The sequence below is a fragment of the Phocoena phocoena genome, chromosome 19 (assembly GCF_963924675.1).
Source record: "Phocoena phocoena chromosome 19, mPhoPho1.1, whole genome shotgun sequence".
Taxonomy (NCBI): Eukaryota; Metazoa; Chordata; class Mammalia; order Artiodactyla; family Phocoenidae; genus Phocoena; species Phocoena phocoena.
Window position 1 is genome coordinate 37,567,200 of NC_089237.1, and position 144,179 is coordinate 37,711,378.

General features: G+C 38.5%; 1 protein-coding gene and 1 pseudogene across 1 annotated transcript; both read right to left on the reverse strand.

Moving 5' to 3' along the window:
• Positions 1–19,443: 19,443 nt before the first annotated feature.
• LOC136139100 (leucine-rich repeat-containing protein 37A3-like) lies at positions 19,444–92,631 on the reverse strand. The gene is given in 17 exon segments (XM_065898011.1): positions 19,444–19,813; positions 23,463–23,551; positions 25,170–25,274; positions 25,700–26,503; positions 26,505–26,994; positions 27,075–27,510; positions 29,522–29,874; positions 43,089–43,149; positions 45,989–46,137; positions 52,652–52,729; positions 53,357–53,370; positions 53,372–53,429; positions 82,830–82,901; positions 89,566–89,637; positions 92,013–92,242; positions 92,288–92,344; positions 92,347–92,631. Coding segments are annotated over 17 exon segments (3,723 nt in total).
• Positions 92,632–96,507: 3,876 nt separating this feature from the next.
• On the reverse strand, positions 96,508–113,962 carry LOC136138730 (RAD52 motif-containing protein 1-like; annotated as a pseudogene).
• Positions 113,963–144,179: the final 30,217 nt, after the last annotated feature.

Genomic DNA, 144,179 nt, shown 5'->3' on the forward strand with positions numbered 1-144,179 from the left:
GAAGCCAGAGACAAATCAAGGAAAGAGGCCTCAGGAGAAACCAATCCTGCTGACAGCTTAATCTTAAACTTCCAGATTCCAGAACTATGAGAAAACTAATGTCTGTTGTTTAAGCCACCCAGTCTGTAGTATTTTGTTATGGCATACCTAGCAAACTAACACAATAAGGAAGAGTCTCACTCAGCTCCCTCAAGTTTGGGACATTTATTATTTTGATGCTTCCTAGAGTTTGAAAATCACTAGGCTAAGACTCCCTCCATCTTGGCCCCACACAAGTTGTGTTCAAATCACCAGTCATACCATAGGCCTATGAGCTAACTAGAAGCCTTTGAGAAGAATTAGCACCCTAAAACATATTAAAATAAATTGTTCCATTTCCAGTTGCTTGATCCAAGTATAATTTGTTATTACCAAAGTCCAGTTTTATTTCCAATTATTAGGTGTAGTTATTAATACCACAAAACTTTAGACCTATAAAGGATTTCAAAACCTCCATTTGCAAATGAAGAAAATAAAGCCCAGAAAGGTTCTGGGACATTCCTAAGGTCACACAGCAAGTATGTGGCAGGACAGGAATTTGAAATGAAGGAAGTCTTAAGTGTCTCCTGCAGGGACAAGTGACTGAGATGATGGCCACCCCTCCTACCCAATCCTTAGAGCTGCCCACCAGGCATACCCACCCTACCATTTATTTATTCAGCATTTATTAAATACCTAGTAAATATTAGGCACTATGTCAGGCACAGGAATAATAATGGCAATAAAGTGTGGTCCCTGCTCTCAAGTTGCTGACAATCTAGGAGACTGACAAATAAAAATGTGATTAAATACACAATAACAAAGGCTATGATACAAGAATACACTTGGGACTATGTGATGGGAGTATGGCTTTCGCCAGTTCCTCTTGGATTTATCTCTTCTTTGGCTCCAGAACCAAGGAATTAGCCCTATTTTTGTCTTTAACTGGGTAATTTAAATCATGAAATTTTTAAAAATTTGTAGAGATGAAATAAAAACACCTTGAATTATGTAGGACACTAGAAATAGTACTTTTTTACACAGCAAGGGCTTCCTACCAGCATAGTCACTTAGAGGGTTTTTAACCTGAAAAGTTCTTTGGCATATTTTTTCTTTGCTAGCCACTTTTTTTCTATTTTTTTGTTTGTTTGTTTCCCTTCTCCACTTTATCATCTAGAGACCTGGGTAGTTCCCAATGAAAGGGTGTTTTAAAGATTCTAAGGGTGATTTATAGGTAAAGACAGAAAATGATTTTTTTTAACCTTCAAGTTCCATACCAAAAAAAATGAATATAAGCTTTAATGGAAGTAATTGAAAATGCAGATAATTTTAATTCCATGCCATTTTTCAGAATTCTCAATCGTAATCCTTTGACAACAGTTTAAGATTCTTTTTTTTTTTTTTTCGGTACGCGGGCCTCTCACTGTTGTGGCCTCTCCCGTTGCGGAGCACAGGCTCCGGATGTGCAGGCTCAGCAGCCATGGCTCACGGGCCCAGCCGCTCCGCGGCATGTGGGATCTTCCCGGACCAGGCTACGTACCCGTGTCCCCTGCATTGGCAGGCGCACTCTCAACCACTGCGCCACCAGGGAGGCCCCGAAGATTCTTATCTTTTTAAATTGCCAGCATTAAAATATGTATAAGTATTGCAACAGTTTCATGGCTCATGAGATAATTCCTGCTCTATTTTACTTTCGTCAAAGTTTGAGTACTTTGGCTAAAAAGTCATCATTTATATTTTAACTGGGTTATTGAAAATAAGAGTTACTGGTAAAGAAAAGGATTAAGAAAGAATATATATGGGTAAGACAGCCAGCAGAGAATGAGAACAGTGTTGAAGAACACATATAGATATGGAACATGAAGATGCATGTAGGAATATTATTTATCACAGAAAGCAAAAATGATTAAGGGGTACATTATTTTTTTAAAAAAGAGTGATCAAAAGAGGTAGATGCAATTGAAAATGACAAGTTAGGATAATAAAAAATGATTGTACTGTTCAGCAGCAAGGTCATTAATTTGATGATGCAAATTTAAATTACTTCAATAAGAGCTCTTTGGAATTATCATCTATGGCAAGTAAGAAGCCAGAATTGAAGCAACCACATGTTAAATATCTTTTTAAGTTTAGAATTTTTGTCTTTGGGTTTTATATCTTGCATGTTTGGGCTTCTCCTTCAGAGACATAGGAACAACACAAGTGTCACTTACAACAATTGAAAGCATCCTAATGATGACCCTTGAATTGGAAAAACTGTAAGTTGATTTTTCTTGTATTTATTTTCACTCAGTTGTTTTTTTACATTTGTTTTATTATTTTCTTAAGTCAGGTTTATTTATGTATAATTTTCATTTAACAAAATTAACTATTTTTAAATATACAGTGTGATGTGTTTTGATAAATGTATAGTTCTGTAGCCACCACCACATTTGAGGTAAAGAAAACTTCTGCACTCCCAAAAGACCCCTCATGTCCCTTTGTAGTCAATCCATCCTCCTCCCACTACCAGCCCCTGGCAACCACCAATCTGATTTTTGTCCTTATAACGTTGCCTTTTCCAGAATATCTTATAAATGAAATCATGTGGTATGCAGCCTTTTGTTTTTGGCTTCTTTCAGTTAGCCAATCTCTTTGGAGATTCATCTGTTTTGTTGTACCTGTCAGTAGTTCATTCCTTTTTATTGCTGAGTAGTATTCTAGTTGTGTGGATACACAGTTTGTTTACACATTCATCATTTGATGAACATTTTAGTTTTTTCTAGTTTTTTGGCTATTATGAGCAAAGCCTCTGAAAACACTCACATGTGTGTGTGAACATATGTTTTATGAGAGCATATGTTTTCATTTCTTTGGGGTAAAATACCTAAGGGTGGGATTGCTTCATCATATGCTAAGTGCATATTTAACTTTTTAAGAAACTGCTAAACTGTTTTCTAAAGTGCCTGTGCCAGTTTGCTTTCCCACTAGCAGTCTATGAGAGTTGCAGTTGCTCCACATCTTCACCTGATCCTTATATTTGGTTTTAAAAAATTTTTAGCCTTTCTAATAGGTGTGTAGATGCATCTCGTGGTTTTTGCCACATTTTGCAATTCTGTAATAGCTGATGATGTTGAGTGTCTATTCATGTGCAAATATCTTTTGAAATGAAGTGTCTGTTCATACCCATTTTTAATTGGATATTTATATTGGGTTTCAAGAGTGCTTTATATAAAAAGCGATGGAAAAAGTCCTTTCTCTCAGATATGTGTTTAGTAAATGTCTTCTCCCAGATTGTGACTTTTCTTCATTGTATTAAAGTGTCTCTGAAGACTAGAAGTTTTAAATTTTTGATGAACTCTAATTGAGCAATTTTTCTTTTTTTTCATATTTATTTAATTTATTTATTTGGTTGTGCTGGCTGTTAGTTGTGACAGATGGGCTCCTTCGTTGCAGCTCATGGGCTTCTTAGTTGTGGCATGCAAACTTAGTTGCTGCATGCATGTGGGATCTAGTTCCCTGACCAGGGATCGAACCCGTGACCCCTGCATTGGGAACTCAGAGTCTTAACAACCAGGGAAGTCCCTTAGCAATTTTCCTTAGATGGTTTGTGCTTTTTTTTGTCTATCTAAGAAATCTTTGTCTGAGACCCCATTGTCTAACCCAAAATCACAAAGATTTTTTTCCTATGTTTTCTTCCAGAAGTTGTATAGTTACATTTAGGTCTATGAGTCATTTTGAGTTACTTTTCACATATGTTGTGAGGGACGGATCAAGTTTCATCTTTTTGCAGTTTTAAAAACTCTTTCTGGGACTTCCCTGGTGGTGCAGTGGTTGAGAGTCCACCTGCCGATACAGGGGACACGGGTTTGTGCCCCGGTCCGGGAGGATCCCACATGTCATGGATCGGCTAGGCCCGTGAGCCATGGCTGCTGAGCCTGCGCATCCGGAGCCCGTGCTCTGCAATGGGAGAGGCCACAAGAGTGAGAGGCATGCTTACCAAAAAAAAAAAAAAAAAAACTATTTCTGTAGGACCCTATTGTGACAGTTAATTACACAACTTACTGCACCTTAAATAGTGCCATACCCCTCCAATATGGCAAGCTAATAGAAACTTTCTGTTATGCCAAGGCTCGTTGAGGGGACTGTATGAGATTCGTATGTGCAAAGGGCCCTGCATTTAGCAGTCTGTTCCAACCATCTTTGTCAGGTCAGCTGACAAATGACTGTCTTCACCATGCCATCACACATTGGTCACTGCTCTAGCCTATCTTCCTCAGCTTCCCACAGCATCTGCCACAATTGCGATCCCTCTCTTGTCAGCTTGATGCCCTCCTCTCTGGATATTAAAAATTATTTCCCTATGTAACTACAATACTGTTAACACACAGTATTGAAGAAATTAAATTCCTACACAATAATATTACCTAATAAAGAGTTGCTATTCAAATTTCCCCAATTGTCTATCTCATATAATATCATTTCCTTTAACAGCTTTTTGAGGTATAATTGACATACAGTAATCTGTGTTCACACACACATATACATACACAGCATGAAGACATCACCAAAATCAAAGTGCCCATCACTTCAGAAAGTTTCTTAATGTCTCTTTGTAATTCTTCCTTCCCATCGTTCCTTGCCTTCCCAATGACCATGCAACCATTGATCTGCTTTCTGTTTGCATTTGTTAGAATTTTATGTAAATGAAATCATACAGTGTATACTTTTTTCTAACTGGCTTCTAACTCAGCATGATTATTTTAGTCTTCATCCATATCGTTGTATATGTCAGTAATTCATTTCTGTTTATTGATGAATAGTATTCCATTATATGTATGTACCACAATTTATCTATTCACCATTGATGGACATTTGAGTTGTTTCAGTCTTTGTCTATTACAGGTAAAATTGCTATGAATATTTGTGTACAAGTCTTTGTATGGATGTATACTTCCATTTCTCTTGGGTAAATACCTGCAAGTAGAATGGCTGGATCATTGGTAAACGTATGTTTAAGTTTTTAAAAATAATAGCTATTTTCCATAGTGGTTTGATCATTTTACATCTCTACCAGCAGTGTATGAGAGTTGCATTTTCTTCACATTGAGGCCAACACTTGCTATGCTCAGTATTTTTAATTTTAGATAGTTTAATAGATGTGTAGTTGTATCTCACTGTAGCATCCCTAATGATTAATCATGTCAAACATCTTTTCATATGCTCATTTTCCATCTGTATATCTTTGAATCTTTTATCTATATTTTTTTGGAGTTTTGAGAGTTCTTTATATATTCTGGAAATTAGTCCTTTATCCAGTATGTAAGTTGCTACGTATTTTCTCCCATTCTATGACTCATCTTTTCATTCTCTCAGGAATGTCTTTTGCAGGGCAGAAATTCCTAATTTTGATGGTGTCTAATTTATCTATTTTTTTCTTTTATGGATTATGCTTTTGGTGTTGTATCTAAGACATTTTGCCGAACTCAAGGTCATAAAATTTTTCACCTGTTTTGCTCTAGAAGTTTTATAGTTTTATGTTTTACATTTAGATCTTTGAACCAATTTGAGTTCATTTCTGTATATGGTTTGGATGAAAGTTCTATTTTTATTTATTTATTTATTTGCACCTGGATATTCAATTGTTCCAGCATCATTTGTTGAAAAGACTATCGTTTCTCCACTTAAATACCTTTGAACCTGAAAATCAGTTGTCCACATCTCTCTACTAATGAACTTTCTATTCTGTTCCTTGGATCTTTTTGTCTATCTTTACCCTACTATCACAATGTCTTCAAAGTGTAGATTCATAAGCATTGAAATCAGTTACTGTTAGTTCTTCAACTTTGTTTTTTTTCAAAGTTGTTTTAGTTATTCTAAATTTTGTTTCCATATGAGTTTTAGAATTAGCTTGTCAATTTCTATAGAAAAGCCTACTGGAATTTTGGTCTATATATCAATTTGGGGAGAATTGATGTCTTAACAATATTGAATGTTCTGAACCATAAATACATTATATCTCTCCGTTTATTTAGGTCTTTCTTAATTTCTCCCAGCAATATTTTACAGTTTTCAGTGTGCCAGTCTTTTACCTCTTTTGTCAAATTTATCTTAAGTATTTTATATGTTTGATTCTATTATAAGTAATATTTTAAAACTTTGATCTCTGATTGTTTGTTGAGATAAATTAATCTTTTTGTATGTTGATCTTGTACCCTGCAAACTTGATAAACTCATTTATTAGTTCTAGTAGCATTTTTGTAGATTCTATCAGGTTTTGTACATAATCATGTTTTCTGCAAATAAAGATAGTTTTACTTCTTCCTTTCCATTCTAAATATCTCTTTTCTTTTTGTTGCCCTATTGCACTGGCTAGAACCTTCAGTGCAGTGTCAAATAGAAGTAATGAAAGCAGACATCCTTTCCTTTGTCCTGATCCAGGAGAGAAAGTACTTTGTCCTTCACTATTAAATATGATAGGTTCTGTTTAGAAGTCATTATCAAGTACAGGAGGTTTCCTTCCATTCCTAGTCTACTCAGATAGGTTTTTTCTTTAATCGTGAATGAATGTTAGATTTTTTTTCATTCTTTTCCTTCATCTATTGCAATGATTATGTGATATTTCTCTTCTTTTCTTTTCTTAATTGGTTCATTTATTGTTGGGGTGCATTAGGTCTTCATTGCTGCACGCAGGTTTTCTCTAGTTGTGGCGAGCAGGGATTACTCTTGGTTGCAGTATGCAGGCTTGTCATTGTAGTGGCTTCTCTTGTTGCAGAGCACGGACTCTAGCTGCACGGGCATCACTAGTTGTGGCACATGGGCTCAGTAGTTGTGGCACATGGGATCTAGAGCGCAGGCTCAATAGTTGTGGTGCATGGGCTTAGTTGCTCTGTGGCATGTGGGATCTTCCCAGACCAGGGGTCAAACCCATGTCCCCTGCACTGGTAGGCGGATTCTTAACAACTGCCCCAACAGAGATGTCCTGATTGTTCTTTTTTATTGTACTAAGTTGGGTAAATTGATTTTCAAATATTAAACCAACCTTTCATTCTTGAGATAAACCTCACTTGGTCATGATGTATCATCTTTTTATATATTATTGGATTTGATATGCTAAAATTTTGTTAAGAATTTTTGCCTCTGTGTTCATGAGAGATATTGGTCTATAGTTTTCTTGTAATGTCATTGTCTAATCTTGATATGGTAAAAGTTGGCCTTATAAGAAAGTTGGGAAGTATTCCTTTCTCTTCAGATTTCCGGTAGTGTTTTGTGGAATTGGCATTATTTTATTCCTTAAATGTTCAGTAGAATTTATCAGTTAAGCCACCTGGACTTGACGTTTTCTTTGTTGGAAAGTTTTTAACTGCACATCCAATTGCTTTAATATCTTTATTCTTGAATAAATTTTAGTAGTACATGTCTTTCAAGGAATTTGTCCATTTCAATTTGAATTTATTGGTATAAAGTACTCGATAATATTCTTTTTTTTAACATCTTTATTGGGGTATAATTACTTTACAATGGTGTGTTAGTTTCTGCTTTATAACAAAGTGAATCAGTTATACATATACATATGTTCCCATATCTCTTCCCTCTTGCGTCTCCCTCCCTCCCACCCTCCCGATCCCACCCCTCCAGGCGGTCACAAAGCACCGGGCTGATGTCCCTGTGCCATGCGGCTGCTTCCCACTAGCTATCTAACTTACGTTTGTTAGTGTGTATATGTCCATCACTCTCTCTCTCCCTGTCACAGCTCACCCTGCCCCCTGCCCATATCCTCAAGTCCGTTCTCCAGTAGGTCTGTGTCTTTATTCCTGTCTTACCCCTAGGTTCTTCATGACATTATTTTCTCTTCTTAAATTCCATATATATGTGTTAGCATATGGTATTTGTCTTTTTCTTTGTGACTTACTTCACTCTGTATGACAGACTCTAGGTCTATCCACCTCATTACAAATAGTTCAATTTCGTTTCTTTTTATGGCTGAGTAATATTTCATTGTATATATGTGCCACATCTTCTTTATCCATTCATCCTATGATGGGCACTTAGGTTGTTTCCATCTCCAGGCTATTGTAAATAGAGCTGTAATGAACATTTTGGTACATGACTCTTTTTGAATTATGGTTTTCTCAGGGTATATGCCCAGTAGTGGGATTCCTGGGTCATATGGTTGTTCTATTTGTAGAATTTTAAGGAACCTCCATAGTGTATTCCATAGTGGCTGTAACAACTCACATTCCCACCAGCAGTGCAAGAGTGTTCCCTTTTCTCCACACCCTCTCCAGCATTTATTGTTTCTAGATTTTTTCATGATGGCCATTCTGACTGGTGTGAGATGATATCTTATTGTACTTTTGATTTGCATTTCTCTAATGATAAATGATGTTGAGCATTCTTTCATGTGTTTGTTGGCAGTCTGTATATCTTCTTTGGAGAAATGTCTATTTAGGTCTTCTGCCCATTTTTGGATTGGGTTGTTTGTTTTTCTGTTATTGAGCTGCATGACCTCCTTGTAAACTTTGGAAATTAATCCTTTGTCAGTTACTTAATTTGAAAATATTTTCTCCCATTCTGAGGGTTGTCTTTTGGTCTTGTTTATGGTTTCTTTTGCTGTGCAAAAGCTTTGAAGTTTCATTAGGTCCCATTTATTTTTCTTTTTATTTCCATTTCTGTAGGAGGTGGGTCAAAAAGGATCTTGCTGTGATTTATGTCATAGAGTGTTCTGCCTATATTTTCCTCTAAGAGTTTGAGAGTTTCTGGCCTTACATTTAGGTCTTTAATCCATTTTGAGCTTATTTTTGTGTATGGTGTTAGGGAGTGATCTAATCTCATACTTTTACATGTATCTGTCTAGTTTTCCCAGCACCACTTATTGAAGAGGCTGTCCCTACTCCACTGTATATTTCTGCATCCTTTATCAAAGATAAGGATGTGCGTGGGTTTATCTCTGGGCTTTCTATCCTGTTCCATTGATCTATCTTTCTGTTTTTGTGCCAGTACCATACTGCCTTGATTACTGTAGCTTTGTAGTATACTATGAAGTCAGGGAGCCTGATTCCTCCAGCTCCGTTTTTCATTCTCAAGATTGCTTTGGCTATTCGGGGTCTTTTGTGTTTCCATACAAATTGTGAAAATTTTTGTTCTACTTCTGTGAAAAATGCCAGTGGTAGTTTGATACACATTGCATTGAATCTGTAGATTGTTTTGGGTAGAAGAGTCATTTTCACAATGTTGATTCTTCCAATCCAAGAACATGCTATATCTCTCCATCTATTTGTATCATCTTTAATTTCTTTCATCAGTGTCTTATAAATTTCTGCAAAGAGTTCTTTTGTCTCCTTAGGTAGGTTTATTCCTAGATATTTTATTCTTATCCTTGCAATGGTAAATGGGAGTGTATTCTTGATTTCACTTTCAGATTTTTCATCATTAGTGTACAGGAATGCCAGAGATTTCTGTGCATTAATTTTGTATCCTGAAACTTTGCCAAATTCATTGATTAGCTCTAGTAGTTTTCTGGTAGCATCTTTAGGATTCTCTATGTATAGTATCATGTCATCTGCAAACAGTGACAGCTTTACTTGTTCTTTTCCGATTTGGATTCCTTTTATTTCCTTTTATTCTCTGATTGCTGTGGCTACAACTTCCAAAACTATGTTGAATAAGAGTGGTGAGAGTGGGCAACCTTGTCTTGTTCCTGATCTTAGTGGAAATGCTTTCAGTTTTTCACCATTGAGGATGATGTTGGCTGTGGGTTTGTCGTATATGGCCTTTATTATGTTGAGGAAATTTCCCTCTATGCCTACTTTCTGCAGGTTTTTTATCATAAATGGGTGTTGAATTTTGTCAAAAGCTTTCTGTGCATCTATTGAGATGATCATATGGTTTTTCTCCTTCAATTTGTTAATATGGTTTATCACATTGATTGATTTGCATATATTGAAGGATCCTTGCATTCCTGGAATAAACCTCACTTGATCATGGTGTATGATCCTTTTAATGTGCTGTTGGATTCTGTTTGTTACTATTTTGTTGAGGATTTTTGCATCTATGTTCATCAGTGATATTGGCCTGTAGTTTTCTTTCTTTGTGACATCCTTGTCTGGTTTTGGAATCAAGGTGATGTTGGGTTCGTAGAAGGAATTTGGGAGTGTTCCTCCCTCTGCTATATTTTGGAAGAGTTTTAGAAGGATAGGTGTTAGTTCTTCTCTAAATGTTTGACAGAATTCGCCTGTGAAGCCATCTGGTCCTGGTCTTTTGTTTGTTGGAAGATTTTTAATGACAGTTACAATTTCAGTGCTTGTGGTTGGTCTGTTCTTATTTTCTATTTCTTCCTGGTTCAATCTTAGCAGGTTGTGCATTTCTAAGAATTTGTCCATTTCTTCCAGGTTGCCCATTTTATTGCCCTGGAGTTTCTTGTAGTAATCTCTCATGATCTTTTTTATTTCTGCAGTGTCAGTTGTTACTTCTCCTTTTTCATTTCTAATTCTATTGATAAGAGTCTTCTCCCGTTTTTTTTTTGATGAGTCTGGCTAATGGTTTGTCTATTTTGTTTATCTTCTCAAAGAACCAGCTTTTAGTTTTATTGATCTTTGCTATTGTTTCCTTCATTTCTTTTTCATTTATTTCTGATCTGATTTTTATGATTTCTTTCCTTCTGCTAGCTTTGGGGTTTTTTTGTTCTTCTTTCTCTAATTGCTTGAGGTGCAAGGTTAGGTTGTTTATTCGAGATGTTTCCTGTTTCTTAAGGTAGGATTCTATTGCTTTAAACTTCCTTCTTAAAACTGCTTTTGCTGCATCCCATAGGTTTTGGGTCATTGTGTTTCCATTGTCATTTGTTTCTATGTATTTTTTTATTTCCTCTTTGATTTCTTCACTGATCACTTCGTTATTAAGTAATGTATTATTTAGCCTCCATGTGTTTGTGTTTTTTACGGATCTTTTCCTGTAATTGATATCTAGTTTCATAGCATTGTGTTCGGAAAAGATACTTGATAGAATTTCAATTTTCTTAAATTTACCAAGGCTTAATTTGTGACCCAAGATATGATCTATCCTGGAGAATGTTCCATGAGCACTTGAGAAAAATGTGTATTCTGCTGTTTTTGGATGGAATGTCCTATAAATATCAATTAAGTCCGTCTTGTTTAATGTATCATTTAAAGCTTGTGTTTCTTATTTATTTTTGTTTTGGATAATCTGTCCATTGGTGAAAGTGGGGTGTTAAGTCCCCTATTATGAATGTGTTACTGTTGATTTCTCCTTTTATGGCTGTTAGTATTTGCCTTTTGTATTGAGGTGCTCCTATGTTGGGTGCATAAATGTTTTAAATTGTTATATCTTCTTCTTGGATCGATCCCTTGATCATTATGTAGTGTCCTTGTCTCTTCTAATAGTCTTTATTTTAAAGTCTATTTTGTCTGATATAAGAATTGCTACTCCACCTTTCCTTTGGTTTCCATCTGCATGGAATACCTTTTTCAATCCCCTTACTTTCAGTCCGTATGTGTCTCTAGGTCTAAAGTGGGTCTCTTGTAGACAGCATATATATGGGTCTTGTTTTTGTATCCATTCAGCCAATCTGTGTCGTTTGGTGGGAGCATTTAGTCCATTTACAGTTAAGGTAATTATTGATATGTATGTTCCTATTCCCATTTTCTTAAGTGTTTTGGGTTCGGTATTGTAGGCCTTTTCCTTCTTTTGTGTTTCTTGTCTAGTGAAGCTCCTTTAGCATTTGCTGTAAAGCTGGTTTGGTGGTGCTGAACTATCTCAGCTTTTGCTTTTCTGCAAAGGTTTTAATTTCTCCATGAAATCCTTGCTGGGCAGAGTAATCTTAGTTGCAGGTTTTTCTCCTTCATCACTTTCAATATTACCTGCCACTCCCTTCTGGCTTGCAGAGTTTCTGCTGAAAGATCAGCTGTTAAACTTATGGGGATTCCCTTGTGTGTTATTTTTCCCTTGCTACTTTTAATATGTTTTCTTTGTATTTAATTTTCGATAGTTTGATTAATATATGTCTTGGCATGTTTCTCCTTGGATTTATCCTGCATGGGACTCTCTGTGCTTCCTGGACTTGATTAACTATTTCTTTTCCCATATTAGGGAAATTTTCATCTATAATCTCTTCAAATATTTTCTCAGTCACTTCCTTTTTCTCTTCTTCTTCTGGAACCCCTTTAATTCAAATGTTGGTGTGTTTAATGTTGTCCCAGAGGTCTCTGAGACTGTCCTCAGTTCTTTTCATTCTTTTTTCTGTATTCTGCTCTGCAGTAGTTATTTCCACTATTTTATCTTCCAGGTCACTTTTCCGTTCTTCTGCCTCAGTTATTCTGTTATTGATCCCATCTAGAGTATTTTTAATTTCATTTATTGTGTTGTTCAATGTTGTTTGTTTCATCTTTAGTTCTTTTAGGTCTTTGTTAAATGTTTCTTTTATTTTTTCTATTCTATTTCCAAGATTTTGGATCATCTTTACTATCATTATTCTGAATTCTTTTTCAGGTAGTCTGCCTATTTCTTCTTCATTTGTTAGGTCTGGTGGGTTTTTATCTTGCTCCTTCATCTGCAGTGTGTTTTTCTGTCTTCTCATTTTGCTTATCTTACTCTGTTTGGGGACTCCTTTTTGCAGGCTGCAGGTTTGTAGTTCCTGTTGTTTTTGGTGTCTGTCTCCAGTGGCTAAGGTTGCTTCAGTGGGTTGTGTAGGCTTCCTGGTGGAGGGGAGTAGTGCCTGTGTTCTGGTGGATGAGACTGGATCTTGTCTTTCTGGTGGGAAGGTCCACATGTGGTGGTGTGTTTTGGGGTGTCTGTGGACTTATTATGATTTTAGGTAGCCTCTCTGCTAATGGGTGGTTTTGTCTTGCTAGTTGTTTGGCATAGGGTGTGCAGCACTGTACCTTGCTGGTCGTTCAGTGAAGCTGGGTGCTGGTGTTGAGATGGAGATCTCTGGGAGATTTTTGCCATTTAATATTATGTGGAGCTGTGAGTTCTCTTGTGAACCACTGCCCTGAAGTTGTCTCTCCCACCTCAGAGGCACAGCACTGACTCCTGGCTGCAGTACCAAGAGGCTTTCAACCACATGGCTCAGAATAAAAGGGAGAATCAGTAGAAAGAAAGAATTCGTAGAAAAAGAAGAAAGAAAGAAAGAAAGATGGAAGGAAAGAAGGAAGGAAGGTAGGAAAGAAAGGAGGGAGGAAGTGAGGAAGGAAGGAAGGAGGGAGGGAATTAAAGAAAAAATAAAGGAAGAAAGAAGATAACATAAAATAAATTAAAGTAAGATAAAATATAATGAAGTTATTAAAATAAAAAATAATTATTAAGAAAAAAATTTAAAAAAAAACAAAATGGATGGATAGAACCGTAGGACAAATGGTGGAATCAACACTATACAGAGAAAATCTCACACAGAAGCATACACATACACACTCAGAAAAAGAGGAAAAGGGGAAAAAAATCATAAATCTTGCTGTCAAAGTCCACCTCCTCAATTTGGGAAGATTCGTTGTCTAAAGGAGGGAAGGAAGGAAAGAAAGAAATAAATAAGATAAAGTAAAATAAAATAAAGTTATTAAAATAAAAAATAATTATTAAGAAAAAAAAATTTTTTTTAAAACGGACAGATAGAACACTAGGACAAATGGTGGAAGCAAAGCTATACAGAGAAAATCTCACACAGAAGCATACACATACACACTCACTAAAAGAGGAGAAGGGGAAAAAAATAATAAATCTTTCTCCCAAAGTCCACCTCCTCAATTTGGGATGATTCGTTGTCTATTCAGGTATTCCACAGATGCAGGGTACATCAAGTTGATTGTGGAGCTTTAATCCGCTGCTTCTGAGGCTGCTGGGAGAGATTTCCCTTTCTTTTCTTTGTTCTCACAGCTCCCAGGGGAACAGCTTTGGATTTGGCCCCACCTCGGCATGTAGGCTGCTGGAGGGCGTCTGTTCTTCGCTCAGACAGGACAGGGTTAAAGGAGCGACTGCTTCAGGGACTCTGGCTCACTCAGGCCCGGGGGGAGGGAGGGGCACGGAGGGCGGGGTGGGCCTGCAGCGGCAGAGGCCAGCGTGATGTTGCACCAGCCCGAGGCACGCCTTGCGTTCTCCCCAGGGAGCTGTCCCTGGATCCCGGGACCCTGGCAGTGGCGGGCTGCACAGGCTCCCCAGAAGGGGAGTGTGGATAGTGACCTGTGCTCACACACTGGCTTCTTGGTGGCGGTGGCAGCAGCCTTAGCGTCTCATGCCCGTCTCTGGGGTCCGCACTTGTAGCCGTGGCTCACGCCCGTCTCTGGAGCTCCTTTAAGTAGTGCTCTTAATCCCCTCTCCTCACGCACCAGGAAACAAAGAGGCAAGAAAAAGTCTCTTGCCTCTTCAGCAGCTCCAAACTTTTCCCTGGAGTCCCTCCCGGCTAGCCATGGTGCACTAACCCCCTGCAGGCTGTGGTCATGCCACCAACCTCAGTCTTCTCCCTGCGCTCTGACCAGCCCCGCCCACACCAGTGGGTGAGCAGACAAGCCTCTTGGGCTGGTGAGTGCCGGTCGGCACTGATCCTCTGTGGAGGAGTCTCTCCGCTTGGCCCTCCGCACCCCTGTTGCTGTGCTCTCATCCACAGCTCCGAAACTTCCCCCCTCTGCCACACGCAGTCTCCGCCCGCGAAGGGGCTTCCTAGTGTGTGGAAACCTTCCCTCCTTCACAGCTCCCTCCCACTGGTGCAGGTCCCGTCCCTATCCTTCTGTCTCTGTTTATTCTTTTTTCTTTTGCCCTACCCAGGTACGTGGGGAGTTTCTTGCCTTTTGGGAGGTGTGAGGTCTTCTGCCAGCGTTCAGTAGGTGTTCTGTAGGAGTTGTTCCACATTTAGATGTATTTCTTGTGTATCTGTGGGGAGGAAGGTGATTTCCGTGTCTTACTCTTCCGCCATCTTCCCCTAGTCTCCAAACCCACACTTCTTATTGAAGAGTAGTCAGCAATGAAAGTACATTGAATTAGGCTACAGCAATGTATTTTCTTTATATTTTTCACATTACAGCTGAACACAAACAACGTCTCTTCCCATACTGCAAATGTTACTATTGGCCACAGATAATTCACTTCAGAGATATATGCTTTTTGAAAAAGAATGTTTTGGGTGGCTGGGGAGAGCCCTGCAGTGGGTGTTCAGGAATTCTTTCTGCTTTACCATATAAAAGAGCTAATAAAGGTTGGGGAAGCACCCACACATTTTGCTCCCTGAAGAATTCGGTGGTAAACTTAATTCTTTGCAGTTCTGTGTTGCATACATTTTAAGCAGTTAGGAACTTTGCTCATGAGCAGGAATCAAAGATAAATTCAAAAGTGGAACTTAATGGACCATTCACATATTGGAGAGGCATCAGTGAGATTCCATGACAAGGCTAACTTGAGTGTTTTTGCTTGGTGCCTTTTATTGCCCGTGCCAAAGATCAGTACTATGGAAAGCAGAGCATTTCATATATGTGAGTTAAACAAGTCTCTTGGCCTCTTTGTACCTTAGTTTCCTCATTTGAAAAACATATATAAATGGCTCTCAAGACATACTTTCCAGAATTCGTACTGGACTTACTTTCACCCAGCTAACCAATAACTGCATGTTTTTACACACAGTTTTTTACATGTATTCATCTATTTCAGTTACAGCTTGTGTAATAACTTCATTCCATGCCAGGCCTGAAACGTTCCAAAGCTCAGTTCAGTCAGTAAATTGCAACCAAGATTTCTACAAAAAAAGACACAAGCAAAAGAAGAATAAAAATATATATTCTTTCAGAACATTTATCATTTGGCAATAATTCTAATTTGTAAATGATGAAACATAACATCACTACTCCCTCCATACACTAAAGAAATCTCACTGTGGAATATATTATGGTTTATACTTTCATGATTATATATGTGGTGCAGTAGATACAAAATAGTAAATGCTCATTAAATACTTGTGTTAAGTGATCTTTATTTCTCTAGAAACGCAGCACTATTGACATTTTGGGCTGGATAATTCTTTGCTGTGGGAGGCTCTCCTGTACATTGTTGGATGTTTAGTAGCATCTCTGGCCTCTGTCCACCAGATGCCAGTAGCATATACAGTTCTGACAAGCAAAAATGTCTCCAAACACTATCAAATGTACCCTGCGTGCAAAATCACCCTGCTTGAGAACCACTGCTCTATAATGATTCACTCTGATCTGTGTAATAATTCTCACACTAATCTTTGCTGAGGACAAAAATGATTTGTTACAGAGTTTTAGTAGTAATTTTAATCATATTTCAAAATGAGTAACAAATAAATTTTATAAAAAATTAAGCTTTATAAAAATTCCAAATATAATGAAGTTATATTTGTAACTTACATAAACTGCAAAAAAGGTAGTGGTTCAAATGCATGTCTTTCGATAGACTGTATTATATTCCAGGATAAATCTCTAGGAAATGTAAAAGGAAAATATTGCCTCAATTAGCTATTAGATATCTAATTAGTAGGAATAATTAGTAGAGGTTAGAATGATAATAATAAATAAGAAGCTTTGGTCTAAACTCAAACGTTAGGAATTATTATTTGAACCTTCCAGACCCCTACCCTGCCTTCACCTCTCTTAATAGTCTCACCTTCAAGATCTTCAAAAATTAAATATACAACTATAGATCTTGATAGATTTTGGAAGTAATCTTTCCTGAGAGCAGGAGCATTGATTACATTCCACCTTTGTGGTCTCATCAAATACTAGATTATGAGCTCAAAGTTTTTATCTCTATATATCATTATAATTTCTAATATTAAAAGGAATACTCTTATATTTCACACTTCCCAGTATAGTTCTGTTTTGCTAGGCCAATTCATTAGCAGAAGAAATAAAAGATACCCTTTCACACAATTTGAAATGAAGTTACTCCTCTCATTAATATGTAACTTTAATTCAGTATTACACTTCCTATCGTATTGACTTTTATTCGAAAATACCTACTCTTGACTATAGCTGACTATCTTATTTCCGCCGACTCCAGTTTAGTCTCTCATTTCACCTGGATGAGTATAACTATCTTCTGACTGTTGTTTCCATCTCTACCCTCTCCCTTTCTAAGCCATCCTCCACGCGATCACCAGATTAACTCTCCGGAAGTGGTTCTCAAATACCAGCATCACTTTTGAACTTATTGAAGATACAAATACTCAGCCTTACTCTGGACTGAGTAATTTTGAGGGTGGAGCTTGTGTTTTCACAAGCTCTGGAATCAGTAATTTTGAGGGTGGAGCTTGTGTTTTCACAAGCCCTCCAAGTGGTTGGTTCTCTTGCAGGCTAAAGTTTGTCCTAAAGCGCTGCTGTGGTAACGTAGCTTGGCACGTTATCCTTGGCTTGGCCACCAAAGCTCTAGAAGATCTGGCTCTAATCTCCTACTCTTCACACTTGTATTCTACAGGTACTCAGAGTATTTTTTCTGTGTTTTGCCTCTCTCCCATTTTCCTTTTGCAATTTTATTCTTCCCAAGATATCTGTCGTTGATATCCAATGGCCCTTCGAGGTCCCATTTAAATAGCATTTCTCCAGTAACATCTTCCCTGATCCGATTTGAAGTCTTTTTTCCCTCTTTTGTGCTCTAATACCAACTTATAGCTCTCATTGCCCATATTCATTTCTTTCTTTAAATATAGCTATTTTTGCAACCCATTTCCTCTGAGCATAAACTCCTTCAAAGTATGAACTAGATGCTGCTTATGTGCATCGTCTATCTTATATAGAGCCAACGCGTGGACATAAAGCAAACTCAAATATTTATAAAATCAACAAATAGCCGGGGAGTGGATAGAATGAGGAAATGACTGAAAAGAAATGTAGTTTTGTTACTTAATGGTGCCTCCACAGCACTTTGTCATTATGGTTTGAGCTTATATGTTTATTTTACCTGTGAGACCATGAGCTGCTAAAAGGAATTCTGTCTTAGCCATCTTAGTGTTTAAAATAAGATTCTTGTTTTAATCATTTGTCTCTCTTGCTTGAAAACTTGTAGTGGCTCCCCATATCTTACAGTGTAACTTTCAAACCCCCGTTGCCGATAGCCAAGGTTTTTCATAATCCTATCTTTCATTGTTACCTAACCCAATTCTTTACAGCCAGACTAATCTATTAAATTCTGATCTTCCCTGCAGTCACACCTTTGCGTATGCTGTACGGCCTATTATTTTTCTGACAAATCACAGCCAATCTTTAAGTCCCAACTAAAGATTTAGCTTATCCATGCAGCCTTCCATGACCTCCAAACCCCTGTGATTACAGGTTCTGGTGAATTACAGCACCTATCTGTATTTCTCTTAATACTTAATTATATATTACCTCCCTTTAAAGGCATATCCCCTTTCTTCTCACTTGTCATTGTCATGTTCTGGAGACAATGCCATATATTTATGTGGCTCCCACAGCACATAGCGTTGGGTTGGGCACAAAATGTTTGCTACACATAGAAAACCAAGGGACAAAGATGAGTTCTAGATAGAACTGAGGGATTGAATAAAAATAATAGCTAACACTAAAATTTAGGCTTGGCACTGATAGAAGAACTTTACCTATATTAACTCATCTAAATCTCCCAATGAGATTGTACTCATTTGGAGATTTAGGAGTCATAGGAGTCATCCTATGACATGATGACTACCATAATCCTCATTTTACAGATGAGGAAATGGAGTCATAAAGCTAATAAATGATAGACCTGTGTTCAAACCCAGGTACTCTGGCTCCGGAAACTCTACTCTTAAAAACATTGTTGTATTACCACCAATGAGATGGAGAGAGGGACATGTTGATATAAAGAGGATGGAGTAAAGATGGGAAAAGAATAGATGATAAGGAATTAAATAATGGGGTAAAAAATGGAGAAGGAAAAAATAAGGGCAATTAAAATAAAAGATTGGAGGAGAGGTAAAAATAGTAAGAAGGAGAATGAAGATAAGGAATCATTGACAAACAAAAGGTGGAAATAGAAAGTCAGTCAATGTGGATTGGGAAGATAAGAGGGACCCAGGAAGACCTGAAGAAAGGCTGCCATGTCAGGCAGAATGCACAGAACAAATGAGGAAAGGCGATTCTTACATGATGGTGAAGGTGCCATTGTAGGCGTTAGGCTCTGACTCAAGCACTCTGTGGAGCTTCTGCTTTGGGCTAAGACCAAGAGACGACAGCGTCTCATTTTTGAAGGTACAGAGCTCACATATGCTGATGTTTGTGGTGGCATGCTGTTCTGGCTGCTTTTTTTCTGGGGTATATTTTAAACCAGGAAGTCCTGTGGATACTGAATACTGAGTTGAAGGAAAAAGAACTGTCTCAGATGGCCTTGTTTGCTGAGATATGTTACTCCCAGGTCCACAGGTGGAACTGTGACTTGAGTCAGGTTTGGTTGTGCAAGTGTCACCTCAGGGTGTTTTGGAGGGAGAGCTGTAGTCTGCTATAGAGATGTAGAATGTTCAGCCTCGATAGTGGGTTCTGTAGTTGTGGTTTGCTCTAGGTCCACATGATGAACTGTGATATTGGATGATGTTGAATGCTGACCTTGATCCTTACTTGGAGTTGGAACTGTCACCTCCTGCTGGAATGGAGATATTGAACTACAACATCCTGAGGTGCCTCTGGAGAGCACCTCACTACCCAGCAGGAGGACTGGGTAGTGAAAACACTGCACAATGGCGCTGGGCAGAAACACGTTACTATCTAGATGCATTTCACACCAGTCCGCTTCGGAATTAGTCGCACATGCAGCATTTGCTGGGGGTGTGGGTGTGGGGAGAAGGTGTTTTTGTTTTCCTGGCTGCTCTATCCTATAAGTTGAATCACACCAAGTAAACACCTGAACCCAATGAGCAAAGTTATCTATAGCTCTCTGACTTTCATACTGCAGGCTGTCACTGAGGTGTCAGTGAATTGTGGAATCAGTTTAAAGGCCATGACCAGCAGGGTAACACAAAATACTCTTTATGAATACAAATAGAATAGAAAAAAATCAGAGTGCACAATGAGTTTGTTTCAGAAACTACTTATATCCATATAGTATGTGTCTACTGAATTGTGACATAAAACATAGCTCACAGCCCAAGCACAGTGTGATCAGTAGAGAAGTCCTCAGTGGAAAGGAACCATCTTCTTTTTGATAATCACTAGCAGTATGAACATGGGGCAAGATATTTTCCCTTTCTCTTTCTCCAGTTCCTTATTCTTAAAGGAAGAGACAAATTACTGTCTAAAGTTTCTCCCAGTTAAAATTCTGTGAGCTTTGGATAAAGGGAATAGAGAGTAGGGGCCTGAAAACAGTAGGATGAGAAGGGAAGTTTTCTTGCCACTTTACAGAAGGGCCTCACGTGTTCTAACTTTCATCAGCTTTGAGTGAGGCCAGCCCCTAAATCCCTAACCATGTGGCCATCCCTACCCCAGAGCCTCCTAGAAGGCCTCTGGCCTGGCCTGATGCCTAAGAACCAGGCATCAGGCCAGCAGGAACAGGTACAACCAAAACCTCTCCCCGTCCACCCTCTTTCCTTAAAGCACTAGTGAAAGCAGATGTATCTGTGCCAGTCCTGTTCTAACTCAGCTTGGGCTGGGAAGCTAATTCTGCTGATAAATAAATTAGGGTAAAACATTAGGGTAATTAAACATTCTTCCTGCATTTGGTGAGAAAATTGAAATAGATGAGTTCTAAGTTCTCCTCTAGTTGTAAAATTCTGCTTTAAAAGACCGATATTTAACTTCTGATTCTTTTTTTTATCTTCCTCTTTTGCAATTCTATGAGAATAAATCTGTTTTGAAAGAAAACATGATCATGATCATCTATTACAACTATTTCCAAATACTTATTCATTCCTTTTTCCTTTAAATCTTATCTACCCAGTGAGATGATGACTTTCTTAAGGAAAGGAATTCTACCCTGTTTAATAATCCTTTGACTCTTCCACAGTACCTAACTTAGGGTCTTGCATGCAGCTGGCGATATATTTTACTGACTGTTTTAGATAACGTCCAACAGATAATTCCTAATAAAATCTCTTAGAAGTAGGAAAAGAAAATAAAAGTATCTAGCAGAAACCTAAGCATTGTTTTAAAATCAAGAACAAGAGTAGGATGCCCATCATTGCTGCTACTATTGATCATTGTGGAGGAGGTCTTAATCAGTACGATAAGAAAAAGGAAGTATTGGAAAGGATGAGACAAACATATTTGCATATGAAATGAGAGACCTAAAAAGACCAAAAGAATCAACCGAAAATTTATTGTAAGTAACATGAGAAAGATGGCTCCATACAAAATCAAGAGATCAACATATAAGCCTCAATAGCTTTCCCATATAACACAAATAACTAACTAAACAACAGATGAAACACCCCATTTACTATATCAATAAAAATGCATAAAGTACCTGGGAATAAACTTAACCAAAAATTTGTAAGACCTATGTGATGAAAATATTAAAACTTTTCTGAAGGACATTAAGTAGAAGTATTTACATGGCATGAGATACCATCCTCCTAGAATGTTGTCAAGAGGTCAATTCTCAAATTAACCTACAAATTCAATGCAATCCATTTATATCCAAAATAATTTTTATATAAGACCTGGCCAGCTGACATTTGGTAGACAATATATGTAAGAATAGTTTTGAAATGTATAAAAAATAAGGTCAAAGAGTAGGACCTTGCCCTACCAGATATAAAATATGTTATAGAGCAACTGGAATTAAGCAGTGTGATATTGGTAGTGGTACAGGACAAGAAAACTGGATCACAGAATAGAGTCCAGATGAAGATAGTATATTAGACCAGGGAAGAAAGAATAAACCATTAAGTGAAAGATTTGAGAACAATTAGACCTTCATGTAGGGGGAAAAGTTTAGATCCCCTACCTCAACCACACTAAAAAACAAATACAACAAATTCTAGACAGATTATAAAAGTACTTGAAGAAAATATTAGAGATTATTTTTACATCATGAGGTGACAAAGGCCTGGCTAACAAAACCTATCCCACATGAGCCATGAAGAGAGGACGGGCAGATATGGTGGCAGACTGTCAACACACCTCCTACTCTTCACAGTCCTTGTCCCCTTTTCCCCTGGACTGTTTCTCTTCTGTTGTTGCCTTATAAAACTCTTGGGAGTTCCCTGGAGTGTTTAGGGCTGGGCTCATTCACTGTTGTGGCCCGAGGTTCAATCCCTGGTCAGGGAACTAAGATCCCACAAGCTGCACAGCATGGCCACACACCGCCACCCCCAAATAAACAAAAAACTCTTTATAGTAAAGAAATACTGGCTTTCATTGAATTTCAGTGTTTTGTATCGTTCCAGCGTTTTTGTCTCTAAGGAGACAAGACAAAAGAGTGGAGTAGGGAGCACAAGCTTTGCAGTCGGGTGAAACTGACTTCTGCTTTTGGTTTGGCCACTGGGGCCTTACATTGATCTCCTTCATCTATGAAGGAGGGATAGTAATATCATCCTTACAAGACTGTGGGCATTAAATCAGACAATATTTGGAAAACTCTTCCTCTTACTCTTGGCGTGAATCAGTGCTAAGCTGGTGTCACAGACAAGATGGTGGAATATATCAAAGGCTCTGCTTGTGGTATCAGGCTCTGAGGGCTCTTTCCCACCATAAGATTATAAAAATATTGCTTTTATTTTCTTCTAATACCTTTATGTGGTCTTTTTTCACATGTATCAAAATATGTTTATTTAAGACAAAAAATGGGGAACTGCTATTATTTATCCCCCAAATAGTTAGGCAGCTATTCTATCACCATTAATTATTTTCTTCCACTGACCGGAACATTAAAACATGACATTTCAAAAGTCTTAAGAAAACATGGGTCTATTGCTGGACTCTATGCTTCTTCAAATAAATATTTGGTTGCATTATTCCTCACTGTGGAATTGACATAACGCCTCATCTCTCTTCTATTGAACACCATTATTGTCTACCATAGGAAGAACACTGCATGCCCCAGTCCTCAAAAAGCTTATCATATAAGTGGGGAGAGGAAATAATGGTTAGGACTCCTCACTTTCACTGTCTAGGGTACAGGTTCAATCCTTACTTGGGGAACTAAGATCCCGCATGCCAAACAAAACAAAACAAAACAAAACAAATGCAAGGTTAAACTACATAGAAGTTAAAAACAATAAAAATGGGACTTTCCAGAAATTCTAAAAAAGCAAAAGGCCATATGCCACCTGGAGATGTAGAGGGTACAGTCTGGGCAATGGCCAATGACTAGCAAGCTGATCCCATGCTAGTCCCCAGCCTCCTAGGCTCAGAAATCATACTCTTCCTCACCAAGAGAGAACTTACATCTTCCTGTTGTGGCAGTCTCACTTTATCAATATCACAGGATTGATCAAAAATCAGAATGCCAAATTATTACTTGACAATGAGAAATACATCTGTTCTACACACAGGGCATCCATGTCTACACAAAGAGAGACTTACCTTCTGTGGGACAGGCCTCCGTGGCACACTAAAGCACAATCAAACAATTGAAGGCTACTTGGTGAGAACAGAATTAGAAAAGGAATCAGCTGAATCCAGAATTTAATGGGAAAGCCTGAGGTAGCTGGATCCGTCCATCTCCTCAACAGGTACGGCCTGGCTAGTGGGCCTGACTCTTCAGTTATGCTGTCTAAGGTGCCATCTCTACTCTCAGGCAATGTGAGGATGGGCACTGCCCATGTTGGTCTCTCCTCACCTTTTCTATGCTTTCACTACTGGCCAACCCTCCTGCAGATAGACACATTTCTCTTTAGAAGTTAGTGCATCATGTCAGGTTTTATTCAAGTCTGCTAGGCCAGGAAGCCATTGGTCCTTACACATCTCTTCTCAACTCCATGATGTGCTAACCTTGGTGTTTCTCCCTTGGGGGGCTGCCTTTTAAAAAACTGCTTACCACTTTTGTGAGTTTTGAGGGGAGGGGACTGCTTTGCTATGGCCCTTAAGAAATGGTGACAAACCTCACAGGACTAGGATCAGGAGGGCTGGAGTATTCAGGGAAGGCTTTACGAAGAAACATTTCTGAAATTGAGTTGACTTTTGAGAGATTCATAGGACTTCCACAGGCAAAGCAAAATAAAGGAATTTTAGATGGGCAAAGGCACAGACAAAAGTAGGAATGGGTATGGTATAACGAGCGTATAGTGAGAAGCTGCTTTGGCTGGAATGGAGCGCTGCCATTACAAGAGAAAAGGTAAATAAAGTAGGTTGGCTTGGTAGGGTAGAATGTAGATTGTCAGCTTATTAAAATCACTCTTTTAATATTAACAACTGTCTGTTGGGAAAAGTAATGAACCATTATGTAACTGAACAAAAGGTAAACAGGCTAGCTCCAGGAATAGGCTACTATAAATATGACATACTTTAGGGTAGCCTGCTATAGGATTTTACTTGCAGTGTTTTAATGGAGCCTATCTACACAATTGCTAATACACTGGAGAAGAAAGCTGCTAAGTAAACCTAAGGAATTGATGAGATCACACTTTTATCTTTTAGGCATGTCCTTTTAGCCCTCCCAGGGTGACTGATAGTTCCATGAGTATGGAGACCCTATATCTCTCATCACTTCAGCCAACAAGGAAAGAAAGCAATGCAGAATGAGAGTGACTGACGAGTACATCAAATCAGCATAGTTTTTTGAGTTGAAGAAATTTTACTATCGTGTCAACTCTGGCCTTCTTATAAACTTAACTTGTCAAAATAGTCCAATGGCTTGTTATCACGGATCCAATCCCATAGAGATCTCCTGGGAGTGGAGTTCCTTTAGAAACCCTGTGGGGACTTCCCTGGTGGCACAGCAGTTAAGAATCCGCCTGCCAGTGCAGGGGACACAGGTTCGATCCCTGGTCTGGGAAGGTCCTACATGCTGCAGAGCAACTAAGTCCATGTGCCACGACTCCTGAGCCCACATGCCTAGAGTCCGTGCTCCACAACAAGAGAAGCCACGTCAATGAGAAGCCCATGCCCTGCAATAGGGACCCAACGCAGCCAAAAACAAACAAATAAAAAAATCCTGGGAATATACTTTTCAGTAAAGGAGCAAAGTGTATCTCAGTCCTCATGACTAAAAAGAAGAATCAAGCAGTAGTAGGTGGAAGGGTGGCTTTGATTCTCAGGTTGTGGGTTCTGAATCTCAATTATTGTCATTACCTCAATGAGACAGAGAATTGTAACCAAAACCGTCACTACTACAGTTATAGATATTGTCAAGATGAATTTGTTGTTATAACCATATCCTGGAACTTCTCTTGTGAGCTAAGAAAATAAATAACATTTTTTTTTAAAACAAGGAGATAGAAGGGATGAAAGCTAACTATTCTTAAACCTATTCTAAACAATAGCTAACTATTCTTAAACTACTATAAAACCCAATCCTTTCACGTGAGTAGCTTCCATAAGAACAAGCCAAATTTAATGTTATTAATCTTATCATTAGCATTTTCTTCTACAATTTATTTATCTACAATTTATTTATCTTGTGTTATGTCCTTTTCTCGTCCACCCTAGGAATAGTGGCACACTCTCTAAATGAGCAAAGTGGGAGATCGCTGTCTTAGCCAGTTTCATGGCTGAAGATAAGATACAGTCTAGGAGCCCATGGTATTCCTGCTTGGGCACGTTAATGGCATGTCCTAAACTGAGTAAAAGTCCAGGTCCCATGTTTCAGGGGTTATCCTCACATCACTTGACTCCTGTTCTTTCTGCTCACTCTGGGCTTCTGTGCTCTCACTGATATAGTTGTCAGTTTTCCACTGGTCCATATCCCATTTCGCTTTGGACATCTTTACTTCTTACTGCTTGCTGAGAAGCTTCATCAGGAGGCCTGTTCTAGAGATGAGGTTGGCACAGGCCAGCTGCACGTGGGTCTCCAAGCAGTCCATTTTCAAAGTCTGGATAACATAAGAAATGAGCCTTCACATGTCATTGTTAGGGATGAGGGACCATAGCTGCTAGTTTAGCTGAGTTTCAACTTGATCACCCAGGGATGTGAGCTCTGGGAAAGTGAAGCCTGTGAGCTTAGAGGATAATTCAGTGCCCGTGTTGTGGTACTCCCATTGTGTTTTGTTGGTGTGTTGAACAGTTGGCATACTGTTGTCTGCAGCAACAGTAGAATGTGCAGTGGAGACGTTCCTATGGGTAGTGTTTCCAGGACCAATTACTCCTGACAGAGTAGAGTTTCCTGTAGAAATAATTTCTTCAGAAACATTGTGTGCAGTATTGTTTTCTGAAGTAGTGTTTTCTGTAGAAGGGTCTGAAAGAGAAAATAATTCTGGAAAAGGATTTTCCTGAGAAGTCACTTCTCTTGAAGGTGAAACAGCCTCTCCTGTAGGGGAATTTATGAGACTCCTCACTACAGAGAACAGAGGGCTTGCAAGTATCATTCTATCGAGTGAACTTTTCTTTCTGAACTTTCGACTCCTTTTGACTTTGGGTTTTCTGTGGACCCGATGAGACTGAGTTTTATGGAAGATGTATTTTTTACCCAGAATGTGAGATTAGTTCAGGAGCCTTAATATTTCTAACTCTAGCCTTTGCAGCTTCTAAAACAAAAATAGTGTTGGATAAGTCTTTTGATTTGCTTTTATCCTCAGATGGGGATTTTGGAGGGATGGAGGCAGAAGGCCTGCCCTTGAAGTACTGTTTCAGGGAAGAGGAGCCTGCTGCCTTGTGTTCCTTTATGAATGAAGGCTCTGCATTGGAGGACTTTCCCACCAGCTTCCTAGGCCTCTGCACCATGAGAAGCTGTTTCAGCTTTCTTGGGGATGGCCTCCTGAGCATTCTTTCTTTGGCAGTGTTCGCCACAGATGCCTGGGCATTCTGTTTCCCCCTGACGCTCTCATCTCCCACTACTTTGAGGTGCATTTTCTGTATACCCTTTGGGCCTTTGAGGACCCTGTTCACTCTCAGCAGCTTTTCCTCTGTACTCTCAATTTCTGCTAGGCTGTCTTTCTGTGGTTGGGCAGTTTCCAATTTCCTTTGAAAGATGTAACATTTAAACATGGCACTTAAAAGGTTGCAACGCATACACATGGCAGCTTTCTCTTCCTTTTTAACCTCATCAATTTTTCTTGAGTTTCTGCATCTAACAAATTTTCCAGAAAATGCAGTTTCCTCAATTTATTTTTATTAGTTGAATTGTTGGGTACAGGTTTAACAGTAGGGCTCCTTGTATTGTTTTTCAAAAGACCCAGCGACATATCTCCATCTTGTGTATTTGAAAAAAGAAGTTGAATGAATGGTAATAATGCTGATTCCACATCTCCTAGATTTCCCTTTGGGATATAGAGCAGTATGTAATTTAGTGCACTGATAATATCACTTTTATTATTAAAGGCCAGCTGCTCATTCATGAAGCCTGACAAGCTGACAGCACTTTTATCTGAGGATGCCATCTCTGACTCAATAGTCAGCTCGGTGCTATTGTTCTTCTTCCGGGCTTGTAACACCTTCATCAACGATTCTTCTGCATTCCCTATAGATGTTTCTTCATCTATCAAAAAAGAAGAGACTGTTTTTGATCATTGAAGACTGATGGGACAGCTTTTTGTCAGTCCACAGCCAAATAAATTAGGAATCACTCAACGTTTGAGTGCCACTTAGGAGAAAAAGAAACCCATACTTAATCCTATCACTGGCAACAACAAAATGTGAAAAAGATATCTCTTGAAAAAGGGGCTATCAGAAAATTCTGTAGCTTGAAATATAGTAACTATATTCAGGATTACTCCACTGGTTCCCAAGGGCCAGTATTCAAGAATAGCCAAAGCTGGAAGACAAATATTCCCCTACTCAGCTGGACTCTCTGCAGATCTACTGTGACTCCTCACATTCATATACCCCATCCTGTCCTGCCTCAGAGGCAGAGGAGTGTGAGGCTTCCTCTCTCCACCTCTTCAGTGTGCTTGTGTTCTTGCTGCTATCACAGATGACCACGACAACAACCGCCGCTAACAGGTCGTCATCTAGGCATGTCCTTCTCCACCCCCCTCACCGAGTCCTTTTCTCAGTCCCTGCTTCCATATATCACAGCCCCCATAACAGAAGGCTCTATACAGAAAAAAACACTATGTCCACCGTGGTTCTTTGCAAAAATTTGGGCAGCGATCTCGGGTATAAGGTAAGAGAATTGCCAGATTGTATGCCAATGTGGAATGTTCACCAAATCAATGGAATAATACTTGAGGTCCTAAAACGCAGAAGGGAAAAAGCAACTTCTGTCAGATGGCTACTTTGCTTTCATTTCATTTTACTTCTAATATTTCCAGCTTTACTTGGGGAACCATCCAAATCTTCTGACTGTGTGAAGGTAAGGTGTACCATTGTGTAGCTGAGCTTCTCTTCCAAAACGATTAAAAATATTTTTGGTGAGGGTCAAAGGGGGAGGTAAGTGTCATAAGAAAGGGGACGCATGGGCTTGCCGAAAGCCGCAAAATGGGGACAGGAGATCGGGGCACTAGTGTCATGGCACTCAACACCTCTGATCCTGTTTTACCTCACCTTTAAAAGGAGATTAAAACTGCCCTTTCTGTCCACTTCTGGGGGAGAAGGGAGTAATATAATTAGTAAAAAAATTGTTTGGGGGAGTTCCCTGGTGGTCTAGTGGTTAGGACCAGGCACTTTCCCTGCTGTGGCCAGGATTCAATCCCTGGTTGGGGAACTAAGATCCCACAAACTGTGTGGCATGGACAAAAAAAAAAAATTGTGTTGAAAAATCAGCAATATTTTCTTTATAAAAGTAGCAAAGTGTTATTATTTATGATGTGCTCTAGATCACTGAAAGAGACTTGTATTCAAGCTACGTGGGCATGAAAGCACATTTTGGAAGTTATCAAGTTAGTGCCAATAAATCTAATATATAGAAAAAGAGTTGAAAGCCCCTGAGTGTTTTCTGGATAGAAAAGCTTAAGATTCAGAGCAAGTTCAGAGGTTGACAGTCTAAGAATAAACTATATCTCCCATCCATTAGGAGGGCTAGGTAGCAGCTTCTGGTTATGGAACCAGAAACTCTCAGGCTCCAAATAGGACATAAAACAGCATCACTTGTACTCTTTATAAAATTGCAGAAACAAACAAAATGAACAAAAATATATTTATACCTGTCCTATAAGACAAAGGGTACTTGAGACCTAATGTATATAAAGTCAGTTTACAAACTGTTATGCGCTATATGAATAAGTTCTCATTTGCAGAGAGCACAGCATAGGATATGTGACCATTAATGTTAATTCCCTTCCCCCTTCCATTCCTTTCTCTTGTTCCTTTATGTATGCGGATCAGTTACATTATTAAGCTAACAATGTAACTGAGCTATTATTAGCTTAATAATGTAACCAAGAATCTGATTTTTAGCAAGGTGGTAGTTCTTAGAAACATAGGGAACTGGAACTCGGAATGAATGAATTAAAATAATGCAATTACATCATTAATTTTAAAATTTATCATCATTGATTAAAAATTAAAGAATTAAATTAATAATTTATTATCCTGCAATGGAGACTCACCACAATGTGTGACGTCTGTTAGGCATTCATTCTCACAACACAACTTGACTGTCTTACAGAAAACCTCAATAGTATTTTTAAATTGGCAGAGGCAGCAGGCCATACGGTTAAGTAAGATCCTATAAATGGAAACACAGGTAATTAAATTCGTGGTAAAAGAGTTACTTGAGTAGGTAGAAGAGGTAGTACAAGGCCACCACAGACCAGTGTAAAAAGGAGTTCTTGGGGCATATGGACTGGAGAACTGGATAGGGGCCAGTTGGCCAATTGCTACTCTTGACTGTTGTAAATAAATATAGAGGAGGAGAGAGGTGCCCAACAGAAGAATTAGGATTGCAGAATGTACAGTATGCCTAGAAAAAAGGGAATAGAGATTAGAATTTGGTGACATTGATCTGTAGTTTAATTCAGATGTATATCCTTCCAACCCGAAAGTCTCACTTTGGGTTAAGAGTACACAGGAGGAAGGCAGACTTCTAAGAAGAGTCTGAATAAGACCGTACCTTCTGGAGTCCGTTTCTCAGTTCCTATTTGTGAGTAGTAATATATTAGAAATTATTCTAGTAGTAAAAAAGCATCGTGTGGTTAAACATAACAGAGATTGCATTGGCCAAATCTGGACAAAAGGAACATTCCAAAGAATAATATTATCACATTATAATAAGGTATAACATCATTAATTTTTTAAAAGGTACATACGTTCATAATGATACTCAAAATGAAAAGTGGGGGAGCTCTTCTTTATAGAATAATGTCAGCTAATAAATGTAAAAGGAATTATAGAATTGGGAAAGTGTCATTTTGCAAGTATGAATGTAATAATCAATTTAGACAAGGATTATCATTGATGCACAGTAGGGTGAAGAGGTGTTTGAAAGTAGGATCTTCACTGATCCCAAAGTATCACCCCACATATTATTTATCAATTACCAAGGGGAAAAATAACTTTACAATGGAGAGATATGGAAGATACCACCTTAATCAGGTGATCAAACTTAGCACTTGGACACCTGATATGATGAAATATGAAGAATACATCACCTATATAGTATTCTTCCCCAAAATGTTTACTTTCAATCTAATCAGGAAACAGACAAATCCAGATTGTGGGGCAATTTACAAGACAACTTGCTAAGACTCTTCAAAAATGCCAATGTCATAAAAGACCAAAAAAAAAAATAGTAAGGAGATATTCTACATTAAAGGAAGCAAAGACGTGACATGTAATGCCTAATCTTTAATTGGACCCTGTATCAAAACAAAACAGACTGAAAGAATATTATTGGATTCTGGCCAAGATGAAGTAACAAGGACCAATTTAACCTCCCACCTAAAACAATGAAAAAATCAGGCAGAACATATGAAACAACAGTTTTCAAGAAACTGCACCTCAGGCAATAAAGTTTAGTGATCCCCAGGAGATGGGAAATAAATGAAGTGATCCCTATAATTGCCCTAACTTACCTCTCTGAGAGAATTTCCAGGTCATGGTACAGGGAAGAGAAGTACAGGCAGAGACTGGTGGAGTCCCTGACTGAGGAAATGGAGCTGAGTGTCTGGGAAACCAGGATAACTAGAGTTCACAAAGCAGAGTATCAGAGAGAAAAGAAGTGCACAGACAAAGAACTCTGGAGATATGCAGAGGGATCTCTTGAGAATTCAACAAAATATTGGTCAGTATATTTGTGTGAGGAATTACTTGATGCCAGGAAAAGAACCACATGAAAGGATTAATAATAAGAATAACTGGATATCACACAGGGTTGTAGGAATAGTACCTGTTCCTACAAGTCAGACTGGAAAACCTCATGATACTCAGAAAGGATCTGCCTCAGTAGTTGCAAATAATGAGCTCCAGACTAAAGGCTACTTGGACTCCTACCCAACAAATCTTAAAAGCTAGACCTAAAAGAATAAAATTGTTTTGAGTAACTTAATTTCACCCAAAACAAAGCCCAAGCATTTTACAAGAATATAAATATATATAACACACAATAAACTAAAACTCACAATACCTGGGATCATATGAAAAATTTCCAAGCATGCAAAGAAGTAGGAAAATATGACCCATACTGAGGAGAAAAGGCAACCAATCAAAACTAACCCATAGTCTATACAGATGTTAGAATTGGCAGAAAAGAACATTTAAAAAGTTATTTTACATGATTAAAAGTTATTATAACTGTATTTCATATGTCAAAAAACCCAGACTAAACACTGAAAATGTTAAGTGCAGGCATGGAAAATATAAAACAGATACAAATTGAGTTTCTAGAGATTAAAAACAATGTCTAAATGAAAAAGACATTGAACGAGGTTAATGACAGATTAGACACTGCAGAAGAAAGAGTCAGTGAACATTAAGGCATAGTAATAGAAACTATCCAAAATGAAACAAAAAGAGTAACAAAACAAAACAACAACAAAAATGAATATAGCATCAGTGAGTTGTGCAACAACTTCAAGTGGCCTAATACATGTGTACTTAGAGTCCATGAAGGAGAGGAGAAATACAAAAATTTGAAGAAATAATACCCCAAATTTTTCCAAATTGGTAAACACTATAAAACCACAATGTCAAGAAGATAAATGAACTTTAAGCATAAGAAACATGGAGAAAACAACACCAAGGCACAAAAATAGTCAAATTGCTCAAAACCAGCAATAAAGAGAAAAATTTAAAAGCAGCCAGAGGAAAAAAACTATACACTACAAACAGAGGAATAAAGATAACAATGACAGCAGAATTCTTGTTGGAAACAATGTAAATGAGAACTCAGTGTAATAACATCTTTAAAGTAGTGAATTGAGTTCTATCAAACTAGAATTCTACACCCAGATCTGTCAAAACAAAAGTAAAATACAGACTGTCTCAGACATACAAAAGCTGAAATAATTCATTGCTAGTAGACTTTCACTGTAGGAAATATTAAAATAAGAATTTTTAAGCAGAAGGAAAATGACACCAGTTTAGAATATGGATCTAAACAAAAGATTAAGAATACTGGAATTGGGACTTCCCAGATGGTTCAGTGGTTAAGAATCTGCCTGCCAATGCAGGGACATGGGTTCAATCCCTGGTCTGGGAAGATCCCACATGCTGCACAGCAACTAAGCCTGTATGCCACAACTACTGAGCCTGCACTCTAGAGCTTGTGTGCCACAGCTACTGAAGCCCACGCACCTAGAGCTTGTGCTCTGCAACAATATAAGCCATCCAATGAGAAGCCGGTTCACTGCAGTGAAGAGTAGCCCCTGATTGCTGCAATGAGAGAAAGCCCAGGGAAAGCAAAAACGACCCAAAGCAGCAAACAAATAAATTAAAAAGAAATACTTAAAAAAAATTTTTAAAGGATTTTAGACAATCAATATATGTCTCTGACCACAATGGAATTAAATTAGAAATTAAGAAATCTGAAAAAGCTCCAAATATTTGGAAACTAAACAACAAACTTCTCAGTAACTTTACAGTCAAAAAAGAAATCAAAAGGGAAATCAGAAACTATTTTGAACTCACTGAAACTGAAAACATAATATGCCAACATGTGGGCTATTGCTAATGCTGTACTCAACTTCCTCAACTGCCACATTAAACTGGAAAAATGAAAGCAAATTAATCACTGAGTAAGAGAAGAAAGAACACAATAAAGATCAAAGTAGAAATAAATAAACTGCAAAATAGAAAAGTACTATAGATATTAAAAGGATAATAAGAGAATATTATAGAATACTTTATAACAATAAATTCAAGATGAAATGGACAAATTCCTTGAAAGACATGCTCTACTAAAGTTTATTCAAGAATAAAGATAATAAAGAAATTGGATGTGCAGTTTAAAACCTTCCAACAAAGAAAGCTTTAAGTCCAGGTTGCTTAACTGATAAATTCTACCAAACATTTAAGGAATAAAATAATGCCAATTCTACAGAAACTCTACCAGAAAGTTGAAGAGAAGGGAATACTTCCCAACTTATTTATAAGGCAAACATTCACCATACCAAGACTACACAATGGGGCTTCCCTGGTGGTGCAGTGGTTGAGAGTCGCCTGCCGATGCAGGGGTCACAAGTTCGTGTCCCTGTCTGGGAAGATCCCACATGCCATGGAGCGGCTGGGCCCATGAGCCATGGCTGCTGAGCATGCGTGTCCGGAGCCTGTGCTCCACAACGGGAGAGGCAACAACAGTGAGAGGCTTGCATACCGCAAAAAAAAAAAAAAAAAAAAAAAAAGATTACACAATGACATTACAAGAAAACTATAGACCAATATCTCTCATGAACAAACAGGCAAAAATTCTTCACAAAATTTTAGTGTATCAAATCCAATAATATATAAAAAGATGATACAGCATGACCAAGTGAAGTTTATCTCAAGAATGAAAGGTTCATTTAATATATGAAAATCTATTTACCCAACTTAGTACACTAAAAAAGAAAAATCAGGACATTTCTCGTGGGGCAGTGGTTAAGAATCCACCTGCCAGTGCAGAGGACATGGGTTTGAGCCCTGGTCCGGGAAATCCCACATGCCACTGAGCAACTAAGCCCATGCACCACAACTACTGAGCCTGCACTCTAGAGCCCGTGAGCCACAACTACTGAACCCATGTACCACAACTAGTGAAGCCCGTGCACCTAGAGCCTGTGCTCTGCAACTAGAGAAGCTACCGCAATGTTAAGCCTGCATACTGGAACGAAGAGTAGTCCCTGCTCTCCACAACTAGAGAAAGACTGCATGCAGCAATGAAGACCCAATGCAGCCAGACATAAATAAACAAATTAAGAAAAGAAAAGAAGAGAAAAATCACATAATCATTGCAATTGATGCAGGAAAAGAATGAAAGAATCTAACATCCATTCCTGATTAAAGAAAAAACATCCCTCAGTAGACTAGGAATGGAAGCAGACTTCCTCAACCTGATAAATGACTTCTACAAAAAGCCTAACATCATATTTAATAGTGAGAGACAAAGTACTTTCTCTCCAGGATCAGGACAAAGGCAAGGATGTGTGCTCTCATTACTTCTATTTGACAGTGCACTGTAGGTTCTAGGCAGTGCAACAGGACAACAAAAATAAAAGAAATATTCAGAATGGAAAGGAAGAAGTAACACTATCGTTATTTGCTGATAACATGATTATATAGAAAGCCTGAGAGAATCTACAAAATTGCTACTGGAACTAATAAATGAGTTTATCAAGTTTGCAGCGTACAAGATCAACATACAAAAAGATTAATTTATCTCAACAAACAATCAGAGATCAAAGTTTTAAAATACTACTTATAATATAATGAAACATATAAAATACGTAGAATAAATCTGACAAAAGATGTAAAAGACTTGCACACTGAAAACTGTAAAATATTGCTGGCGGAAATTAAGGAAGACCTAATTAAATGGAGAGATATAATGTATTCATGGTTCAGAAGACTCAATATTATTAAGACATCAATTCTCCCCAAAATCGATTTATAGATCAAAATACCAGTAGGCTTTTCTATAGAAATTGACAAGCTAATTCTAAAATTCATATGGAAATTAAATTTAGAATAACTAAAACAACTTTGAAAAAGAACAAAGTTGAAGAACTAACAGTAACTGATTTCAAGGCTTATGAATCTACACTTTGAAGACATTGTGATAGTAGTGTAAAGATAGACAAAAAGATCAAAGGAACAGAATAGAAAGTTCAGAAGATGTGGACAACTGATTTTCAGGTTCAAAGGCATTTAAGTGGAGAAACGATAGTCTTTTCAACAAATGATGCTTGAACAATTGAATATCTAGGTGCAAAAAGAAAAAAAAAAGAATTTCCATCCAAACCATATACAGAAATGAACTCAAATTGGTTCAAAGATCTAAATGTAAAACATAAAACTATAAAACATAAAAGTATAAAACTTCTAGAACCAAAGAGGTGAAAAATTTTATGACCTTGACTAGGGCAAGATTTCGTAGATACAATACCAAAAGCATAATCTATAAACGAAAAAAATAGACAAATTAGACACCATCAAAATTAGGAATTTCTGCCTTGCAAAAGACATTCCTGAGAGAATGAAAAGATGAGTCACAGAATGGGAGAAAATATGTAGCAACTTACATATTGGATAAAGGACTAATTTCCAGAATATATAAAGGACTCTCAAAACTCCAGAAAAATATAGATAAAAGATTCAAAGATATACAGATGGAAAATAAGCATATGAAAAAATGTTTGACATGATTAATCATTAGGAATGCTACAGTGAGATACAACTACACACTTATTAAACTATCTAAAATTAAAAATACTGAGCATAACTAGTGTTGGCCACAACGTGAAGAAAATGCAACTCTCATACACTGCTGGTAGAGATGTAAAATGATCAAACCACTATGGAAAATAGGTATTTTTTTAAAAACTTAAACATACACTCACCAATGATCCAGCCATTCTACTTGCAGGTATTTACCCAAGAGACATGGAAGTATATATCCATACAAAGACTTGTACACAAATATTCATAGGAACTTGATCTGTAATAGACAAAGACTGAAACAACTCAAATGTCCATCAATGGTGAATAGATAAATGGTGGTACATCCATGTAATGGAATACTATTCAGCAATAAACAGAAATGAATTACTGATATATACAACAATATGGCTGAAGATTTAAATATTCACACTGAGTTTGAAGCCAGTTAGAAAAAAGAATACACTGTATGATTCCATTTACACAAAATTCTAGAAAAGGCAAATAGAAAGCAGATCAATGGTTGCATGGCCATTGGGAAGGGCAAGGAATGATGGGAAGGAAGAATTACAAAAAGACATTAAGAAACTTTCTGAGGTGATGGACATTTTGATTTTGGTGAAGTCTTCATGGGGTGTATGTGTGTGTGTGTGTGAACACAGATTATTGTTTGTCAATTATACCTCAAAAACCTGTTAAAAGAAATGATATTATATGAGAGAGACAATTGGGGAAATTTGAATAGCAACTCCTTATTAGGTAATATTATTGTGTAGGAATATAATTTCTTCAATATTGTGTGTTAACAGTATTGTAGTTACATAGGGAAATAAGTTTTAATATCCAGAGAGGAGGACCTCTAGCTGACAAGAGAGGGATCGCAATTGTGGCAGATGCTGTGGGAGGCTGAGGGAGGTGAGACTAGAGCAGTGACCAGTGTGTGACGGCGTGGTGAAGACAGTCATTTGTCAGCTGACCTGACAAAGATGGTTGGAACAGACTGCTAAACGCAGGGCATTTCCGCATACTAAACTCATGCAATGCCCTCAACGAGCCTTGGCATAACAGAAAGTTTCTATTAGCTTGCCATATTGGAGGGGGGATGGCACAATTTAAGGTGCAGTAAGTTGTGTAATTAACTGTCACAATAGGGTCCTACAGAAATAGTTTTTTAAACTGAAAAAAAAGAAACTTGGCCCTTCCCTCACAACATGTATGAAAATTAACTCAAAATGAATCATAGACCTAAATGTAATGATATAACTTCTGAAAGAAAACATAGGAGAAAATCTTTGTGGTTTTGGGTTACATAATGGGGTCTCAGACAAACATTTCTTAGATAAGACACAAAAAAGCACAAACCATCTAAGAAAAATTGCTAAGGGACTGCCCTGGGGGTTAAGACTCCAAGTTCCCAAAGTAGGGGGCCCGTGGTCGATTCCTGGTCAGGGAACTAGATCCCATATGCATGCCACAACTAAGAGTTCACATGCCACAACTAAGAAACTCAGGAGCCACAACTAAGGAGCCCATCTGCTGCAACTAAGACCCAGCACAACCAAATAAATAAATTAAATAAATATGAGGAAAAAAGAAAAATTGCTAAATTAGAGTTCATCAAAAATTTAAAACTTCTAGCCTTCAGAGACACTTTAATACAATGAAAATAAGTCACAGTCCCAGGAGAAGATATTTATTATACACATATCTGAGAGAAAGGACTTTCTCCATTGCTTTTAATAGAAAGCACTCTTGAAACCCAATATAAGTATCCAATTAAAAAATGGATTTGAACAGACACTTCATTTCAAAAGAGTGTCTATTCATGTGTCTATTACAATGGGGTAATATATCTATCACATAAGGTTACTGTAAAGAATAAATGTGAAATGCTGATCACAGATGCCTGGTAACCCAAAAGATATTAGTTTTGATAATTATCTTTATAATATTCTGCAAAAGTATGCTAATAATTCTTGAATTAACCTAAAGTTAGATATTCTTCCATTTTTTTTTTGTTTTTTCCCCGTATTTGTTTTAAAGAACTAAGAAACAAACAAACAAAAAAAATAGAAAGAAAGAACTAAGAAGAAAATCTACTCCAGCATTTTGGAATAAAATTTTGTTTCCCAAAATTAATTTGTTTATTTTATTGATATATAAACAAAATTTTATTTATTTATTCAGCAAACATTTATTAAATACCTAGTAAATATTAGGCACTATGTTAGGCACAGGAATAATGATGACAATAAAGTGTGGTCCCTGCTCTCAAGTTGCTGACAATCTAGGAGAGTGACAAGTGAACAGGTGATAACATACACAGTAAGAAAAGCTATGATACAAGAATACACATGGGACTATGTGATAGGAGTATGGCTTTCACCAGTTCCTCTTGGACTTACCTCTTCTTCTTTGGTTCCAGAACCAAGGAATTAGCCCTATTTTTGTATTTAACTGGGTAGTTTAAATCATGAAATTTAAAAAAAAAATTGTAGAAAGAAAAACACCTTGAATTATGGAGGACACTAGAAATAGTACTTTTTTACAGAGCAAGGGCTTCCTACCAGCATACTCACTTCTAGGGTTTTTAACCTGAAACGTTCTTTGGCATATTTTTTCTTTGCTTGCCACTGTTTTTGTTGTTGTTGTTTGTTTGTGTGTTTGTTTTTCTTCTCCACTTTATCATCTAGAGACCTTGGTAGTTTCCAATGAAAGAGTGTTTTGCAGATTCTAAGGCTGATTTATAGGTAAAGACAGAAAATGATTTATTTTGTAACCTTCAAGCTACATACCAAAAAAAATGAATATAAGCTTTCATGGAGGTGAGTGAAAATTCAGATAATTTTAATTCCATTCCTATTTTTCAGAATTCTCAATCATAATCCTTTGACAACAGTTGAAGATTCTTATCTTTTTAAATTGCCAGCATTAAAATATTTGTAAGTATTGCAACAGTTTCATAACTAATGAGATAATTTCTGCTCTTTTTTACTTTAGTCAAAGATTGAGTACTTTGGCTAAAAAGTCATAAGTTAGATTTTAACTGGGTTATTGAAAATAAGAGTTATTGGCAAAGAAAAGGATTAAGAAAGAATATATATGGGTAAGACAGCCAGCAGAGAATGAGAACAGTGTTGAAGAACACGTATAGATATGGAACATGTAGATGCATGTAGGAATATTATTTATCCCGGAAAGCAAGAAAGAATAAGGGGTACATTATTTTTTTTAAAGAGTGATCAAAAGAGGTAGATGCAATTGAAAATTGCAGAAGTTAGAGAAGTTAGAATAATAAAAAATTATTGTACTGTTCAGCACCAAATCATTAATTTCAAGATGCAAATTTAAATGTCTTCAATAAGAGCTCTTTGGAATTATCATCTATGGCAAGTAAGAAGCCAGAATTGAAGCAATCACATGTTAAGTATCTTTTTAGGTTTAGAATTTTTGTCTTTCAGTTTTGTACCATGCATGTTAAGCCTTCTCCTTCATAGAATGGGGACAACACAAGTGTCACATACAACAATTGAAAGCATCCTCATGATGACCCTTGAATTTGAAAAACTGTAAGTTGATTTTTCTTACATTTATTTTCACTCAGTAGTTTTTTTAGGTTTGTTTTATTATTTTCTTATGTCAGGTTTATTTATGTATAATTTTCATTTAACAAAATTCACTATTTTTAAATATAGAGTGTGATGTGTTTTGACAAACATATAGTTCTATAGCCACAACCACATTTTAGGTGAAGAAAACTTCTGCACTCCCAAAAGACCCCTCATGTCTCTTTGTACTCAATCCATCCTCCTCCCACTACCAGCCCCTGGCAACCACGAATCTGATTTTTGTCCATATAATGTTGCCTTTTACAGAATATCTTACAAATGAAATCACGTGGTATGTAGCCTTTTGTTTTTGGCTTCTTTCAGTTAGCCAATCTCTTTGGAGATTCATCTGTTTTGTTGCACGTGTCAGTAGTTCATTCCTTTTTATTGCTGAGTAGTATTCTAGTTGTGTGGATTCACATTTTGTTTTCACATTCATAGTTTGATGGACATTTGAAATGTTTTCTAGTTTTTTGGCTATTATGAACAAAGCCTCTGAAAACACTCACATGTGTGTGTGAACATATGTTTTGTGTGAGCATATGTTTTCGTTTCTTTGGGGTAAAATACCTAAGGGTGGGAATGCTTCATCATATGCTAAGTGCATATTTAACATTTTAAGAAACTGCTAAACTGTTTTCTAAAGTGCCTGTGCCATTTTGCTTTCCCACTAGCAGTCTATGAGAGTTACAGTTGCTCCACATCTTCACCTGATCCTTATATTTGTTTTTTTTTTTTAAATTTGTCCTTTCTCGTAGGTGTGTAGTTGCATCTTGTGGTTTTTGCCACATTTTGCAATTCTGTAATAGCTGATGATGTTGAGTGTCTATTCATGTGATAGATATATTACCCCATTGTACAAATGAGGAAACTGAGGCACAGAGAAGTTACATAACTTGTCCTAAGTAATCAAGCTAGAAAGAAGCAGAGCTGGAATTTGAACTCAGTTCTGACTCTAAAGCCTGTGTTTAACATGAATGAAAAAAAGGGGGGGGTTGTGGTTTTAAAACATCTGTTACTTTAACCTTAATTTTGAGACCACTAAATATAGGAATACCTTTTCAACCTTAATCTACCCACCTGGGAAAGCCTCTATGAGAATTATATTTTCTCTTTTTATTTGTTTATTTATTTCTCTGTTTATTTATTTTTTCCTTAATCATCTCCCATGAAAAATATTTAATTAGGCTATGGCCATTGAGACTTTAGAGATATTAAAAAGTATTGCAAGAAAATCAGTAAAAATGATGGAGGAAAGACATCTGAAAATTCATCCCTCCATAGAAGCAACAATAACAATAACAACAACAACAACAAAAGTGGAAAAAATGGTCAGAATCAACTTCTTCTGAACTCTGGAAATTTAACCAACAGGCTTGCAGCAAATTGGGAAGCAACTTATTAAAGGAAAACAAATTAATTTCTGTAAGAACAATGAGATCTGTGTTCCTTTAACTTGTCCTTGAACTTTGCTCTCCATGACAGGGGTAACCTTGAAAAAAAGCCCACATCCCTGATACCAGAAGGAGCAAGATGGACTGGGAGGTCCTTCAAAGCCTCATTCCCAAAGAACTGTCATTGTTTTACATATCTGGTGGTCCCCTGGAAGACCTCACTTGAAAGGATTGCCTTTGACCTGACTGAGAGCTGTCTAGTGAGAAAAGCCTCTCCTCATGTGGCATTTCTGGAAAACCTTTTGAAGCAAATATTTTAACATGGTGGTTGCATGAGGCAATGGATAACATTTTGGGGCAAAAAACAGCCCAAACTAAAAGCTTAAAAAGAAAAGCTGAGGAATGAGATGTCCACAGAGACTTTGAAATGTTCCATTGTATTCCTGGGAAACTGGAAGACCACAGAGATATTCCTGGCAATCCAGGGAAATAACTGTTAGCATTAATAAATGAGTTCAGCAAGGTTGTAGGATATAAGATCAATATTATTTCTACACACCAGCAATGAGTAATCCAGAAAAGAAATTAAGAAAACAATTCCTTGTGTAATAGCATCAAAACAAATAAAATACCTAGGAAAAAATTTAACCAAGTAAGTGCAAGATTCACACTGAAAAGCACAAAACTGTTGAAAGAACTTGAAGAAGCTCTAAATAAATATAAAGACATGCTGGATTCATGGACTGGAAGATAAACTTATTAAAATGTCACTACTTCCCAAATCGACCTCTGGTTCCATTGCAATTCCTGTCAAAATCCCAGCTGACTTCTTCCCAGAAATTGCCAAGCTAATTCTAAAATTCATATGGCAATTCAAGGAAACAGATTAACCAAAAGAATGTTGGTAAAGAACAAAGTGGGAGGATTCACACATCCTGGTTTCAAAACTCAGTTCAAAGCTACTGAAATCACATTGTGGTACTGGAATAAGAACAGACATGAAAATCAATGGAACAGAATTGACAGTATAGAAATAAACCCTCATATTTATGGTCTATTGATTTTCAACAAGAGTGCCAAAGCAATTCAACATAGAAAGAACAGTCTTTTCAAATGATGCTGGGACACCTGTACATCCACACACGAAATAATGAAGCTGGACTCCTACACTTCAAACCATATATTAAAATTAATTTGATCTAGATGGATCAAATATCTAAATGTAAGAGCTCAGGCTATAAACCACTTAGAAGAAAACACAGGAGTAAATCTTTATGACATTGCATTAGACAACAGTTTCTTAGATATGCTACCAGAAGCACAAACAACCAAAGGAAAAATAGATGAATGGGATTTTATAAAAATTAAACAGTTTGTGCTTCAAAGGACACTATCAAGAAAGTGACAAAACCTATAGAATGGGAGAAAATACTACAGGTGGGAAGAATAAGATGCAGTTGTGAAAAGAAAAGTATAGTAGTTGCTAGGTGTGACAATCTCAGAATTTTGAACTATTAAAAATAAAACAGCCACCCTGAATCACCCCAAAGGGCAGACCCAAGTTATTTTTAGCGTTATACATTTCTAAATCTGAGAAGATGCCAGGATTCTAGTACATAGCAAAAAGTGATGCCAGCACCCTGAAGTGTGTAAGCTTTTGTGTGTACATAGCTATCTAAAGGAAACAAAAGCTAGTTGACTAGGGGAGCATTAGGGCGGCTCTGTGAGGGCAGCTCAATTTGCCTTCGTAGTGTGGCCACACCTCCCTCATTGATATTCTCAACAATGGGGTAAATAACTCACTAGGGATAAGGCTTTGATTTTTCTCTTATCCCTCTTAGTGCTTACGTTCTTGGTACAATATTGATTTACCACAGACAAGCCAGCATGTGAATGTGCTCTGTCTGGTTAAGTTATAAAGACTTTCTACATTGTTGAGTAATTCAGTTTCTAATATCATGGAGCTTGTATTGTTAGAACCAATGAAGTGACTAAAAGCATTTTAAAAAATAAGCCAGCAGTCTGAACCTGCATAGGTGAATGAAGGAGAAACACTTTAAAGTCAGAGAAAAAAGTATACTTAACATTTAGGGTTATCAACCACTGCTGCTTTTCCATAATATATTTCACTCCTGATTTTATATGAAAGAGATATGATTACTACCACCATTCAAAAAGTGGTACTTTATTAATTAATAAGCTCTTGGCTCATCTTTGAGATAGATTTCGGATTTAAAATAGACTACCACACTGCTAACTACTTCACCTGATGTCTGTCAATAACATAGAGGCTTCATTCAAGAAATCTACTGACTTATAATTACCTGAAACCCGGTGATGAATCAAGGTTTTGTGGGGCCTGAACTTCTTCTACTTTGGGAAATCCTATCAAATAAAAATATGCAAAATTATGAATACAAATTCGCTAGGACCCCTCTCAAGACCTTGCAAGGAACCTATAAAAGTGAGGAGCCGTGAAGCCTAAGCTTCATTGAATTCATGATAAATCCAGCTCAGCTGGGGCCCTTTTTCAAACGTATTTAATGCAGGCAACTTATAAACACCCCAGTATTATGTCATTATATGTAGTAAAATGACTTAACTCGAGGGTGGCATCTTGCCTTGGTGGCTTGCCTTTGGAAAGAGATGCAATAAAGTTTATATCTCACAATGCCAAATGTTTCCAGAAGCAAATTAGCTTTGTCTATAAGAAATACTTAGCCCAAAACAAAGACTTACTATATTGTGACAATCTTTTGAAAGTAACTGTGAATGAGTTTCAGGAGTACAGTACTAATTTATTTCCAACACCAGATAGTTCTGATTCTTTCACTACCTTTTTCTGTCATTTAAGAGGAACACAAATTCAAAAGGAACAAGTTGGTGCCTCTTCCCTTACCAACTTTTCTAACCTACCACCAATTTTCTACTTCATCACCCCCTTCCCTCAGCTTGTCACCCTGCTGCATAGATGCTAGAATGGCTCTCATATATGTTTTCCCATCAACATCCATCTTTCTCCTTCCGGTATGAAAGCTTCTTGGGGACAAAGTCCCTGCCCTCTGTGTCTTTGTATCCCCAGCAGTTAGTACAGTGCTGACACACAGTGGGCATGGCACTCAGTGAATGTTTTTGAATGAATTCATTAATTTTTAAACTGTGATTGATTGATTGATTGTTCTCCAAAATGTATTTTCTGTGTTGCCCACATACCTATAGTGAAACTCTGATTCTTATAAGGAACTCTTGGTGTTATAGGATGTTTAGGAAAGGTGGTGAGTTTAAGACATTGTATTGAGGCTACTAAAACCTCCTGGAGAAGGGACCTTATGAGCATTCTCTCTGGTGTGCTGGCAAGAGAAAAACTGACCCTTGGTGCTCTCTGCCCAAGGTAGGCATCAGCAAACTAACAAGGCAAAGGAAGGAGGCCACTAAAGATAGGCATCTTGAGGAATTTCTAATCCAGCTCCAGACACAGCCTCAACATCTTCATTAACCAAAAATGTGTGAACTGTGTGAAACTGGGTTTCTGAACCACAAGAGAGGTGAGAGTCTTTTCCAAAGCCAGGTGTAGAAGAGCTCTTTACCTTGAGTCTAAAATCGCCTTCAGGCCATTGAACGTACCCGCTATCATTTCCTTGTGTCATGAGAAATCACAGAATTTTTGAGCTGAAGGGGTATAAAACCCACACTTCTTATTGAAGAGTAGTCAGCAAAGAAAGTATATTGGATTAGGCTACAGCAATGTATTTTCATTATATTTTTCACACTACAGCTGAACACAAACAATGTATTTTTCCATACCACAAAGGTTCCTATTGGCCACAGATAATTCACTTCAGAAATACACGCTTTTCCAAAAATAATGTTCTGGGTGGCTGGGGAGAGGCCCTGTGCTGGCTGTTCAGGAATTCTTTCTGCTTTACTATTTAAAAGAGCTAATAATGGTTGGGAAAGAACCCACACCTTTTGCTCCCTGAAGAATTTGGTGCTAAACTTAGTTCTTTGCAGCTCTGTGTTGCTTACATTTTAAGCAGTTAGGAACTTAGCACATGAGCAGATATCAAAATTAAATTCAAAAGTGGAACTTCATTTACCATTTGCAAATTGGAGAGGCATCAGTGGGATTCCATGACAAGGCTAATTTGAGTGTTTTTGCTTGGTGCCTTTTATTGCCCCTGCCAAAGATCAGTACTATGGAAAGCACAGAGTTTCATATATATGAGTTAAACAAGTCTCTTGGCCTCTTTGTGCCTTAGTTTCCTCATTTGAAAAAAGAATAAATGGCTCTCAAGACATCCTTTCCATGGACGAGGGGAAGACGGCAGAAGAGTAAGACGTGGAGATCACCTTCCTCACCACAGATACACCAGAAATACATCTAAATGTGGAACAACTCCTACAGAACACCTACTGAACGCTGGCAAAAGACCTCAGACTTTCCAAAAGGCAAGAAACTCCCCACGTACCTGGGTAGGGCAAAAGAAAACAAGAAAAATCAGAGACAAAGGAATAGGGATGGGACCTGCACCAGTGGGAGGGAGCTGTAAAGGAGGAAAGGTTTCCACACACTAGGAAGCACCTTCGCTGGCGGAGACTGCGGCTGGCGGAGGCAGGCAGCTTCAGAGCCACGGAGGAGAGCGCAGCAACAGGGCGGCAGAGGGCAAAGTGGGGAGATTCCCGCACAGAGGATCGGTGCTGACCGGCACTCACCAGCCCGAGAGACTTGCCTGCTCACCCGCCGCGGCGGGTGGGGCTGCGAGCTGAGGCTCGGGCTTTGGTCGGAGCGCAGGGAGAGGACGGTGGTTGACGGCGTGAACACAGCCTGAAGGGGTTAGTGCACCATGGCTAGCTGGGAGGGAGTCCGGGAAAAGTCTGGAACTGCCAAAGAGGCAAGAGACTTTCTCTTCCCTCTTTGTTTCCTGGTGCACGAGGAGAGGGGATTAAGAGCGCTGCTTAAATGAGCTCCAGAGACGGGCGCGAGATGCGGCTAAAATCGCGGACCCCAGAAATGGGCAGGAGACGCTAAGGCTGCTGCTGCCACCACCAAGAAGCCTGTGAGCGAGCACAGGTCACTATCCACACCCCCCTTCCGGGGAGCCTGTGCAGCCCGCCACTGCCAGGTTCCCGGGATCCAGGGACAACTGCCCCGGGAGAACACATGGCGAGCCTCAGGCTGGTGCAACGTCACGCCGGCCTCTGCCGCTGCAGGCTCGCCCCGCACTCTGTGCCCCTCGCTCCCCACGGCCTGAGTGAGCGAGAGCCACCGAATCAATGGCTCCTTTAACCCCGTCCTGTCTGAGCGGAAAACAGACGCCCTCTGGCGACCTACATGCAGAGGGGCGGCCAAATCCGAAGCTGAGCCCCTGGGAGCTGTGACAACAAAGAAGAGAAAGGGAAATCTCTCCCAGTAGCCTCAGAAGCAGAGGATTAAAGATCCACAATCAACTTTATGTACCCTGCATCTGTGGAATACATGAATAGACAACGAATCATTCTAAATTGAGGAGGTGGACTTTGAGAGCAAGATTTATGATTTTTTCCCCTTCCGTTTTTTTCTTAATTTTTTTCGTAATAATTATTTTTTATTTTAATAACTTTATTTTATCTTCTTTCGTTCTTTCTTTCTTTCCTCCCTTCCCTCCTTTAGACAACGAATCATCCCAAATTGAGGAGGTGGACTTTGAGAGCAAGATTTATGATTTTTTCCGCTTTTCCTCTTTTTGTGAATGTGTATGTGTATGCTTCTGTATGAGATATTGTCTGTATAGCTTTACTTCCACCATTTGTCCTAAGGTTCTATCTGTCCGTGTTTTTTTTTTAATTTTTTTTAATAATTATTTTTTTAATTTAATAACTTTATTATATTTTACTTTATTTTATTTTACTTTATCTTAAGTCTTTCTTTATTTAACCTTCCTTCCCTCCTTTCTTCCTTGCTTCCTTGCTTCCTCCCTTGCTCCATCCCTCTTTCCTTCCATCCCTCCATCTCTCCCTCCTTTCTTTCCTTTTTCTTTCTTTCCTTCTTTCCTTCATTTCTTCTTTCTTTCTTCCTTCCTTCCTTCCTTCCTTCCTTTCTTTCTTTCTTTCTTTCTTCCTACTTCTACTAATTATTTCTCTCTACATTTTCTCCCTTTTATTCTGAGCTGAGGGGATGAAAGGCTCTTGATGGCACAGCCACGAGTCACTGCTGTGCCTCTGAGGTGGGAGAGCCAACTTCAGGACACTGGTCAACAAAAGACCTCCCACCTCCACATAATATCAAATGGCGAAAATCTCCCAGAGATCTCCACCTCAACGGCAGCACCCAGCTTCACTCACCAACCAGCAAGCTACAGTGCTGGACATCCTATGCCAAAACAACTAGCAAAACAGGAACACATACCCACCCACTAGCAGAGAGGCTGCCTAAAATCATAATAAGTCCACAGACACCCCAAAACACACCACGACACGTGGACATGCCCACCAGAAAGACAAGATCCAGCCTCATCCACCAGAACACAGGCACTAGTGCCCTACACCAGGAAGCCTACTGAACCAACCTTAGCCACTGGGGACAGACACCAAAAACAATGGGAACTACGAACCTGCAGCCTGCAAAAAGGAGACCTCAAACACAGTAAGATAAGCAAAATGAGATGACAGAAAAACATACTGCAGATGAAGGAGCAAGATAAAAACACACCAGAACTAACAAATGAAGAGGAAATAGGCAGTCTACCTGAAAAAGAATTCAGAATAATGATAGTAAAGATGATCCAAAATCTTGGAAATAGAATAGACAAAATGCAAGAAACATTTAACAAGTTCCTAGAAGAACTAAAGAAGAAACAAATAATGATGAACAACACAATAAATGAAATTAAAAATACTCCAGATGAGATCAATAGCAGAATAACTGAGGCAGAAGAACGGAGAAGTAACCTGGAAGATAAAATAGTGGAAATAGAAATAAACACTGCAGAGCAAAATACAGAAAAAAGAATGAAAAGAACTGAGGAAAGTCTCAGAGACCTCTGGGACAACATTAAACGCACCAAATTTCGAATTATAGGGGTTCCAGAAGAAGAGAAAAAGAAAAGGACTGAGAAAATATTTGAAGAGATTATAGTTGAAAGTTTCCCTATTATGGGAAAGGAAATAGTTAATCAAGTCCAGGAAGCACAGAGAGTCCCATACAGGATAAATCCAAGGAGAAATACGCCAAGACACATATTAATCAAACTGTCAAAAATTAAATACAAAGAAAGCATATTAAAAGCAGCAAGGGAAAAACAACAAAAAACACACAAGGGAATCCCCATAAGGTTAACAGCTGATCTTTCAGCAGAAACTCTGCAAGCCAGAAGGGAGTGGCAGGACATATTTAAAGTGATGAAGGAGAAAAAACTGCAACCAAGATTACACTACCCAGCAAGGATCTCATTCAGATTTGATGGAGAAATTAAAACCTTTACAGACAAGCAAATGCTGAGAGAGTTCAGCACCACCAAACCAGCTTTACAACAAATGCTAAAGGAACTTCTCTAGACAAGAAACACAAGAGAAGTAAAAGACCTACAATAACGAACACAAAACAATTTAGAAAATAGGAATAGGAACATACATATTGATAATTACCTTAAATGTAATGGACTAAATGCTCCCACCAAAAGACACAGATTGGCTGAATGGATATAAAAACAAGACCCATATATATGCTGTCTACAAGAGACCCACTTCAGACCTAGAGATACATACAGACTGAAAGTAAGGGGATGGAAAAAGATATTCCATGTAAATGGAAAACAAAAGAAAGCTGGAGTAGCAATTCTCATATCAGACAAAATAGACTTTAAAATAAAGTCTATTAGAAGAGACAAAGAAGGACACTACATAATGATCAAGGGATCAAACCAAGAAGATATAGCAATTGTAAATATTTATGCACCCAACATAGGAGCACCTCAATACATAAGGCAAATACTAACAGCCATAAAAGGAGAAATCGACAGTAACACATTCATAGTAGGAGACTTTAACACCCCACTTTCACCAATGGACAGATCATCCAAAATGAAAATAAATAAGGAAACATAAGCTTTAAATGATACATTAAGCAAGATGGACTTAAGTGATATTTATAGGACATTCTATCCAAAAACAACAGAATACACATTTTTCTCAAGTGCTCATGGAACATTCTCCAGGATAGATCATATCTTGGGTCACAAACCAAGCCTTGGTAAATTTAAGAAAATTGAAATTGTATCAAGTATCTTTTTCAACCTCAATGCTTTGAGACTAGATATCCATTACAGGAAAAGATCTGTAAAAAATGCAAACACATGGAGGGTAAACAATACACAAATTAATAATGAAGTGATCACTGATGAAATCAAAGGCGAATTAAAGAAATACCTAGAAACAAATGACAATGGAGACACAATGACCCAAAACCTATGGGATGCAGCAAAAGCAGTTCTAAGAGGGAAGTTTATAGCAATACAAGCCCACCTTAGGAGACAGGAAGCATCTTGAATAAACAACTTAACCTTGCACCTAAAGCAATTAGAGAAAAAAGAACAAAAAAACCCCAAAGTTAGCAGAAGGAAAGAAATCATCAAAATCATATCAGAAATAAATGAAAAAAAAATGAAGGAAGCAATAGCAAAGATCAATGAAACTAAAAGCTGGTTCTTTGAGAAGATAAACAAAATAGATAAACCATTAGCCAGATTCATCAAGAAAAAATGGGAGAAGACTCATCAATAGAATTAGAAATGAAAAAGGAGAAGTAACAACTGACACTGCAGAAATACAAAAGATCATGAGAGATTACTACAAGCAAATCTATGCCAATAAAAAGGGCAACCTGGAAGAAATGGACAAATTCTTAGAAATGCACAACCTGCCAAGACTGCATCAGGAAGAAATAGAAAATATGAACAGACCAATCACAAGCACTGAAATTGAAACTGTGATTAAAAACCTTCCAACAACAAAAGCTCAGGACCAGATGGCTTCACAGGCAAATTCTATGAAACATTTAGAGAAGAGCTAACACCTATCCTTCTCAAACTCTTCCAAAATATAGCAGAAGGAGGAACATTCCCAAATACCTTCTACGAACCCAACATCACCTTGATACCAAAACCAGACAAGGATGTCACAAAGAAGGAAAACTACAGGCCAATGTCACTGATGAACATAGATGCAAAAATCCTCAACAAAATACTAGCAAACAGAATCCAACAGCACATTAAAAGGATCATTCACCATGATCAAGTGGCATTTATTCCAAGAATACAGGGATTCTTCAGTATATGCCAATCAAACAATGTCGTAAACCATATCAACAAACTGAAGGAGAAAAACAATATGATCATCTCAATAGATGCAGAGAAAGCTTTCAACAAAATTCAATGTCCATTTATGATAAAAAGCCTACAGAAAGTACGCATAAAGGGAACTTTCCTCAACATAATAAAGGCCATATGTGACAAATCCAGAGCCAACATCATCCTCAATGGTGAAAAACTGAAAGCATTTCCACTAAGATCAGGAGCAAGACAAGGCTGCCCACTCTCACCACTCTTATTCAACATAGCTTTGGAAGTTTTAGCCACAGCAATCAGAGAAGGAAAGGAAATAAAAGGAATCCAAATCGGAAAAGAAGAAGTAAAGTTGTCACTGTTTGCAGATGACATGATACTATACATAGAGAATCCTAAAGATGCTGCCATAAAACAGCTAGAGCTAATCAAAGAATTTGGTAAAGTTGCAGGATATAAAATTAATGCACAGAAATCTCTGGCATTCCCATACACTAATGATGAAAAATCTGAAATGGAAATCAAGAAAACACTCCCATTTACCATTGCAACAAAAAGAATAAAGTATCTAGGAATAAACCTACCTAAGGAGACAAAAGACCTGTATGCAGAAAATTATAAGACACTGATGAAAGAAATTAAAGATGATACAAATACATGGAGAGATATACGATGTTTTTGGATTGGAAGAATCAACATTGTGAAAATGACTCTACTACCCAAAGCAATCTACAGATTCAATGCATTCCCTATTAAACTACCACTGACATTTTTCACAGAATTAGAACCAAAAATTTCAAATTTTGTATGGAAACACAAAAGACCCCGAATAGCCAAAACAATCTTAAGAACGAAAAATGGAGCTGGAGGAATCAGGCTCCCTGACTGCAGACTATACTACAAAGCTATAGTAATCAAGACAGTATGGTACTGGCTCAAAAACAGAAACATAGATAAATGGAACAGGACAGAAAGCCCAGAGGTAAACCCACACACATATGGTCACCTTATTTTTGATAAAGGAGGCAGGAATGTACAATGGAGGAAGGACCGCCTATTCAGTAAATGGTGCTGGGAAAACTTGACAGGTACATGTAAAAGTATGAGATTAGATCACTCCATAACACCATACACAAAAATAAGCTCAAAATGGATTAAAGACCTAAATGCAAGGCCAGAAACTATTAAACTCTTAGAGGAAAACATAGGCCGAACACTCTATGACATAAATCACAGCAAGATCTTTTTTGACCCACCTCCTAGAGAAATGGAAATAAAAACAAAAATAATCAAGTGGGACATAATGAAACGTTAAAGCTTTTGCACAACAAAGGAAACCATAAACAAGACCAAAAGACAACCCTCAGAATGGGAGAAAATATTTGCAAATGAAGCAAATGACAAAGGATTAATCTCCAGAATTTATAAGCAGCTCATGCAGCTCAATAACAGAGAAACAAACAACCCAATCCAAAAATGGGCAGAAGACCTAAATAGACATTTCTCCAAAGAAGATATACAGACTGCCAACAAACATATGAAAGAATGCTCAACATCATTCATCATTAGAGAAATGCAAGCCCAAACTACAATGAGATATCATCTCACACCAGTCAGAATGGCCATCATCAAAAAATCTAGAAACAATAAATGCTGGAGAGGGTCTGGAGTAAAGGGAACACTCTTGCACTGCTGGTGGGAATGTGAATTGGTTGAGCCACTATGGAGAACAGTATGGAGGTTCCTTTAAAAACTACAAATAGAACTACCATATGACCCAGCAATCCCACTACTGGGTATATAACCTGAGAAAACCATAATTCAAAAGAGTCATGTACCAGAATATTCATTGCAGCTCTATTTACAATAGCCCGGAGATGGAAACAACCTAAGTGTCCATCATTGGATGAATGGATAAAGAAGATGTGGCACATATATACAATGGAATATTACTCAGCCAATAAAAGAAACAAAATTGGGCTATTTTTAATGAGGTGGATAGACCTAGAGTCTGTCATACAGAGTGAAGTCAGTCAGAAAGAGAAAGACAAATACCGTATGCTAACACAAATATATGGAATTTAAGGAAAAAAATGTCATGAAGAACCTAGGGGTAAGACAGGAATAAAGACACAGACCTACTAGAGAATGGACTTGACGATATGGTGAGGGGGAAGGGTGAGCTGTGGCAAAGTGAGAGAGAGACATGGACATATATACACTACCAAACATAAGGTAGATAGGTAGTGGGAAGCAGCCGCATAGCACAGGGAGATCAGCTGGGTGTTTTGTGACCGCCTGGAGGGGTGGGTTAGGGAGGGTGGGAGGGAGGGAGACGGAAGAAGGAAGAGATATGGGAACCTATGTATATGTATAACTGATTCACTTTGTTATAAAGCAGAAACTAAAACACCATTGTAAAACAATTATACCCCAATAAAGATGTTAAAAAAAAAAAAAAGACATACTTTCCAGAATTCATACTGGGCTTACATCCAACTAACCAATAACGGCATGATGTTTTTACACACAGTTTTTTACATGTATTCATCTTCTATTTCACTTAAAACTTGTGTAAAAACTGCATTCCATGACCTGCCTGAAACGTTCCAAAGCTCAGTTCTGTCAGTAAATTGCCACCAAGATTTCTACAAAAAACACACAAGCAAAAGAAGAAGAAAAGTAAATATTCTTTCAGAACATTTATCCTTTGGCAATAATTCTAATTTATATATGATGAAATATAAGATAACTACTCCCTCCATACACTAAAGAAATCTCCCTGTGGATGATACTATGACTTATACTTTCATGAGTATATATCGGGTGCATTAGATACAAAATAGTAAATGCTCATTAAATACTTGTGTTAAGTGATCTTTATTTCCTTAGAAATGCAGCACTATTGACATTTTGCGCTGGATAATTCTTTGCTGTGGGAGGCTCTCCTGTACACTGTTGGATGTTTAGTAGCATCTCTGGCCTCTGTCCACTAGATGCCAGTAGCATATACAGTTCTGACAAGCAAAAATGTCTCCAGACACTACCAAATGTCACCTGTGTGCAAAATCATCCTGGGTGAGAACCTTTGCTCTGTAATGATTTACTCTGATCTGTGTAATAATTCTCACACTAATCTTTGTTGGAGACAAAAAGGATTTGCAACAAAATTTTAGTAGTAATTTTAATATTTCAAAATGAGTAACAAATTAATTTTATAAAAAATTAAGCTTTATAAAAATTCCAAATATAATGAAGTTATATTTGTAACTTACATAAACTGCAAAAAATGGTAGTGATTCAAATGTATGTCTTTTGATAGACTGTATCTTATTGCAAGATAAATCTCTAGGAAATGTAAAAGGAAAATATTGCCTCAATTATCTATTAAATATCTAATTAGTAGAAATAACTAGTAGAGGTTAGAATGATAATAATAAAGAGGAAGCTTTTGTCTAAACTCCAAACCTTAGGAATTATTATTTGAACCTTCCAGAGCCCCTAACCCTGCCTTCACCTCTCTTAAGAGTATCCCCTTGAGGATCTTCATAAATTAAATATAAAACTATACACCTTGATAGATTTTGGAGGTAACCTTTCCTGAGAGCAGAGGCATTGATTAGATTCCACCTTTTGTGGTCTCATCAAATTCCAGATTATGAGCTCAAAGTTTTTATCTCTATATATCATAATAATTTCTAATATTAAAAGAAATATTCTTATATTTACACACTTCCCAGTATAGTTCTGTTTTGCTAGGCCAATTCATTAGGAGAAGAAATAAAAGATACCCTTTCATACAACTTGAAAGGAAGTTACTCCTCTCAATATGTAACTTTAATTCAGTATTACACTTTCTATCATATAGACTTTTATTCAAAAATACTGACTATCTTATTTCCATTGATTCCAGCTTAGTCTCTCATTTCACCTGGATGTGTATAACTGTCTTCTGACTGGTGTTTCCATCTCTACCCTCTCCCTTTCTAAGCCATCCTCCACGCGATCACCAGATTAACTCTCCGGAAGTGTTTCACAAATACCAGCATCACTTTTGAACTTATTGAAAATACAAATACTCAGCCCTACTCTGGACATCTTGGATCAGTAACTATGGGGGTGGAGCTTGTGTTTTCACAAGCCCTTCAAGTGGTTGGTTCTGTTGCAGGCTAAAGCTTTTCTGAAAGTACTGCTGTGGTAACATGGTAGCTTGGCATGTCATCCTTGGCTTGGCCTCTAAAGCCCTAGATGATCTGGCTCTAATCTCCTACTCTTCCCACTGGTATTCTGCAGGTACTCAGAGCATTTTTCCTGTGTTGTGCCTTTCGCCCTCTTTCCTTTTGCAAGCTTATTCTTTCCAAGATGTCTGTCATTGATACCCAATGGCCCTTCGAGGTCCCATTTAAACAGCATTGCTCTAGTAACACCTTCCCTGATCCAATTTGAAGACCTTTTCCCCTCTTTTGTGCTCCAATACCAACTTATAGCTCTCATTGCCCATATTCATTTCTTTCTTTAAATATAGCTATTTTTGCAACCCATTTCCTCTGAGCATAAACTCCTTCAAAGTATGGACTAGATCCTGCTTATGTGCATCATCTATCATGTTTAAAGCCAACGTGTGGACATCAAGCAAACTCAAATATTTATAAAATCAACAAATAGCTGGGGAGTGGATAGAAGGAGGAAATGACTGTTTTAAAAGACATGTACTTTTATTACTTAATGGTGCCTCCACAGCACTTTATCATTACGGTTTGAGCTTATGTGTTTATTTTCCCTGTGAGATCATGAGTTTCTAAAAGGAATCCTGTCTTACCCATCTTCATGTTTACAGCACTAGGCATAGTGCTTATCAGCATATTCTTTTTTTACTTTTTTATTGATTGAAAATTTTTTGTAAGAATGAGAATACTTATGCTAACATGAAATAATCAGATATTAAATTATTTCATAGTAGAAGTAATGAGGGGCCTAGTCCACTGAGCAATTACCTTATTTCTTTTTCTGCAAACTCTTGTTTGTAAGGTTTGGAGCCCAGATGGCAGAGAAGAGACTAATATAAAGGTGATTGCCCCTTAAGGCTGGGAAGGTTTCAAAATTAAAAGAACTATTTTAAGGGTCATGTGAGGATCTTTATACCCACTTCCCATAAGACTTTTACATTTGCAAGAAGGATCTATTTGCTAAAGAGGATCATTAATTGGCTTAATAAGGATTAATGGCATACACAGCTTTGGATGCCATGGACAAAGGACAAAAACTGAGCTTTTATAGTGGAAAACACAGTTATCTCATTATCCCTGAATAAAAAGAAATACTAGGCAAGCATTTCCTCTTTGATAAAGAAGCTGGAGAGGGAATTCCCTGGCGGTCCAGGGGTTAGGACTCGGCCCTTCCACTTCTGGGAACCTGGGTTCAGTCCCTGGTCAGGGAACTAAGATCCCACAAGTCATGTGTCGTGGCCCAAAAAACAAAACAAACAAAAAACAGAAAAAAAAAGGCTGGAGAGATTTTTGTTAGGGGCATTTCTGATATGCTAATATAGTGTAAACATTTCTAAATATACCATTTAACCATCACCTTAAACCTTCGTAATTTTTTTTTTTTTTTTTTTTGCGGTACGCGGGCCTCTTACTGTTGTGGCCTCCCCCATTGCGGAGCACAGGCTCTGGACACGCAGGATGTGCAGGCTCAGCAGCCATGGTTCACGGGCCCAGCTGCTCTGCGACATGTGGGATCTTCCCGGGCCCGGGTATGAACTCGTGTCCCCTGCATTGGCAGGCAGACTCTCAACCACTGCGCCACCAGGGAAGCCCAAACCTTCTTAATTTTGGTATCACAATTCCTGCATTGAAATCTTTAACAACAGCTTGTTCTTTTAGTAACTTAATGTGTTGACAATACTGATTTTTCTATTAAGATGTTTTTTTCATGTGGACCAGTTTTAAAGTCTTTATTGAATCTATTACAATATTGCTTCTTTTTTTTTAATGTGTTAGTTTTTTGGCCATGAGCATGTGGGATCTTAGCTACCTGACCAGGGATTGAACCTGCACACCCTGCATTGGAAGGCAAAGTCTTAACCACTAGATCACCAGGGAAGTCCCTTGACAATACTGTTTACATAATTCATCTGCTTGAATATTTAAATGTTAATTTAATTTAGATTAAATTATCAAAGTTAGAAGTTAATGGCATTCATATTAATGTAAGTGTTCTATATTTTCTTCTCCTTTAGGTGACAATTTGAGGTTAACTTTAATTCCTCTCATTTCACTAAGCCAACTGTTTCAAACCTTTTCTGTAAAGGCCAGATAAGTAAATATTTTAGGCTTTGCAGGCCACATAGAGTCTCTGTCACATATTTTTCTTCGTTTCTTTTTTATCTCATTTACAGCCCTTTAAAAACCACTTTTCACTTATGGGTTGTATAAATACGGACTGTGGGCCAGATTTTTTTTTTTAACATCTTTATTGGGGTATAATTGCTTTACAATGGTGTGTTAGGTTCTGCTTTATAACAAAGTGAATCACTTATACACATACTTATAAATATGTTCCCATATCTCTTCCCTCTTGCGTCTCCCTCCCTCCCACCCTCCCTATCCCACCCATCCAGGCGGTCACAAAGCAACGAGCTGATCTCCCTGTGCCATGCGGCTGCTTCCCACTAGCTATCTACCTTACGTTTGGTAGTGTATATATGTCCATGCCTCTCTCTCGCTTTGTCACAGCTCACTCTTCCCCCTCCCCATATCTTCAAGTCCGTTCTCTAGTAGGTCTGTGTCTTTATTCCTGTCTTACCCCTAGGTTCTTCATGACATTGTTTTTCTTAAATTCCATATATATGTGCTAACATACGGTATTTGTCTTTCTCTTTCTGACTTACTTCACTCTGTATGACAGACTCTAAGTCTATCCACCTCATTACAAATAGCTCGATTTCGTTTCTTTTTATGGCTGAGTAAAATTCCATTGTATATATGTGCCACATCTTCTTTATCCATTCATCCAAAGATGGACACTTAGGTTGTTTCCATCTCTGGGCTATTGTAAATAGAGCTGCAATGAACATTTTGGTACATGACACTTTTTGAATTTTGGTTGTCTCAGGGTATATGCCCAGTAGTGGGATTGCTGGGTCATATGGTAGTTCTATTTGTAGATTTTAAGGAACCTCCATACTGTTCTCCACAGTGGTTCAACCAATTCACATTCCCACCAGCAGTGCAAGAGTGTTCCCTTTTCTCCAGACCCTCTCCAGCATTTATTGTTTCTAGATTTTTTGATGATGGCCATTCTGACTAGTGTGAGGTGATATCTCATTGTACTTTTGATTTGCATTTCTCTAATGATTAATGATGTTGAGCATTCTTTCATGTGTTTGTTGGCAGTCTGTATATCTTCTTTGGAGAAATGTCTATTTAGGTCTTCTACCCATTTTTGGATTGGGTTTTTTGTTTTTTTGTTATTGAGCTTCATGAGCTGCTTGTAAATTTTGGAGATTAAGCCTTTGTCATTTGCTTGGCTTGCAAATGTTTTCTCCCATTCTGAGGGTTGTCTTTTGGTCTTCTTTATGGTTTCCTTTGTTGTGCAAAAGCTTTGAAGTTTCGTTAGGTCCCATTTGTTTATTTTTGTTTTTGTTTCCATTACTCTAGGAGGTGGGTCACAAAGGATCTTGCTGTGATTTATGTCATAGAGTGTTCGGCCTATGTTTTCCTCTAAGAGTTTGATAGTTTCTGGCCTTACATTTAGGTCTTTAATCCATTTTGAGCTTATTTTTGTGTATGGTGTTAGGGAGTGACCTAACCTCATACTTTTACATGTATCTGTCTAGTTTTCCCAGCACCACTTATTGAAGAGACTGTCCTTCCTCCACTGTACATTCCTGCCACCTTTATCAAAGATATGGTGTCCATATGTGTGTGGGTTTATCTCTGGGCTTTCTATCCTGTGCCATTGATCTATCGTTCTGTTTTTGTGCCATTACCACACTGTCTTGATTACTGTAGCTTTGTAGTATAGTCTGAAGTCAGGGAGCCTGATTCCTCCAGCTCCTTTTTTCATTCTCAAGATTGCTTTGGCTATTCGGGGTCTTTTGTGTTTCCATACAAATGGCAAAATTTTTTGTTCTAGTTCTGTGAAAAATGCCAGTGATAGTTTGATAGGGATTGCATTGAATCTGTAGATTGCTTTGGGTAGTAGAGTCATTTTCACAATGTTGATTCTTCCAATCCAAGAACATGCTATATCTCTCCATCTATTTGTATCATCTTTAATTTCTTTCATCAGTGTCTTATAAATTTCTGCAAAGAGTTCTTTTGTCTCCTTAGGTAGGTTTAATCCTAGATATTTTATTCTTATCCTTGCAATGGTAAATGGGAGTGTTTTCTTGATTTCACTTTCAGATTTTTCATCATTAGTGTACAGAAATGTCAGAGATTTCTGTGCATTAATTTTGTATCCTGAAACTTTGCCAAATTCATTGATTAGCTCTAGTAGTTTTCTGGTAGCATCTTTAGGATTCTCTATGTATAATATCATGTCATCTACAAACAGTGACAGCTTTACTTGTTCTTTTCCGATTTGGATTCCTTTTATTTCCTTTTATTCTCTGATTGCTGTGGCTACAACTTCCAAAACTATGTTGAATAAGAGTGGTGAGAGTGGGCAACCTTGTCTTGTTCCTGATCTTAGTGGAAATGCTTTCAGTTTTTCACCATTGAGGATGATGTTGGCTGTGGGCTTGTCATATATGGCCTTTATTATGTTGAGGAAAGTTCCTTCTATGTCTATTTTCTTCAGGGTTTTCATCATAAATGGGTGTTGAATTTTGAAGAAAGCTTTCTCTGTGTCTATTGAGATGCTCATATGGTTTTTCTCCTTCAATTTGTTCATATGGCTTATCACATTGATAGATTTGCGTATATTGAAGGATCCTTGCATTCCCGGAATAATCCGCACTTGATCATGGTGTACGATCCGTTTAATGTGCTGTTGGATTCTGTTTGCTAGTATTTTGTTGAGGATTTTTGCATCTATGTTCATCAGTGATATTGGCCTGTAGTTTTCTTTCTTTGTGATATCCTTGTCTGGTTTTGGTATCAAGGTAATTGTGGCCTCGTAGAAGGAATTTGGGAATGTTCCTCCCTCTGCTATATTTTGGAAGAGTTTGAGAAGGATAGGTGTTAGCTCTTCTCTAAATGTTTGATAGAATTCGCCTGTGAAGCCATCTGGTCCTGGGCTTTTGTTTGTTGGAAGATTTTTAATCACAGTTTCAATTTCAGTGCTGGTGATTGGTCTGTTCATATTTTCTATTTCTTCCTGATGCAGTCTTGGCAGGTTGTGCATTTCTAAGAATTTGTCCATTTCTTCCAGGTTGCCCTTTTTATTGGCATAGAGTTGCTTGTAGTAATCTCTCATGATCTTTTGTATTTCTGCAGTGTCAGTTGTTATTTCTCCTTTTTCATTTCTAATTCTATTGATTTGAGTCTTCTCTCTTTTTTTCTTGATCAGTCTGCCTATTGGTTTATCTATTTTGTTTATCTTCTCAAAGAACCAGCTTTTAGTTTTATTGATCTTTGCTATTGTTTCCTTCATTTCTTTTTCATTTATTTCTGATCTGATTTTTATGATTTCTTTCCTTCTGCTAGCTTTGGGGTTTTTTTGTTCTTATTTCTCTAATTGCTTGAGGTGCAAGGTTAGGTTGTTTATTCGAGATGTTTCCTGTTTCTTAAGGTAGGATTCTATTGCTTTAAACTTCCCCCTTAGAACTGCTTTTGCTGCATCCCATAAGTTTTGGATCGTTGTGTCTCCATTGTCATTTGTTTCTAGGTATTTTTTTATTTCCTCTTTGATGTCTTCAGTGATCACTTCGTTATTAAGTAGTGTATTGTTTAGCCTCCATGTGTTTTTATTTTTACAGATCTTTTCCTGTAATTGATACCTAGTCTCATGGCGTTGTGGTCGGGAAATTAACTTGATACAATTTCAATTTTCCTATATTTACCAAGGCTTGATTTGTGACCTAAGATATGATTTATCCTGGAGAATGTTCCAAGAGCACTTGAGAAAAATGTGTATTCTGTTGTTCTTGGATAGAATGTCCTATAAATATCACTTAAGTCCATCTTGTTTAATGCATCATTTAAAGCTTATGTTTCCTTATTTACTTTCATTTTGGATGATCTGTCCATTGGTGAAAGTGGGGTGTTAAAGTCCTCTACTATGAATGTGTTACTGTCGATTTCTCCTTTTATGGCTGTTAGTATTTGCCTTATGTATTGAGGTGCTCCTATGTTGGGTGCATAAATATTTACAATTGTTCTGTCTTCTTCTTGGATTGATCCCTTGATCATTATGTAGTGTCCTTCTTTGTCTCTTCTAATAGTCTTTATTTTAAAGTCTATTTTGTCTGATATGAGAATCGCTACTCCAGTTTTCTTTTGTTTTCCATTTGCATGGAGTATCTTTTTCCATCCCCTTACTTTCAGTCTGTATGTGTCTCTAGGTCTGAAGTGGGTCTCTTGTAGACAGCATATGTAAGGGTCTTGTTTTTGTATCCATTCAGCTAATCTGTATCTTTTGGTGGGAGCATTTAATCCATTTACATTTAAGGTAATTATCAATATGTATGTTCCTATTTTCATTTTCTAAATTGTTTTGGGTTCGTTATTATAGATCTTTTCCTTCTCTTGTGTTTCCTGTCTAGAGAAGGTCCTTTAACATTTGTTGTAAAGCTGGTTTCGTGGTGCTGAACTCTCTCAGCTTTTGCTTGTCTGTAAAGGTTTTAATTTCTCCAGCTAATCTGAATGAGATCCTTGCTGGGTAGAGTAGTCTTGGTTGCAGGTTTTTCTCCTTCATCACTTTCAGTATGTCCTGCCACTCCCTTCTGGCTTGTAGGGTTTCTGCTGAGAGATCAGCTGTCAACTTTATGGGGATTCCCTTGTGTGTTATTTGTTGATTTTCCCTTGTTGATTTTAATATGCTTTCTTTGTATTTAATTTTTGACAGTTTGATTAATATGTGTCTTGGCATATTTCTCCTTGGATTTATCCTGTATGGGACTCTCTGTGCTTCCTGGACTTGATTTACTATTTCCTGTCCCATATGAGGGAAGTTTTCAACTATAATCTCTTCAAATATTTTCTCAGTCCCTTTCTTTTTCTCTTCTTCTTCTGGAACCCCTATAATTCGAAATTTGGTGCGTTTAATGTTGTCCCAGAGGTCTCTGAGACGGTCCTCAGTTCTTTTCATTCTTTTTACTTTATTCTGCTCTGCAGTAGTTATTTCCACTATTTTATCTTCCAGGTCGCTTATCCATTCTTCTGCCTCAGTTATTCTGCTATTGATCCCATCGAAAGTACTTTTAATTTCATTTATTGTGTTGTTCATCGTTGCTTGTTTCATGTTTATTTCTTCTAGGTCCTTGTTAACTGTTTCTTGCATTTTGTCCATTCTACTTCCAAGATTTTGGATCATCCTTACTATCATTATTCTGAATTCTTTTTCAGGTAGACTGCCTGAAAAAGGCAGTTAGGTCTGTCTTTTTCATTTGTTATGTCTGGTGCATTTTTATCTTGCTCCTTTATCTGCTGTGTGTTTTTCTGTCTTCTCATTTTGCTTATCTTACTGTGTTTGGGGTCTCCTTTTTGCAGGCTGCAGGTTCGTAGTTCCCTCTGTTTTTGATGTCTGTCTCCAGTGGCTAAGGTTGGTTCAGTGGGTTGTGTAGGCTTCCTGGTGGAGGGGACTAGTGCCTGTGTTGTGGTGGATGAGGCTGGATCTTGTCTCTCTAGTGGGCAGGTTCACATCTTGTGGTGTGTTTTGAGGTGTCTGTGGCCTTATTATGATTTTAGGCAGCCTCTCTGCTAATGGGTGGTGTTGTGTTCCTGTTTTGCTAGTTGTTTGGCATAGGTTGTGCAGCACTGTAGCTTGCTGGTCGTTGAGTGAAGCTGGGTGCTTGTGTTAAGATGGAGGTCTCTGGGAGATTTTCGCCATTTGATATTACGTGGAGCTGAGAGGTCTCTTGTGGACCAGTGTCCTGAAGTTGGCTCTCCCACCTCAGAGTCAGAGCCCTGACTCCTGGCTGGAGCACCAAGAGCCTTTCATCCACACAGCTCAGAATAAAAGGGAGAAAAAGTAGAGAGAATTAGTAGAAGTATGAAGAAAGAAAGAAAGGAGGGAAGGAAGGAAAGAAGGAAGGATCAAAGAAAGAAAGGAGCAAAGAAGGAAAGAAGGCAAGAAGGAAAGAAAAGAGGGAGGGAGGGAGAGAGGAAGGAAGGAGGGAAAGAAGGAAAAGAGACAGGAAGAAACAAGATACAGTAAAATAAAATAAAGTATAATAAAGTTATTGAAGTAAAAAATAATTATTTAGAAAAAAAAAGGGACAGATAGAACCTTAGGACAAATGTTGGAAGCAAAGCTATACAGACAAAATCTTACATGGAAGCATACACATACACCCTCACAAAAAGAGGTAAAGGGGAAAAAATCATAAATCTTGCTCTCAGAGACCACCTCCTCAATTTGGGATGATTCATTGTCTAAAGGAGGGAAGGAAAGGAAGAAGAAAGAAAGAAAGAAAGAAAGAAAGAAAGAAAGAAAGAAGAAAGAAAGAAAGAAAGAAAGAAAGAAAGAAAGAAAGAAAAGTATAATAAAGTTATTAAAATTAAAATTAATTATTAAGAAAAAAATTTTTTAAAAAACCATGGACGGATAGAACCCTAGGACAAATGGTGGAAGCAAAGCTATACAGACAAGATCTCACACGGAAGCATACACATACACATTCACAAAAAGAGGAAAAGGGGAAAAAATCATAGACCTTGCTCTCGAAGCCCACCTCCTCAATTTGGGATGATTCGTTGTCTATTCATGTATTCCACAGATGCAGGGTACATCAAGTTGATTGTGGAGCTTTAATCCGCTGTTTCTGAGGCTGCTGGGAGAGATTTCCCTTTCTCTTCTTTGTTCTCACAGCTCCCGGGACTCAGCCTTGGATTTGGCCCCGCCTCTGCGTGTAGGTCGCTGGAGGGCGTCTGTTTTTTGCTCAGACAGGACGGGGTTAAAGGAGCCGCTGATTCGGGGGCTCTGGCGCACTCAGGCCAGGCTGTGGGCCAGATTTGATCCATAGGTCATAGACAAAATATAAATACAGATGGAGAGTATATGAACACTTATATAACAAGGTTCATATGGGAGCCTATAATTGCTCAGACCTCATTACCACTTTTCCTCTACAACTAAAGTGTATTTTTCTAACTACACCTTGTCTATATAATTAAAAAATTAAAAATGAATAGGAGATATTTAGTGCTAGTGATGGGCTGGGGCCCTAAACAGACTTACAGAATTGTAGAATTTTATTGCTATAAGAAATTGAAGAGATATTCTAACTTGAACCCCTTAATTACTTTATAGATAATCTACTTTATAGATAAGAACTCATAAATAAATATGATTAACTTACAAATATCGGAGGGATAACAAGCCTTCAAATGAGTCCTTATGTAATTCAGTCAAAAATTTTTCAATGAGAATTCTGAAAAATGAAAAGGTTATTTCTGGTCAAAATGCAAAATAACTACAACTGTATACTACATAGGACTAACTCCTATATGTGGCGGAAAGCAGGGTAATGGTGCCACCTAAACAACCTAATTTTTATTTAATTTAGGGATGGTGATTTCTGCTCTGTTTTCCTTTAAACCTTCTTTTCATATCCTCCTTTTTGTCCATCTATCTCCATCACGCATGTGCACACGTGCGCTCACACACACACACACACACACTCCACCCACTCTTTCCACCAAATCATATAGTTAATGCCTACTCTCTAGGTCACGAAATCTCTGATAGAACCCAGATCTGGGTGGCACCAACGTTGCAGAGCTGCCCTTCCCTCCTCTCTTTCCCCAAACCTTATTGGGAAGTCCCACACAGAACTGTATCAGGGCAAATGAAGCTATCTGAATTTTTCCCCAATTAAAATTCTTTTGAAAACTAAAATGTGCATAAAATATACATAACTGTTCAATTGAACAACTGTTCAACTGTTTAATACTTACAAAACAGATCCCCACGTAACACCATTCATGTCAAAAAAGAATCCTACCACCATCCCAGTAGCCTCCCGTGTGCCCTTTCCAAGTCACAACCCTCTCTCTTACTTCCAAGAGGTAACCACTATCCTGACTTTAATAATAATTTCCTTACTTTTTAAATGTAGTTTTACCTTTCTCTATCAGCCATAAACAACACAGTTTAGTCTTGCTTCTTCTTGAACTTTATATAAGGGGAATCATAATATACGTATTATTTTCCACATTGCTTCTTTCATTCAACATTAGTTTGTAAAATTATTTTATTTTTTCCTGTAGTATGTACTGTTGTATGTCCAACTACATGAGGCTTCTGAGTATTTGAAAGTGCCTAATGTGACTAAGGAGTTGAATTTTTAATTTAATTAATTTCAATTATTTTAAAATTAAAAAGTTGATACACGATATAATTATTGGAAACTGTTTATGTTAGCAACAATTTGCATATGTGACACTACTTTTTCGACTGTAAATTTTATGAAATCTAAATACCGATCAAGTCTTTCTTATAAAGTTTAGCAACCAACTTTTGATTTCAAAGAGTTAGTATGGGAAATAAACTAGATTCTCTCATTAATTTGTATATTGATTACATGTAGATATGATACTACTTTGGATATTTTTAAATACTTAGTATGAAAAACAAGTAGAATATCTTATTAATAATGTATATAAAGATTACAAGTAAAAATGATAATATTGGGGATATAAGGGTTAAGTAAAAGATATTAACATTTATTTCATCTGTTTCATTTTACTTTTATTTTTAAGGGGCTACCAGAAAATTTAAGATTACTTATGTGGCTTGCATTATATTTCTAATGAAGTGTATGACTTCTAAGTATGATTAAACCACACTTTAGTCATTCAACTGTTGGTGTATACTGAGATTTTTCTAGTTTTTATTTATTAAAAACAATACTGCTTTGAACATTCTTGTATTTGTATCCTGATACATATTTGCCTGAGTTTGTCTAGGATGTAATAGGGATACAAAATTGTTTCCTAAGAAGTTGTGCTATTTTAAGTTGGCATATTGAAACATGTCAAGTCTCCACCCCTTCAACTTCCATCAAAATCCCTAAGAATGAGAGAAAAGATATAACTTAGAAATCACAACCTTAGCTCAATGTGTGGGAGCAGCTCCACAAATTCTCCCCTACCAGAATTGTCCCGGAGCTACCTACAGGGTGATCAGTTGGAATAGTGTGGTAGGAGCAGCCTACAGCACACATCAAACCCACATCTTCCCTCCTTGATCCAGGCAGCAAAATGTGTATTCCTCTGGGCAGGAGCAATTGGTGTTAGAAAGGGGGCAAGGTCCCAGAACCCTGGAAGAAATGTATGCACTCCCTGATTAGCCACCAGAAGGCACCTTCCACTTCTGCCTTTTTCTCAGGGGAACCCATTAGGAATAATAAGCTCCCAAAGCTCAATTTCAATTCTCCGCTAAAGCTGGGAAACAAATGCAGTAGAATCTCAGCTAAAAATATGAATTACACTCAGGAATGACCAGACAATGTGAGCAAGTCTACTCCATTAAGGACAGAAAACAAAAACAAACAAGAGCTTATAGTCAATGAATCAGAGTTAAAAAAGCACAAGAGAACCTTAGGATAGCACAATTATTACCCTCAGAAAAATGTAAGCAGATAGTACATCCATTAATCAACTCAAGAATATACGAATGAAAAGTGTTAGCAGTAATAAAAAAAACTCAGCATATGGGCAGCAGAAATGACAGCTAAAGAATAAATTAGGAAAATGAGAGATCTCGCCAATGACTTCTCCAGAATGCAGAATGAAGGGAGCAGGAACGATTCACAGTCAAGCCTAACGCCTGGGTTTGCCCGAGGAATGTTATGACCTTTGCTTCCACTGGTCTCACAATAAAGACTAGGAACATGCTGCAGGGAGGTGGGAGTCGTGTTTTGCACCTGTTTCTTATATCAGATAAACAGGAAGGCACATAGCCAGTATCCCAAGAGTGGAGCGACAGAATGGTAGAAAGAGCTAGTACAGAAGAAACTCTATAAGATGTCAAAGGTAGCTTTCTCTTGCCTGGAAGAATCCCCTTCCTTGCAGGTGATATTAACAGTGGTACATCCTTCAGGAGCCTTGGGGATCTGAGCATAGGCTATGTTGCCTTGTGAAGCTATTTCCACAGAGTTCTGCATGTAAAACCTTCTGCTTTTCACTCACAGTGTCTCTTGGTCACATATTTATATTAATTCCATCTCATAGCTTAATTCCACCTCATAAATTAATTATTTACTCATAGCTTATGAGAACTAAAATATTACTACCTGGAAACTCTGCAACTCAGTTATTAAGGTGGTTCATACTATACAGAATATAGTCATACACGTTTTTAAAAGATCATTAACACAAAAACACAAAAGGCTTTAATTCCCACAAAGAACTCTTGGAGCCCTGAGCATGCTTCAAAGACCCTGACCTCAAATTGAAATTCACCATGTTAGAAGGAATCGCAGAAATTGTCAGAATACATCTTATGGGGAATGGTCCACAGATGGTGCTAAGACTGATTGTTTTCTCACCTCTAAGTAGTTGTTTCATATTTCCATGGAAATGATCCAAAAAGAAAAAAAACAAATCAATATGTCCAATGACATTTATGGTAACACTTTTCATACCTTCAAAGGTAGGAAAAACTCTACCTCCCCATATCGCATAACATAACTGTACGTATACACCATAAATGATATATAAACGTCACCAAAATGATGGTGTATGAAAAAAAGCTACACAAAAGTGGAACTCATATATGCTAATTATAACTTTGAACGTTGACAAGGATTCAGTAAGTACAGCAAAGAGATGGGGCTGCTCATCAACTCTTTATGGCAGTGTCTTCTCTGATTGGCTGATGCCCATATCAGACTGGTTTGAGTTTGAATATCGTGATAGACAAGGGGTAACCACAGAGTATGTATTTCAAATTAATGGGAATTCTTTCTGTGAAGTTGTTTGGATGACAAGATAGTAGAAATTTTAAAAATAACAATGGTAAATTCATCCTAGAAGTAAAGTTTAGACTGAGAACGAGTCAGTCACCAAAAAATTACCTAAAAAGGAGCTTCAAATAAGCAATAAATGAATAACTGAAATAAAATCCAGTAATCTGTAGAACTCCAAATATTCATTTTGACCGAAGAAAAAATTTTAAAACTATGGGGAAATAGAGTTAAAGCCAGATCTATAAATCTCTCACACCATGAAAATATCAAAACCAGGCATGAAGGAACATTTAAGAAAGATCCATGTCTAACTTCTGACCAGGTTTCTGGTCTAAGGCAATCTTCTGAATTTTACATTCATTCTTGATTCTGTATTATTGACAATTATCCTTCTCTCCACCTCTGTAACTTCTAGGAAATTGAGAGGGCTCAGGGTTTGTTTGTTTGATTGATTTAACAATATATATATAATGCAAACAATAGGCCTTTCTGGAACTGATTTAACTCTCCTTCCCCTGCTTTCTTTCTCTCCAAAGTACTTAGCAATGCTTGAAATTATATCTATTTATTACACTTATATACTTATTTCTATTTATTTGTAAACCCCCTGAGAACTGGGATATTTGGGCTCTTTCATTCTTGGGCCTGTAACCCTAGCATGTAAAACAGTTCCTGGCATATAGTAGATACTCAAAAAATATTTATTGAATGAATTCAGAAACTGACAAGTTATCAACTATTAGATACTTTTATTTTAAAAAAAATTATCCAATTACCGTCACTCATGAGGATAAGTACAGGAAAAGAAATGTCTTTCTTCTCCCCTACATTTGTGACTCAATCTTTTGAGACAAGAATCCTTTGAGAATTTCATAAAAGCAATGGTTCTTTTCCCTAAAAACATGCACTTTCTTGAACACACGCAAAAGTGTGCATGCAATTTCGACTTGTGGGTCATCCTTTTAGGGCAGAGGTCTGTGAATAGAGAGGACTGAATCCAGAGAGCCAAACTTGGATGGGAAATAAAATTACATCTCAGTACTCACAAATCTCTAACTAAAATCGCACTTCCTTCCATTATGAATGTAGGCAACAAACCACAGTCGATCAGCAGTATAGTTTATGTGATCCCCAATAGAAATCACAGGTCATTTCATATCATGTATATGTTGCAGATACCTCGAAATATCATTTATTCTCACCACTACCCTGGAGTTAAAATATTTATTAGACCTACCACTATATCTTGTTATTTAATATGTTAAGAGCAGCATATATACTATTGTTTCACTACTTTCAAAAATATTCTGAAAACTCTTTCAATATATTTGTTCTCCTTTGTTTTTGTATATATTTTGACTTATTATACATTTTAAAACATTATCCCAAGAACATAAGTTTCTGCAGCTTGCCAAAGAGGTATATACGGGGGAGCAGGAGTGAGGTTAAGAAATACTGCTTTGGGGAACTACTGACCTCAAGTTAGGAACCTCTGCTTATTAGGTATAAACCTCAAGCTGAATTAGAAATCTTCAAACCTTACCAGACTCATGTTATAATGTATCGCCTTCCAAACACATGCTTTTTAAAAACTAATTTTTTAATTTCAATTTACTTTTTAAAAATATGTGATATATACTCACATCTCAAAATTCCAAAAATATGTAGAACACAATTCAAACTTTTTCTCTTAACTCTGTCCCTCAGTCTACCACCCAGCTCCACTCCCAGAGGAAATTAAGTTATCTATTTCTTGTTCCAAATGATTTTCTTACAAGTTTGGGAAATAAAATCTCCAAGTTACATACTATCATGGGAAATATAAACTACATATAGTATTTAGGAAATCTGTAAATTAAAAAAAATTGCCTGATTCTAGCACTTTTTTCCTTACCAATAAGACATCAGACTAAGGAGGGGGCATCTCTTTAAGGGTGGTCATAATACCTGTTTTTAGATTGATTGTTATGTGTTTTATTATTAATTTAGGAGTCATTTATGACCTGTCTATTCAAGATGAACTAAGGATATGACCAGAGACTGTGATGAAAAATTACTTTGAATGTTTTTTTCCAAAATCACTTATGTATTTAAAATGACTTTTTCTACAAATCAATAAAAAAAAATAGTAACAGAAAATTGGGCAAAGGACAGACAATTCAGAGATAAAATACAAATGTTCAGTAAACATATAAAGATATTTAAGTTCACAAGTAATAAGAAAAGCTGAAATTCAGATGGGATCCCTTTTATTCACCCGTCAGTTTAGAAAAAAAAAAAAAGGGAGAGGGTTTCCCTGGTGGCGCAGTGGTTGAGAGTCCGCCTGCCGATGCAGGGGACATGGGTTCGTGCCCCGGTCCGGGAAGATCCCACATGCTGCAGAGCGGCTGGACCCATGAGCCATGGCCGCTGAGCCTACGCGTCCGGAGCCTGTGCTCTGCAATAGGAGAGGCCACAGCAGTGACAGGCCCGTGTACCGCAAAAAAAAAAAAAAAAAAAAAAAAGGGAGAATATCCAGTGGTAGAAGGGTGTGGGGAAATGAATGTCATTACAGCATGATGACTGGAGTATAAGCTGGCAAAACATTTTTGAGGGCAATTAATATTTTATATCTAAATAGTCTTCACCCCAACAATCCCATTTGTAAATAACTATTCTATAGAAATAAATGATCAGGCTCACAAAAATGCATGTACAAGGATATTCATTGCAGCAATGCAAATAACAAGAAAACTGGACAAAATCTAAGCATCCTTCAATAGGGGTATCATTAAACTGTGATACATTCATACTATGTAATATTATGCAGGACTTTAAATGAATGGGGTAACCTTCTATGTACTGGGAAGGAAAGAAATCTAAGACATATCATGAAATGAAGGAATCAAGTGGCAGGATATTACTTATGTAAAAAAAAAAAGATAAGAAAAACACACAAACCTATTTTGCTATCTGTAAATATGTATGTATTCAAAAGTATGGAAAAGAGTCAGAAAGGATTAATACAAAACTCAAAGTAGTGGGTGGGGGATTAGGGCACAAGGAGGGTTTTCACTATACCTGTTATTTCATTGTTATATATTGAGAATATAATCATGTATTACTTGTAAAATGGAAAATAAGTTTAAATTGTCTCTACTGATTTTCAAGGGGTCCTACCAAATTTCATTTTTAAAATAAACCAGAATTTCAATCATTAGGTTGTTTGGGGATATAGAAGGGGAAATACCTTTTCTCACAGGTATTGACCACAAAATTCTGGACCAAGAAGGATCTTACAAGGCAGTTAGCTTTTTGTATTCATATTTGGGGAGCATATACTCACAGCTTCTCAGCCCAGCGGTATGCCTTCCATATACTTTCATCGATGTAAGAAATAGAGTTTCCCTGGAAATTTCTGTGAAGTACCACAATTCATATCCTTGAATAGGTAGGAAAAGAATGTAGAGAATAAGGAAAAGAATCATGGCCACCTTGTGGGGAATATTCAAATGCAGAAAAGACCAGCTTTATAATTCCCACAGCTCATCAGCTTCCCAGTGTGCATAATTAATAAAAACATACTGTGAGGCCACTGGCACAAATAATGAGGCATCTCCTCAGAACTTGAACTTCCTGTCTGTCCAATTTCTTGGATACATAATGCCAATTACTTATTTTCCAAAATCACTTATGTGTCTAAAATGACTCCTACAAATCAATGAGAAAAATGGCAAACATTTATCAATATCAGCAAATAAATATAAAGAAACCCTATGCCAGGCAACACCAAAACTTAGGCTCAGTGCCCTCAGAATCTCTCCAGGTGTTAGAAGGATATGGGCAATTAGAAAATAGAGGGACTAATACGGAAATATCTCTTAAACATATTGCATAGGGAAAAGCACAAGTCACTGAGCAAGGAGTAAAGTTATTACCTCATTAGGGGAACAAAATGCAAAGGAAAGAGATTGGAAGGAAGGACACACATCAAAACAATAACAGGAGTTACCTTATTGGTGGTACGGAAGGTGGGGTGGAATTTTCACATTTTATCCAAAATACTTCTGTGACATGTCTTTTATTAAGCAGTGAGAATGTATCCATGAATTAGACATGTTTAAGAGAAGCTGTTAAATGCCTGAGGTTCAATTTCAACCACTAAAGCAGTAGAGACTTTGAATCTTAAATTTAGCTTTGTCCTCTTCCCTCAGCAATAATGTAACTATTCAGTTAATAAGCACATTTCTCACGGGAGTCAGAAATAGGTCAAAATGGATACCTGTCTACCAATCTGACTGAGGGACATTTCCACTCAAACAGAGCCTTCTGGTTGCTTTATGCTCACCGATAGAAAATGCCTAAGACTGAACTCATCTCCCTCAAACTGACTCTGTTTCCCAAATGCTGTATTTCCACGTGTTATACCACCATCATTCTGCCCATCAACACATGTGAGTTTTCTCTTTCCTGTACTACAATCCCCCAACTCTAGTCAATTACTACATCTTGTCAGTTTTTCCTCTGTAGTACTCTCAGGTTTTTCTTTCTACTACCATCACAACCACTCTAATTTGGCCCCTTCTCACTTCACTCCTAGAATCTGCTAAAGCATTCTATTTGGTCTCCCTGAATCAAGATTTCTTCTCTAGATCGCTCTGCATATGAAATTTAAAATAAGCCTCTTGTTTTAATCATTTGTCTCTCTTGCTTGAAAACTTGCAGTGATGAAAAATCTGAAAGTGAAATCAAGAAAACACTCCCATTTACCATTGCAACAAAAAGAATAATATATCTAGGAATAAACCTACCTAAGGAGACAAAAGAACTGTATGGAGAAAATTATAAAACACTGATGAAAGAAATTAAAGATGATACAAATAGATGGAGAGACATACCATGTTCTTGGATGGGAAGAATCAACATTGTGAAAATGACTCTACTATCCAAAGCAATCTACAGATTCAATGCAATCCCTATCAAACTACCACTGGCATTTTTCACAGAACTAGAACAAAAAATTTCGCAATTTGTATGGAAACACAAAAGACCCCGAATAGCCAAAGCAATCTTGAGAACGAAAAAAGAAGCTGGAGGAATCAGGCTCCCTGACTTCAGACTATACTACAAAGCTACAGTAATCAAAACAGTATGGTACTGGCACAAAAACAGAAAGATAGATCAATGGAACAGGACAGAAAGCCCAGAGAAAAACCCACACACATATGGTCACCTTATATTTGATAAAGGAGGCAGGAATGTACAGTGGAGGAAGGACAGCCTCTTCAATAAGTGGTGCTGGGAAAACTGGACACGTACATGTAAAAGTATGAGATTAGATCACTCCCTAACACCATACAAAAAAATAAGTTCAAAATGGATTAAACACCTAAATATAAGACCAGAAACTAACAAACTCTTAGAGGAAAACATAGGCCGAACACTCTATGACATAAATCACAGCAAGATCCTTTTTGACCCACCTCCTAGAGAAATGGAAATAAAAAGAAAAATAAACAAATGGGACCTAATGAAACTTCAAAGCTTTTGCGCAGCAAAGGAAACCATAAAGAAGACCAAAAGACAACCCTCAGAATGGGAGAAAATATTTGCAAATGAAGCAACTGACAAAGGATTAATGTCCAAAATTTACAAGCAGCTCATGCAGCTCAATAACAGAGAAACAAACAACCCAATCCAAAAATGGGCAGAAGACCTAAATAGACATTTCTCCAAAGAAGATATACAGACTGCCAACAAACACATGAAAGAATGCTCAACATCATTAATCATTAGAGAAATGCAAATCAAAACTACAATGAGATATCACCTCACACCAGTCAGAGTGGCCATCATCAAAATATCTAGAAACAATAAATGCTGGAGAGGGTCTGGAGAAAAGGGAACACTTGCACTGCTGGTGGGAATGTGAATTGGTACAGCCACTATGGAGAACCGTATGGAGGTTCCTTAAAAAACTACAAATAGAACTACCATATGACCCAGCAATCCCACTACTGGGCATATACCCTGAGACAACTAAAATTCAAAAAGAATCATGTACCAAAATGTTCATTGCAGCTCTATTTACAATAGCCCAGAGATGGAAACAACCTAAGTGTCCATCTTCAGATGAATGGATAAAGAAGATGTGGCACATATATACAATGGAATTTTACTCAGCTATAAAAAGAAACAAAATTGAGCTATTTGTAATGAGCTGGATAGACCTAGAGTCTGTCATACAGAGTGAAGTAAGTCAGAAAGAGAAAGACAAATACCGTATGTTAACACATATATATGGAATTTAAGAAAAACAATGTCATGAAGAACCTAGGGGTGAGACAGGAATAAAGACACAGACCTACTAGAGAACGGACTTGAGGATATGGGGAGGGGGAAGAGTGAGCTGTGACAAAGCGAGAGAGAGGCATGGACATATATACACTACCAAACGTAAGGTAGATAGCTAGTGGGAAGCAGCCGCATGGCACAGGGAGATCAGCTCGGTGTTTTGTGACCGCCTGGAGGGGTAGGATAGGGAGGGTGGGAGAGAGGGAGACGCAAGAGGGAAGAGTTATGGGAACATATGCGTATGTATAACTAATTCACTTTGTTAAAAAGCAAAAACTAACACACCATTGTAAAGCAATTATACCCCAATAAGGATGTTAAAAAAAAAAATTTAATCGTCACAGTAACCTTTTGTGCTAGATATATTACCCCATTGTACAAATGAGGAAACTGAGGCACAGAGAAGTTACATAACTTGTCCTAACTCATCAAGCTAGTAAGAAGCAGTGCTGGAATATGAACTCATTTCTGACTCTAAAGCCTGTGTTTAACCTGAATGAAAAAAACAAAGATGGGGATGTTTAAAACATCTGTTACTTTAACCTTAATTTTGAGAGCACTAAATATAGCGATACCTTTTCAGACTTCATCTACCCATCTGGAAAAGCCTCTATGAGAATTGTATTTTCTCTTTTTATTTATTTCTCTTTTTATTTATTTTTTCCTTAATAATCTCCCATGATAAATATTTAATTGGCCTATGGTCATTGAGACTTTACAGATTTAAAAAAATATTGCAGGTAAATCAGTAAAAATGATTGGAGAAGGACATCTGAAAGTTCATCCCTCCATAGAAGCAACAATATCAACAACAAAAATGGCAAAACTGGCAAAAATGGTCAGAATCAACTTTTTCTGAACTCTGGAAATTTAACCAACAGACTAGTAGCAAATTGGGCAACAATTTATTCAAAGAAAAATTAATTTCTGTAAGAACAATGAGATCTGTGTTGCTTTAACTTGTCCTTGACCTTTGTTCTCCATGCCAGTAGTAGCCTTGAAAAACAGCCCACATCCCTGGTACCAGAAGGAGCAGCATGGACTGAGAGGTCCTTCAAAGCCTCATTCCCAAAGAACTGTCATTGTTTTACAAGTCTGGTGGTCCCCTGGATGACCTCACTTGAAAGGATTGCCTTTGACCTGACTGAGAGCTGTCTAGTGAGAAAAGCCTCTCCTCAAGTGGCATTTCTGGAAAACCTTTTGAAGCAAATATTTTAACATGGTGGTTGCATGAGGCAATGGATAACATTTTGGGGCAAAAAACAGCCCAAACTAAAAGCTTAAAAAGAAAAGCTGAGGAATGAGATGTCCACAGAGACTTTGAAATGTTCCAGTGTATTCCTGGGAAACTGGAAGACCACAAGACATATTCCTGGGAATCTAGGAAAATAACTGTTAGCATTAATAAATGAGTTCAGCAAGGTTGTAGGATATAAGATCAATATTTTTTCTACACACCAGCAATGAGTAATCCAGAAAAGAAATTAAGAAAACAATTCCTGTGTAATAGCATCAAAACAAATAAAATACCTAGGAAAAAATTTAACCAAGTAAGTGCAAGATTCACACTGAAAAGCACAAAACTGTTGAAAGAACTTGAAGAAGCTCTAAATAAATATAAAGACATGCTGGATTCATGGACTGGAAGATAATCTTATTAAAATATCACTACTTCCCAAATCAACCTATGGTTCCATTGCAATTCCTATCAAAATCCCAGCTGACTTCTTCCCAGAAATTGCCAAGCTAATTCTAAAATTCATATGGCAATTCGAAGAAAAAGAATAACCAAAACAATGTTAGTAAAGAACAAAGTGGGAGAATTCACACATCCTGGTTTCAAAACTCAGTTCAAAGCTACTGAAATCACATTGTGGTACTGGAATAAGAACAGACATATAAATCAATGGAAAAGAATTGACAGTATAGAAATAAACCCTCATGTTTATGATCTATTGATTTTCAACAGGGTGCTAAAGCAATTCAATATGGAAATAACAGTCTTTTCAAATGATGCTGGGACAACTGTACATCCACACACGAAATAATGAAGCTGGACTCCTACACTTCAAACCATATATTAAAATTAAGTCCAGATAGATCAAATATCCAAATGTAAGTCCTAAGCCTATAAATCTCTTAGAAGAAAACACAGGAGTAAATCTTTATCACCTTGCATTAGACAACAGTTTCTTAGATATGCTACCAGAAGCACAAACAACCAAAGGTAAAATAGATGAATTGGATTTTATAAAAATTAAAAAGTTTGTGCTTCAAAGGACACTATGAAGAAAGTGAAAAAGCATGTAGAATGGGAGAAAATACTACAGGTAGGAAGAATAATATGCAGTTGGGAGAAGAAAAGTATAGTAATTTCTAGATGTGACAATCTCAAACTTTTGAACTATTACGAATAAAACAGCCACCAGGAATCACCCAAAAGGGCAGACCCAAGTTATGTTTATTTTTAGCGTTTATGTCTTTCTAAATCTGAGAAGCTGCCAGGATTCTAGTACATAGCAAAAAGTGATGACAACACCCTCAAGTGTGTAAGCTTCTGTGTGTACATAGCTATCTAAGGGAAACCAATGCTAGTTGACTGGGGGAGCATTAGGGCAGCTCTGTGACCGCAGCTCAATTTGCCTTCATAGTGTGGCCACACATCCCTCACTGGTATTATCAACAATGGGGTAAATAATTCAATAGGGATAAGGCTTTGATTTTCCTCTTGTTCTCTCTTAAGCTTATGTTCTTGGTACAATATTGATGTACCACAGAAAAGCCAGCATGTGAATGTGCTCTGTCTGGTTAAGTTATAAAGCCTTTCTACATTGTAGAGTCCTTCAGTTTCTAAAATCATGGAGCTTGTATTGTTAGAACCAATGAAGTGACTAAAAGAATTTTTAAAAATAAGCCATCAGTCTGGACCTACATAGGTGAATGAAGGAGAAACACATTAAAGTCAGAAAAAAGAAGTATACTTAACATTTAGGATTATCAACCACTGCTGGTTTTCCATAATATATTTCACTCCTGATTTTATATGAAAGAGATATGATTACTACCACCATTCAAAAAGTGGTACTTTATTAATTAATAAGCTCTTGGCTCATCTTTGAGTTAGATTTCGGATTAAAAATAGACTACCACACGGCTAACTACTTCACCTGATGTTTGTCAATAACATAGAGGCTTCATTCAAGAAACCTACTGACTTATAATTACCTGAAACCCAGTGATAAATCAATGTTTTGTGGGGCCTGAACCTCTTCTACTTTGGGAAATCCTGTCTAATCAAAACATGCAAAGTTATGAATACAAAAATCGCTAGGACCCCTCTCAAGACCTTGCCAGGGACCTATGTAAGTGAGGAACACTGAAGCCTAAGCTTCATTGTATTCATGATAAGTCCACCTCAGCTGGGGCTCTTTTCCAAACTTATTTAATGCAGGCAACTTATAAACACCCCAGTAATATGTCATTATAGGTAGTAAAATGACTTAACTCGAGGGTGGCATCTTCCCTTGGTGGCTTGCCTTTGGAAAGAGATGCAATAAAGTTTATATCACACCATGGAAAATGTTTCCTGAAGCAAATTAGCTTTGTCTATTAGAAAGACTTAGTCCAAAACAAAGACTTACTATACTGTGACAATCTTTTGAAAGTAACTGTGAATGAGTTTCAGGAGTACAGTACTAATTTATTTCCAACACCAGATAGTTCTGATTCTTTCACTACCTTTTTCTGTCATTTAAGAGGAACACAAATTCAAAAGGAACAAGTTGGTGCCTCTTCCCTTACCAACTTTTCTAACCTACCACCAATTTTCTACTTCATCACCCCCCTCCCTCACCTTGTTATACTGCTGCATAGATGCTAGAATGGCTCATATATATGCTTTCCCATCAACATCCATCTTTCTCCTTCCGGTATGAAAGCTTCTTGGGGACAAAGTCCCTGCCCTATGCGTCTTTGTATCCCCAGCAGTTAGTACAGTGCTGACACACAGTGGGCATGGCACTCAGTGAATGTTTTTGAATGAATTCATTAATTTTTAAACTGTGATTGATTGATTGATTGTTCTCCAAAATGTATTTTCTGTGTTGCCCACATACCTATAGTGAAACTCTGATTCTTATAAGGAACTCTTGGTGTTATAGGATGTTTAGGAAAGGTGGTGAGTTTAAGACGTTGTATTGAGGCTACTAAAACCTCCTGGAGAAGGGACCTTATGAGCATTCTCTCTGGTGTGCTGGCAAGAGAAAAACTGACCCTTGGTGCTCTCTGCCCAAGGTAGGCATCAGCAAACTAACAAGGGAAAGGAAGGAGGCCGCTAAACATAGACATCTGCAGGAATTGCTAATCCAGCTCCAGACACAGCCTCAACACGTTCATTAACCCAAAATGTGTGAACTATGTGAAACTGGGTTTCTGAACCACAAGACAGGTAAGAGAGTCTTTTCCAAAGCCAGGTGTAGAAGAGCTCTTTACCTTGAGTCTAAAATCGCCTTCGGGCATTTGAACGTACCCACTATCATTTCCTTGTGTCATGAGAAATCACAGAATTTTTGAGTTGAAGGGGTGTAAAACCCCACTTCTCACTGAAGAGTAGTCAGCAAAGAAAGTATATTGGATTAGGCTACAGCAATGTATTTTCTTTATATTTTCACACACAGCTGAACACAAACAATGTCTTTTTCCATGCCTAAAAAGTTCCCATTGGCCACAGAAAATTCACTTCAGAGATATACGCTTTTTGAAAAAGAATGTTCTGCATGGCTGGGGAGAGCCCTGTGGTGTGTGTTCAGGAATTCTTTCTGCTTTACCATTTAAAAGAGCTAATAATGGTTGGGGAAGCACCCACACCTGTTGCTCCCTGAAGAACTGGGTGCTAAACTTAGTTCTTTGCAGCTCTGGGTTGCATACATTTTAAGCAGTTAGGAACTTTGCACATGAGCAGGAGTCAAAGATAAATTCAAAAGTGGAACTTCATGGACCATTCGCATATTGGAGAGGCATCAGTGGGATTCCATGACAATGCTAATTTGTGTGGTTTTGCTTGTTGCCTTTTATTGCCCGTGCCAAAGATCAGTATTATGGAAACCACAGCGTTTCATATATATGAGATACTCAAGTCTCTTGGCCTCTTTGTGCCTTAGTTTCCTCATTTGAAATAAAAATAAATGGCTCTCAAGACAGACTTTCCAGAATTCATACTGGGCTTACACCCAGTTAACCTATGACTGCATGATGTTTCTACACACAGTTTTTTACATGCATTCATCTTCTATATCACTTACAACTTGTGTAAAAACTGCATTCCATGCCAGGCCTGAAACGTTCTAAAGCTCAGTTCTGTGAGTAGATTTCAGCCAAGGTTACTACAAAAAAAGACACAAGCAAAAGAAAAATAGATATTCTTTCAGAACAGTTATCGTTTGGTAATAATTCTAATTTATATATGATGAAACATAATATCACTACTCCCTCCATATTCTAAAGAAATCTCACTGTGGAAGATATTATGATTTATACTTTCATGATTTTATATGTGGTGCATTAGATACAAAATAGTAAATACTCATTAAATACTTGTGTTAAGTGATCTTTATTTCTCTAGAAAGGTAGCACTATTGACATTTTGGGCTGGATAATTCTTTGCTGTGGGAGGCTCTCCTGTACACTGTTGGATGTTTAGTAGCATCTCTGGCCTCTGTCCACTAGATGTCAGTAGCATATACAGTCCTGACAAGCAAAAATGTCTCCAGACACTACCAAATGTCACCTGCGTGCAAAATCACCCTGCTTGAGAACCACTGCTCTATATAATGATTCACTCTGATCTGTGTAATAATTCTCACATTAATCTTTGCTAGAGACAAAAAGGATTTGCTACAAAATTTTAGTAGTTTTAATCATGTTTCAAAATGAGTAACAAATTAATTTTATAAAAAATTAAGGTTTATAAAAATTCCAAATAAAATGAAGTTATATTTGTAACTTACATAAACTGCAAAAAAGTAGTGGTTCAAATGTACATCTTTCGATAGACTGTATTTTATTGCAGGATAAATCTCCAGGAAAAGAAAAAGGAAAATATTGCCTCAATTATCTATTAGATATCTAATTAGTAGGAATAACTAGTAGAGGTTAGAATGATAATAATAAAGAGGAAGCTTTTGTCTAAACTCCAAACCTTAGGGATTATTATTTAAACCTTCCAGAGACCTTAACCCTGTCTTCACCTCTCTTAAGAGTCTCACCTTCATGATCTTCATAAATTAAATATACAACTATAGAACTTGATAGATTTTGAAGGTAATCTTTCCTGAGCACAGAAGCATTGATTAGATTCCACCTTTTGTGGTCTTTTCAAATTGTAGATTATGAGATCAAAGTTTTTACCTCTATATATCATCATAATTTCTAATATTAAAAGGAATATTCTTATATTTACACACTTCCCAGTATAGTTCTGTTTTGCTAGGCCAATTCATTAGGAGAAGAAGTAAAAGATACCCTTTCACACAACTTGAAAGGAAACTGCTCCTCTCATTAATATATAGCTTTAATTCAGTAGTAAACTTTCTAGCATATTGACTTTTATTCAAAAATACCTACTCTTGACTATAGCTGACTATCTTATTTCCATTGATTCCAGCTTAGTCTCTCATTTCACCTGGATGTGTATAACTGTCTTCTGACTGGTGTTTCCATCTCCACCCTCTCCCTTTCTAAGCCATCCTCCACGCGATCACCAGATTAACTCTCCGGAAGTGGTTCTCAAATACCAGCATCACTTGTGAACTTATTAAAGATACAAATACTCAGCCTTACTCTGGACCTCTTGAATCAGTAACTATGGGGCTGGAGCTTGTATTTTCACAAGCCCTCCAAGTGGTTGGCTCTGTTGCAGGCTAAAGCTTGTCCTAAAGCACTGCTGTGGTAACATGGTAGCTTGGCATGTTATACTTGGTTTGGCCTCCAAAGCCCAAGATGATCTGCCTCTCATCTCTTACTCTTCCCACTTGTACTCTACAGGTACTCAGAGAATTTTTCCTGTGTTTTGCCTTTCTCCCATGTTCCTTTTGCAAGCTTACTCTTCCCAACATGTCTGTCATTGATACCCAATGGCCCTTCGAAGCCCCATTTAAACAGCATTGCTCTAGTAACATCTTCCCTGATCCAATTTGAAGTCTTTTTTCCCTCATTTGTGCTGCAATCCCCACTTATAGCTCTCATTGCCTATATTCATTTCTTTCTTTAAATATAGCTATTTTTGCAACCCATTTCCTCTGAGCATAAACTCCTTCAATGTATGGACTAGATCCTGCTTATGTGAATCGTTTATCATATTTAAAGCCAACACCTGGACATAAAGCAAACTCAAATATGTATAAAATCAAGAAATAGCTGGGGAGTGGATAGAATGAGGAAATGACTCTTTGAAAAGAAATGTAGTTTTATTACTTCATGGAGCCTCCACAGCACTTTGTCCTTGTGGTTTGAGCTTATATGTTTATTTTCCCTGTGAGATCATGAGTTGCTAAAAGGAATCCTGCCTTACCCATCTTCATGTTTACAGCACTAGGCATAGTGCTTATTAGCATATTCTTTTTTCGCTTTTTTATTGATTGGCATTTTTTTTTTTAAAGAATGAGAATACTTATGCTAACATGAAATAATCAGATTATAAATTATTTCATAGTAGAAGTAATGAAGGGCCTAGTCCACTGAGCAGTTGTCTTATTTCTTTTTCTCCAAACTGTGTTTGTAAGGTTTGGAGCCCAGATGGCAGAGAAGAGACTACTATAAAGGTGATTGCCCCTTAAAACTTGGAAGGTTTGATAATTAAAAGAACTATTTTTAGGGTCATGTGAGGCTCTTTATACCCACTTCCCTTAAGCCTTTTATATTGGCAAGAAGAATCTATTTGCTACAGAGGATCATTCATTGGCTAAATAAGGATTAATTGTATACACAGCTTTGGATGCCATGGACAAAGGACAAAAACTGAGCTTTTATAGCAGAAAACACAGTTTTCTCCTTATCCCTAAATAAAAAGAAATACTAGGCAAGCATTTTCTCTTTGATAAAGAAGCTGGAGAGGGAATTCCCTGGCAGTCCAGGGGTTAGGACTCAGCACTTCCACTGCTGGGGACCTGGGTTCAATCCCTGGTCGGGGAATTAAGATCCCTCAAGTAGTGTGGCATGGCCCAAAAGACAAAACAAACAAACAAAAGAACCAGAAAAAAAAAAGGCTGGAAAGATTTTTATTAGGGGCATTTCTGATATGCTTATTTAATATAAACATTTCTGAATATACCACTTAACCATCATCTTAAACATTCTTAATATTGGTATCACAATTCCTGCCTTGAAATCCTTAACAACAGTTTGTTTTTTTGGTAACTTAATGTGTTCTTGACAATACTGATTTTGTTTTTAAGATTTTTATTTTTTTTTTTGAAATGGACCATTTTTAAAGTCTTTACTGAATTTCTTACAATATTGCTTCTTTTTCTTTATGTTTTGTTTTTTTGGCCATGAGGCATGTGGGATCTTAGCTCCCTGACCAGGGATCGAACCCACACACCCTGCATTGGAAGGCAAAGTCTTAACCACTAGACCACCAGGGAAGTCCCTTGACAATACTGTTTACATAATTCATCTGCTTGAATATTTAAATGTTAATTTAATTTAGATTATCAATGCTATAAGCTAATGGCATTCATATTAATGTAATTGTTCTCTATTTTCTTGTCCTATAGGTGACAATTTGAGGTTAACTTTAATTCCTCTCATTTCACTAAACCAACTTTTTTAAACCTTTTCTGTAAAGGCCAGATAAGTAAATATTTTAGGCTTTGCAGGCCACATAGTCTCTGTCACATATTTTTCTTCATTTCTTTTTTTTCTCATTTACAGCACTTTAAAAATCACTTTTAACTTACTGGCTGTATAAAAATGGACTGTGGGCCCGTTTTGATCCATAGGTCATAAACAAAATATAAATACAGATGGAGACTATATGAACACTTATATAACAAAGTTCATATGGGAGTCTATAATTGCTCAAACCTCATTCCCACTTTTCCTCTACAACTAAAGTGTATTTTTCTATCTATACCTTGTCTGCATAATTAAAAAATTAAAAATGAATAGGAGATATTTAGTGCTAGTGATGGGCTGGGGCCCTAAACAGACTTACAGAATTGTAGAATTTTATTGCTAGAAGAAATTGAAAAGATTATCTAACTTGAAAGCCTTACTTACTTTATAGATAATCTACTTTATAGATAAGAACTCATAAATAAATATGATTAACTTACAAATATCGGAGGGATAGCAAGCCTTCAAATGAGTCCTTATGTAATTCAGCCAGATAATTTTCGCTGAGAATTCTGAAAAATGAAAAGGTTATTTCTGGATCAAAATGCAAAATAACTACAACTATATACTACATAGGACTAACTCCAATATGTGGAGGAAAGCTGGGTAATGGTGCCACCTAAGCAACCTAATTCTTATTTAATTTAGGGATGGTGATTTCTGCTCTGTTTTCCTTTAAACCTTCTTTTCACTTCCTCCTTTGTGTCTATTTCTCTACATCACGCATGTGCACACACACGCGCGCACACACACACACAAACTCACACCCCACCCACTCTTCCCACCAAATCATATAATTAATGCCTACTCTCTAGATCACGAAGTCTCTGTTATAAACCAGCTCTGGGTGGCACCAACGTTGCAGAGCTGCCCTTCCCTCCTTTCTTTCCCCAGACCCTATTGGGAAGTCCCACACAGAACTGTATCAGGGCAAATGAAGCCATCTGTTTTTACCCCCATTAAAATTTTTTGAAAACCAAAATGTGCATAAAATATACATAACTGTTCAATAATTCAATTGAACAACTGTTCAACTGTTTCGTAATTACAAAACAGATCCCCACGTAACACCATTCATGTCAAGAAAGAATCCTGCCAGCATCCCAGAAGCCTCCCATGTGCCCTTTTCCAATCACAACCCTCTCTCTGGCTTCGGAGAGCAAACCACTATCCTTACTTTAATAATAATTTCCTTGCTTTTTAAATACAGTTTTGCCTTTTCTCTATCAGCCATAAACAACACAGTTTAGTCTTGCTTCTTCTTGAACTTTATATAAGTGGAATCATATTATATGTATTATATGCCACATTACTTCTTTCATTCAACATTATTTTGTAAAATTATTTTATTTTTGCCTGTAGTATGTAGTGTTGCATGTCCAACTAAATGAGGCTTCTGAGTATTTGAAAGTGGCTAATGTGACTAAGGAGTTGAATTTTTAATTTAATTAATTTCAATTATTTTGAAATTAGAATATAAAAAGACTGATACTAAATGTAATTATTGGAGAATGTTTTGGTTAGCAACAATTTGTATATGTGATACTACTTTTTTGACTGTAAATTTTATGAAATCTAAATACCAATCAAGTATTTGTAATAAAATTTAGCAACCAAATTGTGATTTCCAAGAGTTACTATGGGAAAAAAATCTAGATTCTCTCATTAATTTTTATATTGATTACATGTAGATATGGTAATACTTAGGATATTTTTAAATACTTAGTATTAAAAAAATTAGAATATCTTATTAATGTATATAATGATCACATGTTAATATTTTGGATATAAGGGTTAAGTAAAAGATATTAACATTTATTTCATCTGTTTCATTTTACTTTTATTTTTAAGGGGCTACCAGAAAATTTAAGATTACTTATGTGGCTTGCATTATGTTTCTGATGAAGTGTATGACTTCTAAGTATGATTAAACCACACTTTAGTCATTCAACTGTTGGTGTATACTGAGATTTTTCTAGTTTTTATTTATTAAAAACAATACTATCTTGAACATTCTTTTATTTGTATCCTGATACATATTTGCCTGAGTTTGTCTAGGATGTAATAGGGATACAAAATTGTTTCCCAAAAAGTTGTGCTGTTTCAATTTGGCAGATTAAAACATGTCAAGTCTCCACCCCTTCAACCTCCAACAAAATTCCTAAGAATGATAGAAAAGATATAGCTTAAAAATCATAACCTTAGCTCAATGTGTGGGAGCAGCTACACAAATGCTTCCCTACCAGAAACATCCTGGAGCTACTTACAGGGTGATCAGTTGGAATAGTGCGGTAGGAGCAGCCTACAGCACACATCAAACCCACATCTTCCCTCCTTGATCCAGGCAGCAAAATGTGTATTCCTCTGGGCAGGAGCAATTGGTGTTAGAAAGGGGGCAAGGTTCCAGAACGCTGGAAGAAAGTTATGCACTCCCTGACTAGCCACCAGAAGGCACCTTCCACCTCTGCCTTTTTCTCAAGGAAACCCATTAGGAGTAATAAGCCCCAAAAGCTCATTTCACTTCATCCCTGAAGCTGTGAAACAAAAGCAGTAGAGTCTCCACTAGAAAGATGAATTACACTCAGGAATGACCAAACAATGTGAGAAAGCCTACTCCATTAAGGACAGAAAACCAAAACAAACATAAGACCTTATAGCTAATGAATAAGAGTTAACAAAGCACAAGACCTTAGGATAGCACAATTACTACCCTCAGACAGATGTAAGCAGATAGTGCATCCATTAGTCAACTCAGGAATACACGAATGAAAAGTGTTAGCAATAATAATAATAATAAAAAACTCAGTGTATGAGCAGCAGAAATGACAGTTAAAGAATAAATTAGGAACCTGAGAGATCCAGCCAATGACTTCTCCAGAATGCAGAATGAAGGGAACAGGAACGATTCACAGTCAAGCCTGATGCCTGGGTCTGCCTGAGGAATGTTAAGCCCTTTGCTTCCGCTGGTCTCACAATAAAGACTAGGAACATGCTGCGGGGAGGAGGGGGTGGCGTTTTGCACCTGTTTCTTATATCTGATAAGCAGGAAGGCACATAGCCAGTATCCCATGAGTGGAGTGAGGGAGTGGTAGAGAGAGGCAGTACAGAAGAAACTCTATAAGATGTCAAAGGTAGCTTTCTCTTGCCTGGAAGAATCCCCTTCCTTGCAGGTGATATTAACAGTGGTACATCCTTCAGGAGCCTTGGGGATCTGAGCACAGGCTATGTTGCCTTGTAAAACTATTTCCATTGAGTTCTGCATTTAAAACGTCCTGCTTTTTACTCACAGTGCCTCTTGGTCACATATTTATATTAATTCCATCTCATAGCTTAATTCCACCTCATAAATTAATTATTTACTCATAGCTTATGAAAATTAAAATATTACTACCTGGAAACTCTGCAACTCAGTTATTAAGGTGGTTCATATTATACAGAATATAGTCACACACATTTTTAAAAGATCACTTAAACAAAAACACAAAAGACTTCAATTACCACAAAGAACTCTTGGAGCCCTGAGCATGCTTCAGAGACCCTGACCTCAAATTGAAATTCACCATGTTAGAAGGAATCGCAGTGATAGTCAGAATACATGTTAGGGGGAATTGTCAGCAGATGGTGCTAAGATTGAATGTTTTCTCACCACTAAGTAGTGGTTTCATATTTCCATGGAAATGATGCAAAAAGAAAAAAAACAAATCAATATGTCCAACGACATTTATGGTAACACTTTTCATACCTTCAAAGGTAGGAAAAAACTCTACCCCCCCATATCACGTAACAAAACTGTATGTATACATCAAAAATGATATACAAATGTCACAGGAATTGCTGGCATATGAAAAAAAAGCTACACAAAAGTGGAACTCATATATGCTAATTATAACTTTGAACGTTGACAAGGATTCAGTAAGTACAGCAAAGAGATGGGGCTGCTCATCAACTCTTTATGGCAGTGTCTTCTCTGATTGGCTGATGCCCATATCAGACTGGTTTGAGTTTGAATATCATGGTAGTACAGGGAGTAACCAAACAGTATGTATTTCAAATTAATGGGGTTTCTTTCTGTGAAGTTGTTTGGATGACTGGATAGAAGAAATTTTAAAAATAACAACGGTAAATTCAGCCTAGAAGTAAAGTTTAGACTGAGATTGAGTCAGTCACCAAAACATTACCCAAAAAGCAGCTTCAAATAAGAAATAGCTGAATAACTGAAATAAAATACATTAATCTGTAGGACTCCAAATATTCACTTTGACCGAAGAAAAAATTTTGAAACTATGGGGAATCAGAGTTAAAGCCAGATCTAAAACTTTCTGACACCAGGCAAATATCAAAACCAGGCATGAAGGAACATTTAAGAAAGATCCATGTCTAACTTCTGACCAGGGTTCTTGCCTAAGGCAGTCTTCTGATTTTTACATTCATTTTTGATTCTGTATTACTGACAATTATCCTTCTCTCCACCTCTGTAACTTCTTGGAAATTGAGAGGGTTCAGGGTCTGTTTGATTGATTTAGCTATATATATAAAATGCAAACAATAGGCCTTTCTGGAACTGATTTACTCTCCTTCCCCTGCTTTCTTTCTCTCCAAAGTATTTAGCAATGCTTGAAATTATATCTATCTATTTATTACACTTATATACTTATTTCTATATATTTGTAAACCCCCTGAGAACTGGGATACTTGGGCTCTTTCATTCCTGGGCCTGTAACCCTAGCATGTAAAACAGTTCCTGGCATATCGTAGATACTGGAAAAAAATATTTATTGAATGAATTAAGAAAGTGACAAGTTATCAACTATCAGATAATTTTATTTAAAACAAAATATCAATTTACCGTCACTCGTGAGGATAAGTACAGGAAAAGAAATGTCTTTCTTCTCCCCTACATTTGTGCCTCAATCTTTTGAGACAAGAATCTTTTGAGAATTTCATAAAAGCAATGGTTCTTTTCCCAAAAAACTGCACTTTCTTGAACACACGCAAAAGTGTGCATGCAATTTCAACTTGTGGATCTTCCTTTTAGGGCAGAGGTCTGTGAATAGAGAGGACTGAATCCAGAGTGCCAAACTGGGATGGGAAATAAAATTACATCTGAGTTTTCACAAATCTCTAACTAAAATCAGCACTTGCTTCCATTATGAATGTAGGCAACAAACCACAGTAGATCAGCAGTACAGTTAATTTGGTCCCCAATAGAAATCACAGGTCATTTCATATCACGTATATGCTGCAGATACCTTGAAATATCATTTATTCTCATCACTACCCTGGAGTTATAATATTTATTAGACCTACCACTATATCTTGTTATTTAGTGTGCTAACAGAAGCATATTTATTACTATTTCACTAATTTTAAAAATATTCTGAAAACTATTTCAATATAGTTGGTTTCCTTTTTTTTGATATATTTTGACTTATTATATATTTTAAAACATTATCCCAAGAACATAAGTTTCTGCAGCTTGCCAAAGATGTATACACGGGGGAGCAGGAGGGAGGTTAAGAAATTCTGCTTTGCGGAACCACTGACCTCAAGTTAGGAACCTCTGCTTATAAGGTATAAACCTCAAGCTGACTTAGATACCTTCAAACCTTACCAGACTCATGTTTTAGAGTATCGCCTCCCAAACTCATGCTTTTTAAAAATTAATTTTTAAATTTCAATTTATTTTTTAAAAATATGTAATATATATTCACATCTTAAAATTCCAAAAATATGTAGCACACAATTCAAACTTTTTCTCTTACCTCTGTCCCTCAATCTACCACCACCCTCCACTCCCAGAGGAAATTAAGTTATCTATTTCTTGTGCCAAATGACTTTCATTTTTCTTACAAGTTTGGGAAATAAAATCTCCAAGTTAGATACTATCACAGGAAATACAAACTACATATAGTATTTAGGAAATCTGTAAATTAAAAAATAAATTGCCTGATTCTAGCATTTTTTTCCTTACCAATATGATATCAGACTAAGGGGTCATCTCTTTAAGGGTGGTCATAATACCTGTTTTTAGATTGACTGTTATGATTTTTTATTATTAATTCAGAAGTCATTTATGACTTGTATATTCAAGTTGAACTACGGATATGACCACAGACTGTCATGAAAAATTACTTTGAATGTTTTTTCCAAAATCACTTATGTATCTAAAATGACTTTTTCTACAAATCAATAAAAAAAAAATAGTAACAGAAAAATGGGCAAAGGACAGACAATTCTCAGATAAACTACAAATGTTCAGTAAGCATATAAATATATTTAAGTTCACAATAAGAAAAATTCAAATTCAGATGGAACTCCTTTTATTCACTCATCAGATTAGCAAAAAAAAAAAAAAAGTAGACTATCCAGTGGTGGTGGAAGTGTGTGGGGAAATGAATGTCATCACAGCATGGTGACTGGAGTATAAGCTGGCACCACCAATTTTAAGGGCAATTAAAATTTTATAGCTAAATAGTCTTCACCCAAACAATCCCATTTCTAGATAACTATTCTATAGAAATAAATGACCAGGCTCACAAAAATGCATGTACAAGGATATTCATTGTAGCAATGTAAGTAACAAGAAAACTGGACAAAATCTAAACATCCTTCAATAGGGGCATTATTAAACTGTGATACATTCATACTATGGAATATTATGCATGAGATTAAATGAATGGGGTAACCCTCTATGTATTGGGAAGGAAAGAAACCTAAGACATATCATGAAATGAAGGAATCAAGTGGCAGACGTTACTTATGTAAAAAAGGTAAGAAAAACACACAAACCTATTTGCCTATCTGTAAATATGTATGTACACAAAAGTATGGAAAAGAGTCTGGAAGGATTAATACTAAACTTAAAGTAGTGGGTGGGGGGTTAGGGCACAAGGAGGGTTTTCACTATACCTGTTATTTCATTGTTATATATTGAGAATATAATCATGTATTACTTGTATAATGCAAAATAAGTTTAAATTGTCTCTTACTGATTTTAAAGAGGCCCTGACAAATTTCATTTTTAAAATAAACACAGAATTTCAGTCATTAGGTTTCTTTGGGATATGGAAGGGGAAATACCTTTTCTCACAGGTATTGACCTCAAAATTCTGGACCAAGAAGGATCTTACAAGGCAATTAGCTTTTTGTATTCATATTTGGGGAGAGTATACTCACAGCTTCTCAGCCCAGCGATATGCCTTCCATATACTTTCATCAATGTAAGAAATAGAGTTTCCCTGGAAATTTCTGTGAAGAACCACAGTTCATATGCTTGAATAGATAGGAAAAGAATGTAGAGAAGGAGGAAAAGAATCATGGCCACCTTGTGGGGAATATTCAAATGCAGAAAAGACCAGCTTTATAATTCCCACAGCTTATCAGCTCCCCAGTGTGCACAATTAATAAAAAACATACCGTGAGGCCACTGGCACAAACAATGAGGCATCTTCTCAGAACTTGAACTTCCTATCTGTCCAATTTCTTGGATACATAATGCCAATTACTTATTTTCTAAAATCACTTATGTGTCTAAAATGACTCCTACAAATCAATGAGAAAAATGGCAAACATTTATCAATATCAGCAAATAAATATAAAGAAACCCTATGCCAGGCAACACCAAGGCTTTGGCTCAGTGCCCTCAGAATCTTTCCGGGTGTTAGAAGGATACAGGCAATTAGAAATTATAGTGACTAATACGAAAATATCTCTTAAACATATTACATAGGGAAAAGCACAAGTCACTGAGCAAGGAGTAAATTTATTACCTCATTAGGGGAACAAAATGCAAAGGAAAGAGATCGGAAGGAAGGACACACATCAAAACAGTAACAGGAGTTACCGTATTGGTGGTAGGGAAGTTAGGGTGGAATTTTCGCATTTCATCCCATATACTTCTGTCACGTTTCTTTTTTTAAACAGTGAGAATGTATCCATGAATTAGATATGTTTAAAAGAAGGTGTTAAATGCCTGAGGTTCAGTTTGAACCACTAACTCAGTGGATGACTGAATCTTTGGCTTTAGCATTGTCCTCTTTCCTCAGCAACAATGTAACTATTCAGTTTATAAGCACATTTTTCACGGGAGTCAGAAATAGGTCAAAATGGATACCTGTCTGCCCATCTGCCTGAGGGACATTTCCACTCAAACAGAGCCTTCTGGTTGCTTTATGCTCACCAATAAAAGATGCCTAAGACTGAACTCATCTCCTTCAAACTGACTGTGCTTCCCAACTGCTGTATTTCCACCTGTTATACCACCATCATTCTGCCCATCAACACCTGATTTTTCTTTTTCCTGTACTACAATCCCCCAACTCTAGTCAATTACTACATCTTGTCAGTTTTTCCTCTGTAGTACTCTCAGGATTTTCTTTCTACTTCCATCACAACCACATTAATTCAGCTCCTTCTCACTTTACTCCTAGATTTTGCTAAAGCATTCTATTTGGTCTCCGTGAATCAAGTTTCCTCTCTGATCGCTCTACATATGAAATCTAAAATAAGCCCCTTGTTTTAATCATTTGTCTCTCTTGCTTGAAAACATGCATTGGCTCCTCATATCTTACAGCATAACTTTCAAACCCCCATTGCCAGTAGTCAAGGGTTTTCATAATCCTATCTTTCATTGTTGCCTAACCCAATTCTTTACAGCCAAACTAATCTATTAAATTCTGATCATCCCTGCAGTCACACCTTTGCCTAGACTGTACTGCCTATTATTTCTCTGACAAATCACAGCCAATCTTTAAGTCCCAGCTGAAGATTTAGCTTATCCATGCAGCCTTCCGTGACCTCCACACCCATGTGAGTACAGGTTCTGGTGAAATACAGCACCTATCTGTATTTCTTTTAATACTTAATTATATATTACCTCCATTTTAAGGCATATCCCCTTTCTTCCCACTTGTCATTGTCATGTTCTGGAGACAATACCATATACTTCTGTGGCTCCCACAGTACTTAGCCCTGGGTTGGGCACAAAATGGGTGCTACATATAGGAAGCCAGGGGACAAAGATGAGTTCTAGATATAACTGAGGGATTGAATAATAATAATAGTTAACACTAAAGTATATGCTAGGCACTGATAGAAGAGCTTTACCTATATTAACTCATCTAAGTCTCCCAATGAGATTGGAGTTATTAGGAGAATTAGGAGTCATCCTATGAGATGATGACTACCATAATCCCCATTTTATAGATGAGGAAATTGAGTCATAAAGCTAATAAATGGCAGACCTATGTTAAAAGCCAGGTAGTCTGGCTCCAGAATCTCTACTCTTAACCACTTTGTTGTATTACCACCAATGAGATGGGGAGAGGGACATGTTGCTGTAAAGAGGATGGAGTAAAGATGGGAGAAGAGTAGATGTTAAGGAATTAAATAATGGGGTAAAAAATGGAGAAGGAAAAAATAAGGGCAATTAAAAGTAAAAGACTGGAGGAGAGGGAAAAATAGTAAGAAGGAGAATGAAGATAAGGAATCATTGACAAACAAAAGGTGGAAACAGAAAGTCAGTCAATGTGGATTGGCGAGATAAGGAGGACCCAGGAAGACCTGAAGAAAGGCTGCCATGTCAGGAAGGATGCAGAGAACAAACGAGGAAAGTCGATTCTTACATGATGTTGAAAGTGCCGTTGTAGGCGTTAGGCTCTGGCTCAGGCACTCTGTGGAGCTTCTGCTTTGAGCTGAGACCGACACATGACAGCGTCTCATTTTTGAAGGTACAGAGCTCACATATGCTGATGTTTGTGGTGGCATGCTGTTCTGGCTGCTTCTTTTCTGGGGTATATTTTACACCAGGAAAACCTGTGGATACTGAATACTGAGTTAAAGGAAAGAGAACTGTCTCAGATGGCCTTGGTTGCTGAGATATGTTAACTCCCAGGTCCACACGTGGAACTGTAACTTGAGTCAGGTTTGGCTGTGCAAGTGTCACCTCAGGGTGTTTTAAGGGGGAGCTGTAGTCTGCCATAGGGATGTAGAATGTCCAGCTTCCATAGTGGGTTCTGGAATTGTGGTTTGCTCTAGGTCCACATGATGAACAATGACGCTGGATGATGTTGAATACTGACCTTGACCCTTCCTTGTAGTTGGAACTGTCACCTGCTGCTGGAATGGAGATTGAACTACAACATGCTGAGGTGCCTCTGGAGGCTGATTTGGGGTCTCCTGCATGACTGGCGAAGGTAAAGTCTCCATATTGGATCCTGCAGTAACGGTAAGTTCCACATCCATAGGATGAATTGTGACTAGATTCAGGTTTGGCTGTTCAAGTGTCTTCTCAGGGTGTTTTGGAGGGGGAGCTGTAGTCTGCTGTCAGGCTGTAGAATGTTCAGACTCTGTAGTAGGTTCTGGAGTTGTGGTAAGCTGCAGGTCTAAAAGTTTAACTGTGTTACTGGGTGATGTTGGATGCTCAGCATGATCCTGATCTGGTGCTGGAACTGTCACCTCGGGATACAATGGAGACTGAGCTACAACTTTCTTAATGAGCTCTGGAGGCTGAGCTTGGGTATGCTGCATGGTTGGAGAAGGTTCAACCTCCATACTGGATTCCAGAGTTAACGTAATTCCGGGTCCAAAGGTTGAACTGTGACACTGGGTGATGTTGGAGGCTCAGTGTGATCCTGATCTGGTGTTGGAACTATTGGGTTCTGGTATACTGGAGGCCGAGCTACAAAAACTTCCTTAGGGTGGCTCTGGAGGCTGGGTTAAGTTCTCCTGTATGGTTGGAGATGGTTCTTCCTCCTTAGTGGGTTCTGGCCTTATGGTCAGTTTAAGGTCCAATGGTTGAATCGTGACCTCAGTGAAGGTTGGATGTTGAGCCTGAACTTGCTCTGGATTTGGAAATGTCACCTCGGGGTATGTTGGTTGAGTTGGGGCTCCCTGCTGAACTGGAGAATGTTCAATTTCAGAGGGTGTTGGATGATGATCTGAAATCTCTTGCTGGACTGACAAAGGTTCCAACTGCTCAGGGGACACTGTAGACTGAGCTGAGGTTTCTTGTTGGGGTGAAGAAATTTCAACCTCCTTAGTGAATGCTGGAGTTACGATAAGTGCAAGATCCATAGGTATAACAGTGACATCGGGCTGCTGCAGAAGCTGAGCTTGATCCTGACCTCGAGGAGAAACTGTTGTCACATGATGCTCTGCAGAGAAAACTACAGTCACATTAGAGAGCTCTGGAGACTGAGTTGGAGAGGATTCAACCTCACCAGGAGACTGGATACTGAGCTGTGCCTTCCTGTTAAGGTGGAGAAGGTACAATATCAGGAGCCTGTGGATGCTGATCTGGAATCTCCTGCTGGGTTATGGCAGGTATAACTTCTTCTCCAGGATGCTCTGGATACTGAACTGGGGTCTCCTATTATACTGAAATTTTATTATGTGTACCGGCTTCTGGAGATTGGGCTGGAGCTTCCTGTTGAACTGACAAAGGTTAAACCTCCTCAGGTGGCTGTGAAGGCAGCGTTGGGACCTCATGCTGTGTTGTAGAAAATTCTGCATTAATAAGGGGCACTCAGGGCTGAGCTGAAGGCTTGCGCTGATTTGGAGAAGGACCCACCTCTGCAGTGGTTCTTTTGTTATGGTAAGCTCCACATCTGAAGGTTTGACAGCGACACTGGATAAGTTTGGTTGCTGAGCCTGAGGGTGACTTGGAGGTGAAGCTGTCATTTCATGATGCTCTGGAGGTTGAGCTGGCTGTTCTTATTGAGTTGGAGTAGGTTCCACCTCCCCTAAAGAAGGCTCTGGAGGCTGAGCTGATTGTTCCTGCAGGGTTGCAGAAGGTTCTATCTCCACTGGAGACAGAGATGGGATCTACTGCTGGGCTGCCAAAGATTCTGCCCCATTAGGGGGCTCTGGTGACTGAGCCCCTTCCTCCTTGGTTGCAGAAGTTTCAGCTTCTCCAAAAACCTATGAAAGCTGAGCTGGAGTCTTCTGCTGGGTTGCTGTTTGCAAGTCCTCAGGAGGCTCTGTAGGCTCAGAAGGCTGAGTCGGTTGTTCCTGTTCACTTGGAGAAGGCTCAGCTTCCACAAGAGGCTCTGGAGGTTGACCTGTGGTCTCCTGCTGGGTTGGAGAAGGTTCTGTCTCCTCATTATGCTCAAGAGGTGGAGCCGGGGCCTCCTGCTGAGCTATAGGAAATTCACCATCTGTAGTGGACTCTGGAGTGTTGGTAAGTTCCAAATTCAGAGGTTGAAGTGTAACACTGGGCAAGTTTGAATGAGCATAACGCTGAGCACCAGGTAGACATGCTACCTCATCACTCACTGGAATTTGAAGTACATATATGTAGGGAACCCTGGAGACTGAGCTGGGGCCTCTTGATGGAGTAGAGAAAGTTCAGCTTCCTCAGGGTGCTCTGCAGGCTGAGATGGGATCTCCTGTGGACTGGAGAATGTTCAACCTTCTTGGGGCACTCTGGAGGCTGAGATGGGGCCTCCTGCTGGACTGGAGAAGGTTCAACCTCTTTAGTGACCTGTGGAGTTATGGTAAGTGCCAGATCCAGAGGTTTAACAGTTACATTGTACAAGTTTGACTGCTGAGTTTCATTTACTCCATGATGTGCTACTGGTTGAACTACAAACTCCTTAAGTGTCTCCAAAGACTGGGCTATGACCTCCTGAGGACTTGAAGTTTCTAGTACCTCAGGGGCCTCTGAAGGCTGAGATGGATCCTCCTGCTTAAGTGGAAGTGGTTCTACTTCTTCATTGGGCTCTGGATGCTGAGGCTGGTCCTCTGCCTGGGGTGAAAAAGATTCAACCTCCTCAGGGGTCTGTGGATGCTGAGCAGGGACCTCCTGCTGGGTAAAGATTCAGCCTCCTCAGTGAGCTCTGGATGATGAGCTTGGGCCTCCTGCTGGGATGGAGAAATTTCAGCTTCCTCGGGGGGCTCTGGAGGTACATCTGGGATCCCCCCAAAATCCCTAGGTATGCTCTCCTCAGGATAAAAGGCATCCATACTGGGATCTAAATAATCACCCTGCAACTGTTGTTCTAGACCCTGAGTGTTTTTTTCAAATTGGCCTATAGTTCAAACAACAACTTTGGCAAGCCGTTGATACTGAGCTAGATCTTTCTTCAGGTTTGGTGGTGAAACAATAAACTTCATTGGTTTTGAGCTCTTACTACCTAGAGTTGGAACAAGTATTTCAAATGATTGGTGACCTTCAGCCTGATCTAGACCTATGTGTTTAGTCTTACATTTGTGTCGAGAAGGCAGAACAAAGGGCTGATTCTGATCCCAGTCTAGCACTGGACCCGGCTCTGGGAGCTTTTGATGTTGGGTTTGCTAGTTATTCAGATCATGATGTGGAACAGCAAACTGATCTGTAGGCAGCTCTCCAACGTAATCCGTGTCCGGGTATGGAACCTCAGTCTCAGTCAACTCCTGATGAGGCGGGGCCAACATCTGGACTGGAGACGAGGACACCAAGTAATTAAAGCCCCCAGCTTCTACCAGGGGTGTAAGGGCATGGGGCAATTTGGGAGGAGGTTCTTAGGCATGTGAAGACCAAGCCTCGGTCAGCCGCGGGGGGTTGGGTGTCACCTGCACGGGGTCCAGGGTCCACTCCGGAGGCTGAACTGCCTGGACTAGAAGCCACACTCGTTGCCATGTGAGGAGGAAACGTGGGGCGCAGATGCGACATAACATGCGGCGGCCCCCAGGCGCAGTGACCCAGGCCAGTGAGGAGCCGGAGTCACATTCTGCGTCCAAGCTTGAACCGCTATGCCAGCGCCGACGCGAGGGCTCACGTTAGCAACCGCGCACGCCTCCCCCGCCTAACATCCCACCCATTATTTATGACATCTTTAGTTGCACCACCGTTATTAGGTTTGTGCGGAAATCCAATCCGCGCCACCAGAGTGGGCCTTTTTCCCAGAGTCCCCAGGGCACAAGCCATCCTTACCCTTACAAAGGAGACAATTACCTCCTGCCGGAGCCCTCTTCCCAACCCCTCCCTTCCCTCCCTGGCCCCAAACAATGAGGCGGGATTTGGGCTGCAGACCCAAGTGACCCCAAACTCCAGCAGCCCAGGGGTGGAGGGGTGTTGGGAAGGATGCAGAGCTTCCCAAGGAAACCACAGGACGTGGCATTCTGGGAAATTCAAAAGTGCTAGTCCAGTTCTGGCAATCTGAACTCTTCCTCCTCAAAGCTGAAGTCCGGGAGACATTCTTCCTCCCTTTGGTCACACAGCTGACAAGAAAAGTAGCTGACCTGCAAAATGAGCACCAGTTATGGTGGCAGGAGGGGAACACACCTTACAATTGTTCTAAAATGTTGCCATTTCCTCCAAACTCTCAGTATTCACGTCTCATTATTCATTCACCACTCTGTTATTAGGGGTTACCACTGAATCAGTGATGACTCCACAACTTCCGTAGGAGGGGTTTGGGGCAGGTGAGCAATTTATTCTGGGAAAGAGAGTCTAAAACCAAGTGAATGACCCTTTATATTAGCATGGGAAAACTTCCCCCATCCCACCTTGTCTCAACAGAGCCATTAATCTAGAAAAAACTACAGTGTCACTTTTCAGAGGTCTACCCTGTGTACACACATGGAGAAGACACTTAGAATGTTAAAGTCAGCATGTTAAGTAATTTTCTTGAAATACTGTAACTCGCACCCAGTTTACTTTCTTCACAGTCCTTTTCATAATCTATTTAATTTTAGTCCTTTTTAATTGTCTGGTACACCTTTAACACCTAAACTCCAAGAGAGAAGTAGATTCATCTTATTTCCAGTACCTAGCACATAATGGTTTCTGAATGGAACTGATTCCAAGATTGGCCTCATTTAGGAATGGATCTGTTTTTATAATCGGGTTTCTGAAATCTTTAGTATCAATACGGAATCCTTTCCTCCTACATTACACAGGAAGCTAGACTTCTTAAAGCCCAAACATGGATAAGTTTGAAGTTTCCTTGACTGATTTAAATTGAATTAAAATAATTATTTTTTATGGGAAAAACTATCAAAATATCTACATTTTTCAGAACACAACCACCTTTTCTTTCTCTACTTTCTTCCCTTCAAAACAAACTTTGCAACATTGGGGTGAGTTAAATAATCAGCAATCTAGCCCCAAATAAAGCTCTCAATGACATGAAACACATTTTTTGCTTCTTTTTAAAAAAATATTAAATGCACTACATTAATGTTTTCTTTTAGAAATTACATTAACAACTTAATCCCTAATTCGAGGCATCCATATAATTGATTTACAGAAAGGTTCTTTGGCAAAATATTTAACACAACATATATATGTGATTATGAGATTTGGGTTATACACCTTACTTGAAAGACATGAATAGTTTTTAAACTCTGTAGCATAATCATACTTAAGGCCATAGTTACTTTGTTCCCAAATCCCTGCAATTCTATTTGAGGGGAGTTCTAAAAGGCCTGTGTCTTCTTCTGTGTCCACAACTGTAGACGTACACTGATGGCCCTCAATCCTGCTCTCCAAACTTCAAGTAAGGGGCCAGATACAAGGCTTGGGACTTGGAAAAGTCCTAGAAATTCCCTGCCTCAAAAGCAGTTTCAGAGTTTCACATTATCCTAAGGATGACAGAGCTGAGTAGACATGCCAAAGTCTTCCAAATCCTGCTGGTTATTTTGAATTATGGCTACACTGGCTGTGTACCCCTTGAGTTTTTATCTCCACATACTTGAATTAAATCCTGTAGTTCCTCTTCGTTTCTAGCACCTGTGACCTCTTCACAGGGTCTCTCTTCCACAGCTATTTTACCATTTTCCGAAATAAAGTTAACAAGGATCAATTCAGAAGTGTTCTTTTTCTAAAACTTCCGTATACAATGGTAGCACCCAATAATTAGACATCCTTTTGATTTCTAAAAGCAGAAAATAAGAGCATTTTCCTAGAAGTTCCCTCATCTGACACTTCAGTTTTTATAATTATTTGTGAAAAAATATATAAGAAATATCAACTTTGGTTCAAAAACTTTTATGATCTTAGAAATAAGAACTAAGGAATAATGACATAAGAATTAAAGCTGTGGAAACAAAAATGTTCAATCACAATACAATTACATAGTAAGGTATGAGGTGGGGGTCAAAGTGAGTTCAAACCTGTGATACATACAACTGGACTATAATAGATACTTCATATTAGAAGCAAGGCAAGTGCCTACTCCTTGGGAACAAAATTCTACCAGATACAATGAACAAAACTTTGGAGACAGAGACAGAGAGAATTTGAACACTCCACTAGCAGCAACTGGTCCATGTACCTTTTGGACAATACAGCTTTCCTCAAGGCAAGCTAGAGCCACCAGGCTTTTTGGTCTAAAAAAAGTTTTCAGTACATATAAGGAATACCTTGGCATATTAGGAACAAACAACCCAGACATTTAGTTTGGTTCTTAAATGTTGTTACCCAGATTTGACAGCTGATGGAGATTTTGCCTGATGACCAGGGAAATCAAGCTTCCTTGGAAGGATTGCCCAGGCTGGAAGGCCAAGACCAATCCAGGGTCAACTCTTACAAGCAAATAAGGTCTCTGACAACTTAGCTAGGATTTCTCAGTCTCTAAGCCTGCAGGGCTGTGAAGCAGGTGAGCAATTCTCTTCAGGGAATCTACTAATCATAAAGTTTCCTTTGGGCACTGCCTGTGACATTCTCACTGCTATATAACTCGATAGGGAACACAATCAACGCTCTTCAGCAGCATGACAACTTTCAAGGCTCACAAAAATGTAGCCGATTATTATATAAGAATCATATTCACCCAATGTATCAGAAATGAAAGCTGAAATTAAATTGACTCCAAAAACATAATCTAATAAACTCTTCAACAAAAAAACAATCATATTAATAATAGTCAATATATATTGTCTGCTTACTATGTTTCAGGCATAGTTCTAAGCTTTTTACATTCATCATTTCATTTACTCTTACAATATCCCCCATTTGGTGGTAAGCTGAATTACTAACCCTATTTGCAGATAAAGAAATTGCAGCTTAGAGATATTAAATACCTTCAAATGTCTCTGGCTAGAAAAAACTAAAATTGCGACAACAGCAACAAAACAATCTAAGACACAAAGTTAGGACTCAAACACATGTGTCCAAGACTTATAATCACTACACTATTCTGTATGATAAGCAAGCAATTGAGGAAGAACTGGATCAAACACTTTCTGTATGAACCGAGGCAAGTCATTCTACATCTAAACACTGGGGACAATAATATTCACTGTCGTTTTTCTCATAAATGCCATAAAGAACAAATTTAAGACTGCTGCTGTGAAAGCATCTGGTGAATGAAAGAATATGTAATGTTTTAGATAACCATTATTTTCACCCAATTAACTTTTCAAATAAGTTTATTTGCTCACTGGAACTGAAGCACTTCAAGGACAATCAAAAAGGTCTTACCTAAAACCACTATCAGCAGTTTCTGAATGCACCTGTCATAGCCTTCTGAATAGCAAGCTTCTGGGTTACCTTCCTTTTCATAAGGAATGATAATGACCCTAAATCCAACAAAAAAAGATGAATTTAAAATGCCTATCTGAATAACTGATTTCTAGGTTATACGTTTAAAACTAAAAATGCATCTGTGATTCTTAGATCATTATCTTAGTGATTAAGGGCAGGCACAACACTGGGGTAGGGTTGAATGTCTCTGTTGTAGGTATACCCTGGCATGGCACATTTTTACTGCTCAGATCTATTCTCAAAGTTCCTATAATACTTGATGGTAAATGCAAACCAAGAACGTGGCACAACTTTCATACTACTCACAGATTTCAAATGGACAAGCTGAGGCTACACTGCTACAGACCCTGCTCTCCTGGGCGTAAAGGGCTGGATTCATACAGTGAGATAGAGTTGGTGGTAGTGCAGATGATCTGGCCTCTCCTCAACCATCACCCACTCAGGTGGATGGTGGAGCCTCCTCCACTCCATTCGCTAACAGCCCTGCCTCTGACTTAAAACCCTAAGCCCAAGTGCCATTAATTCTAAGAGAAAACTCAGTACCAATAGGAATCCCCTTTCTAGGGATCTACATTTACTTTTTCTGCTCAGGCCCTTCTATAGAAGGCAAAGGACTGAACATTTACACAAGAGTTTATTTCAATATTTTTTTTCCAACAGCAACAAAAAGTTACTTTAATATTCTTGTGTCCACAGTTAACAAAATCAGGTAAGCAGAGCCCCCTGTTAGATTTTAGCCTCGTTTACTTTTTGTCTGGATGTCTGAATCATTATACCCGGACCAAGAGAGTGGCACTGGGAATGGAGAGGAAGGGACATAAAGCAGACATGCTTTAAAGAAAGAATCCAAGAGAACTCAGCCCTAACTATTCACAGGAAATGGAGAAGAAGGGCAAATTAGAGTTGATTCCAGACTTTCAAGCCAGGGTGACAAGGAATGGTGATCCATTGCCAAGACACTGAAGTGATGGGCACAGGGCGGTGAGCTATCGGGGGTAAGGAGTTTGGTGAGTTGTCCTGGACAGCAACTCTCATTTTCCTCCTCTCACCTCCAGGGCTTATGATGAATCTTCTGAGCCTGTGAACACCAACGTGGCCCTGCGGTATGATGGGCTGATCACCTGGGATGCACCAGCCATCACCAAAAGCTCCTGTGTGGTGGATGTCACCTACTTCCCCTTTGATAATCAGCAGTGCAACCTGACCTTTGGTTCCTGGACCTACAATGGCAATCAGGTGGATATATTCAATGCCCTGGACAGCGGAGACCTCTCCGACTTAATCAAAGATGTAGAGTGGGAGGTGCATGGCATGCCTGCTGTGAAGAATGTGATCTCCTATGGCTGCTGCTCTGAGCCTTACCGGATGTGACATTCACTCTCCTTCTAAAGTGGCGGTCCTCTTTCTATATCATCAACCTCCTCATCCCATGTGTCCTCATATCTTTTCTGGCTCCCTTGAGTTTTTATCTCCCAGCAGCCTCTGGGGAAAAGATCTCCCTGGGAGTGACCATACTGTTGGTCGTGACTGTATTTCAGCTCATGGTGGCAGAGATCATGCCAGCCTCAGAGAATGTCCCTCTGATAGGTGACTTCAAGTGTCTTACACTTTGAGTCAGCACTGTGGTAAATGGGGTTGTATCTGTATCTTTAAGCTCCTGACAATGAGATCAACTTCAGACTCAACACAGGCTGTCACATAATTCATTTGGTGTCTTCAGTTGGCACCTTTGAAAAGAGATGTGGCTGTTGGAAACAAAGCTGGTCTTGTTGTCTCCAGGTTTACCCAAAAGAGGAATGAGAGCAATATGGTATAGAGCAGTGGTTCTCAGAGTATGGTCTCTGGACCCACAGCATTAGCATCATTTTATTTTATATATTTATTTATTTTTTTGCTTGGGGAACATTTTATTTTTTATTTTTATTATTTTTTATTGGAGTATAATTGCTTTACAATGGTGTGTTAGCTTCTGCTTCACAAAAAAATGAATCAGTTATATATATACATATGTTCCCATATCTCTTCCCACTTGTGTCTTCCTCTCTCCCACCCTCCCTATCCCACCCATCCAGGCGGTCACAAAGCAACGAGCTGATCTCTCTGTGTTATGCGGCTGCTTCCCACTAGCTATCTACCTTATGTTTGGTAGTGTATATATGCCATGCCTCTCTCTCGCTTTGTCACAGCTTACCCTTTCCCCTCCCCATATTCTCAAGTCCATTCTCTAGTAAGTCTCTGTCTTTATTCCTGTTTCACTCCTAGGTTCTTCATGACATTCTTTTTTCTTAAATTCCATATATATGTGTTAGCATACGGTATTTGTCTCTCTCTTTCTGACTTACTTCACTCTGTATGACAGACTCTAGATCTATCCATATCATTACAAATAGCTCAATTTCGTTTCTTTTGATGGCTGAGTAATATTCCATTGTATATATGTGCCACATCTTCTTTATCCATTCATCCGATGATGGGCACTTAGGTTGTTTCCATCTCTGGGCTATTGTAAATAGAGCTGCAATGAACATTTTGGTACATGACTCTTTTTGAATTATGGTTTTCTCAGGGTATATACCCAGTAGTGGGATTGCTGGGTCATATGGTAGTTCTATTTGTAGTTTTTCAAGGAACCTCCATAATTTTCTCCACAGTGGCTGTATCAATTTACATTCCCACCAACAGTGCAAGAGGGTTCCCTTCTCTCCACACCCTCTCCAGCATTTATTGTTTCTAGATTTTCTGATGATATCTCATTGGAGCTTTGATGTGCAATTCTCTAATGATTAGTGATGTTGAGCATACTTTCATGTGTCTGTTGGCAGTCTGTATATTTTCTTTGGAGAAATGTCTATTTAGGTCTTCTGCCCATTTTTGGATTGGGTTGTTTGTTTTTTTGTTATTAAGCTGCATGAGCTGCTTATAAATTTTGGACATTAATCCTTTGTCAGTTGCTTCATTTACAAATATTTTCTCCCATTCTGAGGGTTGTTTTTTGGTCTTCTTTATGGTTTCCTTCGCTGTGCAAAAGCTTTGAAGTTTTATTAGGTCCCATTTGTTTATTTTTGTTTTTACTTCCATTTGTCTAGGAGGTGGGTCAAAAAGGACCTTGCTGTGATTTATGTCATAGAGTGCCCTGCCTATGTTTTCCTCTAAGAGTTTGATAGTCTCTGGCCTTACATTTAGGTCTTTAATCCATTTTGAGCTTATTTTTGTGTATGATGTTAGGGAGTGATCTAATCTCATACTTTTACATGTACCTGTCCAGTTTTCCCAGGACCACTTATTGAAGAGGCTGTCCTTTCTCCACTGTACATTCCTGCCTCCTTTATCAAATATAAGGTGACCATATGTGCGTGGGTTTATCTCTGGGCTTTCTATCCTGTGCCATTGATCTATCTTTCTGTTTTTGTGCCATTACCAAACTGTCTTGATTACTGTAGCTTTGTAGTATAGTCTGAAGCCAGGGAGCCTGATTCCTCCAGCTCCATTTTTTGTGCTCAAGATTGTTTTGTCTATTCTGGGTCTTTTGTGTTTCCATACAAATTGTGAAATATTTTATTCTAGTTCTGTGAAAAATGCCAGTGGTAGTTTGATAGGGATTGCATTGAATCTGTAGATTGCTTTGGGTAGTAGAGTCATTTTCACAATGTTGATTCCTCCAATCAAAGAACATGGTATATCTCTCCATCTATTTGTATCATCTTTAATTTCTTTCATCAGTGTCTTATAATTTTCTGCATACAGGTCTTTTGTCTCCTTAGGTAGGTTTATTCCTAGATATTTTATTCTTTTTGTTGCAATGGTAAATGGGAGTGTTTTATTAATTTCACTTTCAGATTTTTCACCATTAGTGTATAGGAATGCAAGAGATTTCTGTGCATAAATTTTGTATCCTGCTACTTTACCAAATTCATTGATTAACTCTAGAAGTTTTCTGGTAGCATCTTTAGGATTCTCTATGCATAGTATCATGTCATCTGCAAACAGTGACAGCTTTACTTCTTTTCTGATTTGGATTCCTTTTATTTTCTTCTCTTCTCTGATGGCTGTGGCTAAAAATTCCAAAACTATGTTGAATAAGAGTGTTGAGAGTGGGCAACCTTGTCTTGTTTCTGATCTTAGTGGAAATGCTTTCAGTTTTTCACCATTGAGGATGATGTTGGCTGTGGGTTTGTCATATATGGCCTTTATTATGTTGAGGAAAGTTCCCTCTATGCCTACTTTCTGTAGGCTTTTCATCATAAAATGGGTGTTGAATTTTCTCAAAAGCTTTCTCTGCATCTATTGAGTTGATCATATGGTTTTTCTCCTTCACTTTGTTAATATGGTGTATCACGTTGATTGATTTGCATATATTAAAGAATCCTTGCATTCCTGGAATAAACCCCACTTGGTCATGGTGTATGATCCATTTAATGTGCTGTTGGATTCTGGTTGCTAGTATTTTGTTGAGGATTTTTGCATTTATGTTCATCAGTGATATTGGCCTGTAGTTTTCTTTCTTTGTGACATCCTTTTCTGGTTTTGGTATCAGGGTGATGGTGGCCTTGTAGAATGAGTTTGGGAGTGTTCCTCCCTCTGCTATATTTTGGAAGAGTTTTAGAAGGATAGGTGTTAGCTCTTCTCTAAATGTTTGATAGAATTCGCCTGTGAAGCCATCTGGTCCCGGGCTTTTGTTTGTTGGAAGATTTTTAAACACAGTTTCAATTTCAGTGCTTGTGATTGGTCTGTTCATATTTTCTACTTCTTCCTGATTCAGTCTTGGCAGGTTATGCATTTCTAAGAATTTGTCCATTTCTTCCAGGTTGTCCATTTTATTGGCATGGAGTTGCTTGTAGTAATCTCTCATGATCTTTTGTATTTCTGCAGTGTCAGTTGTTACTTCTCCTTTTTTATTTTTAATTCTATTAATTTGAGTCTTGTCGCTTTTTTTCTTGATGAGTCTAGCTAATGCTTGATCAATTTTGTTTATCTTCTCAAATAACCAGCTTTTAGTTTTATTGATCTTTGCTATCACTTCCTTCATTTCTTTTTCATTTATTTCTGATCTGATTTTTGTGATTTCTTTCCTTCTGCTAACTTTGGGGTTTTTTCTTCTTCTTTATCTAATTGCTTTAGGTGCAAGGTTAGGTTGTTTATTCGAGATGTTTCCTGTTTCTTAAGGTAGGATTGTATTGCTATAAACTTCCCTCTTAGAACTGCTCTTTCTGCATCCCATGGGTTTTGGGTCGTCTTGTCTCCACTGTCATTTGTTTCTAGTTATATTTTGATTTCCTCTTTGATTTCTTCAGTGATCACTTCGTTACTAAGTAGTGTATTGTTTAGTCTCCATGTGTTTGTATTTTCTACAGATCTTTTCCTGTAATTGATATCTAGTCTCATACTGTTGTGGTTGAAAAAGATACTTGATACAATTTCAATTTTCTTAAATTTACCAAGGCTTGATTTGTGACCCAAGATATGATCTATCCTGGAGAATGTTCCGTGAGCACTTGAGGAAAATATGTATTCTGTTGTTTTTGGATGGAATGTCCTATAAATATCAATTAAGTCCATCTTTTTTAATGTATCATTTAAAGCTTGTGTTTCCTTGTTTATTTTCATTTTGGATGATCCGTCCATTGGTGAAAGTGGGGTGTTAAAGTTCCCTAATATGAATGTGTTACTGTCGATTTCTCTTTTTATGGTTGTTAGTATTTGCCTTATGTATTGAGGTGCTCCTATGTTGGGTGCATAAATATTTACAATTGTTATATCTTCTTCTTGGATCAGTCCCTTTATCATTGCGTAGTGTCCTTCTTTGTCTCTTCCAATAGTCTTTATTTTAAAGTCTATTTTGTCTGATATGAGAATCGCTACTCCAGCTTTCTTTTGGTTTCCATTTGCATGGAATAACTTTTTCCATCCCCTCACTTTCAGTCTGTATGTGTCCCTAGGTCTGAAGTGGGTCTCTTGTAGACAGCATATATATGGCTTTTGTTTTTGTATCCATTGAGCCAAGCTGTGTCTTTTGGTGGGAGCATTTAATCCATTTACATTTAAGGTAATTATTGATATGTATGTTCCTATTCCCATTTTATTAATTGTTTTGGGTTCATTATTGTAGGTCTTTTCCTCCTCTTGTGTTCTTCCCTAGAGATATTCCTTTAGCAGTTGTTGTAGAGCTGGTTTGGTGGTGCTGAACTCTGAGATTTTGCTTGTCTGTAAAGGTTTTAATTTCTCCATCAAATATGAATGAGATCCTTGCTGGGTAGAGTAATCTTGGTTGCAGGTTTTTCTCCTTCATCCCTTTCAATATATCCTGCCACTCCCTTCTGGCTTGCAGATTTTCTGCTGAAAGATCAGCTCTTAACCTTATGGGGATTCCCTTGTGTGTTATTTGTTGCTTTTCCCTTGCTGCTTTTAATATGCTTTCTTTGTACTTAATTTTTGACAGTTTGATCAATAAGTGTCTTGGCATATTTCTCCTTGGATTTATCCTGTATGGGACTCTCTGTGCTTCCTAGACTTAACTATTTCCTTTCCCATATTAGGTTTTCAACTATAATCTCTTCAAATATTTTCTCAGTCCCTTTCTTTTTCTTTTCTTCTTCTGGAACCCCTTTAATTCAAATGTTGGTGCATTTAATGTTGTCCCAGAGGTCTCTGAGACTGTCCTCAGTTCTTTTCATTCTTTTATCTGTATTCTGCTCTGCAGTAGTTATTTCCACTATTTTATCTTCCAGGTCACTTTTCCGTTCTTCTGCCTCAGTTATTCTGTTATTGATCCCATCTAGAGTATTTTTAATTTCATGTATTGTGTTGTTCATTGTTGTTTGTTTCATCTTTAGTTCTTTTAGGTCTTTGTTAAACGTTTCTTGTATTTGGTCTATTCTATTTCCAAGATTTTGGATCATCTTTACTATCATTATTCTGATTCTTTTTCAGGTAGACTGCCTATTTCCTCTTCATTTGTTAGTTCTGGTGGGTTTTTATCTTGCTCCTTCATCTGCAGTGTGTTTTTCTGTCTTCTCATTTTGCTTATCTTACTGTGTTTGGGGTCTCCTTTTTGCAGGCTACAGGTTCGTAGTTCCTGTTGTTTTTGGTGTCTGTCCCCAGTGGCTAAGGTTGGTTCAGTGGGTTGTATAGGCTTCCTGGTGGAGGGGACTAGTGCCTGTGTTCTGGTGGATGAGGCTGGATCTTGTCTTTCTGGTGGGCAAGTCCACGTCTTGTGGTGTGTTTTGGGGTGTCTGTCCACTTATTATGATTTTGGGCAACCTCTCTGCTAATGGGTGGGGTTGTGTTCCTGTCTTGCTAGTTGTTTGGCATAAGATGTCCAGCACTGTAGCTTGCTGGTCGTTGAGTAAAGCTGGGTGCTGGTGTTGAGATGGAGTTCTCTGGGAGATTTTCACCATTTGATATTATGTGGAGCTGGGAGATCTCTTGTGGACCAGTGTCCTGAAGTTGGCTCTCCCACCTCAGAGGCACAGCACTAACTCCTGGCTGCAGCACCAAGAGCCTTTCATCCACACGGCTCAGAAGAAAAGGGAGAAAAAGTAGAAAGAAATAATTAGTAGAACTAGAAAGAAAGAAAGAAAGAAGGGAGGGAGGGAGGGTGGGAGGGAGGGAGGAAGGAAGGAGGGAAGGATGGAAAAAAAGACGATAAAGTAAAATAAATTAAGTAAGGTAAAATACAATAATATTATTAAAATAAAATAAATAATTATTAAGTGGGAAAAAAAACAAAAAAACGGATGGATTGAACCCTGGAACACATGGTGGAAGCAAAACTATACAGACAAAATCTCACACAGAAGCATACACATACACACTCACAAAAAGAGGAAAAGGGAAAAAAAATCATAAATCTTGCTCTCAAAGTCCATCTCCTCAATTTGGATGATTCGTTGTCTAAAGGAGGGAAGGAAGGAAAGAAAGAATGAAGATAAAGTAAAATAAAATTAAGTTATTAAAAAAAATTATTAAAAAAATTTTAAAACAAAAACGGACGGATAGAACCCTAGGAAAATAGTGGAAGCAAAGCTATACAGACAAAATCTCACATAGAAGCATACACATACATACACGCTCACAAAAAAGGAAAAGGGGAAAAAATAATAAATCTTGCTCTCAAAGTCCACCTCCTTAATTTGGGATGATTCTTTGTCTATTCATGTATTCCACAGATGCAGGGTACATCTAGTTGATTGTGGAGCTTTAATCCGCTGCTTCTGAGGCTGCTGGGAGAGATTTCCCTTTCTCTTCTTTGTTGTCACAGCTCCCAGGGGCTCAGCTTTGGATTTGGCCCCGCCTCTGCGTGTAGATCGTTGGAGGGCGTCTGTTCTTTGCTCTGACAGGATGGGGTTAAAGGAGCCGCTGATTCGGAGGCTCTGGCTCACTCATGCCAGGGGGTAGGGAGGGTCACGGAGTGCAGGGCGAGCCTGCGGCGGCAGAGGCCGGCATGACATTGCACCAGCCTGAGGCGCACCGTGCGTTCTCCCAGGGGAGTTGTCCCTGGATCCCGGGACCCTGGCAGTGGCGGGCTGCAGAGACTCCCAGGAAGGGGGGTGTGGATAGTGACCTGTGCTCACACATAGGCTTCTTGGTGGCGGCAGCAGCAGCCTTAGCGTCTCATGTCTGTCTCTGGGGTCCGCGCTTTTAGCCTCGGCTTGTGCCCGCCTCTGGAACTCCTTTAAGCAGCGTTCTTAATCCCCTCTCCTCACTCATCAGGAAACAAAGAGCGAAGAAAAAGTCTCTAGCCTCTTCGGCAGGTCCAGACTTTTCCCCCGGACTCCCTCCCCGCCAGCCGTGGTGCACTAACCCCCTTCAGGCTGTGTTCACACTGCCAACCGCGGTCCTCTCCCTGCATTCCGACCGAAGCCCAAGCCTCAGCTCCCAGCCCCGCTCACTCCGGTGGGGGAGCAGACAAGTCTCTCGGGCTGGTGAGTGCCGGTCGGCACCGATCCTCTATTCGGGAATCTATCCGCTTTGCCCTCCGCACCCCTGTTGCTGTGCTCTCCTCCGCGGCTCCGAAGCTCCCCTCCTCTGCCACTCGCAGTCTCTGCTCACGAAGGGGCTTCCTAGTGTGTGGAAACCTTTCCTCCTTCACAGCTCCCTCCCACTGGTGCAGGTCCTGTCCCTATCCTTTGGTCTCTGCTTATTCTTTGTTCTTTTGCCCTACCCAGGTACGTGGGGGGTTTCTCACCTTTTTGGAGGTCTGAGGTCTTCTGCCAGCATTCAGTAGGTGTTCTGTAGGAGTTGTTCCACGTGTAGATGTATTTCTGGTGTATCTGTGGGGAGGAAGGTGATCTCTGCGTCTTACTCTTCTGCCATCTTCCCGGAAGTCATCTATTTCAATCTTTAGACAATGATTTTTTTGGGATAACTGAAGGCCAGAAGACATCTGTATTTGAAGGACTATTTAGCACAAATTATTAACCAAAAAAAACCTAACTAATTTTCCCTCCTCCTAAGCTTCTTGGCAGTCAGTCAGTTCTAAAATTCTAAAGTTTATGGTGGTGTCAGGTATTGCCTAAGATAAAAACCTATATTGTCAGGCAGAAAAATTCTGCCCGGGGTTTTAGTTGCTTAGCAAAGGTGATGATGTTTGAAAAGTTGCGTTTCAGAAAGAAAGAAAAAAAGAGAAATCCCACTCCCTCACCTCAGCACACACACACATACTGGAAAACAGACCTTCCTCCAACTTATCCAAATGTTCCTCAGCCATGCCAACTCCAGAACTCCTGCACTCATGGGAGGGGAACACCACCCCTAATCACAGAAGAATTTCAGGCTTTGCTTCAGAAGTGGTGTCACAATATCTTCATTTTCCCTTTCTTCAAGGTTAGAAATATCCTGAAGCTCTTAGGATTTTGAATTAAAGCCTAGACTTCAACATATTCTGTTGTTATAAATAAACTCCAGCAATCCCAGGTAATAGTTTAGGTATTCTATAGCTTCAAAATCAAGTGAGACTTGCAAATGAATGACTAGATATGGACAACTATTCTTTATTATATACCATACAAATACTGGAGAAAATTATGAAACCACCATCCAAGTCATTGAGATTATCACTAATTCTAGGTGGCAGGCCAATGCTCAGATACTTCCATGTGGAAGCCTCTCACACATCCTCCCCATAGCCCTGTTCTATTCTTCTCTCTAAAGTCTAGGAGTTCAATGTTGAAAGGAGTCTGGTTAGTCAAAGAAAATCTACAGAGTTTACCTTGATGATCCTTTTTGACCACCCATGGAAACCAAAGTAGTAATTTGACAATTCTTGGCATCTAGAGCTGTTTAGGGCAAGTGTATTACGTTCAACCGTCTTATGTCTAGTGCCGAAATGAACCTAAAGACATAAGAGACCTAAAATTATCACAACCCTACATAGAGACTTATTTTGGATATACCTGAGATTTATCAATACCAATTTCATAGAGTGGTTGTGAAGATTAAGTAGGACATTTTAAGCAATGAGTTCACAGTAAGCCCTAAATAAATGTTATTTATTACTTTTAAGTCAGTACTTTTCTGCATCATTTCCAGGGCCCCTGATTAACCAGAAGGTTCCCTGACCTCTGGTGGTGAAAGTGATGATGAAAGCAACCAAAGAAGCCCAGCAGAAGCCTATTATGGGGCTGGGGGTAAGCAAAGGAAATGAACTGTTTTAGTTGTCTCATCCTGTAGCTCCTGCTTGAGAATATGACCTGAAGAGGAGATAAGATGGGCCTGCCACTGAATTAGGACCTTAATCTGTAGCACCCCCTTCCCATGTTACTAATGCCTGTTAGAAGAGGGAAGACATATACGTCTATAAATGTAAATAAAGCAACCAAAAGAATTAGAGGTTCATCTACGTTAACAAGCTTCTTTGAAAGTGCAAATATTTCCAGTCTTAACTCCCTAAATCATTTACATATTACTGTGGATTTTTTACATCACTAGTTCTTTCTTAAATGTCTATTTCCACTTTGAACAGGGTGTAGTATATAAATATAGTCATAAAATTCAAATAAAGTGAAAGCATTGTTACTTCTTTATTGATTTGTTTGTGCATCTTCCTCTGTCACTAGTTTATGAACTCCTTAAGTGCTTGAAGGAACCATATATTATTCTTTCCTTATTACCAGAAACAAGCATAGATCTTGGCATATAATAGAGGAGTGATGGTCTGGTGACTGAGTGAATGAATGAGTACATAAGAAAATGAAATTACTTTCTCCAACTGAAGCTGCCTGCTGGGAAGGAGAAATGAAGACTAATTTTTAAATATTGAGTGTCGCATGGGAGGCTAGGCTCTGTATGGTGAGTCATAATGGAGCTGTCCTGGACAATTACGAAGCTTCAGAAGGGCTCTGAGCTCCTGGGTAGTAGAGACAGCTGACATCTGGGATAACCTTGCCACAGTTCTTGCTGGCAAACATTTCCCTTCATTCTACTGAGAAAAACTCAGATACATTAGGCCTTTCCTTCATTTTATTTTAAGATGTTATTCTCTTTTCTGTATTTTTTAAAAATGCAGGGGAAAAAAGATAAGAAATGTGTATACCTGCCAATGAGTTAAAGAACAGAGATTTGGAACTTCCCTGCTGCTGCAGTGGTAAAGACTCCATGCTCCCAATGCAGGGAGCCCGGGTTCGATCCCTAGTCAAGGAACTAGGTCTCACATGCATGCTGAAACTAAGAGTTCATACGCCACAGTTAAGGAGGCTGTGAGCCACAACGAAAGGAGCCTGCCTGCTGCAACTGGTGAGCCCACATGCCGAAATGTGGAGCCCTTGAGCTGCAACTAAGGAGCCTGCCCGCTGCAACTAAGACCCGGTGCAACCAAATAAATAAAATTTAAAAAGAACGCATAATTAAAGTAGATAACAATTTCGGGGGTGTGGGTACTAAACTAAGGCTCTGCATTAAATAAAGAAATCTAATACGAATGTCCTTTCCTCTCAACACTACAGTGACTTATAGAAATTTTTCTTCATTATTTTATCAGTGATGGGCTTTATGCTGTGAAAATCTCAGAACCTAAGCTTATGCAATGGTCTTAATGTCCAATATACGAAAAGAATTAATTACTCACAACTGATACCACGTAACTGTTTCATAATCTTTCCAGGATCATCTGTAATATCTGAGTGGTTATGTGAAATGGTTGCAGGGTCCGCAAATTAAGGAATGTCTGACACAAAATCATTTCAATCCCAGGGAGTACACCCAGGATTGAAGAGGGTGTTAAACAGGTACAGAAATGGGAGGTAGTGTACCTGGAGTCACATCTGAGGAGAGTTCTCAGATTCAATAAAGGTGAAATTAGTGAGTAAAGAAATATGGGTGAGAATAAGCAGCAAGGTCAGTAGGAAGTAGCCAGAGCAAGAAGCCAATCAGAGAAGACACACAATTATAAAGTGAAAGGTCTGGGAAATCTAAGCCTCACTCACTTATTCAGAGGAAGTGAAAAGGTCCTTGAAAAAGGAATGGTGGCTGAATGGAGGCACATAATGAAATGTTCATTCTGGGGAAGTAAAATTGGATGGCATATTGATATGGAATAAGTTTTCTACAGTGCATTAAAGAATATTTTAGTGATTCTCTGGAATCTGAAGGGGGTTCTGAATAGGCAGTTTGAGAGTGATGATGATGATGAAGCCTCCTTTATGTTACATCTGACAAAAGTTTGGCAAGCTCAGAACTTCCCTGGTGGCAGAGTGGTTAAGAGTCTGCCTTCCAATGCAGGGGACACGAGTTCGATCCCTGGTCCGTGAAGATCCCACATGCCGCAGAGTAGCTAAGCCCGTGTGCCACAACTACTGAGCCTGTGCTCTAGAGCCCATGAACCACAATTACTGAAGCCCACATGTCTAGAACCCGTGTTCCACAACAAGAGAAGCCATCGCGATGAGAAGCCCACGCACCGCAACGAAGAGCAACCCCCGCTCACCGCAACTAGAGAAAGCCGGGGTGCAGCAACAAGACCCAATGCAGCCAAAAATTAATTAATTAATTAAAAAAATTTTTTGTCGACCTCACACATTTAAGATCCACATAAAAGTAAATATAAGGAAGACTCTTGTGAAGATTTCTTAAATTAAGGGGCAGCATAAAATGACATGGGGTTTAACATCAGTCAACTTTGCATTTGGCCTCTAGTTTCCACATTTACTGTCATGAACTTTAAGTAAATCACTTAACCACCCTGATTTCGAGTTTCTTCATCTAAGAAAAAGAAAGAAAGAACTGGAGAACTGGGGGATCAGTGGAGCAGTGCATCTGAGAGCATTCTGTACACCACAGTGCTGTTCAAAAGCTGGCCATTTTTCCCCCCCTGGGATCTTAGTTCCCTGACCAGGGATTGAACCCGGGCCCTCAGCAGTGAAAGTGCAGAGTCCTAACCACTGGACCGCCAGGGAATTCCCGATGGCCAATTAGCTTTAAATTCAGCACTTCATCCCAGTAGAGCGACAAATTCCACATTTGGACCCATCTTCACTGGAGATATGTGAAAAAGCTGCTTCTGGTTGCATGCCTTTTGGGCTCTGTGGGCATCCCTTGCTGAATAAAACTTGATGATGGCATAGAACCCAGGACCGGCCACTCTGCGTTGGCGAAGACTTGGACCGACTACAGAAGGCCGAAGTGGGAGAAGACTGTGAACAGAGAATGTTGTAGGCTGGTCCCACGCTAAGTAAGTGCAGGAAATTTCACACCCAGAAAACCAAAATACCCATTCCCTTATATTCTGCCAGCCCTTCGGCACAGGTAACTGTGGTGGGCCTGCAACTCCAAACACTTCTCATTTCATGAACAATTTTCCCTCTGAAATCCTTAGCTCCGAGAAGCATTAGGAGGCAATGCCGTCAGTTGGGAACTATCTCTGAAAAATCTACGGGGGCGAGCTGGCTGCTCAAGTTGGCTCTAGAACTAAGAGTCCTCTCAGCGGAGACCACAGGCAGATGAGGTACCCAAGCAGTCCCAGTTACTGGGGCACAGGGCGGCTTCCTCCACCCCTCCCTCTGCCCCGGCTCGGCTCACTTGCAAGGTCTCGGCCGTGGGTCCAGAGCTCAGCTCCCACACCAGCAAGGTTTTGTCACCATCGATGAGAACCACAAAAGGTACCAAATCCACCATCCTACCTTCACCCCGCATGTGCGGCTCAGGGCGCAAGCGGACTGCGCCTGCGCACATGAGCCCACGCTTTTTAAAAAGTTAGTGCCAATAAATCTAATATATAAAAAAATAGTTGAAAGCCCCTGAGTGTTTTGTGGATAGAAAAGCTTGAGATTCAGAGCAAATACAGAGCTGGACAGTCTAAGAATAAACTATCGCTCCCATCCATTAGAAAGGCTAGGTAGCAGCTTCTGGTTATGGAACCAGAAACTCTCAGGTGCCAAATAGGACATGAAACAGTATCACTTTTACTATTTATAAAATTGCAGAAACAAACAAAATAAACAATAATATATTTACACCTGTCCTATAAGAAAAAGGGTACTTAAGACCTAATGAATATAAAATCAGTTTACAAACTAGGATGCACTATATGAATAAGTTCTCATTTGCAGAGAGCACAGCATGGGATATGTGGCCATTAATGATAATTCCCTTCTCCTTTCCATTCCTTTCTCTTGTTCCTTCATGTATGTGGATCAGTTACATTATTAAGCTAACAATGTAACTGAGCTATTATTAGCTTAATAATGTAACCAATAGTCTAATATTTAGCAAGGGGGTAGTTCTTAGAAACTTAGGGAGCTGGAACTCTGAATGAAAGAATTAAAATATTGCAATTACATCATTCATTTTAAAATTTATCATCATTGATTAAAAATTAAAATAAAAATTAAATTAAAAATTTATTATCCCGCAATTGAGACTCACCACAACGTGTGACGTCTGTCAAGCATTCACCGTCACAACTCAGCTTGACTGTCTTACAGACAACCTCAATAGTATTTTTATTTATTTTTTTTATTTATTTTTATTTTATTTTATTTTATTTGGTGGTACGCGGGCCTCTCACTGCTGTGGCTTCTCCCGTTGTGGAGCACAGGCTCCGGACGTGCAGGATCAGCGGCCATGGCTCACGGGCCCAGCCGCTCCGCGGCATGTGGGTTCCTCCCAGACCGGGTAACAAACCCCCGTCCCCTGCATCGGCAGACGGACTCTTAACCACTGAGCCACCAGGGAAGCCCTCAATAGTATTTTTAAATTGGCAGAGGCAGCAGGCCATACGGCTAGGTAAGATCCTATAAATGGAAACACAGGTAATTAAATTTGTGGTAAAAGAGTTACTTGAGTAGGTAGAAGAGGTAGGCCAAGGTCACCACAGACCAGTGCAAAAAGGAGTTCTTGGGGCATATGGAATGGAGAACTGGATAGGGGTCAGGTGGCCAATTGCTACACTTGACTGTTGTAAATAAATATAGAGGAGGAGCGAGGTGCCCAACAGAAGGATTAGTATGGCAGTAGGTATGGTATGCCTAGAAAAAAGGGAATAGGGATTAGAATTGGGTGACATTGATCTGTACTTTAAATCAGAAGTATCTCCTTCCAACCCAAAAGACTCACTTTGGTTTGAGAGTACACAGGAAGAAGGCAGACTTCTAAGAAGAGTCTGAATAAGACCACACGTTCTGTAGTCCCTTTCTTGGTTCCTATTTGTGAGTAGTAATATATTAGAAATTACTCTAGTAATAAAAATTCATCGAGTGGTTAACCAATAACAGAGATCGCATTAGCCAATCTGGACAAAAGGAACATTCCAAAGAATAACATTATCATTATAATAAGGTATAACATACTTAATTTAGAAAAAAGCACGAGTTCATAATGATACTCAAAATGAAAAGTAGGGGAGCTCTTCCTTATAGAATAATGTCAGCTAATAAATGGAAAACGAATGATAGAATTAGGAAAGTGTCATTTTGCAACTATCAATGTACTAATCGATTCAGACAAGGATTATCATTGATGCACAGTTGGGTGAAGAGTTGTTTGAAAGTTGGATCTTCACTGATCCCAAAGTATCACCCCGCATATTATTTATCAATTACCAAGGGGAAAAATAACTTTACAATGGAGAGATATGGAAGATACCACCTTAATCAAGTGATCAAACAGCACTGGGCCACCTGAAGTGATGAAGTATGAAGAATACATCACCTATATAGTATTCTTCCCCAAAATGTTTACTTTCAATCTAATCAGGAAACAGACAAATCCAGACTGTCGGGCAATTTACAAGACAACTGGCTTAGACTCTTCAAAAATGCCAATGTCATAAAAGACCAAAAAAAAAAAAAAACCAGTAGGGAAATATTTTAGATTAAATGAAACGAAGACATGACATGCAATGCCTAATCTTTAATTGGACCCTGTATCAAAACAAAACAGACTGAAAGAATGCTTTGGCTTCTGTCCAAGATAAAGTAACAAGGACCAATTTAACCTCCCACCTGAAACAATGAAAAAATCAGGCAGAACATATGAAACAACAGTTTTCAAGAAACTGTACCTCAGGCAATAAAGTTCAGTGATCCCCAGGAGATGGGAAATAAATGAAGTGATCCCTATAATTGCCCTAACTTACTTCTCTGAGAGTTTCCAGGTCATGGTACAGTGAAGAGAAGTCCAGGCAGAGACTGGTGGACTTCCTGACTGAGGAAATGGAGCTGAGTCTGGGAAACCCAAGGTAACTAGAGTTCACAAAGCAGAGTATCAGAGAGAAAAGAAGTGCACAAAGAACTCTGGAGATATGCAGAGGGATCTCTTGAGAATTCAACAAACTATTGGTCAGTACATTTGTGTGAGGAATTACTTGATGAAAGGAAAACAACCACATGAAAGGATTAATAATAAGAACAACTGGATATAACACAGGGTTGAAGGAATAGTACCTATCCCTACAAGTTGGACTGGAAAACCTCATGATACTAGGAAAGGACTTGTCTCAGTAGTTACAAATAATGAGCTCCAGACTAAAGACTACTTGGACTCCTACCCAACGAATCTGAAAAGCTAGACCTAAAAGAATAAAATTTGTTTTGAGTAACTTAATTTCACCCAAAACAAAGCCCAAGCATTTTACAGAAATATAAATATATATAACACACAATAAACTAAAACTCACAATATCGGGGATCATATGAAAAATTGCCAAGAATGCAGAGAAGTAGGAAAATATGACCCATTCTGAGGAGAAAAGGCAAACAATCAAAACTAACCCATAATCTATGCAGATGTTAGAATTGGCAGAAAAGAATATTTTAAAAGTTATTATACATGAAGAAAAGTTATTATAACTGTATTTCATATGTTAAAAATCCCAGACTAAACAATGAAAATGGTAAGTACAGTCATGGAAAATGTAAAACAGACCCAAATTGAGCTTCTAGAGATTAAAAACAATGTCTAAATGAAAAACACATTGAATGAGGTTAATGGCAGATTAGACACTGCAGAAGAAAGGGTCAGTGAACATTAAGGCATAGTAATAGAAAATATACAATATGAAACAAAAAGAAAAAAAAAACAACAACAAAAATCAATAGAGCTTCAGTGAGTTGTGCAACAACTTAAAGTGGCTTAATACATGTGTACTTAGAATCCATGAAGGAGAGGAGAAATACAAAAATTTGAAGAAATAATTCCCAGAAATTTTCCAAATTGGTAAACACTATAAACCCACAAAGTCAAGAAGACCAATGAACTTTAATCATAAGAAACATGGACAAAATAACACCAAGGCATGAAAAATAATCAAATTGCTCAAAACCAGCAATAAAGAGAAAAATTTAGAAGCATCCAGAGGCAAAACCTATACAATATATACAGAGGAACAAAGATAGCAATGACGCAGAATTCTTGTTGGAAACAATGTAAACGAGAATTCAGTGGAATAACATCTTTAAAGTAGTGAATTGAATTTTATCAACCTAAAATTCTATAACCAGATCTGTCAAAACAAAAGCAAAATAACGACTATCTCAGACATACAAAAGCTGAAAGAATTCATTACTAGTAGACTTTCACTATAAGAAATGTTAAAAGAAGTATTTTTAAGCAGAAGGAAAATGACACCAGGTTGGAATATGGATCTACACAAAATATTAAGAATACTGGAATTGGGACTTCCCTGGTGGTTCAGTGGTTAAGAATCTGCCTGCCAATTCAGGGGAAATGGGTTTGATCCCTGTCCAGGAAGATCCCACATGCCATGGAGCAACTAAGCCCATATGCCACAACTACTGAGCCTTCACTCTAGAGCCTGTGTGCCTCAACTACTAAAGCCCACGCACCTAGAGCCTCTGTCTGCAACAAGAGAAGCCATCCAACGAGAAGCCAGGGCACCGCAATGAAGAGAAGCCCCTGCTCACCGGAACTAGAGAAACCCCAGGCGAAGCAACAAAGACCCAACACAGCAAAAAAATAAATTTTAAAAAAATTTTAAAGAGTTTTAGCTATTCAATGTATGTCTCTGACCACAATGGAATTAAATTAGAAATTAGCAAATCCAAAAATCCCCAAATATTTGGAAAATAAACAACACACTTCTGAGTAACCTTGTGGTCAAAGAAGAAAACAAAAGGGAAATCAGAAACTATTCTGAACTCACGGAAACTGAAAACATAATATGTCAACATGTGGGATATTGGTAATGTTGTACTCAGCTTCCTCAACTTCCACCTTAAACTGGAAAAATGAGAGCAAATTAATCACAGAGTAAGAGAAGAAAGAACACAATAAAGATCAAAGTAGAAATAAATAAAATGGAAAACAGAAAAATACTATAGATATTAAAAGGTTAATAAGAGAATATTATAGAATACTTTATACTGATAAATTCAAGATGAAATGGACAAACCCCTTGAAAGACATGCACTACTAAAGTTTATTCAAGCATAAAGATATTAAAGAACTTGTATGTGCAGTTTAAAACCTTCCAACAAAGAAAGCTTCGAGTCCAGGTGGCTTAACTGATAAATTCTACCAAGCATTTAAGGAATAAAATAATGCCAATTCTACACAAACTCTACCAGAAAGTTGAAGAGAAGGGAATACTTCCCAACTTATTTATAAGGTCAAATTTCACCATATCAAGATTAGACAATGACTACAAGAAATCTATAGACCAATATCTCTCATGAACACAGAGGCAAAAATTCTTAACAAAATTTTACCGTATCAAATCCAATAATATATAAAAAGATGATACAGCATGACCCAATGGGGTTTATCTCAAGAATGAAAGGTTGGTTTAATATTTGAAAATCAACTTACCCATCTTAGCACACTAAAAAGAAAAATCAGGACATCTCTGGTGGGGCAGTGGTTAAGAATCCACCTACCATTGCAGGGGACATGGGTTTGAGTCCTGGTCTGGGAAGATCCCACATGCCACGGAGCAACTAAGACCGTGCACCACAACTACTGAGCCTGCGCTCCAGAGCCCGTGAGCCACAACTACTGAGCCCATGTGCCACAACTAGTGAAGCCCGTGCACCTAGAGCCTGTCCTCTTCAACAAGAGAAGTCACCACAATAAGAAGCCCGCATACTGCAATGAAGAATTGTCTCTGCTCACCATAACTAGAGAAAGCCTGCGTGCAGCAATGAAGACCCAATGCAGCCAAACATAAATAAACAAATTAAGAAAAGAAGAGAAAAATCACATAATCATTGCAATAGATGCAGGAAAAGAATGAAAGAATCTAACATGTATTCCTGATTAAAGAAAAAAACAACGTTCAGTAGACTAGGAATGGAAGGAGACTTCCTCAACTTTATAAATGAGTTCTACAAAAAACCTAACATCATATTTAATGGTGAAGGAGAAAGTACTTTCTCTCCAGGATCAGGACAAAGGCAAGGATGTCTGCTCTCATTACTTCTATTTGACATTGCACAAAAGGTTCTAGCCAGTGCAGTAGGGCAACAAAAAGAAAACAGATATTCACAATGGAAAGGAAGTAAAACTATCTCTATTTTCAGATAACATGATTAAGTAGAAAACCTGATAGAATTTACAAAAATGCTACTGGAACTAATAAATGAGTTTATTAAGTTTGCAGGGTACAAGATCAACATACAAAAAGATTAATTTATCTCAACAAACAATCAGAGATCAAAGTTTTAAAATACTACTTATAATAGAATCAAACATATAAAATACTTAGAATAATTCTGACAAAAGACGTAAAAGACTTGCACACTGAAAACTGTAGAATATTGCTGGGGGAAATTAAGGAAGACCTAAATAAATGGAGAGATATAATGTATTCATAGATCATAAGATTCAATATTGTTAAGACATCAATTCTCCCCAAATTGATTTATAGATCAAAATCCCAGTAGGCTTTTCTATAGAAATTGACAAGTTAATTCTAAAATTCTTATGGAACTAAAATTTAGAATAACTAAAACAACTTTGAAAAAGAACAAAGTTGAAGAACTAACAGTAACTGATTTCAAGGCTTATGAAGCTACACTTTCAAGACATTGTGATAGTAGTGTAAAGATAGACAAAAAGATCAAAGGAACATAATAGAAAGTTCAGAAGTAGAGAGATGTGGACAACTGACTTTCAGGTTCAAAGGCATTTAAGTGGAGAAATGATAGTCTTTTCAACTAATGATGCTTGAACAATTGAATATCCAGGTGCCAAAAGAAAAAAAACAGAAAAGGACTTCCATCCAAACCGTATACAGAAATGAACTCAAATTGGTTCAAAGATCTGAATGTAAAACATAAAACTATAAAACCTCTAGAACAAAACAGGTGAAAAATTTTATGACCTTGAATTAAGCAAGATTTCTTAAATACAACACCAAAAGCATAATCTATAAAAAATATATGGATAAATTAGACACAACCAAAATTAAGAATTTCTGCCCTGTAAAGGACACTCTTGAGAGAACGAAAAGATGAGTCACAGAATGGGAGAAAATACTTAGCAACTTACATATTGGATAAAGGACTAATTTCCAGAATATATAAAGAAAACTCCAGAAAAATATAGATAAAAGATTCAAAGATATACAGATGGAAAATAAGCATATGAAAAAATGTTTGACATGATTAATCATTAGGAATGCTACAGTGAGATACAACTACACACTTATTAAACTATCTAAAATTAAAAATACTGAGCATAACTAGTGTTGGCCACAACGTGAAGAAAATGCAACTCTCATACACTGCTGGTGGAGATGTAAAATGATCAAACCACTATGGAAAATAGCTATTTTTTTTAAAACTTAAACATACACTCGCCAATGATCCAGCCATTCTACTTGCAGGTATTTACCTAAGAGAAATGGAAGTATATATCCATACAAAGACTTGTACACAAATATTCATAGGAACTTGATCTGTAATAGACAAAGACTGAAACAACTCAAATGTCCATCAATGGTGAATAGATAAATGGTGGTACATCCATATAATGGAATACTATTCAGCTATAAACAGAAATGAATTACTGATATATACAACAATATGGATGAAGATTAAAATAATCATGCTGAGTTAGAAGCCAGTTAGAAAAAAGTATACACTGTATGATTCCATTTACATAAAATTCTAGAAAATGTAAACAGAAAGCAGATCAATGGTTGCATGGTGATTGGGAAGGGCAAGGAACGATGGGAAGGAAGAATTACAACGAGACATTAAGAAACTTTCTGAGGTGATGGATATATTGATTTTGGTGATGTCTTCATGGTTTGTATGTATGTGTGTGTGTGAACACAGATTATTGTATGTCAATTATACCTCAAAAACCTGTTAAAAGAAATGATATTATATGAGAGAGACAATTGGGGAAATTTGAATAGCAACTCTTTATTTGGTAATATTATTGTGTAGGAATTTAATTTCCTCAATACTGTGTGTTAACAGTATTGTAGTTACATAGGGAAATAATTTTTAATATCTAGAGAGGAGGACCTCTAGCTAACAAGAGAGGGATCGTAAATGTGGCAGATGCTGTGGGAGGCTGAGTAAGATGAGGCTACAGCAGTGACCAATGGGTGACAGCGTGGTGAAGACAGTCATTTGTCAGCTGACCTGACAAAGATGGTTGGAACAGACTGCTAAATGCAGGGCCCTTTCCGCATACTAATCTAATGCAATCCCCTCAACTAGCTCTGGCATAACAGAAAGTTTCTATTAGCTTGCCATATTGGAGGGAGATGGCACAATTTAAGGTGCAGTAAGTTGTGTAATAAACTGTCACAATAGGGTCCTACAGAAATAGTTTTTTAAACTGCAAAAAAATGAAACTTGACCCTTCCCTCACAACATGTATGAAAATTAACTCAAAATGAATCATAGACCTAAATGTAACTATACAACTTCTGGAAGAAAACATAGGAGAAAATCTTTGTGATCTTGGGTTAGACAATGAGGTCTCAATGATTTCTTAGATAAGACTCAAAAAAGCACAAACTATCTAAGAAAAATTGCTAAGGGACTGCCGTGGTGGTTAAGACTCCGAGTTCCCAATGCACAGGGCCCGGGTTCGATCCCTGGTCTGGGAACTAGATCCCACATGCATGCCACAACTAAGAGTTCGCATACCACAACTAAGAAGCCCATGAGCCGCAACTAAGGAGCCCATCTGCCCAACTAAGACCCAGCACAACCTAATAAATAAATTAAATAAATATGAAAAAAGAAAAAATATTGCTAAATTAGAGTTCATCAAAAATTTAAAACTTCTAGTCTTCAGAGACACTTTAATACAATGAAGATAAGTCACAATCTGGGTGAAGATACCTACTAAACACATATCTGAGAGAAAGGACTTTTTCCATTGTTTTTTATATAAAGCACCCTTAAAACTCAATATAAATATCCAATTAAACAATGGATTTCAACAGACACTTCATTTAAAAAGATATTTGCATATGGTATTTGTCTTTCTCTTTCTGACTTACTTCACTCTGCATGACAGACTCTAGGTAGATCCACCTCACTACAAATAACTCAATTTCATTTCTTTTTATGGCTGAGTAATATTCCATTGTATATATGTGCCACATCTTCTTTATCCATTCATCCGATGATGGACACTTATGTTGCTTCCATGTCCTGGCTATTGTAAATAGAACTGCAATGAACATATTGGTACATGACTCTTTTAGAATTATGGTTTTCTCAGGGTATATGCCCAGTAGTGGGATTGCTGGGTCGTATGGTAGTTCTATTTGTAGTTTTTTAAGGAACCTCCATACTGTTCTCCATATTGACTGTATCAGTTTACATTCCCACCAACAATGCAAGAGCGCCCCCTTTTCTCCACACCCTCTCCAGCATTTATTGTTTCTAGATTTTTTGATGATGGCCATTCTGACTGGTGTGAGATGATATCTCATTGTAGTTTTGATTTGCACTTCTCTAATGATTAATGATGTTGAGCATTTTTTCATGTGTTTGTTGGCAGTCTGTATATCTTCTTTGGAGAAGTGTCTATTTAGGTCTTCTGCCCATTTTTGGATTGGATTGTTTGGATTTTTGTTATTGAGCTGCATGAGCTGCTTGTAAATTTTGGAGGTTCATCCTTTGTCAGTTGCTTCATTTACAAATATTTTCTCCCATTCTGAGGGTTGTCTTTTCATTTTGTTGATGGTTTCCTTTGCTGTGCATAAGCTTTTAAGTTTAATTATGTCCCATTTGCTTAATTTTGTTTTTGTTTCTTTTGCCTTGGGAGACAGATCCAAAAAAATATTATTATGATTTAAGTCAAAGCCTGTCCTGCCTATGTTCTCCTCTAGGAGTTTTATGGTTTCTGGTCTTACATTTAGGTCTTTAATCCATTTTGAGTCTATTTTTTGTATGGTGTGAGGGGATATCCCCAATTGTAGAGATGGGTAATTGGAATATTAAAGACGTAATATGCTACCCAGAGTTCTTGGTTGAAGATGATGGAAAACAACTCTAAATTATGAAAAAAGTATAACATTTTGGAAGGATATTGGGAAGCCCTGAATTCTACTAAGACTTGAAAAAAGAGGGCTTCTCCAAAATATGAAGGGGGTTCATTTCTCAAGTTAGGAAATATTTACAATAGTGAAAACTTGCCCGGGTGTCCCGTTTAGAAATGTAATTGATGCTCAACTCTTCCTTTTATTTAAATTTTTTAAAACTCCAAATTCACATTTATCCATTTTTAAACTGGAAGGTTTTGTACCTTCCTTTCTCTTTTTAGGAGAACTCAAAATGTTAAGGTACTCATTGTCAATTGCCTACGAATACTCACAATATGTGAAAGTAGCATTAAGTTTTGTGATGAGTACAAAGAAATAAAGCATACCTTTGCTGCGCCTCCTTCAAGCTTCCCCTGAGGACTGTTGTGCTGGTTTGGGAGGGGCAGCACTTGGACTGTCCTAAGCCTGAGTTGGTGGGAGCAGGTCTTAAGTGTCCATATGGTCTTGGCAGCCAGTTATGCACTAGAATGGGGGCGGGGGGGTTGGAGAGGTGATTAAATGCAGAGATGGGATTAAACTGTTAAATCCTAAGTGATATGAATGGCTACAAATGAATGACCCAGAAAACTCCCTCCCCCACCCCATATTCTTTATTTAGGAGACAGATCATATAGACTTTGAATAGCAGCCCAAGTATGAATAGATTTACATTGTAAACCATGCTTGTTTGGTTAAAAAAATTATGCAACAATTTATTGTCTTTCACCACAAAATCTTTCTTCATTAATAATAGAATTCATTATTTAAATTTACTGCTGTAGATTTCAAATAGGCCGCTGATGAATTATTAGCCAGTCTCTAAGTAACAAGAACTAATATTTATTAATGAGTGTTTAAAATATGCAAACCATATCATTTTTAAATCTAATCCCAATGCAATGAAATAATTAATACACATGAGTCCACACCACTGTGATCATATTCGCACATTCCGCTTCCTTGGTTCTCTCTTTATTATTACAAAATAATTGATGTTTGTCATATGGCATATAATGAAATTGATGGTGAACCTGCCTGCCAGTGAAAAACATATATTTCACTTTTACTACCTGTTGTCCTTTCCCCCCCATATCTTCCAACATTGATTAATGAAATGCCATGTAGAATGGCATTATAGATTTGTCATTTAGTCAAATATTATGTAAGGTAATAAGTACAACACTGTTGCTCATTCTTTCTTTTTTCTTTACCCTTTATTCAACTATGGTTTAAAGTGTAAAATGGGCTTACTGCACATGGAACCTAAAGTTGGGATATAAAAACTTCTGATAGAATTATGATTCATTTTTTTATATGGGGAAATATTTTAAATGTGCAAAAATATATGCTCTTTGATTTCAACATTGAACTGTATCTGCTTATAGCATAAGATTCTTGTGTACATTCCACTGCTTTGGCTTTTGTAACTCTATGAAAGAATTTTGCTTTCATGTAACAGGGACATCTATCCACGTACTGGGTGAATTATAAACTACTTCAAACACCCATGGATGGAGGGGGCATGGGCTATATTATGCTCATATTCCTGCCAGTGTTATAAATGTCCTCTTTTTTGTTGGAGGCCGGCCATGCGAAAATTTGTTTCACATGATAACATTACATACCATATTTAGATTTGCAGCCATAATCTTGTCAAGAGTTGATTATCACATGATTGGAGCAGTAAAAAAAATTAATTGGGGTTTAAACTTTTATGAGAAAGCACTTATATTGTGGAATAAGACTTCTTAATGGAGTGCAGGCATTAAACAGACCTTGTATTAGGCTCTGAAATTAATGGGTCACTGTATAACTTTCTAGTTTTCATAGCCTGACGAGATTAATGCTTGCTTATATAGCAAATTCAATGGCTCATTTAATTTCATGTGAATGTTTAAAGTTAAATTACTTTTGGATTAAGTCTTAATTCATTACTCATTTTAATGTCTGAAAGAACTTTCATTTTATTTAATCAAGTGCATCATCATTAAGTAAAGCCTAAGGACCTAGACAGCTAAAAATAGTGTGAAAAGGAAATTTATTAATTTACATTGAAAAGAGACTTGTTATAAAATTTATTCAATACTATACCATGCTTACGTATGATGCTATTTCAGAGATGAGATATTTATAGGCTTTTTGTCATATTTTAAACACAAATTGAAAAGCTGCCTATTTGGCCACCTAATGTTCCATGTGTACTCCTTGAGCAAAGATTACCATTGACCTTTATTTATACATTTTTCATTTATTCTCGTAGTCAACAAACATTTATTCAGAACCTACACTCTATAGGCACTGACCAAGCACTGTGGAGTATTCACTGTTGAAAACCACTCCATGTCTGACCTGTAAGAATCAAGTCTTACAGAAGGGAACTTCACTTCAGAGGGCTATGGTGTTCTCATCTGTACCGTGAGGGGGTTCTATTCAAGATCTCTAAGGTCTTCCTCAGTTCTTGTATTCTGTGATCCCATGGCTATATCATCCTTTGGCGTATGGGCAGAAAAAGAAAAATGAAATTAATGAATCTTAAAATTTATACAATTTGTCATATTAATATAATATCAATCATAACCATAACTACAACTATAATTATTAGTTTGACTATTCCTTTGAAATATATCCATTCTATCATTTCCTGTTGGCCAGGTAACCATTACTATCTCCAGTTTGGAAAACAGTTGTGATAAGCATTTATTGAACATGTACTGTATTTCCAGGACTTTGCCACATCCTGTGAGGCATGGATGTGTTGGTCTCTCTTGGTCACTGCTCTGTCTATATGGCCTGTAACAGCGCTTGGCATGTGGTGGCTGATCAATAAATATTGTGCATTTCCTCCTCAGGCACTGCCAGGTAATTCTCAACAACAGGCCAGGGCTTCCCTGGTGGTGCAGTGGTTAAGAATCCACCTGCCAATGCAGGGGACACGGGTTCGAGCCCTGGTGCGGGAAGATCCCACATGCTGCAGAGCAGCTAAGCCCGTGCACCACAACTACTGAGCCTGCGCTCTAGAGCCCATGAGCCACAACTACTGAAGCCCGCGTACTGTAGAGCCCGTGCTCTGCAACAAGAGAAGCCACCGCACCACAACGAAGAGTAGCCCCCACTCACCGCAACTAGAGAAAGCCCTCGTGAGCAACGAAGACCCAACACAGCCAAAAATAAGTAAATATAATAAATAAATTTATTTTTTTTTAAATGAACAAGCCAGTGTGGGAAACATTAATGTAACTTGGAAGTTCTTAAAAACGTGATCCCCTGTAGCATCAGCATCACTTGGGAACTCGCTTTAAAATGTATATTTTCTGATCCTCTCCGGATCTACTAAATCAGAAACACTTCGGTGGGGCCCTGTAATCTGTATTTCCACAAGCTCTCCAGGTGTGTATTAACATTTGAGAATCACTGATAAAAGGAGTCAGCTTAGTGTTGGGTCCTAAGGAGATGAGAGCATGTCCCATGCCCACCTGGTCTAAGATCTGAAGGGTCAAAACGAAAGCAAACCAGATTCTAGTCTTGATAGTGGGAAGTGAGGGTGCGGGTGGGAACAAAGAGGCTGAACCAGAAAAAGAGCTGTGAGCCTGCCTGGACTCTCCTCCCTACTGGGCAGGGGAAGTATCTGCAGCACCATCCGCAGGCGCTGCAAAGCAAGTGTGTTCACGTCTGTAGTGAAATTGAGTGTAGAGAGAGGATGATGATTTAGCAATGGGTTTACCAATGGAAAGGATTATTTAGAAGCTGGATAGAGCCAAGGTATGGATGTGGAAATCAGCTAGGAAGTCGGTAATGGAGTAGCAAGGCCCGTATTTTCTTGATGCCATTTTTTTAACATAAAAAAAAAAAGGGTTTTGTGATGTTTCCTATGAGAATTTAAGAATTCTAAAGCCCTTGCTTTTTCCACATAAGGAGTGCCACATGTGAGATTTTTTCGCCCTCAGGTATGTTGGCTTAGAGTAACATATTAGATAATGAATTAGATATTCAGGGTGTTTCCTAGGTGTTTCCTAGGTGTTTCCTCGGTTGGAGGAGAGAGCACCTGTCTGAGACGCTTACAGACTTGATTAGATAACATTTCTCAGCTGCATTAGCCGGAGGTAACTCCTGACGCAAATTGTATTTCCCTGTAGGTAGTGGAACCAAGCAATGTTCCAGATTTCATGGGATTGCTGAAGAGGCCTGCAGGAGTATCATACCTAAGAGACTGCATTGCATTTGTCAAGATAATCAGACTATTTGCAATCACTATTTTATGCCCTCTTTTTTCAGAGTTCCTAGATGGAAATATAAAATAACCAAGAAGAGGTGACACATTTGTGTGCTATAAATAGATCGTTTCCAGTCAAAGTGTAATAGATCCATACTTTCTTGATAAATTCCTATCAGTGATTTCTGTTTCTTTTTTAATTCCTGTCTGTCATTGAGTGAAATAAGTTAACTTGTGAATACATAAGGAACCATGTTTATGCTGCCCAAATTTTGTGTTTATACACCAAACTACTTATACTATACACAGGAGATTTTCTATTTTGCTGAAAATACCTTTTCTTTTCTTTCTTTTTTAAAAAAAAATTATTTATTTACTTTCATTTTTGGCTGGTTGGGTCTTCCTTGCTGCACGCGAGCTTCCTCTAGTTGGAGTGAGTGGGAGCTACTCTTGGTTGCGGTGCACGGGCTTCTCACTGCGGTGGCTTCTCTTGTTGAGAAGCACGGCCTCTAAGTGTGCGGGCTTCAGTAGTTGTGGCACACAGGCTCAGTAGTTATGGCTCGCAGGCTCTAGAGTGCAGGCTTGGTAATTATGGCGCACAGGCTTAGTTGCTCCATGGCATGTGGGATCTTCCCGGACCAGGGCTTGAACCCGTGTCCCCTGCATTGGCAGGAGGATTCTTTACCACTGTGCCACCAGGGAAGTCCCCAAATACCTTTTCTTTTAGCTTCTGGAAATCTCTCTTTGGGCTTGTTTTTAAAATATATCTCCCAGAAAAGCACAATATTATTTCTCATGTTGGAGTAGGCATATCTGTGGCTCTGCTCTCAGCACAGTCAAGAGAAGGTTGAGCTTAAATCACCGTGTGTGAGGAAGTATTTGAGAAACAGTGTGATTGAAGTCACATTCAGTTCCCTCACCAGCCAGTTCTAGGAGATTTTAGGGATGGTACATAACCTTCCCCAGATGGTGCTGGTGGCTGCCTAAAACAGATGTTTTGGTATTAAATAGAATAATATATGCAAAGTATTTTTGCTCAGTGTTAATAAGCTCTTTATAAATGTTAGTTTAAATTTTTGATCAAAGGTAGCAAGTCAGGATGAAAAGAGCACGACGGGAAGCTGGGTCTAAAATTCATGTACAGGCAGACCTCAGAGAGATTGTGGGTTTGGTTCCAGACCACTGCATCAAAGCAAACATCACAGTAAAATGACTCCCACGAATTTTTTGGTTTCCCAGTGCATATAAAAGCTGTGTTTACACTATACTGTAGTCCATGAAGTGTGCAATAGCATTACATCTTAAAAAAAACACAATGGGGCTTCCCTGGTGGTGCAGTGGTTGAGAGTCCACCTGCCGATGCATGGGACACGGGTTCGTGCCCCGGTCCGGGAAGATCCCACATGCTACAGAGCAGCTGGGCCCATGATCCATGGCCGCTGAGTCTGCACGTCCGGAGCATGTGCTCCACAACGGGAGAGGCCACAACAGTGAGAGGCTCACGTACCGCAAAAAAACAAAACAAAACAAAAAACACAATGTACATACGTTAGTTTAAAAATACTTTATGGTTAAAAAATACTAACCATCATCTGAGCCTTCAGTGAATAGTGACATCTTTTTGTAATAGTGACATCTAAGGTCACTGATCACAGATCACTGTAACAAATATAATAATAATGAAAAAGTTTGAAGTATTGTGAGAATTACCAAAATGTAACACAGAGACATGAAGTGAGCAAATGATGTTGGAAAAATGGCACCAATAGAATTGCTAGAAGCAGGGTTGCCACAAACCTTCAATTTGTAAAAAACATAATATCTGCAAAGCACAATAAAACAAAGTATGCCTGTAACTTCTTGTTAGTCCACAGTTTTCTTATCAATGCCAAGAAGAATTTGAATTCAGTGGTTTCTAAGAGCTGTTGCAATCACGGAACTTTAGGATTCTATTAAAAGGACCTCGGACTTATTTTGAGAAGAGAGAGAGACATGTGGAACTAGCTAGCTACCCTTCTCTCCCTTGCCTTCATTTTTTTTACCCCCACGCCCCCTCTTTATCCTCATGTTAAATGTCTCTGCTTGACTTCTTAACATATCACCCCAACATTTGCCATGTTACAGAGAAGAGTCAATTGAGAAAATGGACTTTCTTCCTAAGAGAACTTATTCAGCAGCCCCTTGTTACCAAGGCACATATCTCCATATTGTGCCTGGAACCCCTTCACTGACAGCCTTTAGGAATGTGGCTGCCACATGGTTCTGTGAAGTCAAGTCAGGACATCCGGGTTTGTATGAGGGCTGAATGATAATGGAAAGGTTGATTTGGTTTGGAACTTCAAGTGGGGTTCCAAGTCAGTTTTGGCTGCCAAGAAAAGGAAAAACATTAGATCTCCACCATCATGAGAACATGGACAAAACTTCTCTCAGTCATTCAGTCGTATCTCAATATTAAGCTATTGACTGGAGTATCATGTCTGAGTGAGTGATTTGTAAACAAAATACATGAACAACCACAGATGGTTCACTAAATAAACTACCAGATTTGTGGAACTATTAAAAACTAGGCAGTAGAAAGAAAATTAACTGGCTTTGAAAGATGATTATGTTTTATCACTTGATAATAGCAAGTTAAATAGCATGTGCCACTTTGTTAATAAGAATGTGTCTGAATGTGAGACTGCAAGCCATGAAAAGGTATTCGGTGTTTTCTCTAACTGTTGAGACTTTGAACAGATTCATTGCTGTTTTTTTAGTATATAGGCTTCTAACTTTAAAAAGATGTTAAGTTTTGACAAAGACAAAATCAGAGGCTGTTAGTTTGCAACCTTGGGAGTTATTTGGGTGTCCCTAGACGAAGGGCAGGGAGAGACCGAAGAAAGAGGCAGGCCACTCCAGGTTGGTAGGTGGCACGTTTTTTAAGAAAGGGTACCTACATACGGCTTGCCTTAGGCAGCTGCAGACAAGCAGATCTTTTCACCTGCCTGCTAAAATCTTAAAGTTTACATAGAGGCCTTAATTGGGCTCAGTTACATATACCATAAAGGGGGTCTCAATTCCACCTTACTATCTCAAGGCTGTGTCCTTGGGCAGCTTCCAGTGTGAGGAAGGCAAGCAGAGCTCTCAATCCAAGGACAGGGGAGGGGGTAAGAGCCTCTGATTGCCTGGGTCCAGCTTGTGGGTCAACTGGCAGTCACGTCCTCTCAATGACGCCCTCCAACACTTTACCTCTCATTATGGGCTCTTATAATCTCATGAGTCCCCCTCATCTGCAATGTGCCCTGACCAGCAAGAGGTTCCATTAGCATGGAGGTGGCTTGTTTGGCAGCTGTCTGGCTACATTGGAGGCAGATGTAGCAACAATATAGGCACATGTAAGAGAAAACACTGATTAAGACAAGGATTCCCAAAATCAGTGACGATTTTTTTTTTTTTTTATCAAGAGCCCCATGATCCAAGTCACTGATTTATTAAGTCTCCTAGGCTGGAGGTTAGGTCACTCAGGGCATTTATTTGTGTTTTTATGTGATTTAATAAAGGTGGTATATACATTAGCAGACTCATCAGGTATGAGCACAAAATATTCTGTTTGGATAATTGCATAAGTGCCCCCTTGTGAGGCAGTAATAATGTCTAAGGCCATCCTCTTTTGGAGGACAGCATTTCTCGTTAGAGACATTTCAGTGTTCAGTAAGGACAGGCTTTGTTGGCTATCGTTTAAGGCTTCCTGAGTGAATTTAGTAAGGGCTTCTGTGTGTGCTCTAACATTCTCCAGGTCAATGGAGGGAATAAAGAGGGAAGCCAAATGATCATACCAGTGAAAAGCAAAATGTGCCCCTCTGGCCTTGAAGAGAGGGAAGTTGGCAATTTTTACTGTGGGTAGATTTTCTCCTGTGTCCAGGGAAAACCCTGGGTGCAGCAGCCCAACCACCCAGGTGGAAGCCACGGCCAAAGATGTGTGCTGCGTGACATTGAGTCCCATTTAGGGTTACCCGGTAAATACCTGGGAGGTGTGACCAGTCACTATCAGTCACTATCCTTTTATATGACAGAATGACTACACAGCTCCAGTGATACCCATCCCATATTCTTGGTACAATTGAGTTGGTTCTCTTTAGAGTGATTTCTGTTTCTAACATAGGGCTGCCTGGGTGTTCACATGTCCATATCCTGTGGTAAATCCATAAATCCATTCCAAATCTGAACATAGCCACCCATAGCTCTAATGGTGGTATTTCTGGGACCTTTCTGGTCAGTAGTCTGATGGGCTGCCTGTTGTAGTTTGATTGGCAGAAAAAGAATACCATGCCCCATGTTACTGATGATGTGTGCCACAGGCCAGGTTTTTGAATCAGTTGAATTAAGAGTCCTAGTTGTAGCTTGTTCTTCCTTAATGTACTGCTTTGGGGCTTTCCAGTCCCCTTCCTGGAGCAGTGATCCCTACCATGGCCATCCTGATGAGCTAGAGAGGGGAAGCTACCCACATACCCAACAACTGGATTGATTACTTTGCTGGGCATTCTTTGCAGACCCACCGTAGAAAGGAGGGGTCCATCCTGTGACTGGGCACCACAGGAAAAGCAGAAGTCTAAGGTCAAAAAAGACATTATTTAGTAGGAACTTGTATGGGGAGGTCTTTTCTTCTATAAGAATTACACTTGTGGCCTAATCCTTAGATGTTAATGTGGCTGCAGATTTAGGAACTTGACCTAGTTGTGCAAACCTTACATGTTGGCCGGCCTGTGAGGGAGGAGGGAGGCAGCACTGTCAGGTATGAAGAGGTGGACTGGGGACAGGGTATTCCAGACCAGGTCCTTTACCTTCTGGCCAACCAACACACTTTAAAAAGATGCCTACTATACTTTTTGCTAGTATTTCTGATTGTTTTTAGCAGACTTTTTTACGATAACTAACCAAGTTCCAGGAATATAGAAATCAGTTGGTTCTTTTCAGTGGACTCACTTTCTCTGCTGTAGAATTCTCAAATTAAACTGAATGAGCCCTCAGATCTTTTTTACTTTGTATCCTGATATTACTTTCAATAAAAATTTAGTAATTTAGTAAAATTAATTATTTTGAACTAATAAGCTCAATTAGACTTTATTTATTTACTTCAGCTAGATTGGCATGTTGTGTTAATGCTTAAATATGCAGGGAATTCGTTTCTTTTAAAATTGTTGAAAACACATGGTTGATTGAGGCTTGCTAAAACAGAAATATTCTGTATATATCTGTAATACTATTTTTATGTCTTTATCATATATCACATCTAAATTGTTCTATAGTTATGTAGTCCGTTCCTCCTTGTATCCTTATAACTGCTTTGGATTTTGTTTAACATACTGTGCTACTACCTTTCATTGTATTTAATTTTGTATTTGATTAATTTTGTCCCCTGAAATATCACATGCTTTTCTGTCTGGCAACTTGGTAGTAATAGTAGTAGTTGTTGTTGTTATTATTATCATTATTCTCTGTTCTTTGAGGGGACAAAGGAGAGCCTGGCATATACTGCCTGATAAAACCCTGTTTTGAGTCTATGATAACATCTACCTTGTTTTTTTTTCTGAGATAATACACATAAGGGCATAGTATCAGAAATATCCTTGATGTTAAAAATCTCTATTAGCAAAAATCTCTTCCACAACCATAATATACTAACTTGGAAAATTGTTATGATGTTTCTCCCCCTCAGGCTTTTGGGATGTGAAATTGATAAACATTACCTTTGTCTCAGATGTAAATGTTAGAAAACTAAATGTCTTCAAAGAATCTGACAGACACACCAAAGACAAATCTTATTTCCATTACAAAGCAAGTCTTCCCTGTTTGGATTTACTATATATAATTAGGAGCTTACTAGAGTCTGATGAAGGCTATCTGTATATCACCACTATTGCAAAAGTGTACCTTTGACAATCGATATTTTGCATGTAGAATAGAATTTAACTTTGTGTGCTACACATATCTTGATATTCAGAGATTGTCCAACTTTTGGTTTAAGGAAGTTTGATGGGGTTACTGTGGACTTCATTGTTCAAATGAAAAGTTCAGAAAAGAGAGTATAATGGAATTTGGAATCTATTCTTTCTGCTTTTGAATACAGTCCAGGTATTATATTAATACCAAGATGGATAGAACAGAGCTGGCCCTATGTGCAATTTTTCTTACTTTGAAGCAGGCTACATGAAGAATTTTTATGTTTTGTTTTTGAAAAGTAGGTAGATTATATTCTTGGTTCATCTTTGTTTTGCAGCAGTAAAATTAGAGGCCTCAGGCTCCTGTTGGCAGAACAAGCTCTCAATTTCTCACTGTCGAAATTCAATCTGATTTCTATCTTTTTCACTAAAAAGCTGTCAACAGCAAATAAGCATTCCCTATCAAAGAGCTACATTCATTTCTGAGGTATACAAATTCCTTTCATGGGAGAAGATTCAAATAATTTAAGTTGTTTCTGACTTTTAATTTCTTTTCTGGGAAACAGGAAATGATATTAGCATGGACTTTAACTGCAGTCCAAAATGAAAGGAGAAAAGACACGCACGGACACTCTTCAGGGTGACATTTCCAGTACCTTTATGTCTCAGAGTACAGCATGTTTACAGCGCATAAAATTGTGTTTCCATCTGCATTCTTGTTTGCAGCTAGTCATCTAATCTGAGCTGTAGCTTCGTGCTTTTAAGATGCATTAATACAAACTCATTGTTTTTAGAAGCAGACTTGCTCTTAGAATGTATATTGCCAGCATAAAAGTAGGAAATGCCTCTGAAGTAAAAATATTTTTCTTTCTTAAAATTTAGTTTCGGAAGTGGCCTTTTCTTTAGAAAGATATGAAATTCTAGGTATTATCTTGTCCCCTTATTTTTACTTTTATTGGGCTTATTGTATTTATGGAAGATGAGGGTTTAATAGAGTACATTGGTTTGTAGCTAAACATTTATGCTGAGCATATGCATTACTTTGGTTGCAGAACTTCATTAAAGAGACTTGTAAAAATGCGAGCTTTTGGTTTTAAACTGTAAATTTCATTATCTTTCATTATCCCCTGCCAGTTCATGCAGACATTCACAATCTCAAAATCTTATGATTGGGATAAAAGTGGTAGGCATGGTATACACATACAAATAAGTAAGCTACCTATCACAGTTAAAAGCAAAACTCCCTTTACGTGCAAATGCATTTGACAGTATTTAGAAAAGAAGAGGAATTTAAGAAGTAGATTTAGAGTGAGCTAGAAATCTACCACAAAGGTTATCAGATGACTTCCAGGACTTTAAAAGTCCTCCCACTTTTCGTAGGAGTATTCTGATTAGTGTGATACTGGGTGATGTTGGAGGCTCAGTGTGATCCTGATCCGGTATTAGAACTATTGGATTGTGATATACTGGAGGCTGAGCTACAAAAACCTCCTTAGGTGGTTCTGCAGGCCGGGTTAAGGTCTCCTGCATGACTGGAGAAGGTTCATCCTCCTTAGTGGGTTCTGGCCTTCTGATCAGTCCAAGGTCCAATGGTTGAATTGTGACCTCAATCAAGGTTGGGTGGTGAGCCTGAACTTGCTCTGGATTTGGAAATGTCACCTCGGGGTATGGTGGTTGAATTGGGGCTCCTTGGTGAACTGGAAAATGCTCAACATATTCAGAGGGGGTTGGATGCTGATCTGAAAATTCCTGCCGGACTGACAAAGGTTCCAACTGCTCAGAGGACAGAGTAGACTGAGTCGAGGTTTCTTGTTGGGGTGGAGAAGTTTCAACCTCATTAGTGAACGCTGGAATTACGATAAGTGCAAGACCCACAGGTTTAACAGTGACATCGGGCCGCTGCAGAAGCTGAGCTTGATCCTGAACTAGAGGAGAAACTGTTGGCACATGATGCTCTGGAGAAAAAACTACAGTCACATTAGAGAGCTCTGGAGACTGAGTTGCTGATTCAACCTCACCAGGAGAGTCTGGATGCTGAGCTGTGGCTTCCTGCTGAGGTGGAGAAGGTACAACCTCGGGAGCCTGTGGATGCTCATCTGGAGTCTCCTGCTGGCTTGTGGCAGGTGTAAATTCTTCTCCAGGATGCTCTGGATACTCAGCTGGGGCCTCCTCTTGTACTGAAGGTTTATTATGTGTACCAGCTTCTGGAGATTGGGCTGGAGCCTCCTGTTGAACTGGCAAAGGTTCAACCTCCTCAGGTGGCTCTGAAGGCAGCGTGGGGGCCTCATACTGGGTTGTAGAAAATTCCGCATTAGTAAGGGGCCCTGAGGGCTGAGCTGAAGGCTTGTGCTGATTTGGAAAAGGGCCCACCTCTGGAGTGGGTTCTTTTGTTATGGTAAGCTCCCCATCTGCAGGTTTGACAGCGACACTGGATAAGTTTGAATGCTGAGCATGAGGGTGACTTGGAGGTGAAACTGTCATTTCATGATGCTCTGGAGGTTGAGCTGGCTGTTCCTGTTGAGTTGGCAAAGGTTCCACCTCCCCTGAAGAAGGCTCTGGAGGCTAAGCTGGTTGCTTCTGTAGGGTTGCAGAAGGTTCTATCTCCGCTGGAGATAGAGCTGGGATCTCCTGCTGGGTTGGAGAAGATTCTGCCTCATTAGGGGGCTCTGGAGACTGAGCTGAGGCTTTCTCCCGGGTTGCAGAAATTTCCTTCTCCAAAAGACTCTGAAAGCTGAGCTGGGGTCTCCTGCTGGGTTGCTGGAGGCTCTGTAGGCTCAGAACGCTGAGTTGGTTGTTCCTTTTCACTTGGAGAAGGCTCAGCTTCCACAAGAGGCTCTGGAGGCTGACCTGTGGTCTCCTGCTGGGTTGGAGAAGGTTCAACCTCCTCAGCATACTCTGGAGGCTGAGATGGGGTGTCCTGCTGGACTGGAGAAGGTTCAACCTCTTTGGTGACCTGTGGAGTTATGGTAAGTGCTAGATCCAGAGGTTTAACAGTGACATTGTACAAGTTTGACTGCTGAGCTTCATTTACCCCATGATGTGCTACTAGTCGAACTACAACCTCCTTACGTGTCTCCAAAAGCTGGGCTAGGGCCTCCTGAGGACCTGAAGTTTCTAGTTCCTCAGGGGCCTCTGAAGGCTTAGATGGAGCCTCCTGCTGAAGCGGAGATGGTTCTACCTCTTCAGTGGGCTCTGGTTGCTGAGGCTGTGTCTCTGCCTGGGGTAAAAAAAGATTCAACCTCCTCAGGGGTCTGTGGATGCTGAGCAGGGGGCTCTTGCTGGGGTAAAGATTCAGCCTCCTCAGTGAGATCTGGATGACAAATTTGGGCCTCCTGCTGGGATCAAGAAATTTCAGAGCCTTCCTCTGGGGGCTCTGGAGGTTCATCTGGGCCACCCAGAAAATCCCTAGGTAGGCTCTCCTCAGGATAAAAGGCATCTATACTGGGATCTAAATAATCACCCAGCAACTGTTGTTCTAGACCCTGAGTGTTTTTTTCAAATTGGCCTGTAGTTCCAACAACAACTTTGGCAAGCCATTGATGCTGAACTAGATCTTTCTTCAGGTTTGGGGGAGAAACAATAAACTTCATTGGTTTTGACCTCTTACTACCTAGAGGTGGAACAAGTATTTCAAATGATTGGTGACCTTCAGCCTGATCTAGACCTATGTTTTAAATCTTACTTTTGTGTCAAGAAGGCAGAACCAAGGGCTGACTCTGATTCCAATCTAGCACTGGAACTGCCTCTGGGATCTTTTGATGTTGGGTTTTCTTGTTATTCAGATCCTGATGTGGAACAGCAAACTGATGTGGCCCTGTAGGCAGCTCTGCAACGGAATCTGTGTCCGGGTATGGAGCCGCAGTCTCAGTCAACTCCTGATGAGGCAGGGCCAACATCTGGACTGGAGACGAGGATGTCAAGTAATTAAAGCCCCTGGCTTCTACCAGGGGTGTAAGGGCATGGGGCAATTTGGGAGGGGGGTCTGAGGTGTATGAAGACCAAGCCTCTGTCAGCCGCGGGCGGTTGGAGGTCACCTGGATGGGGCCCAGGGCCCACGCCGGAGGCTGAACTGCCTGGAATTGAAGCCACAGTTGTAGCCACGTGAGGAAGAGCCGTGGCAACCAAAGGCGCAGCCGAGACATAAGGTGCGGCGGCTCCCAGGCGCAGTGACCCAGGCCAGTGAGGAGCCAGAGCCACAACCTGCATCCTAGCTGAACCACTATGCCAGCGCCGACGCGAGCGCTCACGTTAACAACCGCGCGCCCCTCCCCCACCTAACGTTCCACCCGTTATGACATCTTTAGTTACGCCACCTTTATTAGGTTCGTGCGGAGATCCAATCCGCGTCACCAGAGTGGGCCTTTTTCCCAGAGTCCCCAGGGCTGCAAGCCATCCTTCCCCTTGCAAAGGCGACAATTACCTCCTGCCGGGCCCTCTTCCCAACCCCTCCCTGCCCTCCCTGGCCCCAAACAATGAGGCGGGATTTGGGCTGCAGACCCGAGTGACCCCAACCTCCAGCAGCCCAGGGTCCGAGGGGTATTGGAAAGGATGCAGAGCTTCCCGAGGAAACCACATTACGTGACATTCTGGGAAATTCAAAAGTGCCAGTCCAGTTCTGGCAATCTGAACTCTTCCTCCTCAGAACTTAAGCCTGAGAGACATTCTTCCTCCCTTTGGCCACACAGCTGACAAGAAAAGTAGCTGACCAGCAAAATGAGCACCAGTTGGGTGGCAGGAGGGGAACACACCTTACAATTATTCGAAAATGTTGCGTATATATGTCCATGCCAATCTCTCACTTTGTCACAGCAGCTCGGTGGTTTGTGACCACCTAGAGGGGTGGGATAGGGAGGGTGCAAGGGAGGGAGATGCAAGAGGGAAGAGATATGGGAACATATGTATATGTATAACTGATTTACTTTGTTATAAAACAGAAACTAACACACCATTGTAAAGCAAATATATTCCAATAAAGATGTTAAAAAATAAAAAAACAATAAAATAAAATGTTGCCATTTCCTCCAAACTCTCAGTATTCACATCTCATTATTAATTCACCACTCTATTATTAGGGGTTACCACTGAATCAGTGATGACTCCAGAACTTCTGTAGGAGGGATTTGGGGCAGATGAGCAATTCATTCTGGGAAAGAGAGTCTAAAACCAAGTGAATGGCCCTTTACATTAGCATGGGAAAACTTCTCCCACCCCACCTTTTCTCAACAGAGCCACTAATCTAGAAAAAACTACAGTGTCACTTTTCAGAAGTCTTCCCTGTGAGCACACATGGAGAAGATACTTAGAAAGTTAAAGTCAGCATGTTAAGTAATTTTCTTGAAATACTGTAACTCACACCCAGTTTACTTTCTTCACAGTCCTTTTCATAATCTTTAATTTTAGTCCTTTTTAATTGTCTGGTACACCTTTAACACCTAAACTCCAAGACGCTTTCATGTGAAGGGTGTTGGCGGGGTGGGGGTGGTGGAATTTAAACTTTGAGGCTACTCAGATTTCAAACTTTCTGTATAGAATAAGTTCCCTATTGTATATAGTGTAGGAGTGCCTCCAATTTCAGAAACTGAAGGGGGTTGGGTAAGGGGTTAAGGGGATCTTTCTTTCCTCATCTGTGTATTCACGACACCATTTTATTATTATTATTATTTTGGTTTTTTTCCTGTACGCAGGACTCTCACCACTGTGGCCTCTCGCGTTGCGGAGCACAGGCTCCGGACACGCAGGCTCAGAGGCCATGGTTCACGGGCCCAGCCGCTCCGTGGCATGTGGGATCTTCCCGGACCGGGGCACGAACCCATGTCCCCTGCATCGGCAGGCGGACTCGCAACCACTGCGCCATCAGGGAAGCCCCCATTTTATTATTAACAAAAGCTTTTCCTCCTTGTCTTCATCCTCTTTCCCTCTGCTCCCACTTCCTCTTCTGCCTCCTCTTTCCTCCTCTTCCTTCCTTCCCTTCCTTTTCCCTCCTCCCTTCCTGCTCTCTTGTCTTTAATACTGAGGGAGTTATCCAACGTTAAGAATAGTGTAGGATTTCATAATTATAGCAGCAGGGTCAAGGGTCATTTGTAGTGACGCCAGCTGTCCGGTGACTACTCTGGCTGCATGTCAGTGGTGGTCTTCAGACGCATCCTGCCAAATGACCTTGGCTGAGTTTTACTTTTATGCTGGCCTCGCTTGGTTCCTGCTCATTTTCCTAGTTCTGTTCTCTGATTTCTGTTGATCTATGAGGTATAATATATCCTTCCAATAAGATCTCTTTTTTGCATAAATTAGAATTGGTTCCTATGGCATATATTTAAAAACTTGACTGGTAGACTGTAACAGCAGTTTCTTTTATTCAGGATACAGACTTATCCTATAAGAACTGATTTAAATTCCAGCTCTTGAGTACAGCCCCCCATGACTATTTCATTTCTGCGTTGATTTTTTTGTGCTTTTGGAGTATGTGGGGTCCTTCCTATACTACTTAATATTTTATCATGTTATGCCTGGTAATTTTTTCTAACTGAATTAAGCTAATTTATTTCAAATTCCTAATTCCATCAAAAGTTTCTCAAAGGCAGATATTCTCTCCAGCCCTCCCACTCCGATTTTTCTCCTTTTCCTCTCTCCCTGATAGAACTGTGTATGAAACTGCACACACCGAAGGTTTGAAGGTCAGAAAATACTTGTCTTTCTTTAATTGACGTAGGTCATAGTGCTTTGTTGACTAACAAAGATTAAAGCATGCCTGTACAACCAGTGTTGAACATACCTCTGTCTGTGTTTGTAGCTCATATGAACAAGAACAGTATAAGAAACTGGTGGGCTTGAGCATGAATTCTAGAGCAGACAAATCTGGATATGACCTTGGAAAGCTTTAACTTTTTCTAACTGTATAGCCACAGACTGGCTTAAATTTGCTCACTCATGAATGGTTTAAACAACACTTTCCAGGGTAGGAAAGAGGATTAAGTAAAGTAATAATAATAAAGTACCTAAAGCACATATCAAGAGCTCAATAAATTTTGAGTGTATTTATTCTCAATCTGTTGTGGCTTATCAGAAAACTAATGAGTGCATAGAATGAGTTAATGGAAGTAAAATATTAAAAGCGAGGGAGGGGGAAATTCCACTGTCCTTCAGCTCTTGTTATCTACTGAAAGTAAGCATTTCTGGGATCCTTTAGGCAGAATGTTGACAAACCAGTACATTTTCAGGGATGAGGATCCAGGATCTTGGAGGGTTTCCCTGTGGAGAGTGAGTCTTCATTTATGTTGCCCTGGAAGTACGGTCTAGAAACAATGGGTTCTGATCACCGTGAAGAAGATTGCATTCTGACCTTAGGAAGCACTTCACCATGTGACAGTTGGAACGCTGAATGGGCAACTGGAGATGCTCAGTTAGAAACTGCATTAACACTTAGCCAATGTGTGGTGGAGAGGACTGAGCACTGGAAGAGCAGGTTGTATTAAGTTATCCTTCAAGATTCCTTCCACAGATTCTCTAGTTATCCTTATAGCTGTTCATCATCTAGAATATATAATTGCCTAGAATCATAAAATCCTTATGGGTCAACCTACCTCTGGAAATTCTCCAGCACCAATATTTCAGATGTCTCTTCTTTACTTCTAGCAACATTTTCCAGACTTTTCTGGTTGCATCCGGACACTTATTTGAATTATTCTGCATGCCTTGCCCTCCCCTTCCTCCCTCAGCCATATCAATTTACACAGCGATGGGCTCAGAATCCAGACTGCAGCTCAGAGAAGTGGGCTGTACTTGCTTTGGCATCACTTTGCATCACCTCACCTTGGAGTCTGCTATTGTGCCTGCTCAGGGCATTTTGTGAAAATTGCCAATAAAATGGCTTCTACATCTGTTAGTGTCACTTACCGTTGAACATGATGGAATAAAAATGTTGGAAGTACTGGAGATGCTTGTTACTCTACATTTGGAGCTGTCTGTGGATGTGGCCCTTGACCTGAAGCTTCTCTGTAGAGAAGCTTCTCTGCTAAAAGTTCTGGCTTTCTAAAGCAGTCTGACATCGTTGCTAACTCCCCCCTGCTTCTTCAGGGTCAGACTTCCTTTGTCCACTGACAATTGGGACAGGGAAAGGAACTCACAATTATTGGACACTGTTTTGCTATTTTATATCAGTTATCAAATTCTAAGCTCACAGCCACTCTATCTGGGAATCTCTGTGATTCCCATTTACAGAAGAGAAAGCTGAGTGTCCAAGGAGTTGAGTAAGTTGCCAAAGACTCAGACATAGTCAACAGTCGAAATGAATGCATGAATTTTACGATTAAACTAACAAGAGTCAGTTTTGCTTGCCACTAAGAACCCTGATACAGGAATCAAGTCCTCTTTTTTTTTTTTTTTACAATGGCTATTAATTTATTTTAAATTGGCAATACTTAGTGCTGACAAGGATGTCAGCACTTCTCAGTGCAGTGCTGGTCAGCATGCAAAATGGTACAGTCCTGTTGTGAAACAGTTTTGCAGTTTCTTTTTCTTTTCTTTTTTTTTTTTTTTACAACTTTATTGGAATATAATTGCTTTACAATGGTGTGTTAGTTTCTGCTTCATAACAAAGTGAATCAGTTATACATATGTTCCCATATCTCTTCCCTCTTCGTCTCCCTCCCTCCCACCCATCCAGGCGGTCACAAAGCACGGAGTTGATCTCCCTGTGCTATGCGGCTGCTTCCCACTAGCTATCTACCTTACTTTTTGTAGTGTATATACATCCACGCCTCTCTCTCGCTTTATTACAGCTTACCTTTCCCCCTCCCCATATCCTCAAGTCCATTCTCTACTACGTCTGTGTCTTTATTCCTGTCTTACACCTAGGTTCTTCATGACAAATTTTTTCTTAAATTCCATATATATGTGTTAGCATATATATTTGTCTTTCTATTTCTGACTTACTTCACTCTGTATGACAGACGCTAGGTCTGTCCACCTCATTACAAATAGCTCAATATCGTTTCTTTTTATGGCTGAGTAATATTCCATTGTATATATGTGCCACATCTTCTTTATCTATTCATCCGATGATGGACGCTTAGGTTGTTTCCATCTCCGGGCTACTGTACATAGAGCTGCAATGAACATTTTGGTACATGACTCTTTTTGAATTATGGTTTTCTCAGGGTATATGCCCAGTAGTGGGATTGCTGGGTCATATGGTAGTTCTATTTGTAGTTTTTTAAGGAACCTCCATACTGTTCTCCATAGTGACTGTGCCAATTCACATTCCCACCAGCAGTGCAAGAGTGTCCACTTTTCTCCACACCCTCTCCAGCATTTATTGTTTCTAGATGTTTTGATGATGGCCATTCTGACTGATGTGAGATGATATCTCATTGTAGTTTGGATTTGCATTTCTCTAATGATTAATGATGTTGAGCATTCTTTCATATGTTTGTTGGCAGTCTGTATATCTTCTTTGGAGAAATGTCTATTTTGGTCTTCTGTCCATTTTTTGGATTGGGTTGTTTGTTTTTTTGTTATTGAGCTGCATGAGCTGCTTATAAATTTTGGAGATTAATCCTTTGTTAATTGCTTCACTTGCAAATATTTTCTCCCATTCTGAGGGTTGCCTTTTGGTCTTGTTTATGGTTTCCTTTGCTGTGCAAAAGCTTTGAAGTTTCATTAGGTCCCATTTGTTTATTTTTGTTTTTATTTCCATTTCTCTAGGAAGTGGGTCAAAAAGGATCTTGCTGTGTTTTATCTCATAGACTGTCCTGCCTATGTTTTCCTCTAAGAGTTTGATAGTTTCTGGCCATATATTTAGGTCTTTAATCCATTTTGAGCTTATTTTTGTGTATGGTGTTAGGGAGTGATCTAATCTCATACTTTTACATGTATCTGTCCAGTTTTCCCAGCACCATTTATTGAAGAGGCTGTCCTTCCTCCACTGTACATTCCTGCCACCTTTATCAAGGATAAGGTGACCATAAGTATGTGGGTTTATCTCTGGGCTTTCTATCCTGTTCCATTGATCTATCTTTCTGTTTTTCTGCCAGTACCATACTGTCTTGATTACTGTAGCTTTGTAGTATAGTCTGAAGTTAGTGAGCTTGATTCCTCCAGCTCCGTTTTTCGTTCTCAAGATTGCTTTGGCTATTTGGGGTCTTTTGTGTTTCCATACAAATTGTGACATTTTTTGTTCTAGTTCTGTGAAAAATGCCAGTGGTAGTTGGATAGGGATTGCATTGAATCTGAAGATTGCTTTGGGTAGTAGAGTCA